This window comes from Microcaecilia unicolor, chromosome 11 (assembly GCF_901765095.1).
Source record: "Microcaecilia unicolor chromosome 11, aMicUni1.1, whole genome shotgun sequence".
In the NCBI taxonomy this organism is placed as follows: Eukaryota; Metazoa; Chordata; class Amphibia; order Gymnophiona; family Siphonopidae; genus Microcaecilia; species Microcaecilia unicolor.
The window spans coordinates 34,792,274-34,911,699 of NC_044041.1; the positions used below are offsets into that span (position 1 = coordinate 34,792,274).

The following is a 119,426-nucleotide window of genomic DNA, read 5'->3' on the forward strand; positions in this document are numbered from 1 at the left end:
TGAGCAAAATCCAAATAAATAAAAGAAAACTTGTTAGTCTCACTCACACACATAAGGATTGACTCAGGTTGCACATACTGCAGCAGGACATGTTTATACACTCCTAGCCTAACTGAGATAATATTTAACCATCTCTCTGACCTCATGTGCAACTTTCTTCAAATCAGTCACCTTACTTTTAAATTCTTCCTACTTTCTTACTGATCTATATGTTACAACTTTGCCTTACCCTTCACTACCAATCTATTACGTATTGTGTTGTCATTGCAAGTAGTATACCATGCCATATTTTGTATTGCTACTTGAATATTTTGACTGCTGTAATTGCCTATTGCTCATGTTTGATCTATTCTTATTGTACACTGCCTTGAGTGAATTCCTTCAAAAAGGCGGTAAATAAATCCTAATAAATAATGTACAGGAGGTGAGCCTTTTCCAAATGAAGGAATGAGAGGGTACAGGAAGAAGCTGGCTTAGGAGGAATCTAAGAAAATGCTATTTCACAGAAAGGATGGTGGCCGCGTGGAATGGCCTCCTGGTGGAGGTCGTGGCAATGAGGACCATGTGGGACAGGCATATGGGATCCCTTAGGCAGTGGTGTAGCCACAGGTGGGCCAGTGCCCACCCACTTAGGGCTCCGGCCCAGCGGTAGCTGGTGGGGATCCCAAGCTCCGCCAGCTGAAGACTTCCCCTGATAGTAATTAAAACGCTGCTCTCCACGATACTGGCACCTGTGCATGCTCAGTTTTCAGCGCATGCCTACTGCAGACTGCCAACGTGGAAAGAAACATTTTCCCACCAGCTCAGATATTTTTTTGGTGGGGGTTAGGAAAAACACTTGGTGCCCACCCATTTCTTGCCTATGCTCACCCAAAATCTGTTGTCTGGCTACGCCCCCGCTTAGGAAAAAGGAGGAGCTAGTGGTTACTGAGGAAGAGCAGACTGGATGGACCATTTAGGCCTTATCTGCCCTCCTGAGATTCTCTGTTTTTATATTTCTATGTTAGAATCAGGGCCTGGCCTTCCTCTTCCAAATTCCACCCCCTCTGACTTCCCCACAGACGCCCTAATCAGAACCTTCTTGCATTTTTCTCCATCCTGTTTGCACGTGAGGCTGTTAGCTCTGAAAGCTAGAACAATAAAATATAGAGCATCCCTTTGTTGTTTCGGTACATTCGCGTCAAGTAACTCAACTAATCACAACACGACCCCTATCTCTGTTACTAGAACACGAAAGGGTTCATCATAAAAGTCAAACGCAGCTGGGGAAGCGGAAAGAGAGGGATCCCAGCAGTCGAACTGCCTGGAATCAGGAAGCCTTAAAGTTTCAGCTTCCTCTGACTTTGGGGTGGGAGGGAGGCGGCTGTTGTTGCATTTTCCTGCTACAGCTGGGCTCCGATTCTTCCAGCTGTGCAGCGGACGGTGAGTACCGGAAATTCAGCTGCTGTAGATCTAGAGCAGAGACGGCGCAGCGAATGCGAATTGCACGCCAGGATTGGATTCGCATCAGCTCTTGCGCGAAAACTCTGGACGCTGGAGCCGCAAATTGAAGGCAGCGGTTCAATTATAGACGGACAAACCGAGATCGGAAAAAAAAATGTAAAGTATTGCTTAATGTGGGCCATCAGTTAAGAGCAGCTGGCTTAGAAATTAACCTGGGGAGCACAAGAATACTATTGAATAAGTCACTGTGTAAACAGGATGGGGGAGTTGTTAATCGCAAGAGAACACAGAACGTGGATGTCCCTCTCCAGAGGAGCAAAGCTGTTGCATTTTAAGAGGTTTTGATTGCTTTAGTGCGTCCGGGAGAGGTTGGGGCTTCCTTGGCAAGAGCTTCAAGTCTTAAACTATCTCACACAGGGTTTTTTTTAAAGAAAGGAAGAAGGAAACTCTATGATTGATCGTAAGTAGACGATGCTGTAATTTCCCACGATAGCAGAAAAGCAGTTTCTTAGTTATTTCAATGTTCGTTTTTTTAAACCAGATTTCGGGGGGTTGAAAAGAGATTAATATGTTCGTTTGATCTTTGGCATCTTTTTTTTTTAATACTGGGGAAGGGAATGAGGATTAGAATAAACTCTGGAACCCACCGTCCTAATGAGTATCTAAGGCTGAACGTTTTGCTGAAGGATTTGTAGCGTAATTGTGATCCTTCCTAGTCTCGGTGTCGAGTTGTAGCTGGTACCTATGACTTCCTTCCATTTGTCATGAAATCGGGTGTTAGCTTGATGACCTCAAGGAAATTCTACTTTTTGCAACTGGTTCATGATCCTCTTTACTTGCCTGGCAGAGAAGAAGATAGGAAAGGCCACTTGTGTGTGGATAATACGAATTTGAATTCAGATTGACCAGTGGAGCTGGGACAGACTATCAGTATCCCGCACCCCCCCCCCCCAAACATTTCCTTAAGCAGTATCCATGCATTAGTAACACTGGTAAATAAACTGAACAGTACAATAATTGGCAGGGTATAAGTAGGCCATAGTTTTCATTAACAATTTATGAAAATGTCACAGAATTCAAAACTGTTACACCCCAAGTTACTCACAAATATGGTTAACAAAAACAAAACAAGCACACACACACCCCTTGTCAGCTAAGTAGTCAGTCCATTCACTGCTCTATCGCTGACGATCTTCACTCCAGGTAGCCCGACCTTGGAGCTGGCATGGATCTCCATGCCCATTAACCATGTCTTGGACCCACCATGATAATCTTGATCCCTGCTTCAGATTATGGCTCATTCCCCACCGCCTTAACTTGGGTGTCCACCCACTAGGAAAACTACCTTAACCTCCCAACAGGAACTAAGCCTCGCTTAGACCCCACTGTAGGGTGGGAGGGTAAGCCACCTCTGAGGAGCAGTGAAAAGCCCTGATCCTCAATAGGGACTTGTCTTAAGTACATTTTGGGCAACCCACCTCTCTCGAACGTCCATCCAATGGGGGCCACAGGGGATCTAGCAGGAAGTGGTGCATAATTCAAAGAGGCCAATCCAATTGCCTGGACCAACACATCAGTCCGCCTCCTCCCCCCAAGACCCCTCACCATCTGGAAACTTGTCACCTCAGCCGGGATATTGCCTCCCAGGTAAGTGGCCCAACCCATGGTTAATGGTGCCCTTCGAGACCAGCTCTCTGGCTAGTCCCGTGGTTCCCAAACCTGGTCCTGGAGGCAACCCAGCCAGTCAGGTTTTTTTGGAACATTCAATATTCATGAGATATTTGCATGCACTGACTCCACTGCATGCAGATTTCTCTCATGAATATTCATTGTGGCTATCTCAAAAACCTGACTTGCTGGGACGCCTCCAGGATCAGGTTTGGAAACCACTGGGCTAGTCTAAAAAAAAAACTAGGGGAAGAATTCTAATCTAACACTTGCTTCCACTGACTGTTTAACATTTTACATCCAGACCTCACTATTTAAAAGAGAAACACGAGCTGGGGCACATCTTATTTTGAACAGCTGGTATAATGGCCTGAAAACATTGTATAAAGTACTGTTTCTCCAAATGTCCAATAACCTTCAATTGTTACGGTAACCATTGTACCAGCATTTTTTTAAATATAGCCAAAGCCGTTACTAAAATATATAGGCTGACGTGCTGCCATGTGGAAAGTCCCTTGTTTACTTCCTGGGTGAGCTGGGGATGTTGCAAAGCCAATGTTAACTGCCCCTAAGGGGAAGGGAGGCACCATCATTGCTTAAGGGTGATGCCTAGTGGCCAAAGTCAGGTTCCACACAGAGTCCTGGTGTCCTGCTTTAGAACCATTGCTTCAATGACCAGACAAGCTAGGTATGTTGCACGGACTCAGATCATTAACAGACAATAGGCTAGTCATTCCTTTGCCTACTAAGGCTCGATGGGAATCCACGTGTGCATCAGCGTTCTTCTTTCTGTCTCCTACTCTTTGGAACGGACTTCCAAAAGAGATTAGATTGGAGAAATCCTACACTCGTTTTCAAAAACTGCTGAAGACTTTTCTTTTTACCAATCACATCGAACAGAATCTATAAGAGTAGGGTAGGTTAAACTGTATTTAATTTGCATTTAATTTAGATAACTGTGTTTTATTAGTTATGTTCTTATTATTTTTTTGTTTGCTGTGCTTTCCTATTATTGACTGGAGTTTCTATTTGTTTGGTTATGAGATGTATTTTTTAATGTAAACCGTTCTGTTTTGTAATTGCAATAAGAAACGGTATATAAAAAGGAATACATGAAAGAGTCTGATACAAAACAGAGGAAAACTCCTTAGCTGCAAATGAAAGCTCATGACACCAGATCTAGACCCCCTGGTTCTGTCTTAACTAGACGGAAACTGCTAGGTCAAAAATCTGAACATAGGAAGGGGAATCTAGTGATACTACAGTTTATTTAGGAAAATCAATACAAGCAGGAATTGCTGTTTCACATCATTTCTAAATTTGCAGCCTGTTGTACTTGGGGGGGGGGGGGGGGGGTGAGGTGCAAATTTCAAAAGCCTTTACCTGGGCAGATAGAATATTTGAAAACTGCCTGCTTTCTGTGTGGTTACATGGACTTTCCATGTTCACTTATTGAGAATATGTCAGCTAACAAATGTTCAAAATCGCTCTTGTTTGTTTCAGTTGCTGGCCTCCAGGGCCAAGATGCACTAAAACAGTCGTTAATGCTCGTTGCTTACCGATTCCTTAGCGAATCGGTAAGCAACAGGAATGCATCAAGGAAAGGGAATGCAAATGAGCTGCTCGTTGTAGCTCACTTGCATTCTCTATTCCATCGCTAAACAGTCGGCCGGTCGAGCATGCGCAGAGCAGCCAAGCGTTATGCTGGCTGCTCTGCGCATGCCAAGGACGTCCTTTATGGATGTCCTTCACTATATATTTAAAAAAAGACGAGCTGTGCCTATGGATGTCCTTTATGGATGTCCTCCCCCCCCCCCCCCCCCCCGAGATCGCCGCCGCTCATTTCAATGCAGGGGGGAGTGGCGGCGACCTCGGGGAGGGGGCTGAGCTAAAGCGCTGTGAGAGACTTCCATAAAGGACGTCCCTGATGAGCACTTTTTCCCCCGATTTTTTTTTGTAACATTTACAGACGTTTTTCAATCCCGCACAGCCCCAATGACAGGTACAGACCTCTCGTTAGATTTTCCAGCATTAAGGCAATCGGAAAAGGTTAGTGCATCTCATTACAATAGGGTTTCTACACAATTTGCTCATTTTAATTCCGTTTTCGTTAGCTGCTACTGTTGTCGGAAAATGGCTCGGAGAAGTCTTCAGTGCATGCCAGGGTTTACTACTTGCTCGTTAATGGCTCGTTAAGTTTAGTGCATCTGGCCCCAAGTGCCTTGTATAAATGCACCATTTAGATCTAACATGTCAAATGTGTTGATGGGGACTTTAAAAAGCCTCAGATGTTGGAATATGGCGGATTTGTTAGTGACAGGTAGTAATAAATGAATCCATGTGGAACATGGTTCTCATTTGACTAAGCTATATCAGCTACCAATTGCGGCTAGGATTCAATTTAACATTTATTTTAACCCTTCCTATTTGAAGATGTAGTAAACTGGTATATTTAGTTGTTTATAATGATATGCTTGTCTCTGGCACTACATTTTAAGCCAACAGAAACTTTTGAAAGGAGGTGGCCACAAAATGTTTTCTATATAAGGTGCAATTATATGCTAAGGTGTTCTCAGCTGTTGCCCTGGAGCTTTGGAATAGGCTTCTGTTAGCTACTTTTAAGACCCAGCTTTTTATAGGTTTGGAATGCTCTTCATGATGTGGGTTGCTCCTCTCTCAGCTGTAGGATGGAGTATGGTTATTTATTGTTGGATGTATGTCTGGTCTTTCCGTGTTTTAAATTGTAATGAAAAGTCCCAGTGCACAGGACAGTCTTTAAAAGTCAAAAGAGCTAAGTTAAGCTTCCAAGAAAAGTGAGCACCAGCAGCAAACCTGTACGAATGAACACGTTTAACTGATTCATTGACACAGGCTACAGTTATTTGTATTGTTCTCTTTGCCAGGGATGTAAAATGGTCAATGTGTGATGTATGAGAGAAGAGAGAACCCTGGGGCTAATCATAATCTGATTTAGGATGACCAAATGGATAGATAAGGTTGTGGGGAAAAGCCAGAAGGATGCTCAGGTGCATTTGGAGCACCTGTGTGCAATTCTGGAGACCTCCCACCCCCTTCACAAAATATAAATCAGATGAAGCTGGTCCAGAAAAGAGCTCTAAAATAGTCAACGGTTTTTTGTCATAAAGCATATTACTACTACTACTATTTAGCATTTCTATAGCGCTACAAGGCATACGCAGCGCTGCACAAACATATGGGGACAGACTTTAGATCTAAACGTGGAAGTGAGGAAGGCATATGCATACACCAAAGGAATAGATTCATGGAAGTTAGCCTTTGTCGGTGGAAAGGAGGCTCCAGTATGAGGGAGTCCTAGGACAGTGTGATAGAATAGACTCGGGAGTAATCTAGGGAAATTTCTCTACAAAGTAGAAATGTTCCTGAGTCTCTGTAGCTCTGGGTGTGGTGTAGGACTTGTTTGGTTATAACTGGTATATGGTCTGTTGGTATTTGTTTACTCCTTGGTACAAATGGTCTGTTCCTCTTCTCTATTTTATTTGGCGTTCTTTTCCTACTATTTTCATTGTAAGCTACTATGGACTCTGCGCAGTAATAGCAGGTAATCAAGTATTTTAATAAACACCAGTCATCCAGCGGAGGTGGAAGAGACAACAGTACTTGAACTCAAGAAGGCGGATCTCCGTGAGGTACAAGAGATTGTAGAGACTAGACTGTTTGTTTTTTTGCATTTGTACCCCGCGCTTTCCCACTCATGGCAGGCTCAATGCGGCTTACATGGGGCAACGGAGGGTTAAGTGACTTGCCCAGAGTCACAAGGAGCTGCCTGTGCCTGAAGTGGGAATCAAACTCAGTTCCCCAGGACCAAAGTCCACCACCCTAACCACTAGGCCACTCCTCCACTGTTGCTACTATTTGAGATTCTACATGGATCACCAATGTGGCCGCGCAGGCTTCTGCTTCTGTGAGTCTGACGTCCTGCACGTATGTGCAGGACGTCAGACTCACAGAAACAGAAGCCTGCGCAGCCTTCTACATGGAGATGTTGCTAGTGGAATAGCAACATTCCATGTAGAATCTCCCAATAGTATCTATTTTATTTTTGTTACATTTGTACCCCACGCTTTCCCACTCATGGCAGGCTCAATGCAGCTTACATGGGGCAATGAAGGATTAAGTGACTTGTCCAGAGTCACAAGGAGCTGCCTGTGCCTGAAGTGGGAATCGAACTCAGTTCCTCAGGACCAAAGTCCACCACCCTAACCACTAGGCCACTTATCCAGCTATGTCTAGCTAACCTTCGTTAGCTAGACATACGTTTCAGCTATTTTGACTGACTTCTGTAGCATTACCAGATGTGTGTAGCACTGAACAGAGGCAGCCCCTGCACACTGGAGCGTAGAGCCTGGTTGAGACACAGACTTCAGGAAGTGTGTAACAGTAAGCCTGGTTAAAAAAAAACAGGGCTGTGATCCAGGAGAGCTTTGCTTTCAGGGTAAGATAAAGATTTCAGGATGTTTGCAACTAGAAAATCTCATGTCATGTGACTGACTGGAATGTTAGCAATTTTATTTCAAAAGAGAGGCTAATGTAGTTCTGATTTTAATCCCCCCCCCCCCCCACCCCCTACATGAACTATTGGAAGCAATCTTTAGCATAGCATGCTTATGTGAAAAATCCAATACGGATAAAGACAATATAAGAACATGAGAGTAGCCATACTGGGTCAGACCAATGGTCCATCTAGCCCAGTATCCTGCTTCCAACAGTGGCCAATCCAGGTCACAAGTACCTGGCAGAAACCCAGGGGGTCTTTTATTAAGATGCGCTCACGTTTTTAGCAAGTGCTAAATGTTAGAGACTCCCATAGGAATGCATTGCCATCTCTTACACTTAGCATGCGCCCAATTTTAATGTGCATTAAAAACGTGAGCACACCTTAGTAAAAGGGGGTCCCAATTAGTAGCAGCATTCCATGCTACCAATCCCTGAGCAAGCAGTGGCTTTCCCCCATGTCCATCTCAATAACAGATTATGGACTTTTCCTCCAGGAACTTGTCCAAACCTTTTCTTTTAAAACCCAAATATGCGAACCGCTGTTACACATCCTCCGTCAGTGAGTTCCAGAGCTTAACTATTCTTTGAATTGGAAAATATTTCCTCCTATTTCTTTTAAAAGTATCTCCATGTAATTTCATCGAGTGTCCCCTGGTCTTTGTATTTTTTTGAAAGAGTGAAAAATTGATTCACTTCTACCTGTTCTATTCCACTTAGGATTTTACAGATCTCAATCCTATCCCCCCTCAGCTGTCTCTTTTCCAAGCTGAAGAGCCCTAACCCCTTTAGCATTTCCTCATATGAGAGGTGTTTCATCCCCTTTGAATCTTTTCTAATTCCGCTATATCTTTTTTTGAAATTCGGCAACCAGAATTGAACACAGTACTCAAGATGAAGTCGCACCATGGAGCAATAGACGCATTATCATATTTTTGGTCTTATTTTGCATCCCTTTCCTCATAATTCCTAGCATCCTGTTTGATTTTTTGGCCACTGCCGCAGATTTCAGTGTATTGTCTACAGTGACACCTAGATCTTTTTCTTGAGTGCTGACCCCAAGGTGGGCTCTAGCATCAGGTAATTATGATTTGGATTATTCTTCCCAATGTGCATCACTTTGCATTTGTCCACATTAAATTTCATCTGCCATTTGGATGCCCAGTCTTCCAGTTTTCTAAGGTCTTCCTGCAATTTAAATCCGCATGTGTTTTGACAACTTTGAATAGTTTTGTGCCATCTACAAATTCATTTATAAATAAGTTGTACAGCAGTGGTCCCAGCACAGACCCCCATGCAGCACTCCACTATCCACGTTCTTCCATTGAGAGAAATGGCCATTTAACCCTACCCTTTGTTTTCTGTCCAATAACTAATTCCTAATCCACAGAAGGACATTGTCTTCTATCCCATGTCTTTTTAATTTTCTCAGGAGTCTCTCATGAGAAACTTTGTCAGAAGCTTTCTGAAAATCCCCATACTACATCGACCGGCTCACCTTTATCCATGTGTTTTATTTACGCCTTCATAGAAAAGAAGCAAATTGGGGAGGCAAGATATATGCACATATGTGCCATTTCCAAAAGAGGCTCATACTATGACACCCCCCCCCCCCCCCCCCGCCAGTAGCACACAAATGTATATACCTGCTCCAAAGAAGGTATAAAAGAACATGTGTATTCTAGAACATGCATGCATACATCAGAACGCCACATCAGCTTCAGCCAACCAAGACCCTTGGAAACATTGATGTACAGATTAGAAAAATTAGGTGCGATTTAATCTGTTTTACACATATACATCCCATGCAAATTTAAGAGAGCCCAATTCCGTGTGAGACATGTTTTATACCCGGAAAATGCTTGATAAAATCTCTTCCCCCTCCCCCCCTGCGGATTTCTTTTGGATGAACCCTATTCAGTAGGGTACAATCAAGATTGGCAGTGTGTCTCTTTATAAGCTAAAATGGTTGGCAAGCCTAAAAGCCTACTGCTTGGCTTTGTACATATTTTCTAATGCTTTTGCCACATTTTGAGGCTCATTTTCAAAGCACATAGACATACAAAGTACCATAGTAACCTTTGAAAATGGCACTTTTATGCTTTAAAGAAATTGATCTAACTTTGAGGTTAATGTTCTGGAACTGGCATTGATCACTATTCAGCTGTAAAAAACTGTTACCAGTAAAGAATATTCATACTTTGATTTCTCTTCCCACATATCACTTTGTTGATAATTACTAGAAGGAGGTTTTCCCTATTGAGCACTAATAAGATGTAAGTATTTATTAACAAGATCTACACAGTTGATCAAACAAATGCTGACTTACCTTCTGCTCTAGAACAGAATCTGTTAGAGAATTTGTGCTTAGCAGGGCCAGTCTTAGCAAGTGCGGGGCCCTGTGCAGACCAATTTGGTGGGGCCCCATCCTAGCCCGGCTCCACCCCATTAATAAGATTACTCCATTTTTAGAATATTTTTTTATTTATGACATTTCAAATAAAGACAAATGAAGCTAAACTTGTACAAAAAAACTGATTGAAATAATAAGTACAATGCTATCATGAAACCCCCCCTCCCCAGAAATTATTCAGTTCAAGTCCACTACAGTTAGTCATTCCAATTCTCATAACAAAGGAGAATAAAGGAAAAAATATTAAGAAAAGATCCAGTACTTTCAAATTCCCCTATTACAAGGGGTACAAGGGAATAGGACACAAAAGGGAAACAGTGGACATGGAGAGGAAAAGAGAGATGGGTGATACTGGACATAGAGGGATAGGGTAGGGAGAGATGCTGGAGGGAGGTGAAGAGGGGAGAGTCACTGGATGTGGAGAGTAGAAGGGAGATATCTGGGGAAGCAGTGGAGAAATTAAGTGACATTTTAGCGTCCAAATCTAGGCAATCTTTGTAGCATTGCCACTGTCTATCCAGTCTATCGAAGAAATGCAAAGTGATGCACTTAGGAAGTAGAAATCCACGGGAGACGTATGTGTTAGGGGGGGAGAGTCTGATAGGTACGGGCGGAGAGAGGGATCTTGGGGTGATAGTATCTGAGGATTTGAAGGCGACGAAACAGTGTGACAAGGCGGTGGCAGTAGCTAGAAGGTTGTTAGGCTGTATAAAGAGAGGTGTGACCAGCAGAAGAAAGGGGGTGTTGATGCCCCTGTATAAGTCGTTGGTGAGACCCCACCTGGAGTATTGTGTTCAGTTTTGGAGGCCGTATCTTGTTAAGGATGTAAAAAGAATTGAAGCGGTGCAAAGAAAAGCTACGAGAATGGTATGGGATTTGCGTTACAAGACGTATGAGGAGAGACTTGCTGAACTAAACATGTATACTCTGGAGGAAAGGAGAAACAGGGGTGATATGATACAGACGTTCAAATATTTGAAAGGTATTAATCCGCAAACAAATCTTTTCCGGAGATGGGAAGGTGGTAGAACGAGAGGACATGAAATGAGATTGAAGGGGGGCAGACTCAAGAAAATGTCAGGAAGTATTTTTTCACGGAGAGAGTAGTGGATGCTTGGAATGCCCTCCCGCGGGAGGTGGTGGAAATGAAAACGGCAACGGAATTCAAACATGCGTGGGATAAGCATAAAGGAATCCTGTGCAGAAGGAATGGATCCTCAGGAGCTTAGTCAAGATCGGGAGGCGGGGCTGGAGGTTGGGAGGCGGGGATAGTGCTGGGCAGACTTATACGGTCTGTGCCAGAGCCGGTGGTGGGAAGCGGGACTGGTGGTTGGGAGGCGGGGATAGTGCTGGACAGACTTGTACGGTCTGTGCCAGAGCCGGGGTTGGGAGGCAGGGCTGGGGAGGTGAGGATAGTGCTGGACAGACTTATACGGTCTGTGCCTGTGCCAGAGCCGGTGGTTGGGAGGCGGGGATAGTGCGGGCAGACTTATACGGTCTGTGCCCTGAAGAGCATAGGTACAAATCAAAGTAGGGTATACACAAAAAGCAGCAAATATGAGTTATCTTGTTGGGCAGACTGGATGGACCGTGCAGGTCTTTTTCTGCCGTCATCTACTATGTTACTATGTTTGGTAATCTGCCCTCAGACAGCACTGCAGCAATCACACTATCTGTATAGCTCTGCTGAAAATACACAGATAGGGGGCTTATACGTTTAGTATCAGCCACTAACCCCTGGTTTCTAAAACATTCACCCAAATTGGGACACAGATCGCAGTTCATGTGCAAACTAATTAATCAGCTATGATAATTGGCACTAATTGGGAATCGTGTGCAGATCTGCCTATGCACTCTTCTATCATGCACGCCTAAATTCTCACATGCAAGTCAAAGGGGGCATGGGTGGGTCAGCGGTGTTCCCAAAATGTAGACGCCGCGTAACCGAACACGGTCATTTATGTGCCCAACCGCCATTAGTTGCATGCCAGCATTTACAGCAGGCGAAGTCCCTCATGCCCAAAGTTGGATGTGGGAATCCATGGTAAGCGCTAAGTGACCTTTTATAGAATTGCCGCATAATGTAGATCCTGGCGGCACTTAACTTTGGCTGCCATTGACTGAATCTGGCCCTAAATGTGCATGGATATCGGACCTGTGATTTATAGCAGCTACCGTACGCTATGGGCATCACAGCCAAACACGTATTGCATTTTAGGGCAACAAAAATATGCAAACTATCCTGATTCTTAGCCAAAATAAATACAAATATATGAGTATCCATTTTAGTTATTAAAAGAACGAGAAAAAGAATTGACTAGTTTGCAGCCCTAGCACTAGAAGTGGTGGAGGTGGAGTGGAGGAGTGGTCTAGTGGTTAGGGTGGTGGACTTTGGTCCTGGGGAACTGAGGAGCTGAGTTCGATTCCCACTTCAGGCACTGGCAGCTCCTTGTGACTCTGGGCAAGTCACTTAACCCTCCATTGCCCCATGTAAGCCGCCTTGAGCCTGCCATGAGTGGGAAAGCACAGGGTACAAATGTAGCAAAAAAAAGAGTGAATTTCTGCTGATACCTTGGGAAATCTAGGAAATTCAATATTTTGCAATGTTCAGGAAACAATAGCCATATAAAACTTGATTTGGGAGGGAAATCTCTTTTCTAATAAAACACAGTGCACAGAAATCCCAAACCTGCAGATTTTCCTTTGCAAAGAATCCCAGCTAATTCAGAACAAGTATTTCCATTCCCAAAGGACAAGTTGTGTAAATAGCAGAAGTGAATCCGAAGGCTTCTGAGTTGTGCAGCCATGCTTTCAGTTCATTGGAGTTTTGGTAACTGGCTTTGTTGGCATTGCTGTGCGGGAATCATTAGTACCATTTGGTAAAAGAGAGGCCCTTAATTTGTCACCCAAGAGGGAGGAGGAGGTAGACTTTGGGCTGCTGATGAGAAACTGCCAGAGCTGCTGGTTTAAGGAAACAATACTGCCAGTGACCCTCCTGCTGATGAGACGAGTTCTGCTCGGGCTCAGCCACCGAGTGAGTGTATTAACTTTCAGCATTTTGTTTCTTGCATGTTTATTTGAGATGTAAGAAGAACTTAATGCCCATGTATCGTAAGGTTAGGTGATGGCAACGATGTTTTTTGTTTTAAATAAAAGATTTAGGTTTCAAAAGCTCAGGAATTAATGGGCTTGGAGGTAAGGTCTCTATAGCGACCTGCTTCTGTCAAGTATTTTGGAAAAAGAAATGTAGAAATGGGGTTAGGTTTCTTATTAAGATTCTTTAAAAAAAGATTTTAAAGGAGTTTTTAAGTGATATCTAATCGGAATGGCTTGGGAATTGCTGCTTTTCCAAACTGCAATAATTGATGCTGTTAAGAACCTTGGATTACGTAATTATTATTTTTTTTTAACATAGAGGTAAAGTTTGTGTGGCTTTTTTAGGGTGATTAACTTTCATTTTTATAAGTTTGGTATAAAATTCTATTTCTTTGAGATGTTTAAATTGGTTTAAGGAAACTTATAATAATCATAATATCCAGTTGGTTCCTGCCCTAGGAACACCTTGTGGCTACTGCTGGTACTGCAGCCTCTGACTTCTCAGACAAAACTGGGACCCGATGCACAAAGTTTACCATACTGGCAGCACTTGCTTTAGACTGGTTGTAGCCAATCTAAAGCAAACGTTATTTAGCATCTATTACACAAAGAGGTTCTGTGTCTCTTTTACCGTTCCACGTAGCAGCTACCGATAATCCTATGCAAATATATTAACAACAAGCGCATCAGTATTAAAATGAGCATTCCATGTGATGCACAGAAAAGAGCGCCTTCCTTTTAACGTGCTAGATTGTCCAGAAGGTCAGGAGCTGTTGAAGAGGAGCCACCCTCATCCATGCTGGCATCTCCGGGGCTGACCCCCTGTCTAGTTCCCTCCCCTCCTTCCAGCACTCTGCTGACCTTTATTTCTCCTGCCGCAGGCAGCTATGTGGGTCAGGGGCCAGAATGAACCCCGGAGACCTGCTAATTTAGTTCACCTATGGCTACCATATTTAACAGCGACCTTTGTGCATCGGCACCTGAGTATTCTTATATCTTGAACATTCATATGTCCATATTGAGTCACATTGAAGCTTTAAGCTGCAGTCTGTGTCGCCACAGTAACATATGATAAGAAGAGTGATGTCCAGGTGGGCCATGTCGCCATGTGAACTAGGGGTGGAACCAGTCAGCAAGAGGATACATCTGAGATGGAGGAGGAGCAAGAAAAGGGACTGCCAGGAAGTTGGTGGGATTACGAGGTGGAATCAGCTGCTAAGAGAAATGGGAAGTGGAGGAAGAGACAGAAAAGGGACTGCCAGGAAGTTGGTGGGATTATGAGGTGGAATCAGCTGCTAGGAGAAATGGGAAGTGGAGGAAGAGACAGAAAAGGCACTGCCAGGAAGTTGGTGGGAGTACGAGATGGAATCAGCTGGTAGGAGAAATAGGAAGTGCCTGATAGGAACAAGGAAGGTGATATTGACTCAGTGTATATATGTATAACATATGATATCTGTGGAAGAGGAGAAACTGGCACCAGATAAGAGACAGAATTGGGCAATGGCTATCATAAGCATTGTGCAATGGAGACGGGGTGCAAAAATCACTCCCCATACCTGCTGTGGCACAGTAGGCAGTGCAAGAGCTCTAGAGGGCATGTTGCTCAGAATACTTCTGGACTTGGGAACGCAATGGGGATACCTCCCTTCTCCTAGCCTCGATCCTTCCTCCCCTGAAGCTCATGGATATATATTTATTCTATCAGAGCATAATGTTAAATGGGTATTTGTCTTCTCTCCTTTATTAAGCACTGCCAGCGCTAGAACTCTGACCTTTGACCGTGATACATTTTACATTAGGAAGCGTTTGTTCCTCTGAACTTATAGAAACAGAGAATATAACAGTAGATAAAGACTATACGGTCTATCCAGTCTGCCCATCCATATCAACCCATCTCCCTTAGAGATGCTTTCTTAAATTCAGATACAGGCTGAGAGATCGTTCCATGTATCCACCACCCTTTCAGGAAAGATTCACTTTCTTAGAGTACTTCTGAGTCTATCCCTTTCCATCTTCATCCTATGTTCCCTCCTTCCAGAACTTTATTTCAGTTGAGAGGCCTGACTCCTGTGCATTTATGCCAACCCAGAGGTTTTAAATGTCTCTATCCTATCTCCCATTTTTATTTATCCACTTTGATCTCTGTAGTCTAGGATGTCCAAATATTATATGGTTATTGGCAAAGCGTTAGTGTCCGAGTGCCTAATGTTACCGTATCAGTCCAGATAACTGCTCCAATGTCTGTATGACCATGGTGATAGCTTATTGTTCTAGATCTGCTTCATACTAAAGTAGCAAGGTCCAGCTAAGACCTGAGCAGTCCATGATTCATGGGCTGCTCTAGCTGTTCCTATGTAAACTGCTTTCTGTTTGTATAAATAGAGGCATTTTGTGTTTACACATTCCACTCCACTCAGGATTTTATAGGCCTCCGTCATATCTCCCCTCAGCCATCTCTTCTACAATCTGAAGAGCCCGAATCTCTTTAGCTTTTCCTCATACTAGAGTCCTTCCATCCCCTTAATCATTTTGGCCACCCTTCTCTGTAACATTTACAGTTCCACTGTACCGTTTTTTTTTAGATATGGCAACCAGAATTGTACACAATATTCAAGATGAGGTCGCGGCATGGAGTGACAGAGGCAGTGGCGTAGCCAAGGGTAGGCCCGGGCTTTGGGCTCAGGCCCACCCAGTAGCAGCACACCTATGATGTGGCTGGCAGGGATCCCCAAACCCCACCATCCAAAAACTTCCAACAACTGTCCCTCCTGTATACCTTGTAAATAGCAGATCTTCACCTGCAGTGAGCAGCAACTGATGCATACCGTTTGCACCGGCTCCACAGCCTTCCCTCTGATGTATTTCCGCCTAGGCGGAAAAAGGAAGTTGCATCAGAGGGAAGGCAGTGGGGCCAACATGAGCAGTGTGTATTAGTTGCTGCTCACTGCTGGTGAAAATCTGCTATTTAAAAGGTATGCAGGGGAGGGGGGGGGGAGGTGTTTGAGAGACCATGGGGCTCATTTTCAAAGCACTTAGACTTACAAAGTTCCATAGGTTACTATTGAACTTTGTAAGTCTAAGTGCTTTGAAAATACGCCTCCATATGGCATGCAGGCGAGAGAGGGAGAGACCAAATCATTTGTGGGACAAGGCAGAGTTCTTCTGCCCACCCATCTTGGGCTCAGGCCCACCCAAAATTGGGTGTCTGGCTACGCCCCTGGACAGAGGGCATTATAAATTTATTTTCTGTTCCTTTCCTAATAATTCCTAACAGTGTGCACCATCTCCTGCTAACTTCTGTTCACCAGACAAGCTATTCTTACTTGTGCCTGTCTCTTCCATTGCCACCTGTATGCCTGGAACAGCCTTTCTGAACTGACGCCATTCAAATGCCACTTATCTGAGGCTGCTTTTCAATTGTTCTTATCTAGATTTAAGCTTTATTGAGGAGCTGTTTCTTATGTCTTGTAGTGATTGAAACACACACAAGCTAGTGATATCGGTCAATACCCACACCCACGTGGCCTCCAGCTCTGTTCATCTCATGAGAAATGCCTTGGTTATTCATGATTTGTATCTAGCTCAAATTATTTGGGAGCGTGAACATTACTTAAAAAAAAAAAAAAAAAAGCAAAACTCATTTATGTTAGAGTCTTGGGAAATGATATGGAAAAAAAGTTAAGTAAAATTCAAACTCTTTTTAGCTTACTGAATGCACATTAGAGAATGACATGGGGACAAAGTTTGTCTCTGTCCTCCTCTGCAGAAGCCTCGAACACTTATGATTTTATATTTAAATCTTTTTTTTATTAAAATATAAAAAGGAGCAATATGATGTGCAAGTGTTGTGTATAAATTACAAATAGAGAACAATAATAACCCTCCTTCCCACCACCACCCTCTACCCTTCCAACCCCAACAATAGGTGATTTCTACTACACCAAGGAATCCTAATTCACACTGTTAAAATGTCCAGGGGTATAAAATACAACTCGTTCTATATGCCCTAGAGGGAAAAAATATGCCCTATAAAGCACTGTTATGTTTTTTTAATCTGTGGATAAATAAGAAATCATCAACAATCTCAGGATTCAATCTAGCTCTCCTGTCTTCCACAGTCCTTTCTGGAATAGAAGTTGTCTCCTTAGAAGATGTGCTGGTAGCAGGATGTACAGGATCTCCTATGCATATTTTGCTAGTTGTGTCCAGTATGTTTGCTTGTTTTTCCAAAAAATCAAAATATCTTTGTAGGCATCACTTAAACATAAATAACAAGGCATCACTTAAACATAACAGTCCAGTTCATTAACAGGCTTCAAAGTAGAAAATGACACAGGGACAAAGTTTGTCCCCTGTCCCCGTCCCCGTGGGATCTGTCCCCGCCCCGTCCCCATGACCTCTGTCCCCGTCCCCACGGTTATTGCGGTTCACCGTCCCCATGTCATTCTCTAATGCACATCTCTGTCCCCCTCCCCAGATTAATCCCACAAACCTTTGTTCAAATTTTGGATTTTTTTTTACTAGAGACAATGTATGCACTTAATTTTACTACATTTGTTATTAATTCTAAGCAAAGCTAAGTAAAGGGCTGATGGAGAAAACTACTGCGACCTAACCGCAGGGTTACCACAGATTGCACATGTGCATAACTGGCCAAGCATGCAGAGAGGCGTTGAGCACGGGTGCCAGTTTGCTGAAAGCCATGGCTGCACGCTGTAATGAAATGAATAGTAATGAGGCCATTAAGTATTCTGTAGCATTGTACAGAAGAAAACGGTGGCTTTTGATGCACACATAACACAAGAACATTTTTCACCAGGTCTGGGGCAGTCTACAAGGGTTAAGTGGAGAGGATTTAATGCCAGTTGTCATCTTTTGCAACCAGAAAGTACTAGCAACTTTAAAGACTGATGGGAGGTACCAGAAGATGTGCCAGATGAGCTGACAAAAACAAAAGTGCCTTCACACACCTGTTCTGTGCAAAAATGTTATGTACAAGAAACTTTTACAAGGCTGATATTTATGCTCAGAAGAATAACCACCGCTGTGTGCTGCCATTTTTGTTTTTACGTGTGCACAGGAAGTCACGCTTGCCACAAAAACTCTGTGCACCTGTATCCAGCAGGCTTCTCCTAATTAGCCTGGAAGCTGGGCTGCCGAGAGACTGGGCCAGGCCTGGGACAAGGCCGCCCCACCCCCCCCTCCAGGTTGTCGCCGCATCCCCCCCTGAGGGGGGCCCGGTGCCACAGTCCCACCCGCCACCGGGCCGGGCCCCTTCCACCCAAACCCCCACCAGCAGAAGTGCTGTCTTCTGACTCCGGCGTGCGCGGCCCAAACAGACGCGCTCCTCTCAGCTAATCTTCGCTGTACTCTGCTGCAGGGCTTCTGTGTGTCTGACGTCCTGCACGTGCTGACGTCCTGCAGAGTACAGCGAAGATCAGCTGAGAGGAGCGCGTCTGTGTGGGCCATGCACGCCGGAGTCAGAAGACAGCACTTCTGCTGGCGGGAGTTCAGGTGGAAGGGGCCCGGTGGCGGGTGGGACTGCGGTGCCGGGCCCCCCCCCCCCCCTCGGCAGCCCTTCCTAGTTCTATGCGCATAAAATTTGGAGGCCATTTTCCTTTCTGCATGGTGTGGAACGAAGTTTGCAGTAGAAGCCATGAGATCAGCCATCTGCATATAGTTTTCTCAATGGAGAGGGGTAGTTAGTGGGGTCCCTCAGGGGTCTGTGCTGGGACCGCTGCTTTTTAATATATTTATAAATGACATAGAGATGGGAGTAGCTAGTGAGGTAATTAAATTCAAAGTTATTCAGGGTCGTCAAGTCGCAGGAGGAGTGTGAAAAATTACAGGAGGACCTCGCAAGACTAGGAGATTGGGCGTCCAAATGGCAGATGAAGTTCAATGTTGACAAGTGCAAAGTGATGCATGTGGGAAAGAGGAACCTGAATTTACAGCTATGTCATGCAGGGTTCCGCGTTAGGAGTTACAGACCTAGAAAGGGATCTGGGAGTCATCGTTGATAAGACGTTAAAAACATCTGCCCAGTGTGCTGCGGCGGCTAAGAAGGCACACACAATGTTGAGTATTATTAGGAAAGGGATGGAAAACAAACACGAGGATGTTATAATGCCGTTGTATTGTGTTCAGTTCTGGTCGCCGCACCTCAAAAAGGTTATAAAGGAATTGGAGAAGGTGCAGAGAAGGGCGGCAAAAATGGTAAGGTAGTAGTAAAAGGGATGGGAGGACTTCCCTATGAGGAAAGACTAAGACAGTTAGGGCTCTTCAGCTTGGAGAAGAGGCGGCTGAGGGGTGATATGATAGAAGTCTACAAGATAATGAGTGGAATGGAGCGGACAGACGTGAAGCGTTTGTTTACACTTTCTAACAATAATAGAACCAGGGGATATAAGATGAAGCTAGAATGTGGTAGATTTAAAACAAATAGGAGAAAGATTTTCTTTACTCAGCGCATAGTTAGACTCTGGAACTCGTTGCCGGAGAATGTAATGACAGCAGTTGGCCTTGCTGAGTTTAAAGGGGGTCTGGACAGATTCCTGAAGGAAAAGTCCATTGAACATTATTAATTTAAATGTTTGTTTTGTTTTTCGGTTTTTGCCAGGTTCTTGAGGCCTGGATTGGCCACTGTCGGAGACAGGATGCTGGGCTTGATGGACCCTTGGTCTTTTCCCAGTATGGCGGTGCTTATGTACTTATGTATGCTTTTCTGCATTAGCCTCTGAGTGATTTGTAATTTTAGCATAAAATGCTATGCCCTAACATAAATGCAGAGAACTACTGGGTGTGGAAAACTTCCTCCATCACAGCTACAGATGCAGGCTACCCAAAAAGGCTGCTTAGTGTAGAGGTGAGAGACAGGTTTTAGTAGTGTCTATCTGTGAAAACATTCCAGTTAAATTGTGAGCCAGGAATGTGATGTGGTTTTGTGGCAAGTGAGATGGGTATGAGAAGTGAAATGAAAGAGGAACCAAACCATGGTGTGTTTTATATGCAGCTGAAAAAAAAATTGCTCTCCAGTAAAGTGATCCAGGCACCCAGCAGAATGGAAAATGAATTATTTGTCAGCTGTGGTACCTTCTCTTGGATGAACTTTAAGAATTATCCATACAGATCCAGTTCAAGGGACTGGTGCACCCTCTCCCCCCCTGAAATTTGGTATCTCTCCCTCCCCCACCTGTGAATCGGTGTGTCCCCCCACCCCTACTAGACAAGGTGGGGTATGGGCTCAGGGCACTGATGATAAAGGGTTCCAAAATCAAAGTCTGGCATCTATCCCTCTAGGAGTTTGAAGGTAGACTGGACTGGGATTTTGGTGCCCTGAAGGAGTGCATCACCTGGTCCCAGTGGCGTACCAAGGGGGGGGGGGCGGTGGTGGCGGTCCGCCCCGAGTGCACGCCGCTGGGGGGTGCCGCAGCATGCGCCTGTTGGCTCCAAGTTCGCTAACTTCACTCGTTCGCTGCAGCTCCCTCTGCCTCGGAACAGGTTACTTCCTGTTCCGGGGCAGAGGGAGCTGCAGCGAACGAGCGAAGTTAGCGAACTCGGAGCTGACAGGCGTGCGCCACAGCACCCCCCCAGCGGCGTGCACCCGGGGGGGGGGTCATTTCACCGGGGGGGGGGAAGGTGTCATTTCGCAGGGAGGCGCGCTGCACTCGGGGGGGGGGGGGGGCACATCGGCTCTCGACAACTGCTCAATTTCACAGATACCCCAAATGGCCATGAGATAGAACTCCATGCCATCACGGAGGAGTAGCCTAGTGGTTACTGCAGTGGACTTTGATCCTGGGGAAACTGAGTTCAATTCCCACGGCAGCTCCTTGTGACTGTGAGCAAGTCACTTAACCCTCCATTGCCCCTGGTACAAAATAAGTACCTGAATATATGTAAACCGCTTTGAATGTAGTTGCAAAAACCTCAGAAAGGCGGTATATCAAGTCCCATTTCCCTTTCCCTATTTGAGTTTCTACATGGAATGTTGCTATTCAGGATGTCAGACTCACAGAAACAGAAGCCTGCGCGGCCGCGTTGCTGATCTGCAAGGGCAGGCTTCTACATGGCATGTTGCTAGTGGAGGAGTAGCCTAGTGGTAGTGCAGCGGACTTTGATCCTGGGGAACTGGGTTCGATTCCCACTGCAGCTCCTTGTGACTCTGGGCAAGTCACTTAACCCTCCATTGCCCCTGGTACAAAACAAGTACCTGAACATATGTAAACCGCTTTGAATGTAGTTGCAAAAACCTCAGAAAGGCGGTATATCAAGTCCCAGTCCCATTTCCCCAGTCCCATCATCATTCAACATGACTCCACAGAAGCTAATGAAAGACTATACCAGTGATGGGCAACCTTCTGAGCTTGGTGTGTCAAAATTCACCAAAAAACCAAGCATAACTCGGGTGGTGTGTCACTTCAAGAAAAATCGCTGCCCACCCGAGGTCGCCGGGCCCCCCTCCACCCGCTACCGGGCCCGGAACTAACCTTAAAGCCTCCTTTCATGTTGCAGCAGCAGGGCAGACCTCTCCTCCTTCCTTCTGTGCTCCGCCCTCGCGGACGTTACGTCAGGCGAGGTCAGGACACGGAAGGAAGGAGTGGCCTGCCCTGCTGCTGCTTGCTGCGACGTGAAAGGAGGCTTTAAGGTTAGTTTCCGGGAGCGAGGAGGGAGGGCGCACCACACTGCGGCGGCGCCGCGTGTCATCGAAAATGGCTACGCGTGTCATAGGTTCGCCATCAGGGGACTATACCAATATAACACATTTTAAACTCTTCCTCCCCCGAGTTGCCCAATAAGTTTGTAAATGTATTTTCATAGGAAGAAGCCTTATGAAAGAAAGTGACACACACTGTTTCTCTAGCAGAAATCTGCATTGCTATCATGAGTCTGCAAAAACAGCTCAAAAGTATCAGGAGCGATGTAGAAATTGAGCATTAAGCAACTGGTTACATTACGAAGACAAAGCATTCTTGTGCAAGGTACATATTTGCAAGTCAGAGCTGCCTTTAACTACGGATGTAAAGGAAGTCACTTTGAGAAGGCTTCAAGAGCGCCAACCAGTTGTTACCTACCAGGGGTGTCAAACATAAACAATCCTATGGTACATCAAATTAGTTATTAAATGGGATATGCTCCTGTGACGTTTTCCTCCTTTACTGGTGCCTTTTTTTTAAATTCATTTCTTTTCAGTCCTCCTCCTGTGGATTTCTAGCTCAGCTGGAACCAGTCTCATATAAGGATTATAATGCTTACCTGGAGTTTTCTTCTTTCTCTGCGTGTACCCGGTGCTCTGTGACAGTTGTCTAACTCAGAAAGGAGCCAGTTCTGTGACAGCCGTAAGCAGACAAGTGTGTTACTTCCATTTTTCTAGATTATATCCGATTGATTATGAGGGTAGTGGGCCGTGGTGACCTTTTTAGATGTGTTTTAAATTCTGAAATAAGTCTTCTATGGTCCGAAGCATTATACTAAATCACCAGTCCTGGTTTATGCAATATTATGACAGGTGTTCAGGATGCGGGTCCCTGTCCAACTGGATTTTAATTTCTTTTGGGCATGCTGAGCTGCTGCGATGGAAAACTGTTCTTTGTAGGAGTGATGTGTTCCTGATTTTTATACCAAGGGACTTTTGCTTGAAAATAATCACCCATAATGAGGCGAGTCATCTGTTGCCCTAAGTGTGCAGCTTATGGTAATCTGTTATCGTTGGCACACATGGGATACTGCCATACATTGTGGTAGCGCTGGTGTCACACTTTTGTGGGTACCAAGATGAGCAGATTGGAATCGGGAAGAGAACCACCTTGCTGATGGCACTTGAATTGACCAACAGAAGGGGCCATTGGTATCTTTTAAGCTGGCTTTTGACAGTGTGCACCAAAGAGATCTCTCTCTTATTATCAGTCTGGTTTTTATTTCCACTTACTCTCTCTCCCCCTCCCCCCAACTTCTCTTACCTCTCTTAAATCTGCTCATGCACAAAGTTTAGTCCTTTACTTCCCCATGCCAATACAGTGCCACAGCTGCAGCAGCACCTCAGTTTACTCCTCTTTAGAAACTTCTCCCCTTTCCTTAGCTGTTCCTTTCTTCTCCCTGGTCAAATTTAAAATAAATGTGGAAGGATGATGTGATGCTGTCTAAGCCACTGTGGGGAAAGGGAGGAAAGAATTGGTTCTTGTTTCTGCTACTGCTGCTAAGCTGCCTGCCCTTCCCCCGAGTTCCCAGTCATTCGTAGTTGGTGGCCGTTTGAAAAATGGTGCAAGCTGCCTGTGACGCATTTGCTGCTTAAAGCCCAAGACCAGGATAATCCAAAGAAGGGGGTGATCTGTATAGAAACATGATGGCAGATAAAGGCCATATGGCCCATCCAGTCTGCCCATCCTCTGTAACCCCTAAATCTTCCTTTTCCTAAGCGATGCCACGTGCTTATCCCATGCCTTTTTAAATTCTGAAACAGTCTGAAAAGATCATTTTATCTGGATCATTCTTGCATTTTGTCCAATACGGGTTACCACCAGCTGCCTCCTGGACCAATGTGGCTACCAGTATGCTCTTTCATAGAGAAAGCCAAATAGAATTTAAAAAAAGACAAGACTTTCAGAAAATTAGGCAAATAAGTACATAAGTAATGCCACACTGGGAAAAGACCAAGGGTCCATCGAGCCCAGCATCCTGTCCACGACAGCGGCCAATCCAGGCCAAGGGCACCTGGCAAGCTTCCCAAACGTACAAACATTCTATACATGTTATTCCTGGAATTGTGGATTTTTCCCAAGTCCATTTAGTAGTGGTTTATGGACTTGTCCTTTAGGAAACCGTCCAACCCCTTTTAAAAAAAAACTGTTTAGAAAAACAATAAGAAATTGAGGGTAAATGAAGCAGGGCTGTTTTATAATAGCAGCCACTGGCTCCTGCTGCAAAGCTGGATATTAAAATACAGGCAGATAAATCATAGCTTAACTTTCACCTTAGGCACAGTCCAAGCCAGAAGGGGCTGAAGGGTTCTTCCCTGCTACCTGTATTTATAGTATATAGTGAATGGTGGCATATAAAGATCAAAATGGCCCATCTAGTCTACCCAGTTGAGATTCATGCACTTGTGCATGACTTCCTGCATGCAGCCCTACCCAGTGTCTCCCTATATCTTTTACCTGACACTTCATCCCAAATCCTCCCCAGAAAACTCCCCATAGGCTTCGCTAATGGTCATTCTGACTTCTGCTAGCATAGGCCATTTAGTTCTTTCAGTCTTTAACTTTCTTCTAAACAATTTAAATTAACACCAGCAGTCACTTCCATGTTAAAATTCAGCCTTCTCTTACTTACTGAAGTTTTGCTTGTACCCATCCCTTGGCTTTTGTGGATGTCCGTTGTGCAGACTATCCCAGGGACTTCCAGGAAGCCCATACACAATGTGGATACTATTTTGAGGTTGAGAGATGTGGTAGCTAAGTCAGTCCACTTTTAAAGGTAATCAATATAAATAAAATAAAACATAGAAAAGAAAATAAGATGATACCTTTTTTACTGGACTATCTTAGTACATTTTTGATTATTTTTCGAAGGAATTCAAACATGCGTGGGATAAACATAAAGGAATCCTGTGCAGAAGGAAGGGATCCTCAGGAGCTTAGCCTAGAATGGGTGGCAGAGCTGGTGGTTGGGAGGCGGGACTAGTGCTGGGCAGACTTATACAGTCTGTGCTGGGGCTGGTGGTTGGGAGGTGGGACTAGTGCTGGGCAGACTTATACGGTCTGTGCCAGAGCTGGTGGTGGGAGGCGGGGTTGGTGGTTGGGAGGCGGGGATAGGGCTGGACAGACTTATATGGTCTGTGCCCTGAAGAGGACAGTACAAATAAAAAAAGTAGCACATATGAATTTATCTTCTTGGGCAGACTGGATGGACCTTGCAGGTCTTTTTCTGCCGTCATCTACTATGTTACTATGTAACCCTTCTTCATCAGATCCGAAATAAGCAAATGTTGATAAATAACAGTATATATAAGTGAAACATCAAAGCATTTCAGTGACAGTCTCACAGGATGAGGGTGGGGTAGGTTAGTTGAGGGGCAGAAAGCTTGGCTCTTCAACCAGGCCTTTAATGGAAGAAGTAGCTAACTTGTTAGTCTCACTCACACACACAAGGAGTGACTCGGGCTGCACATACTGCAGCGGGTCCTGTTTATCCACTCCTATCCTTGCTGAGATAATATTTAACCATCTCTCTGACCTCATGTGCAACTTTCTTCAAATCAGTCACCTTACTTTCTTACCCATCTATATGTTACAACTTTGCCTTACCCTTCACTACCAATTATAATGTTCTATTACATATTGTTGACATTGCAAATCATATACCATGCCATCAGGGCTGTGCCAACACGGTAAGCGCGGTAAGAGCCGCAGGGGGGCGCTGTGCCATCGAGTTGTATTTTTTTTAAAAAAAAACCTTACTCCTCCGCTCCATCCCCGATTTCCCCGGCGCTTTAAATTTACCTCGCTCCACCTCCGATGTCTGCACAGCGTAAGTGAAAGCGTTGCCTGTCTGACGTCTCTCCACCAGCCTTCCCTTCGCTCGTTCGTTCCCTCTATGTCCCGCCCTCAAGGAAATGACGTCAGATGAACGAGCGAAGGGAAGGCTGGTGGAGAGACGTCAGACAGGCAACGCTTTCACTTACGCTGTGCAGACATCGGAGGTGGAGCGAGGTAAATTTAAAGCGCCGGGGATTCATGGATGGAGTGGAGGAGGCTCAGGCTGAATGAGAAGTATGCTCAGAGCCGCCTCTGCAGGCCAAACCCAGCCATTTCCTCCATCGCGCCCCAGACGGCAGCTTGGGGAAGCAGCACTCTGCTCTTTGGCACCGCCCAGCTCTTCACGCACCTTGGAGCCAGGCAGGTCCGGGGGGGGGGGGGGGCGCGCGCCAACTGATAGTCTGCAGGGGGGTGCCAGAGACCCTAGGCACGGACCTGCATGCCATACTTTGTAGTGTTATTTGAATATTTTTACTGCTGTAATTGCCTATTGCTCATGTTTGATCTATTCTTACTGTACACTACCTTGAGTGAATTCCTTCAAAAAGGCAGTAAATAAATCCTAATAAATAAAAGCAGTAGAATTTTATGGTTTATAATGGGCTAGAAAACCTAGATCTTTAAGTCCTGTCTGGTGGGTGTCAAAATATTTAATCATTCTGACTTCAAAGGTCTTACGTTCCTGGATAGTATTCTCACCGTAAGATCATTGGTACAGTGTTCTGGTTTTGTAAAATTCTGCCCCAGGTTGTAACTGTCACTTTGTGAACTACTTCAGTCCCATCCTCCTAACACCAGGGATCTTCTTTCTTTTGAGTTCTGATACTCTTTGTCTTTGCCACTCCAATTCCAGGCCAGGTAATGATCCCTTCATGTGATAGCTAAAAAGAATCTTAACAGATGGGAGAATTTAGTACAGATGTGGTGGTGAAGGGTCTAGGGGAAAAAGGAAGGAGTGATGGAAATTATCATCATTTCACGTGATTGTAACCTGCGTTGAACATTTTTTGCTGAGGTGTGGCTATCCAGATGTAATATGCCAGACCAACCTCGTGCAAGATAATATAATTATCTTGTATTGTAGAAAGGTGTGATTTTTTTTTTTCTTCATGCAGCACGTAATTAAGCTGGTGGTAGAGGATGTAGTCAAGGTGACTAACATAATTGGGTTAAAAAAAAAAAGGAGCTGATGAGCTCCTGGAGGAAAATCCATTAAAAATGTATTAGCCAGGTAGACTTGGGAGAACTTTTTTGTCCCTGGAAATTAACTATGGGAAATAGATTTGCTGGGCTCGATGGGCCTTGGTCTGGCTCAGCATGGCTGATCCTATGCTCTTATGTAGTGAGGCAGTAACACCACTGAAACATGGAGGGGCATTTTCGAAAGAGACGTCCAAGTTATGATTTGGACATCCTTGCAAAAAGGCGAAATCCAGGGGCGGGGAAATCCATATTTTCGAAACAAGATGGACGTCCAAATCCTTAAATTTGGACGTCCCTAGGCATGGACATTTCTGACTTTCAGCGATTTTCAAAACCAAAGACGTCCATGTCAAAAATGTCCTAATGCAAGGCATTTGGTCGTGGGAGGAGCCAGCATTTGTAGTGCACTGGTCCCCCTGACATGCCAGGACACCAACCGGGCACCCTAGGGAGCACTGCAGTGGATTTCATAAAATGCTCCCAGGTACAAAGCTCCCTTACCTTGTGTGCTGAGCCCCCCAAAATCCCCCCAAAACCCACTACCCACAACTGTACACCACTACCATAACCCTTATGAGTGAAGGCGGGCACCTAGGTGTGGGTACAGTGGGTTTCTGGTGGGTTTTGCAGGGCCACTGTTTCCTCCACAAATGTAACAGGTAGGGGGGTATGGGCCTGGGTCCACCTGTCTGAAGTGCACTGCAGTACCCACTAAAACTGCTCCCAGGTCCTGCATGCACTGTCATGGACCTGAGTATGACATCTGAGGCTGGCACAACATATTTTTAAAGATGTTTTTTGAGGGTGGGGGGGGGGGGGTTAGTGACCACTGGGGGAGTAACAGGAGGTCATCCCCGATTCTATCTATTGGTCATCTGGTCATTTCGGGCACCTTTTTGTGCCTTAGTCGTAATGAAAACATCCAAGTGTTCATCAGGGACGTCCTTGTATTTTTTTGATTATGGGTCAAGGACGTCCAAGTGTTGGACACGCCCAAGTCCCACCTTTTGCTATGCCTCCGACACGCCCCCTTGAACTTTGTCCGTCCTTGCAACGGAGTGCAGTTGGAGATGTCCTAAATCGGGTTTCGATTATACAGAGTTGGACGTCCCTGGGAGAAGGACATCCATCTTCCGATTTATGTCGAAAGATGGATGTCCTTCTCTTTAAAAAATGAGCCCACTTCTGTCCCAGGCCCACAAGCTCATTTCACAGGGAAACTCCCTGTAGAGGCGGATAGGAGGAACATGGTTCTTTCCCTCTCCTAACATGTTCTTGCCAGTGGGGCGCAAGGGAAGTGACCGCTCCCCCAAACGTAGTTGCACCGGCGCCTATTTTTTGTCGTCATGTTGCATATAAAATGTGCGCCGGCGGAAGCCCTCTTTCGCTCCCCCCGCGCCATCAACCTGGCTCCACTTCTGGTTCTTGCCCCTTCATTTCATGAAGGTAAAAATTCACATGCTATCCTTTTACTCACAGAAGGGAGGGGACAAGTAATCTTCAACATTTTTTACACATGTAAACTTGTTTTACCCAGATCCAACTTTTGTTTATTGCTCCTTATGTACTTTACATTTGTATGTGCTTTGTAAACTTAGTATTTTTGCCAAGAAAGGTGTATCCTGCCAGTTTTTCTACACCCTGTAATAGAACTAGATGTTGAAAAATCAGGGAAAGGACTATGCCGACCATTGCTGGTTGGCCTGACATGCCCTCCATCACCACCACCACTTCTTAATAATAAATTTGTCTTTTATGTAATGTCCTGCCCACCACATCATAAATACATCAATGGAAAATGAATCTGAATGTAGAAAGTTATTTTAAATTGAATAGAAATTAATCATTATAGATGCAAGACCACCACCAGACCTTGTCTGGCACCTGCCACTTGTTGACTGCCTGTCCAAACCAGGATCCTGCAACTGATTAAAATCCCCCCCCCCCCCCTCACTCCCCACTATTGTAAAGTCAGCCCTTAACCTCAAAGCCTGTGTGGCAATGGCCTTGAAGAAATCAGGTGAATCCACATTTGGTGAATAAACATTCATCAATGCAACAGTAAACCCCTGAAACTTTCACAGCAAAGAGACCCATCAGCCCTCCCTATTGGATGCATGTGCTAGTACGTCATCCTGTAAACGCTTCCTCACCAGCACCCCATTGCGCTTATCAAGAACTGATGGAAATACAACTACTCCAAAATTAATATCCCCAAACCCTTTAGAGTCTTGGTAGGGACAGATGGGTCTCCTGCAGCTATGCAAGACCAGCATCCAAGTTGCTTCAGCAGATTATTCAGCCCCTTAAAATTAAAACTAATGTTGATCTCATCACATGGTTTCCAGTACCATCTCTATGCTGATGATACCCAGCTTTACCTCTCCACTCCCGACATCACAGTTGAAACCCAGGTTAAAGTTTCGGCCTGCCTTTCAGACATCGCTGCCTGGATGTCCAACCGGCATCTGAAACTGAACATGGCAAAGACTGAGCTCCTTGTCTTTCCACCCAAACCCTCTTCTCCTCTTCCCCCACTTTCTGTCTCTGTTGACAACGCCCTCATCCTCCCCGTCTCTTCAGCCCGCAATCTCGGAGTCATTTTTGACTCCTCCCTCTCCTTCTCTGCCCATATCCAGCAGACAGCTAAGACCTGTCGCTTCTTCCACTATAATATTAGCAAAATTCGCCCATTCCTCTCTGAACAGACCACCCGAACCCTCGTCCACTCGCTCGTTACCTCTCGTCTTGACTATTGCAACCTTCTCCTCGCTGGCCTCCCGCTTAGCCACCTATCCCCCTTCAATCTGTCCAAAATTCCGCCGCACGTCTTATCTACCGCGTGAACCGATACTCTCATATCACCCCTCTCCTCAAGTCGCTTCACTGGCTCCCGATCCGCTACCGTATACAGTTCAAACTTCTCCTATTGACCTTCAAGTGCACTCAATCTGCAGCCCCCCATTACCTCTCTACCCTCCTCTCCCCATATGTTCCCACCCGTAACCTCCGCTGTCAGGACAAATCACTCCTTTCTGTACCCTTCTCCACCACCACTAACTCCAGACTCCGCCCCTTCTGCCTCGCATCACCTTATGCCTGGAACAGACTTCCTGAGCCCATACGCCATGCGCCCTCCCTGCCCATTTTCAAGTCCTTACTCAAGGCCCATCTCTTCTCCCTTGCTTTTGGTGCCTAACCACCTTCCCATTCCTGATACCTACACTGACTACATAGTTTTTACCTTTAGATTGTAAGCTCTCTTGAGCAGGGACTGTCCTTCCCCATGTTTAAACTTGTACAGCACTGCGTAACCCTGGCAGCGCTATAGAAATGCTAAGTAGTAGTAGTAGTAGTAGTAAAACTAACCCACCGCATGCCACAAAGAAACCCTCAGGAAACACATACCATGCATACAATCAACCTCAATCTGGACTCCCAACCTATCAAGAACCCCAATAAACGTTATGCCCCCCCAAGCTAAACATCCTCCCCACTCTCCTCCCATCCAAGTGCAAACCAAGTTCATCCTACCGTGCACTAGGACAACCGACCCAAATGACCTCCCAAACGTGAAGCAGAAGATCCCATCCCCACATGTTCATCCCCCACCACCAGATATACCCATACAGCAGAATACACTGTACCCAGACTCAACCACCCACCTAAACCATGTATACAAAGATTCTAAACTGCCATGAATTCAAACTACCTAAGCCCCATCCATCAACACACAGAAACACTACACATTCAAGCATAAATACTCAAAATTACATAAAATAGTCACTGTGCCCCACAGGAGGCAACCACGGAGCCCAAGTAGTTGGTGGATGGACTTTTTCAGAAATGGTCCCTGCTGTATTTGACCTGGCGATTAAAATTGTGTTAGCGCTACTTTGAGAATGGTTCCTGTCCCATCTGTAGATGATTTTTTTTAAGGTCCTGAAGAGTAAATTTTTGCGATTTCTCTGGAGGGGTAAAACCACCAGAATTGACTTGCGGAAACTTAAGATGCTTCAGGATTATGGGGGTGTGAATTTTCCAGACTTCAAACTATCATTTTGCTATTACGTTGCTTCGGCGATGGTTTAGTTTGCACCAGGTGGTGATATGGAGGCGCCCCAGTGGTTATCGTTAGCGCAGGATATTGCTGCGCCATTCCCTTTGTGCAGTTTGTTTACGGTGCAGGTTCGCCAAGTTGTCCCTCAGGTGATGTAGTTTGTTGCGCAAGGATTGGAGTTGACTTGGCCTGTTGCAGAATTTGTTTCTCTGTGGGGAAATCCAGGGATAAAGATTCAGGGTAGGGTTGTTAGCTGGCCAGAGTGACAATCTAGGAGTGTGTGTGGTACACAGTGGCATAGCTACGTGGGGCCTGAGGGAGCCTGGGCCCCCATAGATTTCGTCCGGAACCCTTCCCCGCCACCTACCTTCGCTTTTGCTGGCGGGGGACCCCAATCCCCGCCAGCCGACATCCTCTTTGTCCTGCAGTCAGTGCAAAAAAATCTTTGTTCTGTTGCATGCTGACGTCCTGCACATTGTACGTTCTGTTCTCTGAGTCTGACGTCCTGCACGTACAACATGCAGGACGTCAGCATGCAACAGAACGAAGACTTTTTTGCACTGTCTGCAGGACGAAGAGGACGTCAGTTGGCGGGGATTGGGATCCCCCGCCAGCAAAAGCGAAGGTAGGTGGTGGGGGAGGGTTCGTGGCGGGAGGGGGGGTCGAGAGGGCGGGAGGTCGTGAAAGGTGGCGGCGAGTCGGCAATGGGGGGGTCGGCAATGGCGGGGGTTCAGCAGCGCCGGGGGGGGCTAAAATGTGCCCCCTCACCTCGGGCCCTAGACCCCCTTCCCACCAAAGTCTGGCTACGCCCCTGGTGGTACATTTGCTGTTTTGGGATGGGAGTTTTAGAACTTTTCAGGATTTGTGTTTAGAGTATCATTTGGAGTCAAGGCATTACTTTTAGTAGCTGCAGTTGAGGCACTGATTGAGGGGGTCTGGCTGTCTTGAATGGCTGCAGGTTGGGGATATTTTTTTGTTTGTCTTACTGGACAGTCTAAGAAGGCATCGGTAGTGTATCGTAAGGATAAATTTAAGGGTAGGAATGCATGTGCTACATTGGAAGGGGGTGTGGGAGCATGATTTGGAAGATAGTATTGAGGGGGAGGTTTGAAGAGTTTTTTGGGGGGTAGGGTTTGCAGGCCTACTTCTTCTGCATTGGTAACCCAATCTCTTTTCTACATGGCGCATAGGGCGCTGTGGACCCCTTACAAAATTTCTAGACTAACAGGCGATGGGGCTAGTTTGTGTTTGTTTTGTGGGTACCTTTTGCCATATGTTGTTCGAATGCAGTTATGTAAGGACCTTTTGGGATTTGGTTTGGAAAAGGATTCAGGAAGTTTTTGGCCTTTGGGCTGAACTTCTAAAATTTGTTAAAGTCAGCAGCCTTGTCTCACTTGCAGAGAGTGGCTGAGGATAGGTTGTGTTGATGCTCTTCTTGGCTTAGCCATGCAACACATTTTGTCTGAGTGGTAAAACGGTTCTGCTTTATCTCTGAATGCTTGGTGGTCTACAGTCTGTCTGGTGCACAAGTATGACGAGGTTGCTGCTGTTAAACGGCATTGTGTACCTAAGTTTCAGCAGGTATGGGCTCCGTTAGATGTTTTCTGTTCTTTGAATTCTGTATAATTTTTGTCGGGTGTGAGCTATCCAGCAAGTGAAGCTGTGCCTTGTGGGTTCTGTTTGATGGGGAGAGGGGGGTGTCATCTTTATAATCTGTGCTTTAAATTCAAGAAATAAACGTAAAAAAAGAAAGAAAATGAATATAATATAGTTCTGTCTTGTAACTTCCTAGGAGGAGAGGTTTAAAGATTGTTCCCATTTACTCAAGGTATGGGTTCCCCAAAGTTACATGGAGGTTGGGAAAGACTCCCAGTTTGTTCAGGCCAATCAGATTGCCTCATATCTTTTATGGTGAATATTAATGTATAGCTAGAACCTTCCAAAAGAAGAAAAGATAGGTTTAAATGTGCTTTTAACTGGATCTTGGTACAGCCAGTTAACAAACGAACATTTGTTTATTAAACAGCAAGCTATTTGCCCTTTGTATATAGATGTGAACATAGAGGTGGTGAGAAGACTGACCATAAATACTGTCTTGTTCATGTGATCTGAATTTTATATAGTTGTGGAAAAACTTAATCATTGATTACAGCACACAAAGTGAATGATAGCTGTTTGTTTATTCAATATAGTTTTATATCATATGTAGGTGTTCTATTTATAGCATCAATGGAAGCCTATTCAGATGGAGGCCTCTTGTAATGGTAAAAACAGATTTTAAGAATAAAGGTTAATTGACTTTCAGTATATCAAAAAAACGAGTTTTGGACTGAGCTGAGGCAGATTTTGGACATTGGTTGTGATATTGGTGAAGGCTGGCTGGATGCAAGGATGGATCACAAATTTTCCACAGGAATGAGAGCACATGAGAACATTCAAGCATGAAGTGTGGTGTGGAATTTGAATTATCTCCGTAGGTTTGTGGCCAAGTAAGAGCTAAAACACTCCAAGTTCCCCACTATTATTTTAGTGGCATCAGTGTGTTTAAATGCTTTAAAAGTCTCCTATGTGTCAGCACTCACCAATTTCAACCAACAATTTTGTGACACTCATTTTAACTTGATCTCATTTATTTGGATATGATACATAATATAATATCCTGAGACAAGCCCAGTGAACTGACACCTCAATGGTGCCTGCAGAAAGGTACACTAAAAAGAAATGAAGCTCTCCAGAAACAACAGAAGAAGTTGGCATTCAAAAGATTTGCCTGGCTGAAACCAACTTTTCCCCATATAAATCGTACTTGTCCAAAAGTTGTCCTGATTAGCCGCAAACTGAACGACACTCTTCGATAAGTGCCACAGAATATCTGCTCCACAGGTTATTAGCTATTAAAATCCAAATGGGGGGGGGGGAGGGGAAGAAATGCTTTTGACCTCTTCCTCACTTGTGGGTTACCACACCTCCAGGAAGAATTTTTAAAAAAATGTTAATATCAGGAATGAGGTTATGAGTTTGTTCTAAACTACTTGTTCTTAAATAACTTTTTGGTTCTACTGTAAAATGTGCAAATTTTTCAAAAGTTTGCTCTTGATAGAATTGGCTTCTTCCTGTGTAATTGTTGCATTGATGCCTAAATGACTGGTTACCGATGCAATGTGTCAGCAAACACAGGGTTGATGTGTGCTAAGCATGAATTTTATAATGGCGGTTGTGGGCATAACCGCTTATAGAATACTAGTGTAAGTTCGCATTTAAACACCTTACTTTAGAAGCAGGCTCAATGGCTTGCATAAATGCTTGCACGTAACTGTAAGATGCAGCTATTCTGCAACCCATGCATAACTACCTGACATGCCTATGCCTCTCTCTGGTCCATGGGCCCCCTTGAAGTTGTGCAGTCTGGAATTTGAGCATGCAACTCATAGAACAGTGACTCAGGGCAGTTACATGCATATAACTGCTACGTAAAGCCAATTATAGCCTATTCGTTAACACGAATTATCAGCTGATTAAATTATTATGTGTGCTACTATCCTTATTCTATAACTTGTATATACAAATTTGCATGCAACTTTCTAGCATTAACGGCTAGGGGTGCTGACCCATCTGGCTATAAGACCCCAGACTCAATTAAAAGTTTAAATAAGGGAAGCAAGTAAAGCACCTTAGATGCAAAAGCAGATCCAAAGTTTTGAATTTCAGCGGAAGTGAGGAAAGCACAAAACTATATATATATACATCACTTTGCACTTTGCTTTCTTCTCTCTTGTTTACTTATTTGTTTACATAATGTATTTGTATTGCGCTGGTCTGGCGATCGCCTTTCCAGTCTAATGTAAGCCACTTTGAGCCCGTATCCTGTGGGAAAAGGTGGGGTATAAATGCACTAAATAAATAAATATGTCAGAATTATACCAGGGGCAAGAAACCGATACACACTGGAATGCCAAGAGGTCTTAGAACAGGGCCTCTGAACTAAAATTTGCTTTCCAAGTGATTTCTGTTTATGCTGTATATTCTGAAATAATGTACAGGATGTTAAGGGTGTAATTACACTGTGCTTTGAAGCTTGTGTCTCCAAAGATGGCCAAGGATAGTCAATTACTTTGATGTGTGCCAGTATCAAACCTCCAATTTTCTGCTCTTACATGTCTCAGAACCCGAATTATAGCTACGTCATGCAAGGTTCCACATTAGGAGTTACGGACCAAAAAAGGGATCTGGGTGTCGTCGTCAATAATACACTGAAACCTTCTGCTCAGTGTGCTGCTGCGGCTCGGAAAGCGAATAGAATGTTGGGTATTATTAGGAAAGGTATGGAAAACAGGTGTGAGGATGTTATAATGCCGTTATATCGCTCCAAGGTGCGACCGCACCTTGAGTATTGTGTTCAATTCTGGTCGCCGCATCTCAAGAAAGATATAGTGGAATTGGAAAAGGTGCAGCGAAGGGCGACTAAAATGATAGCGGGGATGGGACGACTTTCCTATGAAGAAAGACTAAGGAGGCTAGGGCTTTTCAGCTTGGAGAAGAGACGGCTGAGGGGAGACATGATAGAGGTATATAAAATAATGAGTGGAGTGGAACAGGTGGATGTGAAGCATCTGTTCACGCTTTCCAAAAATACTAGGACTAGGGGGCATGTGATGAAACTACAGTGTAGTAAATTTAAAACAAATCGGAGATAAATTTTTCTTCACCCAACGCGTAATTAAACTCTGGAATTAGTTGCCGTAGAACGTGGTGAAGGCAGTTAGCTTGGCAGAGTTTACAAGGGGGTTAGACGGTTTCCTAAAGAACAAGTCCATAAACCACTACTAAATGGACTTGGGAAAAATCCACAGTTTCAGGAATAACATGTATAGAATGTTTGTACGTTTGGGAAGCTCACCAGGTGCCCTTGGCCTGGATTGGCCGCTGTTGTGGACAGGATGCTGGACTCGATGGACCCTTGGTCTTTTCCCAGTATGGCATTACTTATGTACTTACATAGATTTGCTGCTTGTTTCTATCTAATGGACCTGCAGTGATTCTGTAAGGTAAAATTATGTATCATACCTGATAATTTTCTTTCCATTAATCATAGCTGATCAATCCATAGACTGGTGGGTTGTGTCCATCTACCAGCAGGTGGAGATAGAGAGCAAACTTTTGCCTCCCTATATGTGGTCATAAGTACATAAGTACATAAGTAGTGCCATACTGGGAAAGACCAAAGGTCCATCTAGCCCAGCATCCTGTCACCGACAGTGGCCAATCCAGGTCAAGGGTACCTGGCACGCTCCCCAAACGTAAAAACATTCCAGACAAGTTATACCTAAAAATGCGGAATTTTTCCAAGTCCATTTAATAGCGGTCTATGGACTTGTCCTTTAGGAATCTATCTAACCCCTTTTTAAACTCCGTCAAGCTAACCGCCCGTACCACGTTCTCTGGCAACGAATTCCAGAGTCTAATTACTGTGCTGCCGGAAACTCCTCAGTATGTCGATATCAAAGCTCCATCCGCAGGACTCAGCACTTAGAGAATTACACCCACAAAGGGACACTCTGCCCAGCTCACCACCGCCGAAACGGGGGAGGGGAATTAACCCAGCTCATCCCCACACAAGTGGGGGAGGGGAATCCATCCAGCTCATCCCCGCGGAGCGGGGGAGGGACACCACCCCGCCGATGTGGGGGGATCTGGCTTATCCTGCAACCGCAACCGCGGGAGGAGCTGACTGACCCTAACACCGCCGAAGCGGGAGGGGTACAAAGCTGCCCTACAGCCGCACGAAGCGGGAGGGAGTGCCGGCAGAATTTAAAGTCTCAATCCAGCCCCGTAAAATGGAGGGGAGAGGAATGCAGCAGCTCACTGTAACACAAACTCGTCTCAACTCTTGAAGAATCCAATTGAAAAAACTTGAACACGAAGTCCTCCTGAAGTAACTGAAGACTAAACTTGAACCTGAAATGCAACCAGGATATAAACAGTACAGATATCTGGGAGGGGCTATGGATTGATCAGCTATGATTAATGGAAAGAAAATTATCAGGTATGATACATAATTTTACCTTCCATATCATCATGCTGATCAATCCATAGACTGGTGGGATGTACCGAAGCAGTACTCACCCAGGGCGGGACATTGAAATCCCTGACCTCAACACTGAAGCTCCAAACCGGGCCTCCGCCCATGCAGCCACAGTCAAGCGGTAATGCTTGGAGAATGTATGGGCCGATGCCCAAGTTGCCGCCTTGCATATCTCTTCCAAGGAGACGGACCCGGCCTCTGCCATCGAGGCCGCCTGAGCTCTAGTGGAGTGAGCCTTCAGCTGGATAGGCGGCACCTTCCCCGCGGCCACATAAGCCGCTGCAATGGCTTCCTTGACCCATCTTGCCACTGTAGGCTTAGCAGCCTGCAGACCCTTATGAGGACCTGCAAACAGGACAAACAGATGATCCGATTTCCGGAAATCATTGGTCACTTCCAAGTATCTGATGATGACTCGTCTCACATCCAGATATTTAAGAGCAGAGTATTCCTCTGGGTAGTCCTCCCTACGAAAGGAAGGGAGACAGAGCTGCTGATTCACATGGAAGCGAGAAACAATCTTGGGCAGGAAGGAAGGCACTGTGCGAATAGTCACTCCTGCCTCAGTGAACTGCAGAAAGGGCTCTCGACATGAGAGCGCCTGGAGCTCGGAAACTCTTCTGGCTGAAGTGATAGCCACCAAAAAGACTGCTTTCAACGTCAGGTCTTTTAGAGATGCCCTTGACAAGGGTTCAAAAGGCGGCTTCTGCAATGCTCTTAGCACCAGGTTGAGATTCCACGCAGGCACCACTGAGTGCAGTGGAGGGCGCAGGTGATTAACTCCCTTGAGAAAACGCACCACATCTGGCTGCGAAGCCAGGGAAGCACCCTTCAGGCGGCCCCTGAAGCAAGCCAGGGCCGCTACCTGGACTTTAAGGGAACTGAGCGACAGGCCTTTCTCCAGACCTTCTTGCAGGAATGCCAACACTGAAGAAATTGGAGCAGTGAATGGAGAAAATGAGCCTGCTTCACACCACGCTGCAAAGGTCCGCCAAACCCTGGCGTAAGCAGTAGAAGTAGAGCGCTTCCTCGCTCTCAGCATAGTGGCGATGACCTTGTCTGAGAAGCCCTTCTTCCTCAGACGCTGCCGCTCAATAGCCAGGCCGTAAGACCAAAGGGGGAGGGATCCTCCATCACCACGGGACCCTGATGCAACAGGCCCTGCTCCACTGGCAGCCGCAGAGGGTGGTCCACTGAGAGCCTGATCAAGTCCGCATACCAGGGACGTCTGGGCCAGTCTGGACCCACCAGGATTATCCGGCCCGGATGCTTTGCCACCCGGTCTAGCACCCTGCCCAACATGGGCCAGGGCGGGAACACATAGAGGAGCTCTTGTGTCGGCCACTGTTGGAGAAGAGCATCTACTCCCAGGGATCGAGGGTCCCGTCCTCTGCTGAAAAAGCGCGGCAATTGGCCGATGACGCCATCAGAACTAGGCTCGGCTGGCCCCAGCGCTTCGTGATGCCCAAGAACGCCTGAGCAGATAGCTGCCACTCTCCGGGCTCCAAGGTATGGCGACTGAGAAAGTCCGCCTTGACATTCATGACTCCGGCAATGTGGGCTGCTGACAGCTGTTCCAGGTTCGCTTCCGCCCACTGGCATAGATTCATGGCCTCCTTGGCTAGAGGGGCGCTCTTTGTACCTCCCTGGCGGTTGACATAGGCCACAGCCGTGGCATTGTCCGACAGGACCCGTACTGGCTTCAACGCCAGTACCGGGATGAACTCCAAAAGCGCCAACCGAATGGCTCTGAGTTCCAGGAGGTTGATAGACCACTTTGCCTCTGCAGGAGACCAGAGCCCCTGCGCTGTCCTTCCCAAGCAGTGGGCTCCCCAGCCCGACAAAGAGGCGTCCGTCGTGACGACAATCCACTCCGGGGTCACCAGAGGCATTCCTGCAGACAACTTGTCCGTCTGCGTCCACCAGCTCAGCGCCTTGCGCACTGCTGGGTCCAAGGGAAGGCGCACAGCATAATCCTCCGACATCGGAGTCCAGCGCTGCAGCAGAGAGTGTTGTAGTGGTCTCATATGAGCCCTGGCCCAGGGCACTACTTCCATCGTGGCCGTCATAGAGCCCAACAGCTGCACATAGTCCCAAGCCTGAAGAGGAGAGGAACTGGTCCACCTGAGCCTGAAGCTTGACAATCCGATTGTCTGGCAGGAACACTCTGCCCACTTGGGTGTCGAATCGAACTCCCAGATACTCCAGGGACTGAGTTGGGCGCAGCTGGCTTTTCTCCCAGTTGATGATCCACCCCAGGGAGCTCAAAAGAGCAACCACCCGGTTCACAGCTTTGCCGCACTCTGCATAAGAGGGGGCTCGGATCAACCAGTCGTCCAGATAAGGATGGACTTGACTCCTTCCTTCCTCAGGAAGGCCGCGATGACCACCATTACTTTGGAGAAGGTCCGCGGAGCAGTAGCCAACCCGAACGGGAGGGCTCTGAACTGGAAGTGTCGGCCCAGTACTGCAAAACGCAGAAAGCGTTGATGAGGAGGCCAGATGGGAATATGCAAGTACGCTTCCTTGATGTCCAAGGATGCCAGGAACTCTCCTGCCTTCACTGCCGCTATAACAGAGCGGAGGGTCTCCATGCGAAAGTGCCGAACTTTCAAGGCCCGATTGACCCCTTTGAGGTCGAGGATAGGCCGTACAGAACCTCCTTTCTTTGGTACCACAAAGTAAATGGAGTAACGTCCCTTGCCAAGCTGATTTTCTGGCACCGGAACGACCGCACCCAGGTGGATCAGATTGTTCAAGGTCTGCTGCACTGCCACAGCTTTGACCGGAGACTTGCAGGGAGAGAGTACAAACCCGTCTTTTAAGGGTCGGCAGAACTCTAGCTTGTAGCCGTCTCTGATGACTTCTAGCACCCAAGCGTCTGAAGTTACTCTGGTCCACTCGCCCAGAAACGAGGACAGGCGTCCTCCAATCTGCACTGGGCCATGGACCAAGACCCCGTCATTGGGTACGAGACCCTGGGGGAGGACCGGAGGGCGTACCTCCGGGACGGCGGTCTCTGCGAAAGGAATGCTGCTTGGGGGAGAAGTTCCTTTTGAAGGAAGAGGGGGCAGAGGAGCCCGACTTGCCCGGGCGGTACCGACAGGCCTCCTGAAACCGTCCTCTGGAGATACCTGGGCGAGCACTGGCCCGAGCCCTGACCTCTGGTAACCTCTTGCCCTTAGACGTGCCGAGATCGGTCACGATTTTGTCCAGCTCGACCCCAAAGAGCAGCTTGCCTTTAAAAGGCAACTTAGCCAGACGGGACTTAGAGGCGTGGTCCGCAGACCAATGTTTCAGCCAAAGCCAGCGCCGCGCAGAGACTGTCTGAGCCATGCCTTTAGCCGAGGCTCTCAAGACATCATACAGTAAGTCTGCCAAATAAGCCAAGCCCGATTCCAGGGCCGGCCAGTCAGCCCTCAAGGAAGGATCCGAGGGGGAAGCCCGCTGCACAATCGTCAGGCACGCCCTGGCCACGTAGGAGCCACAAACTGAGGCCTGCAAACTTAAGGCAGCCGCCTCGAAGGACGACCTTAAGGCCGCCTCCAATCTTCTGTCTTGGGCGTCCTTTAGGGCCGTGCCACCTTCCACCGGCAACGCCGTTTTCTTAGTCACCACAGTGATTAAAGAATCCACGGTAGGCCAAAGAAAGGCCTCACGTTCACCTTCAGGCAAAGGATAGAGGCGGGACATAGCCCTAGCCACTTTGAGGCTCGCTTCCGGGACATCCCATTGAGCTGAAATTAAGGTGTGCATGGCATCATGCACGTGGAAGGTTCTAGGCGGGCGCTTCGTCCCCAGCATAATGGCGGAGCCAACAGGGGCTGAGGGAGAGACGTCCTCCGGAGAGGAAATCTTTAAAATGCTCATGGCCTGCATTAACAGGTTGGGCAAATCCTCTGAGCGGAAGATCCGTGCTGCAGAGGGGTCATCCGCTCCATCCGAGCGGGAATCCGTCTCCTCCAAGGAATCCCCAAAGGACCGTTGGGAGAACTCAGATACGCTGCCCTCATCTACATCAGAGGAAACAGTGTCCTCTAAGGCCTGGGAATCCACCCGAGGGCGTTTACTTCCGGGGGCCTCAACCCCTTTATCGGATAAAGGAGAAGGGGCAGCGTTCTGCATAAGGAAGGCCTGATGCAGCAGCAAAATAAACTCGGGGGAGAAACCCCCCAGACTGTGCACTTCAGCAGTCTGGGCCACAGCCCCAGACGCACCCTCAACCGGCGCTCGCAAGAGCGGGGGAGAAACATGCTGCGCATCCAAGATGGCGTCCGGCGCGACACTCTGCGAAGGAGCCGCGCGGGAAGAACGGCGCTTAACTTTAGCCGCTTTTTTGCCATCGCCCAAATCAAGGGCGTCCATGGCATGAATGTCTCCCGGCTCAAGGGTGGCCCAAGAAGAAGCTCTCCGAGCAGAGTGGCCGGCCAAGATGGCGGAGGCGAGGAGCTGGGGATGGGCGTTTATGGCGGGAAAAACCGCTGCACCAGAGGAAGACCCGGGACACTGACCGGCCTCCGAACTGACACCCAACAAGGGCGAATCAGACTTTAATACCCCCGCATCCCCGGTAGTAGCGCACACGCGGTCCGGGGAGCGATTCTTCGTGCCCTCGCCCTCCGACGCCATAGGCCACGTGGAGATCAATCGGGGAACCCCTGCCCGCTATAAAAAAGGTAAAAATTACCTGCTTCACGCTCCGAGCTGTAACGACCTGGTGTCCCAGTGAGTAGCTGCAATAAACATTTAAATAAACGCCGAAATAAACGCCTTTAAGGACGTTCAAAATTTTTTTTTTTTTTTTTACGGAGCCAGCGGGAGGGGGGAGAAAAGGAGGGACCTGGCGCCACCAGGTTTGCACTTGCTCAAGAAGAGCCCTCAACCCCAGGCACTCAACAAAACCTAAAAATTAGGCTTGGAGGCCTAGCCAGAGCTGCTGCTGTGTGTGACCACCACCTGCTGAGATAGAGAACATACTGGGGAGTTTCCGGCAGCACATGACCACATATAGGGAGGCAAAAGTTTGCTCTCTATCTCCACCTGCTGGTAGATGGACACAACCCACCAGTCTATGGATTGATCAGCATGATGATATGGAAATAGAGATTTGCACTTTGTACAAAGGTCAGTGTTCAGACCTATTGACTCTTGAGAGATCTTGAACTTGGACTAGGTTTGTATCTTTGAATATCCCCCCCCCCATCTCTATTGAGGTAATTGTTTTGTTTCCCTCCCTTCCACTTTCTTTGCAGAAGACCTTGCTTTTGAAGACAAGTTGATTATGTCTAGAATCCTGAGGCACTTTACTATTGTGGGAGATGATCATCGTCCAGAATGGAAGAAGGAGGAGGATGAAGTTGTGATCCATCACCAGGAAAAAGAGCACAGAAAGCCTCCTGTACCTGTATCTCGCTCCTTTAGGGATGTGCTCAAATGGCTTTATAGCAGACACAGGTTCCAGGTACAGCAACCTGCTTCTCTTTACGTAGAAACACTATCACATATTTCGATACAAAATCTTAAATAGGTGGAGAGAGGGTTTTTGTTTGGGGGTTTTTTTCTCCTCTTCCACTAAGGACCAGAGATCAAAATTTAAAGGCAACCTGCCACAATCGGACCTAGACGTGACTTTTACAAATTTTCAGAATTAACCATTAACAGTAGAGATTTGCTCTCACTAATAAGTTGATCCATTGTCTTTATTTTTCCTGTTGGTAACAAGCACAACATAAATATAAAGTGGTGTAAAATAGTCCATAATCGGGAGGAAATCAAACAATATATATAAGAATGCTCCCAGAATAAAAGTTATCTTTTAGTGCTTTTATCAGTTTTTTTTATTTATAAGAGAAAAAAAATCACTAAAGAGGAAGATGTTATATATAATAAAATGTAACAAAATAAAAAATAAAATAAAATGTGCATAAAAGGAGGTTTTTTGGCCAATGATGATTGGAAGTGTTAGTGGTGACTGGATTTATGTATGAAAGCACTGAAGCACCACTGGTAATTTATGCAAACTTTTCCCTCCATTTTTCATGTTTGTAACACATAGTGTTCATCTACCCCACAATATTTGTTGATAGGAAATGCTTTTCTTATGAGGTTGTGGAGTGTATGAGTTTGCAGTATTACATACAGAGGTGTATTTTCAAAGCAGACTTACAAAGTTACATAGAGGGGCATTTTCGAAAGAAACGTCTAAGTCAGAATTTGGACATTTTACAAAGACGTCAAAATTCCGAAGCGGGGAGAAGGGCATTTTTTTAAAAAGATGGATGACCATCTTTTGTGTTTGAAAATACCATGGATGTCCTTGGATTTGGACGTTTTGCAATTTGGACGTCTTTGATTTTCAGCCATTTTCGAAAACAAAAATATCCAAGTCAAAATCCAAGCCTTTTGGACATGGGAGGAGCCAGCATTTTTAGTAGACTGGTCCTCCTGACATCCCAGGACAGCAATCGGGCCCCCTGGGGAGCATTGCAGTGGACTTCATAAAATGCTCCCAGGTACACAGCTCCCTTACCTTGTGTGTTGAGCCCCCCCCCCCCCCCAAAAAAAAAACCCCACTACCATAACCCTTACGGGTGAAGGGGGCACCTATATGTGGATACAGTGGGTTTTGGAGGGCTCACTGTTTCCTCCACAAGTGTAACAGGTAGTGGGGGTATGGGCCTGGGTCCACCTGTCTGAAGTGCACTGCACCTACTACTAAACTACTCCAGGGACCTGCATAGAGGGTGGCAAGTAATGTTCTTCACCACGATTTTTGGGGTTGGGAGGAGGGTTAGTGACCACTGGGGGAGTAAGGGGAGGTCATCCCTGATTCCCTTCAGTGGTCATCTGGGCACCTTTTTGTGCCTTATTCGTAATAAAAACAGGTCCAGCTGAAAATCTCGAAGTTTTAGTCCTAGATGTCTTTGCTTTGTTTCATTATGGCTCAAAGATGTCGAAGTCTTAGGAACGCCCAAGTCCCGCATTGAACAAGCCCCTGATACGCCCCCTTGGGATTTGGACGTCCTGACAGACTTCCAAGAAGATGTCAAAAAACGGGTTTCGACTATACCGATTTGGACGTTTCTGTGAGATGGATGTCCAAATGCCGATTTATGTCACTTTTTGGACGTCCATCTCTTTCAAAAATGAGCCTGATAGTAACCTCTAGAACTTTATAAGTAAGTACTTTGAAAATGAGCCCCATAGTCTGCCCCTCTCTGGCTTGAGGTGGTAGTGTGCCTTAAGCATGGGATCTGCAGATCTATGCAGGTTAATGCTTTATCTTTCAGACTTTTGTTGCTTTTTTTAAGTATGTACCAGATACAGATGGGGAAGGCAGGGCATCACGAAGTTGGAACATTTGTTACAAGTAAATGGAGAAATGTTGCCCTATGAGGCCATACAAGGTAAGATAGGGTCTGACTGGGGAAATAGGTTTGCCTATATACAGATTAAACACTATCTGAAGACGTTGAATCAGGCCGCCTTGGGCAGTCGGCTGGGGGAAAGGCTCCGGGGCTTTTTTAGTGAATTGGTGACGAAGAGATATTCGGTCTCTGAGTTATATGGGGCCCTGGCTCGTAGCATGCCTATGAGAAGTTATGAGGGAATTAAACAGAAATGGGAACTACTACTACTACTACTTAACATTTCTAAAGCGCTACTAGGGTTATGCAGCGCTGTACAATTTAACATAAAAGGACAGGCCCTGCTCAAAGAGCTTACAATCTAAAGGACAAGTGAGTAGACAATACGATAGGGGCAGTCAAATTGGGGCAGTCCGGATATCCTGAAGGTAAGAGTTAGGTGCCGAAGGCAGCATTGAAGAGGTGGGCTTTAAGCAGGGACTTGAAGATGGACAGGGAGGGGGCAAGACTTAGGATTCTCACTAGCGTCTTGGGATGTGGCAGTAACTTTGAAGGGGATTCGACAGTTAGTCACAGATGAAAGATTGCGAGAATGTGGTTATAGAGTGATTTTATGGGGATACATGTCCAAGGCACAGCTGGCTCACCTGTTGGGACCAGAGAGCTCTAACTGTTCTAAATGTGGAGGGGGTCCCGGCTCATTCTGTCATGCAATGTGGCAGTGTCCGAAGATATGCGCATTCTGGCAGCGGGTACGTGGATTTCTGATTCGGACGGGGAATAAAATTCTAGGAACAGAAAGGCAAACCTTTGCCCCTCTACATGCGCATGCAGCTCTCTTCTGTAGGAAGCTGAGTTTGGTTGCTCGTAAGTGTATTCTGCAATATTGGACCTCCTCGGAGGCACCTGCCTATTGGCATTGGCGAAACCAGGTACACCTTTTGGCTTCATGGGAAGCCCGGGACTCAAAACGGTCAGCTAAACGTAAAAAGCTATTTCTCCAGGTTTGGGCCCCATATTTACAACTGCTGAGCCCCAGGGGACGTAGTTGCATCTCAACACTGGTTAACCGGGAGGGCTTGGCTGAAGGCCTGGGAGAGGGGTATAATCCGGTCCTGCTTGTTATAGGGGGGGAGGGTAAGGGAGGGGGGAGATGGAGGGATGGGAAGGAAATGAGAGGGAGGGGGTAGGGGGCTTGATTGCAAGATTAAAGACTAAAGACCAATGGCTATATGGTTAAAGCACTGAATTATGCTGTTTACTATACAAAATTGCCTTGTTGTGCTGTTTGAGATGAAGTATTGTCAATAAAACTATTTGAAATATAAGTATGTACCAGATAATACTGTATAGTTTGATCAGTTTTACTGCACTGCAAATATAGGAAACCTTTACAAACACTATTTTTTTTTTCTTACAGATTGCGATTGTATGTCTAGTTGTCATTGATGCGCTTTTTGTGCTTTGTGAGATCCTATTAGATTTGGAAATCATAAAACCAGATACGCATCATATAGCACCTCAGGTAAATTAAAATAATGTGGTAAGTACAGCATTTGAATTGGGATACAGGGCCTAGCTCTTGACCTGACAAGGGACATTCTGAACCTGTGGGAGTGTCTGATGAGAAGTTAGATCACCTAGAGACAGTAACATCCTCTCCAAAACTAGATATATGAGACAAAGAGAGAGAACTGAGATAAAGTGCCACGTTGGCCTCTGCTTTTATTTTTGAAAGATTTAGAAACATTTCATTGACCTGTAGCCTATAACAAGGACATACAGATGCAGAGTACTTCCTTCCTGGCTCTCTAAGGGCTGTAGCTGAATGTCACTATTACAAAGATTGACAGATGGTGAAGAGAGTTTGTTGGGTTTTTTTTTTACATAACCTTTTGTGATATTGTGGCTGATTTTTTTTTTTTGCTTGTGAGCAAGGCCAGATCCTTCAAATACTTGTTTATTAAATCTCTTTCAGGCCTTTTTACTAAAGCTTAGTAGGAGTATATTTTATATCCATGGACTACTTAGCATTTAGCACACACTAAGCTTTTGTAAAAGTACATGTGTGTATATATCTCTACAAAACTTATACAACCTTATTTTCTATTTAACTTTTGTTACTCTATTTATTCCACTGCTGCTTACACCCTATGCTATGAAGATGTTTTAATGTGTATTGTGCCAACATTGTTAGCAGCACACATTATGGCAAAGTATTACTACTCTCTGAAATATTTTTTACTGCTGTAACTGCTTCTTGCCTATGTCTGGATTATGCTGGCTGGACACCACCTTGGGAGAATTTCTTCAAAAAGGCAGTAAATAAATCCTAATAAATTATATATCAATAAGACAATTTGTCAAAAACTGCACCTTGCATAAAACTTTATTTTTGAGAGTGAAATTTATAATAATGGTTTCTTGATTAAACATCCAGCATGTTCATACCTTCCCTAATTCATGCCCAATGAATCAATGATAATTAATGAGTTTAAAAATGTTATTTTGTGCTAGAGACCCATGCCAGAAGCCATAGCATGTGCAGAAAGCAGAGATTTGCATTGAATGAAAAATTAGGACAACTTCTACCAGCCCGGTTTATAAAAGACTAGTAAAACAGGCCCGTTCTTACACAACTGAAACGGGCGCTAGCAAGGTTTTCGAGAGAGAATGTATGAGATTGACTGTGTGTGTGAGAGAGTGAATGTGCGAGTGTGTGTGACAGAGAGAGAGAGTGAGATTGCTGGGTGCCAGTGTATCCCCCCCTCCAGCCACCCAGCGATTCTCCTCTCCCCTGCTTCCCCTCTAGCCACCCAGCGATTGTACTTTTTCCCTTGCCACCCACTGATGCTCTTCAATCCCCCCCCTCCAGCCACCCACCGCGTCTGCTCTGTCCCCTACTCCCCCTCCAGCCACCCAGCATTTTCCCTTGCCCCCCCCAGCCACCCAGCGAATCTCCTCTCCCCTGCCCCACCTCCAGCCACCCAGCAATTCTCCTGTCTCCCCTGCTCCTTCTCCAGCCAGCGATTGTCCTATCTCCCCTGCCCCCCTCCAGCCACCCAGCGATTCTCCTATGTCCCCTGCCACCCTCCAGGCACCCAGCGATTGTGCTCTCTCCCCTGCCCCCCCCCCTCCAGCCACCCAGCGATTCTCCTTCCCGTTACAGCACCAACCGCCCAAATCTCTGCCCCTCCGCCAACCACCCAACCTCTGCTGCCGTGCACAGCTCAGCATGCATGCCCCCTGAACGGTAGAGCCAATCGCCACCGTGCGCCTGCCCTCCCACCTGTGGTTGGTCCTGGAAGTACGCTGACATCACTTCAGGAGATGGGATACAGCTTTAGAGAGAGCACGAATGCTTCAAGGCTTCACTTTCTCAGCTTCAGAACGTTGGAGGTGTGTTTTATTATATAGGATTGTTTTCAGCATCTCTAGTTCAGTCAGTTTACAGAAGTCACCACATCTACCTGGATAACACTATTTAAGAAATGTGTAGCTTAGTGGCCAGCGTGATGCATGTTATACAGAAAATTCATACATGAAAGTGGCCTCCCATTTTTTTTTCTTATGCAGTCTTGGAGCTGGAACCACCTGTCCTGCTCTTTAAACTCCTCTTCCTAGGCTGAAAGGAGGTGCCCAATTCTCTTAGCAGATAGGTAGGTCACAGGATGTTTTTCTGTGGCTGGTGTGGAAGCTGGAGGGGGAGATGCACTGGAAACCTATGTATGAAGCTTTAATTTCTGCTTTGCTGATGTCACCCTTTTGTAGGGAAAAGGTGTGGGGGGGAGGGGAGTCATTTGAGCATCCATGGGGATAGTAGGAAAGGCAACAAGAAGGGCTGAGCAAGTATGAAAAAATGACTAAAAATCAGAATAAAATAGCAGTTTTCAGTGGACCCTGGAAGGTCACACACTGAATCTGATAGAACTGAGCTTTGAACTTCAGCTTTGGAATGACTCTCATATTTCACGCTCTAATCACTACACTACCGCACATCTTTTTAACGAAGGAGGCTAACTTTCAAAGGATCAGAAGATTCACAGAATAGTAACAGGAATGAATGTATTCAAACAGTAATTTGCATACTTGTGTCTTTGAACTATTTACTAGACATGATCAGATTGAAATCTTGGGCATTAAACCTATTAAGGCCCTTTTCTTTATAATTTCAGGTCTTCCGCTATTTCATTTTTGCTTTTTTTTTTCTGCTTTTCCCTCTAGGTATTTCACTACCTCAGTCTTTCCGTTTTAACATTTTTTGTAGTGGAAATCTTTGGAAAACTTTATGCTTATCGTCTGGAATTCTTTCATCACAAGTTTGAAATTTTGGATGCTGTTGTTGTGCTGATCTCGTTCATTATTGACATCATCTACATTGCCCAGGAAAATCTATTTCAGGCAGTGGGATTATTAATTCTTCTCAGGCTCTGGAGAGTTGCTAGAATTATAAATGGTAAAGGTTTCAGCTCAGCATTTATTGCAGTAGCGAGTTGTTTTAGAACAAGCTTTTAATATAGAACTGTGAGCACATTTTTCTGTTGTGTAAGAATGCAAATTTTGCAGTTATCTAATTAGTGGATGACGCATCACTTGCCATCAACAATACTACTACCGTTTTGGTGCTGGATTTTAGGATTATTTGTTGTTTGTATTGATGAATACCCTGCATTTTCTAATACCTTATGATGATTTTGGATAAACATTTTTTAAATATTGTACCAGAGCAAATGTGGAACCTGCCATTAAAAGTGTGCCTTCTGTTGAGCTAGTAGCTCACTGGCACTGCCATGTGAAAAGTCCCCAGGTGGGGTTTGCTAAGGGGGTACTGTGCACTGCCCCCTGGAGGTAGGAGAGTACACAAGGAGAGGGAGAGTTATGGTAATTGTTCAAAGATAACATCTACCCCCCCGGATTCTATATATGGTGCTCAGATTTGGGAGGCCTAACATTTTGCACATGATCCCAAGATATATACACAATGTAACTGGCTAAATAATGAGCCATTACTGAGTAATAATTGGCCACTGCCAATTATTGGTGTTAATTGGTACCAATTATGATTTTGCACATGCATCTAGCAATGCACTATACTAACACACACAGTGCCCAAATCCCATCACACACAACTCAAAAGGAGATGTGACCATGAGAGGGGCATTCCAAAAGGTTGCACGAGTTGTCATAGAATACTGATGTGTGCCCTTTATAGAATCACACATTGTGCCAATCTTCTCCAGTGTTCATTTCAGAGCCCCATTTATATTTTCTGGGCCTGTGTAGCCAGACTCAGAGCCCATGCTTTCTAAGGTCTGGATAGTCTTGCTGCTTGGCCCCAAGATGAGATTAGGTCTGTTGAGTGTGGGAGGGGTGCAGAATATATACAAAACTGTGGAAAAAGCCATTCTGTGTAGCTGTCCAAGGTGGCTCATACTGCCAGATTTCCTAGCTCTGGCTCTGACAGTCTCAAAAGTTGAAGAGGAAACTTTGGTGTCCAAACCCCCCCCCCCCCCCACACACACACAAAACAAAACACTATGCTTTCTACTCCTGACCACAAGGCACTTCTACACCGATATCTAGATCTTTCATAATGTGACTTGAGTTACTACTACTACTATTTATCATTTCTATAGCGCTACAAGGTATATGCAGCGCTGTACACCATACACAAAAAGACAGTCCCTGCTCAAAGAGCTTACAATCTAGATAAGACAGGTAAACAGACAGAACGATTAAGGGAATAAATAGGTGAGGATAAAGGACAGGGCAAGTGCTGGGTTTTCCTCAACAGATTACGACCACGATCTGTTACGTTATTTTGCTCCCTGTACTTTTTATAGAAGCACTCCACTATGTTAGGGAAATGTCAAAAGATCACCAACCAACTGTATGTACTACAAGTGTTACAGCGAATCCAAAACTTCAAGGCAATGCTAAACTAAAAGTTTTTTTGTCTATTATGATAAATGATGAGGTGGGGAAATAGTTATACAATAAATAAATCTATTGTATAACTAACATGAAGAGATGATATAGGTTATACTACTGCATATCTTTCCATTGTGTCATATTTATTACTCTGCATCAACAGAGCTTTTTATTCAGGTTCTTATCCACTACAAAACAATTTTACATAATCCAATTAAGATTAACAGAGAGAAGGCATATCATTGCTGAAGGAAGCTGGACTAGTGGCACAAGCCCAGAAATGTAATTTGAAATGAAGATGAAGCTGTTTTTGAATTAGGACTTTTTGTAATCTGAAAACTTGATTTTTCTTTAAACAGGAATAATTGTATCCATAAAAACAACTGCTGAAGAAAAGATAACTAAGCTGAGAGCAGCCAATCACGCCCTGTCTGAAACAGTTGAGCAACTTCAACAGCAGTGCAAACAGAAGGTATTCCTGCAGTTTTCTGCACTCAAAGCAGTCTTCCATATTGGTTTTGGCTACTAGGGGGCAAATGTTTTGAGGGGCAGAGAAAAAAACTGATATCAATAGAAAAAGAAACCATTTTAGTGCTACCAAAAAAAAGGGCGGGGGGTTAGCTCTGTAACAACTGCTGCCCCCTACCATTCAGAAGACCTGACTTCAGTTCCCAGACCTGCTTCATTGGGTGGATCAATCTGATATTCCTAGCCTCAGGAATTGCTCAGTAGTGACACCCATTGGTTGGACTTGAGATCTTTCTTTGCCAGCTGCAGCCACTGGCTGGCTGGAGTTGAAAGGGAGACCTGCCTTTTTTTTTGTTGTTGTTACTACCTACACAAACATGGGGTAGAAGTGTCTTAGTCAACCACTGCATGAGAACAATCGTCATGCCTGGGTGCCTTTGCACCTGCTGTGATCGGGTGGTGTTTTGAATGAGTGCTGCCATGCATGGCTGATGGGGTGATTTTTGATACATCTAAATTTATTAATATAAGTGGGAGGGAGTTGGTGAACATGATCAGAACCCTCTGCAATTTACTAAGATAGCCCTGCACCTAGTTCATTTACAAGATTAAATCAGAAAAGGTCTACATCATTAAACCAAAGTAGTATCCATATAAAGAATCAGATGAAGGACTGTGTCCATCTAGCCCCACAATTCTTCTCAGCCACATCCAGCCTTCTGTCCTCCCATCTCTAGCAGTGTCCTACACCACCACGAGCGGCATTGTTTTCCCTTTTCTTGGTTGCTTTTGATGGTGGTAGAGTAAAACATTCTAAAATGTTTAAATATAGTCCTTAGTTTGAGATGGTTACAGGTGCATGCTCAGTCAGGTGTTTGAAAGCAGAAGTGTGACTGTATCCCAGGAAAGGGACATTGGGGGATGGACCACACATTCCAATAGGGATCAGGAGACAGTTGTCAAAGCCACTTGACATGGATGAAGAGTTTTACCTACATGCAGCAGTTATATAAAAATGCCTTTTTTGCTGCCTTATGAGAAGGCAGTTCCAGACTTTCACCCCCCCCCCCCCCCCCCAAGACAGCGTAAGTGCATTGTGTATCCCCTGTAGCAGCATATCCATCTGCCCTTCCTTCCTGGGTCTGGCTATATTGCCTTTGGCTCACTAAGCCTCCACTAGTGCTGACGGACTCAAAATATTGGTTCATGGGCCTTGCTTAGGGTAAAGCTTACTTCCTTTGTCAATGAAAACATAATTTGCCCAAATTCAAGACTGAGAAAATGTTCTGTTGTAACTAATCTACTGACTCCCGTTTTTACATTTTAAACAGGAAGATGAGATTGATAGACTTCAGAAACTGTTACAGCAACATCAAGTCTTTCCAGCACGTTAAACTAAGTACCCCAGCTCATCTGTTGAGAAACTGCAAGTGGGAATATCAACTTAAATTCCACTGCTCCTTCCACCATCTTTGTATACATAGCTGTAGCCTTTCAATATAGTTCATGTGTTTTTATATATTGATTTGAATAATCAATTGCCTGCACAAACACCAAAATTCTGGTAGGATTGTTTTCAGATGGTTATTTGAAAAAGTTATTTGATAGCTAAACCTTTGTCTTAGGTTCTGGATATTATTTATTGGATGCTGTTGGGGGGGGGGGGGGGTTGAAGACTAGTGAAGTGGTTAATATGGACTGTAGGGAGAGATCAAATAAACAGGGAACACACAAAATAATTGTTAAGTAAATGTGGTGTCACAAATTTCAGCCTCAAATAATCAGAATTCTAAACTGTTGGCTTAGCCCATAAATAGGGTGGGGTTTCCAAAAACAAATAAAGAACAAAAACTACATTGAAAAAAAGAATTCAAGAGATTATATCTTCATAGAGAAAAAAAAGCCCAGTATGGTAAAAAGAATTGGAAAACTGGAGAGTGTGGCAATAGTAGATAAGCTATGAAATGTACTTTTCCATTCAAGTAACATAGTAAGTGATGGTAGCTAAAGAGTTGACCGGTCAGTCTTTATAGCAGGAAGTGCACCTCTTCATATCTATAACTATAAGAAGATGACTTAGCTTATTTACCATTGCCAATCTCTCTGATTTTTCAACTTTTGAATGAGTTAACTCCAGCTTTAAATAGGGCATAATTGTGGAGACCATATACTAAATTACACAGGACAGTTATGCATATGGTTTTGAGAATACAGGTGGTACCCACATGCGATGGAGGGGGGGGGGGGGGGGGAGAGGGGTGTCCCTGCTGGGCTTTTTTTTTTCTCTATCAATATATAATCTTTTGAATTATTTTTCACATGCGTGTTGACTCTTAGGGCCTAGTATCAAGGTGTACTAGCTGTTCCCATGTGGAAATGCCAACAGAGTCCATTCATAGTGAATGAACTTTGTCAGCATTACCGTACCAGGAAGCACTAGTGCCACTTGATAAAAGAGGGCCTTAGTCTGGGGTTGGTTTATTAAAAAAAAAAAATGGGGGAAAAACCAAAAGCCTATGATTGATTTTCCCTTGACAAGTTGAAGCTTTTGCATAAAAAAAGTTTGAGAATTCTGAAGATTTTTGGCTACTTCTTTCCCCCGTTTTCTTGGTTGAATTGTGACATGTTGAGCAACAGAATTGAACAGCACTTTTTCAAAACTGATTCAGTTTGAGCTCTGCAATTAATTTTGTTCATCAAGGCAGGATTAATTTACTGTAGCTTGTTCTTCTGTCTAAACTCACTGAGTTTTGGCACTGGAATAAGCTACAGTAAATGAATCCTTACTTAAAATTAATTGCAGAGCTCAAAACTAACAAAAACAAAATTGGACTGAGTGAGTGTCAATTATCTTTGTCAGTCTATACTGGAGCGAGAGAAGACATTTTTGTTTAGAAGGGGAAATGGTTAGAGGGCAGTTTGAGGAGCTAGTAACCCACACTGGCACCCCCTCCTAATTCATACACATGAGCACAATCCTCCTCCTCCTAATGCTACATTTAAGAGAGCATTTTAACATTTCCATGGCCCAGGCTATTGTCTAAATCCTAATCCAATGGTGGGAGTAATGTCTGTCTTACCTCAATTCAGTATCACATTTTTAAATAACATTTCATAGAGGCATAAGTTGAACGAGCAGTTCCCAAACCTGGCCTAGGGGAACACCAGGCAGTTAATCAGGTTTTCAAGATTGGCACACACCTCCTCTCTTCATGCACATCTCTCTCATCAATATTTGTTTTGTGGATATCCTGAAAACCTAACCTGCCTGGGGATTTCCCCCAGCACAGGTTTAGCAACCACTGTGGTAAAACTGTCTAAAACATAATTCGCTAAACTACAAGTAAACTGCTTTTAAAACCTTTATTACCAGATAGCCATAATTATAAAGTCTGTTGTATTCATTTCAGCATTAAGAACTGTACTAAAATATGTATATACTTCTTCCAGATGATTAAATTTTTAGTTGTGTATGTTCATGTTATTTGCTAGTGATGCAGTAGAATAACATTAGCCTCTGTAGTGATATGAGACAAGATAAGATGCCAACAGTCTGGCTTTGGTTCATGTTTTTCAGTAGCAGCAGCCTAAAAGCCACTTGCATTCAGGTAGAATAGGTATTCTCCTGTCCCCAAAAGGTTTACTGTCTAAGGGGGGGGTCTTTTACTAAAGCTTAGCTCGAGTTATCTGTAGCAGGGCCCATAGGAATAAAATGGGCCCTGCTGCAGATAACTCAAGCTAAGCTTTAATAAAAGACCCCCTAAGTTTTGTAGCTGAGGCAATAAAGGATGAAAGATTTAAGCAACCTGCTGCTCTAACCACTAAGCAATCACCTCTGCACCTTGAGTAAGGGTATACAGGTTTAGGTTAAGACTGGATTCCCAATTTATTTTCTGTCTAGAATTTGTGCTAGTTCCTTTAACTGCTAAGAAGGAAAGAGCCCTGTTCACATCCATATATTACAGTGTATTAGCATAGCACTAGTAGGTGTACGGAGGGCTTTTAGTCTAAGACGACAAAGATCCTCTCCTCAACCAGGTATTTAAGAATGAGATTGAACCTGACACCAGGAGAAAGGAAACATTTATTATCAATTTAACTTGTATCCCTTTAAAATCATGGCCTATTTGAAACACAATTAGCAAACAGAAAAAGGGGTTGGTAGGAAGAGAGAATAGAGCTAAATAACCCCTTGATGGACTATTGCATTGTTCTTCCTAAATAAAATAAAATGGCAGCAGCTGTTTTGAGTCACTGCCTTCTCTGAAACCAAACATAAGCATTAAAATAAGTGTCAGGTTCAAGCAAATCTACTTTACTGGTACAGTTGACCTTTGGGAGAAATAAAGGGTCTTATATTTAGTTCATGTCTTTTTCAGTCATAGCTCAAGGCAATTTACATTCAGGTACAAAAGGGTTAAGTGACTTGCTCAAAATCACAGAGAGCAGCAGTGGGATTTGAACCTGGCTTTTCTAGTTGGCAGCCCTGCTGCTGTAATGCTTAATCTACTCCTCCACTCCAGAGGTAGAGTATTGGGATCCTGCCCTGAACCATATTACCTCTATAGCACAAAACCTAGTAAAGGTTAAGTTGCTTGGTCAGTTCAGTCCCTCGCCCCTCAAGGCTTCATAAGCCCAGTCATGCAGTCATTGCCTGGAACCATCATTTAAAAAGAACCAGCTGTAAGTTTCAAATTTGCTACTACTGCAGATGCAGTAATTTCCGAACACTTGTTTTGAAGCCACATGAAATGTACAGCTACAGCTGCTGCTTGGGAAATAATTGCCATTTCTCTGGTTAGTAGGTGGGGACCGAATTTAAAAATAGTGTCCTTTGACTGTAGATTTGAATTTTTTCCCCTTGTATATAACATTTAATTTAAAAAACATTAAGATGCCTAAAGTTTAATTGTTTCTTCGCAAAGGGTGGCTATGTACCATTAATCTTGTTTTATTTTCATATTCACTATAATAAAATACCAAGGCTTTACTTTCATATTCACTATAATAAAATACCAAGGCCAAATAAGTTATTTGCATGTGGCTGAGTTACAACGAAAGAGAAACTGATCACAGAGCAGCAACACCAGCTGCTCATAAATCAGTACAGTAAATCATTTACAATCATGAAACATTCAAAATCCAAATATTTACAACATTAAGCAAGAACAGGACATATCTAGCAAGTCATCATGATTTGGTTTTAAACAAAAGGATAAAAAAAATCAAAGGGAAGCTTGGCATTAATGGTTGGTTGAGCTTTGTAACCTGGCTGGGCAGGTGCAGAGGCATCAGTAAAAGTAACAGAGCTTAGGACCTGGACAGTCTGTGCCGTTCCAGCCTGTGAGGGGGAAACAACACACATAATGCTGAGCATCCATCCTACCCATCACCAAACTAACAGTAGCTGAATCTGATTCAGTGCAGACAAACACCCACCACTTTGTCATTGTTGCCCCAGTCCAGAACTCTTAAAATAGCAAAATTCTCTTTTAATCTAAACCGTTCAAGCTTCCCCCCCCCCCCCCCCCGAGTCTCATATTGAAAAACGAAAACCACAACTAGTGATGTACATTCAGCTGAAACATTTCCCATACTGTTTTTAACAAACAGAAAAAAAATTATTTTGCCCCTGTATTATCAATCGGGTACACCATTGCTGACATTACCACCACACTTTAAAAAAACAAAATACAACCCCAAATAATTTTTTTAAAAGCCTGTAAACAAAATGAGTTTTAGCTTCCACATCCCCAACTACAACCTAAATTCACAGAACTGGGTCAGCCTACTGCAATAGATAAAGCCTTTCACTAACTGCACCTTGCTCTAGCATTACTACACGTCCACGGAGCTTGGTCTAAGCCTGCTGCACAGACAAAACAGATAGGGGGTTTCAGGAAACACAGCATGATAAACATGACTACAATCAACAAGACTATCAGGAAGAGCCAGGTTTTCAGATTGCAAAAAGGTAGGGTTTTAGGGAGGACTTAAATATAGCTAGAGGAGGCATGATGAAGCTACACATGGACTGAAATGGTTTGAAATCAGTATTCCACTTTATTCAGAAAAAAAAAGAGAGCTGATTTACTGTACGAGTTTAAGTGATGCAGTTGCCATGTTAGCCCACTAGAAGATATGGCCAACAAAATTTGTAGGTGGTAGTTCAATAAAGGAACATCTCTGACCAGCTTTCAACAGCTACTAGCCTTTGAGCCCGTAAAAACGGGCTATTATAGGAAGGGGGGTTGAAAGGCCCGCCGCTATTTAAACAGCGGAGGGTCCGGGAACGCAGCACTGAGCTCTGCTGAGCTGCCGACGTCGGCCTTCCTTCTTCTTCTCTGTCTGTCCCGCCCTCGTGTGACGTAACGTCGTCGAGGGCGGGACCGAGGCAGAGAAGAAAAAGGAAGGGCGATGTCGGCAGCTCAGCAGAGCTCAGTGCTGCGTTCCCGGACCCTCGCTGTTTCAATAGTGGAGTGAGGGCCCGACCGGGTAGAAGGTGGGTGGTGGCGGTGACTCGGGTGGGGGGAGCGTTAGACTGCGGTGTCCCTCCCTCAGAAATGTGCAGTACAGACCCTCTCTGTTCCACCCCCCCCCCCCCGTCATCACGTATTGACGCGGGGGCGGGGCAGAGGTCTCTACTGCGCATTTGCGAGTGAGTACGACGCTCGCCTTTTATATATATTGATACTTCCTTCATCAGGCCAGTGCAACATGTGCTGGTTAATGCAAAGGAAGAGGCTGTACCTGGTGAACACTCCTGCTCACTAAGATAAGTGAAGACGATATGGAAGTTGAAAATCTTCCTGTAACCGACTTCACAGTTATGCAAAAATGCAGACTACTACTCTCTTTGGGTGAGAAGAGTGCTTATGAGCCTCAGGGAGCAGCCTATGCCTAAACACCTATGATAAGAACATGATCCTGCTCACCACAACAAACATCAGCCAAGGTCTGAAATTCTCATGCCATGAATTTATACCTACAACTGTTTTAGAGCTACAAATAAGAACACAATTTGCATTCAATGTTCCAATCTGAAGAAGGGAAGCTACTTACTTGTAACGATTTATAAGTTAGTTGGGCTGTGACATTTATGATCTTAGCTTGAGGGTTTACCAGAGATCCATACTTAATCCATTTCACGTCTATATCCAGAGACAAAGGAATCTGGCAAGCATCCTTAAACAAACAACCATAAGACATAGAAATTTAAACTGATATAGAGGTGAATCCTAACTCACCATTAAAACGAATAAATACATACAAGCATTTAGTAGAATGGTAGGTTTCTGAGCAGTCAGACTTCCTAGAAACCTTGTTCAACTGCTTTTCTCACAGAAACTGTATAAAAAACAGGATAGGTTATGGCAATGATTTATATTTTCTTGTGCCTGGATCAGATGTTTGCAGCCTCTGGGATTGGGGAGGAGTCCTCATACTGCAATGGTGACAGCTTGTGGTCAGACTTCAAGCTCACAGTTGTATGGTCCTCCTTCCCCTCCTAACACACACAAAGGGCTTGTTCTGCAATGACTGAAGTAAAATGGAAGAGGGATCTATAACAGGGGAAAACATTTCTAGGACATTGTACATGGAACCTGGTCCTAAATCAGCGGGTCCTTTACTAAAGATTAGCGCATGTTATCTGCCACAAGACACATTTTATTCCTGTGGGCCCTGTTACAGATAATATGAGCTAATTATTAGTAAAAGACCCTCTCTAAGCTGGAAAAGGTGTAAGGAAATTGCCAGATCAAAAGCAATTATCTACAATAATAATGTGTTGCTGTTACCTTTCCTGTGGTGTTCAAAAAAGTAATGGGTACCCAATCTAACACATTCCGAGTCTGTGAATTTCCAAATGATGCTACATATTCTGGAAAATTTTGTCCCATCAGCACGTTCTTAATTGCTTCAGCTATTACTAAACAAGTTGAATCTGGAGAATACCTGTAAGAAAAACAGTAAAACAACTACTAAAAAAGCTCTGGATTGCGTGTTTTTAAATCCCATCAATTAAAAGTTCTTGGAGAAGTCTTCAGAGTGAAGATTGTACAAACAGGGAACGGGGCTCATTCCTGACTCTTAACTGAACCAAAATTGAACAGCAACAGAGACATGGCATGCTGAGGACTCAATTTTCAAATCTGTGTGTTAACTTTATTGTTACAGCTGTTCTTGGAGAGGGGGGAGGAATCAGACTAGACAGATGACGTTATGCAAGAACCTGAGTTTTATTCTTTGCAAGCCATATCAATATTTGCAATCCTTCTGCTGTAAAATCACTTTTCTCTTAAATAATGAAGTCTACTTTGATATAAGATAGCATTTCCCACTTCTTCAGCTGCTGTGTTCCACAAGAATTGGAATTGCTGTAGATCTAGTACTGTAGTTAATCGTCATTGCTCATCTCCTTCAGCCAAAGACAGGTAGAGTGCAATGATGGAGCACTTTCCCTTCACTTTCTTCCCAAAGAGGTCTAACTTTCGGTTCAGCAATACAGCTTGCGTGTGGCAACTGTTGGATTGATGGCACTTGCACAAACGTTTATGATTCATGCCCTAGGGACTTGTTAGCATCCCAACTACAACTCTTTTCTTAAAGTGCACAAGATAAGAAAGAAATGTCAAAGCCATGAAGGTGGGGAAACTGGCTATTTGAAAACTGCCAAATACAGCTAAAAGCATACATACTGTTCCACGTGATAAAAGGTATTCCTAGGAGTATATTCTGGGTAGGGTTGCAAAACTGCACATGTAGCTTGTACATACTCTTTACTAAAATCTAGCCACTTAAGAGGCAGGTAAAGGTTCCCATGGCAAGTTCGAAAGGAAAAGCATCCACACACTGTTTGAAACTTGGTACACAATTTTTACCACAGACTATCTACAGACTTTGTCCTAAAAGAGATAAATGCATAGACTTCACCGTAAGAACAGTATGGCAAGAACTGGAGGGAGAGAAAGTATTCCACCTACAGAACAGATACAAATAAGAAGAGGCATTTGAAAAAAGTACAATATCAAGATATTCACTTGGTATAAAGCCAGCCCTTACCGTATCTTACAGCCAGACACTGTGTTGTAACCAAAAATCACGGGTGTCCTGTTTCCTTCTATTGCCAAACAGTCCTGGTTGGAATAGCTCTTCAGGACAGTAAACTGCCCATATCTGTTAGTACTCTGAGTAATACCAGATGTGCAGATTGAGTTAAGGAAAGCAGTATGACAAAAGGTAAAAGTTCATTTCTAAACCCATAACCTCTGTTTAGCCATTGTGCAATGGGTTAGGCTTAAAGGCAGAAATTGGATAGTACCACATGGTTTTAGTTAACTGAATAATCTTGTATATTTAAAGCACTTAGACTTGCAAAGTTCCATGGGATTGGCAGTATAGAATGTTGCTACTATTTAGGTTTCTGCCAGGTACTTGTGACCTGAATTGGCTGGCCACTGTCGGAAATAGGACACTGGGCTAGATGGACCATTGGTCTGACCCAGTATGTCTATTCTTATGTTCTTAATTGCTTTAAAAATGAGCCCCATAGTAATCTAAGTAACTTTCTATGTGCTTTGAAAATGAGCCTCTTAGGATTACCAAATGTGCTTCATATTTTGTAAAGGACATATATCTAAATACAGATATAACTTGAAAACACTAGAGCAGGGGCTTACTATCTGTGCTTTATACTGCAATACAGGAGATCAGAGTTTGATTACTAAGTCTGCTTTCAGATGTTCAGATGAGTTGGGGAAGATGCAGAGGCCATGGACTCCAGGGGATTAGAAGTCTCAGCCATTGCTTAATGACGGCAACTAATGGCAGACTTGGAATGTGCATCTCAGTCTTCCATGAGAGTCCCAGCCTGTTGCTTCAAACACCTGCCTAATAGCAGTAAGAATGGGGGAAACCCTTAGCTGCTGATGAAGGCTCAAGGTACCACTGCCCAGTGGAGGAGTGGCCTAGTGGTTAGGGTGGTGGACTTTGGTCCTGGGGAACTGAGGAACTGAGTTCGATTCCCACTTCAGGCACAGGCAGCTCCTTGTGACTCTGGGCAAGTCACTTAACCCTCCATTGCCCCATGTAAGCCGCATTGAGCCTGCCACGAGTGGGAAAGTGCGGGGTACAAATGTAACAAAAAAAAATGTCAGTTACAAATGACTCAGAAGAACAAATAAAGAGGCAGAGAACTAAAACAGCAGGGAACCTTTACAAAAAGCTAATGGTAATACTAAAGACACTATATTATTTCCTAGTTTCTTGTTCTCAAGCTAAATATACTAGCTATTTACACAGGATTACCATTATCCAATTTGAAGAAACTACAGACGTTGCAGAATATGGCTATTAATTTTTTTTTGAGGGGGGGGGGCGACGACTCGTAATTATGATCACATCACCTCATTATTTCTCCACTACCCTTGGTTGCCAGTTAAATAAAAAAATCTATTATAAATTATTAGTGTTAGCTCATAGAGCCTATTATGCTTGAATCCCAGGGTACCTGGCTACATTAGCAGTACCCTATATTTGGCTTTGTGAAACTTGAGATGAATGGATTCACACTGCATGAAAATTCCACCGGTGGCTATGGCCCGTAATGCTACTACTAGGGACAGGGCTTTATTTTGGTTGTTCCACTTCATATTAGGAGAGGCCTCTTTTGAAGTGATTTAGTTACTGAAAACATTTTCTTTTTTGCAAGCTTTTGGATTAGCCGTTCTATGAATGGGAGCCACACACTAAATTTGGACTCTGTAATTGGGCATCCAAATGGCAGATGAAATTTAGTGGGTCTTTCACTAAGGTGCACTAGCATTTTTTGCTCATGCTAAAAATCAGCTAGTGCTAAACCTTTAACGCCAGCTGATTTTTAGCACAAACTAAAAATGCTAGCACACCTTAGTAAAAGATCCCCTTAATGTGGACAAATACAAAGTGATGCACATTGGGAAGAACACTCCAAATCATAGTTACCTGATGCTAGGGTCTACCTTGGGGGTCAGCACCCAAGAAAACGATCTAGGTGTTAATATGCTGAAATCTTCTGCCCAGTGTGTGGTGCCAGCCAAAAATGCAAACAGTATGCTAGGAATTATTAGGAAAGGGGTGGTAAATAAGACTGAGAATACTACAATGCTTCTATATCACTCCATGGTGCAACCTCACCTACAGTATTGTGATATAGCGGAATTAGAAAGTTCAAAGAGTGAACAAAATGATAAAGGGGATGAAACTCCTCTCATATGAGGAAAGGCTAAAGAGGTTAGGGCTCTTCAGCTTGGAAAAGAAACAGCTGAGGGGTGATTTGATTGAGGTCTACAAAATCATTAGTGGTGTAGAACGAGTAGAAGTGAATCGGTTTTTTACTCTTTCAAAGGTACAAAGACTAGGGAACACTCAATGAAGTTACATGGAAATACTTTTAAAACAAATATGAGGAAATATTTTTTCACTCAACAAATAGTTAGGCTCTGGAACTCTTTGCTGGAAGATGTAGTAATAGCAATTAGTGCATTTACGTTTAAAAAAAAGGTTCGGACAATTCCTGCAGGAAAAGTCCATAGTCCTATTGAGACAGACAATGGAGAAGCCACTGCTTGCCCTGGGATTGGTAGCATGGAATGGTGCGATTTTAGGTTTCTGCCAGATACTTGTGACCTGGATTGGCCACTGTTGGAAACAGGAAACTGGGCTAGATGGACCACATACTGACACAGTATGGCTGTTAGACTGTGAGACCACTAGGGACAGAGAAAGTATCTGCATATGTGTACAGCGCTGTGTATATCTAGTTGTACTGTAGAAATAAGTAGCTCTAGTAATAGTAGATAATGAGATTATTTATACGTATGGTGGTGTGGGGGGAAGAAAGGGAAATAGGGGGTAGTGAGGTCTCCATGTTTTGTGTGGTCAGATGTATCCTAGCTAAAGGATGGAGTTCTTTTCTACATAATACTTTTTTATTGGGAACCTCTTTGATCTTTTTGTATTTAGCGGTATATCAAATTTTTAAAAACCATAAACCTAGACACAGACACTTTTCCCACAAATATCTAAATACCTATAATAATGTGTGTAACTGCACGCACGCACACTATATATATATATATATATATATATATATATATATATATATATAATTTTTATTTTTTTTTACTTAGCATAAGCAACCCTTTCTCCATTAATCAGAGAATGCCAACGGGTGCTTCCTAGAAGGAAGGCTAAGGCTAGACACACATTTGGAGGCTGACCCATCTGAAAGCAAGTGCATGGGAGAGACCAGAATGTATAGTTACCCTCCTTCCAGCACAGAGTCCTCTTTTCTAATTTAGGAGATGAAATATTAAAGAGCTGAATCACTAAGCATTTCTTCTGCTCTGTGCCTGTGAAATCAAAGCTTAGGGAATCAAATGGTATAATACAGATTATTTTTACTAACCTATTTTATAATGCTAATATTGACACCAATATATTTAATAACCATCTAAAGAGAATAAGAAAGGGTTTGGTTAGAAAACCCAGCACTTTCATAATTTCTTTAATTGATTTGAAACTTTATAAAAAGGTTATTCAGAATTTCATTCTGATATTGCTCAGTATTTCCCAGCTTTTGTGATCAATAACAATATAGTCTGTAATAATAACTTTAAAAGCCACTATAATCAATTACATAAAATGTGGCAGAAAACAGATGCACCACATTTCTCTCAGAAGTTCTAGGAACCTCTCCATTGACTACAAGTATAGAAAATAAATACACATTATAAACTGAAAAATGCTGAGCAGGTACCATCAAATGTTTGAAGCTGCTGGTTAATGAACATGGAGATCAGTCATGCGTTAATGAAGCCACATATGAGCTATTCTAATCATGAGGAGGATATGCAAATGGATGAAATCCAGCCACAAGAGGGAGCCCAACCACATAACCGGGATTTCCACTTACAGGGACTGGAGTTCTATTTTGCTATTATTAAAAAATAAAAGGCACATATTACAAACACAATTACAACATTTTAATTGAATGATATGAAGGGATTAGTAGGTTCAAATTTTACTCATAGTGATGGAAGTTGGTAATTCAGCAAAAACACATACATTTGGAAAAAGTCATAAAATGAAGTTACTACTGAAAAAGGCATTACCGTATTTTTCGGACTATAAGACGCACCGGACCATAAGACGCACCTAGGTTTTAGAGGAGGGAAAGAGGAAAAAAAAATTTTTCCTCTTTCCCTCCTCTAAAACCTAGGTGCTCCGGTGCGTCTTGTCCGGGTTTTGGACCTCCGTCCCGTACTTACAGGATTCCGTGTTCCCTGGTGGTCTAGTGACGTCGGGGCAGGAAAGAGCCCCCTCTTTCCTGCCCATCGCGCTGCTCTCCGTGCTTCTCAATGCTTTCCGACGGTCTCGGCGAGATTCAAAATGGCCGCCGAGAATCTCGGCGGCCATTTTGAATATCCCCGAGACCGTCGGAAAGCATTGAGAAGCACGGAGAGCAGCGCGATGGGCAGGAAAGAGGGGGCTCTTTCCTGCCCCGACGTCACTAGACCACCAGGGAACACGGAATCCTGTAAATACGGAACGGAGGTAAAAAAAAACCGCTACCTTCGGACTATAAGACGCACCCCCCATTTTCCTCCCAAATTTTGGGGGAAAAAAGTGCGTCTTATAGTCCGAAAAATACGGTAGTTAAATTCAAATAACATGAAGCAATACAAAGTCGCTTATGTTCTGAAAAGTGCCTGAACTTTCCAAAACTGTTTCTTTTTTTTTTTTTTTTAATAATGGTTCCATGGTTTCCCCTTTCTCTTCCAGTTCAATCAGAACCAGTGCTGGATCATTGTTTCCCTTATTTTAATAGGCCCAATTCTCATTGTTCCTAGTCTGGTCATGAGGATGTGAGCCATGTGCCAGGCTCCTTCCAGGAAACTGTAACATGGACTCAATCCACCAACTATTACCCTTCCCAGCATCTACTGCCCAGCTGACTTCAAAGCTATATTATTTTCAGTACTAGTAAAAAAGGCCCGTTTCGTTATGAAATGAAATGGGCGCTAGCAAGGCAATCCCCCACCCTCCCTTGCTGTCTCGCTCTGCCCCCTCTGAGTTCCAGACCCCCCTCCCTCCCTCCCTCCCAGTTCAAGGCCAGCCTGCCTCCCTCCCTCTCTCCCAGTTCAAGGCCTCCCAGCACAGGTATGCGACGGCGGCGGGGGAGTGTTTTCGTCTGGAAGGGGGGGGGGGTCGAGGGGGTCACGGCAGGGGGGTCCAGAGATCCGTAACGCGGAGGGGGGTGTTGAAATCGGAGGGAGGGCGGAGTCTGGAACTCGGTGGGAGGGGTGTGAGGGGCACACGTCATGATGGTGCCTAGCAGACCACAGGAGCAACGGTCCCAGGCAGGACAGAACGTTGGAGGTGAGAATTATATATATAGATATCTCTTGCAGGACTGCAAAACATTGCAAGACAGAGGGACAAATCATGATTAAGTGTTTGCTTTCCCTCAGTGACTTATTCAGCTTGTCATATTGCCCATGGCACAGTAATATCTTCATACGTTACCTGAGTGAAACGGATTTGGAATTTTTGCTGTATTGGAATCGTGGTTCTAGTGATTGTTCCAAGGATGAAAGAAACAGAAGCATTTATTATTTCTCCTGCATCCGAGTACAGAATGAGGTAGCTCACCTGAAAGAAAATTTTTGCCTTATATATTTATCATTTACCTTTTTCTTTTTTTAAATGCTCTTAATCCAGACACAGACAGTATATGATTTGCAAGCAAATATACTTCCAATATCTATGGCTTGGTTTGCATCTTGCATGACAGGCTCTAGAAAGAAGGTGGTACAACTAAAGATGTTATTGAAAAGGAAAAGTGATTTGGCAAAGATCAGAGTCCATGCAGAGAAAGGACTAGACAAAATGAAGAAACCCAGACAACAGTTCTATGTCTGTCTGCCATCATGTGTCTTCCCCCGCTAGCAATGGATCCAATTCACTACCAACAAATCTTATCATATTCTTCCCATTCCTCAAGAGTGATCTTTCAACCCCCCCCCCCCCCCCAATATCCCTTGTATAACCCATTTATAAAGCAAAACATGCTGAAGTCTCTGGTGCAGTATATACGCAACACAGATAACACAACTGCTCCAGCCTTATAAAACCAAGGTAACAAATGATGAACAAGTTCTTCAAACAGGGGACGGACTCAAAAATGGGAGCAATTGTCTAAACTGCCTACATCCCTTTTGAAAACTAGTGCATTAAACCTGAAGATAAAATAGGAATATGCTTTCCCTTTGAAACTGCGTCGGGGAAAATTATCTGTACACACCCCCTCCCCCAAAGAAAAACACACGTAAATCATAGGATACCAAATAAAAGTAAAGACATTTTGAAAATACTGAACTATATGCTTTGCTGCCTCCCTCAATCTAACCCTGTTTTCACTCAAACTGCTAATTTAGCCAGGGTAAGTAACTTTTCAAAACTACCTTGAGGTCTGGGAAAACAATTTCTCTTAGAAGCTATACACAATAAATCCATATCTTAACTTTTGGCTTCAAATAAGTAAGAAACAAGACATGCAGAGTAGCCCAGTGGTTAAAGTCAGGGTTCACATCCCACTGATGCTCCTTGTGGCCTTGGACAAGTTACATAACCCTCCTCCACTGCCTCAGATATGTCCTATTTTAAGCTCCTTGAGAATAGAGCAATACATACTTTTAAATATAACTCACCTTGAGCTACCACTGAAAAAGATGCGAGCTAAATATTTTAAAAAGTAGAAGAGATATTATTCTGAAGTCTGAAAAGTCGCCCAGTATATCTAGTTACTAGAGGTAAAATGTGAACATACTTTACAATGTAGCAAGTTATTATTACAGAGTTACACACATGAGGACATGAGAACTAAAGAAAAACCTCAGGATTATTGTTAACACTAATGCAGGATGTTGGCTTGACTAACAACGAACAAGCAAGCCACAAAACTAAAAATGCATCCACCTACCCCAAGAACAACATTCCTGCACACTTGAGAAGTGTTTGGAATCCCATTACTGCTGTTAAGATCAAGTATTCCATTTAGATTCTGGACAGTGATATTAATCTACAAGAGAACCAAAAGGGTATTTTTAGCATCTTTTAGCTCTGCATAAATCGGATGATGAACTTTTCATGAAGACCCAAATTTTTTTCATCATGTACAGACTACTTGATCCACTACAGAGAAGTTAGTTCAAAGTGCAGCGCTGTGCCTTTCCATAAGCTGGTTGGGTAAAAAGGTATTGGTTCTCTGCTGCTTTGTCGCTAGGTGGACCTTACCGTGCTTGGATAGATCTTTCTAGTCTGTCCGTAAAAGGCAATATTTTTCACATCATTAGCCCATGTTCTCACTCTTTCTTAGGAAACTACAGATTCTTTTACTGGTTGAAGGCTGAACTCTTACATCCAATGGTTCTCAATGTGTTCTTCAAGACCCTTCTCTATTGCCTCAGGTACATAATGGAAATTGTGAGCCCTCTAGAGACGGGACAAGACCCACTGTACACCTGGATGTGACTCACCTTAAGCTACTACTGAAAAAAAGGTGTAAGCTGAATCCAAAATCCCCTCCCTTCCCTTCCTGTTTTTCAGGATACTCACAATTAATGTTCATGAGCCACTCTGCATACATTTGGTCCAACTACCACATTTTAACCACTCAGAAACTATATGTGGTGAGGGTTTTGAGGACCACCATTTTTGCTACAGCAGAGATAACCATCATCGCCACTTTTTTTTTTTTCATCTTTGCCTGACCAGTCCTAATGAACAAAAAAATCCCAATCTCTGGTCTCTTGTGAAAAAGCAGCATAGCACAGCCAGGAACCAGCCCTTACAAAGGTTTTCACATGGTATCTGTACACTTAATTTAAACAGTGCCATACAAGCTGGGATATCATAGCTAGAGCTCTTTGGCATAAGATAAATGGAAAAATTTCAACATTGGTATAATGTAAAATTAAACATTCTAGCACATGTTTGGCCTTCTAGTGCATCGTTAATAAAAGATATACATAATGCAAAAGAAAAAACAATTTTCCAATGGAAAGGCAGTTTCTAAAACAAGGGACTCAAAAGAAATAGACTCAGGACTAACACTAGGAAATAGTTGACCACACAATGCATGAACAACTTCTCTGTGAAGGTGGTGGAGTAAATAATATTAACAGAATTAAACAAAACAAATACAGAAGGACCTTAATTACAATGACAGACAAACTGAAAATTGAACCAGGTAAACAAGGTCCATGGAACCCAGCATCATATCCCCAGGCTAGGTCATAAGTACACAGCAGATCCGAAAAAGTAGTCCCATTTCAGGTAGTTAATTTCAACATATAAGTGATGACTTTCCCAAGTCTACATTGCTAAGTATTCATGAACTTTTCTTCCAGAAACTTGTCCAAATTTCTTCCCCCCCCCCCCCCCCCATGAGTCTATGGTATTGCAAAAGGCAGAAAATTGGGCAGACTAAATAGGCCTTTTGGTGCTTATCCACCATGATACGCTACAGGGTCCACAAGATGATGCCATGAAACAGTAGAGGATGACAAAGCAACTTCCAAACCAGGAAGAGATGGTGAAAAATCCTTATCTGAAGCACCAGGGTCAGTCACGCTATATAATCTGGGGGTATCTGGCCTAGTTATTTTCATAGTCAATTTTGCTAACCTGGTTCTGTATCAAAGGTTTGTGAAGAGGCCAACATTACAAAAAAAAAGTACTTACCATATTATTTGAATTAGGTACCTAGGAAAAAATGGTTTCACAAAATTAAAGGTTTGTTTTCAAGAATGTGTGTTTCAAAGAACAAAATACACTAAACTTCTATTACCTGAACTCTGTATATCTCAATTTGGAATGCTGCTTGTCAGATCATCCCTTTCACCTAAACTAGGTCAGTTCAGTATTTGTTTTAGATTTACTTATACTTATATTTTACATATACTTACTAACTTACGTTCACTTCTTTCACATGTCACACCACCGAAAGTCTGTTGAGGGTGGCAGTGTTACTACTTACTACCAGAGAATTTTTTTTAAGCAACAGAAACCAGCAATGAGTTCCTCTCACATGGTCTCTATCAATATTATAAATATAAATAAAGTTGGGTATTTTGTGTTGGTCTAATCAAGAGCTTATGCAAATACCACACTGATACACGTAAAGCATGAACACTGTACGAATAGTTAAGCGAGCCCAGGAAAGGAGCAAGGAATACATCAAATGAAAACTATCAGTAGTACTGGTGTATTATTTACATTTTCTTCTGGCACATGCTACCAGTAATGCTAGCAAGAGAACAGCAAACTTGCTGTGAACGATTATAGAAACATGTCTCCAGCCTCTCAATATCTGAACCAGAAAATGACCATCAAACGTTATTTCACTGCTTGTTATACCTAACTAGGAAAAAATGCCCGTTTCTGAGCGGAATGAAACGGGCGCTAGCAAGGGGCCCCCTCCCTCCGTCCCTCGAAGCTACTTGCCTTCTTCGCTGTGGGCCGTTTCGGCCCTCGAGTGTCAATAGCTCCGCCCTCGATGTCATGACGTTTTGACGCGAGGGCGGTGCAGACACTCCAGGGCACACCGGATATCTCGGGCGCCTCAACTTCCGTGGAGGCTTCAGAACGTTGGGGTTGCCTTTTATATATATAGATATTAGGAAGGTTTTTCTTTATGCATGTTTGAATCTATTGTAGTTCTCCTGGATGTGATTTTCTTAACAAACTGCAAAATGCTGAAGAAGCAAAACAGCTAAGAACGAAAGAAACCTTTCTAGATGGTCTTTGAATACTTACTTGTACAATAGGTTCACTGGCATAGAATGTCGTACTAAGAGCTGGAATGTTGCAGTTTTCCACATTTATGCTTCTACTGCATGTCACATCCTGATTTACCAAAAAGCCTAGAAATCACAATAGGCATAAATGACTAAGACAATGAAGAATAGGGAAACTGAACACACAGAATTAATGAACCCAAAATCAGCTTCAACAGAAGAAAGCCTACTCAATGTTACAACTAAGACATCGCTCATGCTACAAAGGGCCTGCTTACCAAGTAAAAGCTTGGCATCTGCTGAAACAAAAGAGGATTCAAGAAGCGGGTTTCATTGTTTTGTTTTTTTCAAAGAAGGAAGGGCAAGAAAAGCATTCAAAATTCCCTACCTGCAGGATTATTATCTGTACATTGAGAGGACACAAGTGGGACAGGAAATCTCAGAAATGAGTCTTTTGTCTGAATAGGTGCACCGTACTGCCAAAAAAAGAATAATGACAGAGTCAGACAGGAAATCTTTCACTGTGAGCTTTTTTTCACAGAAATCAACATTAAATAAGAATAGTATTATTTCTTGATATAACAGAAAGAGGATCGAGCTGGAAATAAAAAGAACGGAGGAACTAGTGAGCCCACCAAATAAATGTGACGTACAGCAGCAGTCTATTTTTCACCTCATATCTAGCAGGGTTACTTGCTCCAGCTGAAGCATCAGGCGCTGTGCTGAAGGAATTACCACTGAATTCTTTCACCAGACCATCAAAATTACTCTCTGTTGGTATCACTGGAGAAATAAAGGACAATCCGGGTCTGTCTGTAAAAGGTTGAAAAATCATTTTGATTAAATCAGCCTCTTTAAACTTTAGAAATATAAATTTGCCATATTCCTCACTACAATGTCATGCTTGTTGGTTTTAATTTTTTCACAGAAAGCATAGCAGATGCTGGAGTACTCTCTAGCAGGAACAAAGAGTAACAAAAATGCTAACAGAATTCTAAATTCATGGGACAAACACAGAGAATTCCTAGTGGCAAGAGGATAGTATAATTCACTTACACTGCTATCACTGTTGTACCTGTGTGCATTAACTGCAGTATTTTATATTGTTTCAGATAAATAGATTTGTTTTGTGGACCCAAATACGGCCAGCATCAGACCCGGGTCACATGACCAGTAAACATCAGAAGAAAGCAGCAATAAATGATTACTTAATCCATGCTAATAGCGGTGCTCGCGCTCTAGGTGGGTGTGCACTGAAGGCGCGTGCATAAGAAGCGGGATGTGCTCCTTAGGAGAGCTCCTTGGGGCAAGCAAAATCTGGGGAACCCTCATAGCTCTCAGTAGATCCATCATTCCTTTCTTTTACTTTCGAATTCTGATGATTTTGGTATCTTTTTTTACTATATTTTCATGACTCTCATGCTGCCAGACAGACAGCATACTCTAGTGTTCTATGGGCACCGCCCATTTTCACATTCACCATCACATTCTTTTCTGCATTCTATTACTCGTCCCAATCTATTACACTACTCGCCAGTTTCTTCTCAAACCTTCCTTGTAAGAGCTTTCCAGGGGGGACTATTGAACTGTTGCTCTCTCTGTACAAAGAAGTCCCCACTAATCTTGGAGATAATAATCCATCATCAGCTGGATCTGCCTTGCTTGGTGGAGACTTGGCTCCTCCCCAGAGAAGAATATCATTTGAGTCAGTGTTTTCCACTTTCCTGTCTAGCAGTATCTTCAGCTAGACAATCTAGACAAGGGGGAGGGTTAGCTTTGATCTATTCCAATTCATTACATGTTAAGGAATTGATTCCTACTGACCTCCCCTATCCGGAAATTCTCTTAGCAGAGATTTCAGGCAGCCCTATTTATCATGTGTTTCTGTTCTATTGTTCTCCCTCTCTCGAAGCCAAGCCATAGCAAATGCAAAGATATACAAACCTTTTCATCATGGATGACTAACATCCCTGTAGATATTTATACTCACCACCTCTGAGTGCTTTTTTTAAATGACCATGATTTATCTCAATACGTTAATATCCCCGCCCATTCGGCAGGGCGTACGCTTCACCTATTAATATCTAATGCTTCCATATTGTCAACCTGCAGCAATCTTTGTCCGTGGCCCCTTTTGTGGTTTGACTACTACCTTATTCTTTTCTCACTATCCGTGTTGCCTCTACCTGATCAGCCCATCTTCCTCTGGGAGATGGGTTAGGAAGTTTAGACTCAAAATTAAGTTTCTCTTCACAAATTTCTTCAGTACAAGTCTGGATTCTATGCCATCCACACAATTAGATCAGTTCAAGTTTTTTTTAGATTTCAACTTATTACATGTTTTGTATCACACATTTATTGGATCACAGCTTGATTACTGTAATGTTATCTATCCAGGCATTCTTAATTCAGGACTAAAAAGACTTCATATCCTACAAAACACTGCAGCATGTGTACTATGTCATGCTAGAAAATGTGATTATATAACCCCCCTTCTTCAAAAGATTGCACTGGCTCCCAGTAAAGCACAGGAGTCAATTCAAAATACTCATGCTGGAATTTAAGACACTCCAAACTGGACTACCCAACTATCTCTCAAAGTTGACAATCCCTTATACCCCTGTTCATCTCCTGTGCTCTATTAATGACCACAGACTTGTTCTACCCAGTCCATCTCAGGCCTACTGGGAGTCAACAAGAAAAAGTGCCTTTTATTTCATGGCTCCATTCCTTTGAAACAATTTGCTCTTTGCAATCTGTGCTGAAACATCTTTTAAAAAATTTAAAACTAGTCTCAAAACCCATTTCTGAATGGAAGCTTTTAATGATTGATGTCAAATTTTTCTGGATAAAAGTGAAATGCTGCTGTTTACTGCCAAGACATTTGAATGTTTCTTGTTATGAATGGTTTGCTTTCCTATGGATTTCATTAGATTCTTTTTCTGAGATTTGTTTTTATTGTATATCACTTTGAACTACTTTGTAAAAAAAGGCAATTCGACAAATCTGAATAAGCCATAAACCATAAGCACTGGGGTAAACCTGCAGAGAAAGAAGTTATAACAGCGTATGGCTAAAAGATAGCTGGGGTAAACTATATGGAGGGACTTCAAACAGCTTTGGGAGGCCACATGTTCTAGATAACAGCTTTACTGATTTTGGTAATAAGATATGGAAAGGAGCCCAGGTGTTTGATTTAGCGTTGGTCTTATAAGAATCACAAAGGAAGACGGCAAGACCTGAAATGACTAACAGTGTGGGGTATGCTTGATGCTTGCATGGATGGTAGTGGTATGAAAAGGGTTGAAAAGTTCAGGGAGAACACAGTGGGAGTGGGAAGCTGGTGTAGAGTCAAATATGGGAATTTGTATTTTCATCTACCCAAAGTGGAACTGGGCAGGCTGGATGGACTAATTCAATCTTTTCCTGTCCTCATTTATTCTGTTGCCATGCAAGTGTTTAAACAGAAAAGAAACAAACATTCATTTTCAATATTGTGCTAAACTTTGGGGAAAAAAATAAACCTAGTTACTATTAATTGTTTGCTGAAAAGCAAAATATCAGGATACCAAATAATCATGTGTTTGCTGCCCGCTTCTCTTGTTTAAGTAACTTGGATATGAAGAAGTGTTGCAGTAGGCACCCTTTTTCCTTTACAGTGTAATATTTGTTTTTCAGAGCACAGATAAAAAAAAATATCGCCATCACCATGTTTCAAACAAACAAGAAAACAAAGACAGGATCAATACTGTTATCACACAGTACAAGCCTGAGGCTGGGTCTGCCTACATGGACTGAGCTCTTAAAGTGATAAACAAAGGTAAAAGCACATGGTTGCTATTATAAACCTTTTAGACTTTTATCCCTGCACTTCTGTTCAAAGAAATCCCCTGGCATATACAGTAAATATGTTTCCTGTGGATATTCACTTATATTTTAAGACCCGTTGCTACTAGTGGAAATATGAAACATTTCTTGGCTGTTATGTTTTTTAGTGTTCAATACTTAGCATCATGTTAAAAAAATGAGCTGAAAACGTAGTTACAACATATTCCAATATTCTATAGAAAGTTGTCTCATATATCACAAAATTACAGAATCATATTATAGATACATTGCTGACTTAACTAATGCAAACATAAGAACAAATGATTTAACTAGATTTAAGTTTTTTAATTTTCTACAACAGTGCACCAAAGGGCTGAAAACTCCTGGGGGGCCAGGTGTCCAATTGAAGAGACATCTGTGGGACTCAGGCTGGAAACAGGTGAGGAAATTGTGGAGACTGCAGCAGTGATGCCAGAGAGAGGAAGTCATAAGGCCTAGCAGTCATTGAGACTGCCACTGATGGACTCCGATACAACGCTATGCTGTGTAAGAAGTATAACTTTCTCCTCGCTGAAATAGAGGGCCCTGAGTCTGAAGCTGTCACATGACTTGTCAGCAGAATGGAGCTTGTTCCAGCTGCCTTCTTTAATTTCCTTAGCTAATGTTTATGCAACAATGAATAAAACCTATTGTGGGTTAGATCCTATTCCATCTTCATGGATAAAGTGTACAAACGTGTTCTCCTCCCTTTCTTATTAGCAATGCTAAATCAAAGTTTAACTGGGCAGAATTCCAGAAGGGTGGAAACAGGCAATAGTTAAGCCAACCTTTAAAAAAAAAAAAAAATCCTTCCCTAGATCCTACACTGGCTAGTAATTATAGGCCCATCTCAAATCTTTGCTTTGCTTCTACATTATTGGAGAAAATAGTCTTGAAACAATTATTTAGAAACAATTAATATATTACATGCTACAGACAATCTGGGTACTGGACAGGACACAGTACAGAGACGATTTTGACAGTCTGCTTGAATGAAATGGATAGTGCTCATTTAGTATTGGCTGTATCGCTAGATCTAGCATTGGCTTTCGATTTGGATGATCATTCCTTATTGTTAAATATACAGCCCATTGGTATTCAAAATACAGTGCTAGTCTGGTTCCAACCTTTTTCTTAGTAATAGGGTCAACCATGTCTAAAACTACTGTTCTTAATTGTGGAGTGCCCCCCCCCCCATATTATTTAACATCGTTTTAAGTCCCCTGGCCTCTATAATTCAAGGTGCTGGAATTAGTACATGTTTGAAAGGTATTAATCCGCAAACGAACCTTTTCCAGAGATACGAAGGCGGTAGAACGAGAGGACATGAAATGAGATTGAAGGGGGGCAGACTCAAGAAAAATGTCAGGAAGTATTTCTTCACTGAGAGAGTGGTGGATGCTTGGAATGCCCTCCCCCGGGAGGTGGTGGAGATGAAAACGGTAACGGAATTCAAACATGCGTGGGATAAACATAAAGGAATCCTGTTCAGAAGGAATGGATCCTCAGGAGCTTAACCGAGATTGGATAGCAGAACTGGTAGTGGGACGCGGGGCTGGAGGTTGGGAGGCAGGGATAGTGCTGGGCAGACTTATACGGTCTGTGCCAGAGCCGGTGGTTGGGAGGCAGGGTTGGTGGTTGGGAGGCGGGGATAGTGCTGGGCAGACTTATACGGTCTGTGCCCTGAAGAGCACAGGTACAAATCAAAGTAGGGTATACACAAAAAGTAGCACAGGTGAGTTGTCTTGTTGGGCAGACTGGATGGACATGGTCTTTTTTTCTGCCGTCATCTACTATGTTACTATGTATATTTGCTGATGACTTTCTACCTTTGGTTACGATCTCTGCTTCATTTCTGACTCCTTTAAACCTCAAATCGATTCTGTCCTTCATTCTGAGTTCTTTGCACTTCACTGTATTCACTCCCTCCATCCTTATTTGGATTCCCCCCCTTACCTGCACCCTTCTCATATCTGTCATTATCTCACATTTAGACTACTGTAACTCTCTTTATGCTGGTTTGCCCCTATACTCCATCAAGTGTCTTCAGCTTTTCCAATCAACTGCAGTCAAACTTCTCCACTTTTCTCACTGCTTTGATCATGTCACTCCACTCCTTCACTCTGAACAATGGCTGCCTGTTTCTATGTTTATCAAGTTTAAAATTTTCTGTCTTATTTATAAATTTATTACATTTGTACCCCGCGCTTTCCCACACACAGCAGGTTCAATGCGGCTTACACAGTAAATAGAATAACAAAGTAAAGGAGAATATTACAAATTGTAATAAACATAGTAATAGTAAGGTTTTTAAGAATATGTGAATCACATCTCTGTCTGCTCCTGCATATCTCACTTGGCTCTACTCCCTTATGACTCTGCACACTCTCTTCATTCCTCCATTGCGAACCAGTTAGCAGTGCCCGCTCGCTGCTTTATGCCTAACAATTTCTCAGGAATCTTCCTTTAGCTTCCTAGGCCGCACTCTTTGGAATGCCTTCCCATCTTATCTTCACATGGAACCCTCTTATACAAAATTTAAATCACTGCTCAAAACCCATTTATTTTCTGAGACCTTTGAATAACCCGCATTCTGTTGTCTCCTCCCCCAGATTGCATTTTAGCACTGTACACTGTGCAGTAGCCAAGCCAGACCTCACACAGTATATCAAGTCTCTGGAATAAATAAATAAATAAATTTGTCCCCCTTAATGCATGGAGAAATTTCACACTGGCTGCAGGAACAACCTTTGGTTCTAAATATATCTAAGACCACAACTTGCTAGATTGCCAGTAGATCAGATTGGCCTAACGTGATTCCGGTGCTATTTGGGGGCACTTTTAGATATTTAGGAGTTACATTAGATTATGTTTGAATTTCACATAGCACATCCCTGAGGTGATTAAAAAAGGATTTTTTTTCCCTTACAAAAGATACATACGGTCATTAAAATATCTTGCAGATAAGGCGTTGCACTCTTTAATTCATACTTTGTCGTCTCCAGACTTGATTATAGGAATGTGATACATGCTGGATCTAATAGTAGTTTGAAATGTTTATAGACATTATAAAACACTGCTAGTGGACTACTAGGGAATGCAAGCCATAGGGACAAGATTACTCTTGTATTTATATGCTTTCATTGGTTGTTTGTGAAATAAATAATCCATTTTAAAGTACTTATCCTTGCACAAAAAGGGAAAGGGACTTGATATACCACTTTTCTGTGGTTACAATCAAAGCAGTTTACATATTATACCTGAGGCAATGGAGGGTTAAGTGACTTGCCCAGAGTCACAAGGAGCTACAGCAGGAATCAAACCTAGTTCCCCAGGATCAAAGTCCACTGCACTAACTACTAGGCTACTCCTCCCACATAAGGTCTATTATAATCATATCCCAAGTTATTTGGCCTCTTTAACCTCTCCATATGTACCTAATAGATAAGATCAGTTTCAGCATGTAGTATGGTGATACCCATGGAGCACTAGAAGGATGGAGTATCAATGCGGGAATCTAGGTGGTTTTTTTGTGTTTGTTTGTTTTTGGCTATCATCTTCCTTGTGGAATGCTCCTCCTGTTCAGATTTGGACTGAAGTCCATCTGAAGATATTCAAGATTTTACTGAAAACACACTTTTTTAGGCTAGTTTATGGTTCACAGTTCCAGAAGGAATAGTTATTCTACTTATAAAGCTGTTTTATTTATTATTTTATGATATAATTGTTCTGGGAGAATGTGGCAGATACTTTTCTATCAGTTTTTGGAGTTCCTTTCCCATTTTATTATTTTATATTTTAATCTGTAAACGACTGAGATCTGTATTGCCTATGTGGCAGGGGCATAGCCAGACCTCGTGGTGGGAGGAGGCCAGAGCCCAAAGTAGGGGGCACATTTTGGTCTGCCGCCCTGCCGCTCCCCACCCACTGCTGCCACAAATACCTTGGCTGGTGGGGGTCCCTAAACCCCGACCACTGAAGCCTTTATTCAGCGCCAGGTTCTGGCGCCGCCACATTGTCTGCCCTGCTCCCTCTTCCCCTCACATCCTGCATGCTCCTTTTACTGAAATTGAGCAGCAAGACCAGGGGCGCAGAGGAAATTTGGAGGGGCCTAGGCCCCCATGGCCACATGTAGCTACGCCACGGCATGTGGTATATCATGCTTTAATAAACATAATCGCAGTGGGTAGCAACTGGTAGGGCCAGAGAAAGGAAGTTGTGGGAGGCTAAGGGGAGAGTCCCAGGGGATTGTCACCAGAGGAAACCTATTGCTGGGCTGTGGAGAATAAAAGTGCCTGGAGGGAAAGGAGTATACCTGCTAAGCAAGGAAGAAACTGAAAGGATGGAGGAGGGTACCTGAAGGAGAAGAAAAAGAAGAGCAAAAATAGTAAACATAGAGAGGTAAAAATAAACAAAATATTGACTAAAACAGTCAAAAAGGACAGAAAGTTGTTAGACCAGTCTGTAGATTAAGTTCCTAAGAATCCTCCAAGACTTCTGGTTATGGCAACTTTTTAACCTGTAAATATAGTTTTGATACAGATGGAACAGCCGCCTCAGGAATTTTTAGAACCTTCACCACATTCTTCCTAAACATTTCTTTTGCTGATATATTTTTTACTTTAGGAAAATTAATGAAGTGAAGATTTCTTCTTTTGGAAATATTCTGCAGAGTTTCTATCTTATCATGAAGTTGTGAAGAAACAGTGTGTTTTAAGCCTGTAAAATGTATTGCATATTTTCCTGCATTGATTATGTTCTGAAGTGTATTTCTGCTATTTGGCCAGCAGGTGTGTTTCTTTGCTGTAAAGCTGTTACAGAGAACTGCACTGCAAGTTGCTGAATCCCATTTTAAAAGAATAACGTTGCTTACGAGCCACCTCACAAGCAGCATTATTCCCGCGGCCCAATGCTCCCTGGTCGGCAGACTAGGGTTCCCCCCTCATGGCACCAGACCCCCCACATAGACACAGGCCAACAGGGGCTACCTTTGAATGCAATGGTGGTCCAGGGGTGGTCTTTGGGCAGGAACAAAGCCCAATCATTCTTCAGGAAAGTGGCACAACTACTGATCGGTGTCATGCTTTCTCATAAGGAAACAAGACCTCTAGTGGACATCGTGCAAGATGACCGCTAAGGATGTCATTTTCCTGAAGACGCTAGACTAGGCAGGAACAACTGGGTCTCAACCCCTGCCTGAAGACTATCCCTGGACCACCAATGCATTCAAAATGTAGCCCATGTTGGGGATGGGGAACCCTGTTCTGCCGGCCCAGGAGCATCAGACCGGGGCTTTGCAGCCTAGTGCTCCTGGGCTGCGAAATAACCCTGGTTATGTTATCATAATTTTAGGTCCCTAGTACAACTTGCAGTGTACCACTGCAAGTTGCAGTTAGCATTTGCATGTTTTGCATCTCATTACTGTGTAACCCACAGTTACTTAAATATCATCACAGTATTTTTAATCAAGCAGTGATAGGGCCTTTAAGTTGCATGAAGGGGCAAATAATGCAACTTACATCCCTAAAACTTGCTTGATAACTACCCCCCTCAGTGGTTTCAATGGGGGAGGTAGATAATTATGTCACTGAAGTCTACAGAGGCATATGTCACTGGCTATGAGGCTGCCGCCACGGCACAGTGAAAGACACAAACTCTTAATCGACAATTGTTTTCTGTTGTGCTAATTGACAGCATACCATACTTACAGTTGATAGAATAGATGCAGAAAATATTTGGATTCACTTGGTTAACTAAGCTGAACACGCGCCGAGGTGGAACTGCAGTAGTATTCAGTGAATATATAGCTACTTCCTGGCTACAGAGTTCACTGGCACCTCTGCAAAAAAAAAAAAAAAAAAGTTCTGAGAAGTTGAACAGGAAGGGCTTAAAAAGGGAGAGAATATATTCACGAGTTCCAATGACACTGGAGTATTTTGATTAATTTCACTGCAGTGTTTGTATCCATATTTTAATATTCCTTACAGCTCAGTGCCACTTCTTCTGCTTTATTTTGACACATTTTTTGATGTATAAATGATAAAGACCTAGATATATAAGGCCAGGTATATGAAACACTGCATTGCACTTTTACAATGAATATCCATATTCATAACATGGAAACAGCAAGCACACTCAGATTCTTCTGCATTTTCCTTAAGCTGATCAATTCCACAAACATCTACAAATTGGGAACATATAAAATAAAATGTCTTTCTGTGTTCATATTAGGTATCTTTATGCCAATTTGTATATTTAAAACAAGAATAAAGATAGGCACCACAATTATGTCAATACCATAATATACTGACCATTCATTTGTTGTTACAAGAAACTGCTGTTCTAAATTTAAAGCTGGGCATGGGAGAGCTGTTAGTGCTGCTGTATTAGGGGTCATATATGGTTCAGTCTGGCAAGGTTAAAGCAAAATAAAATAAATCATCATTACTTCTGTGCTGACTTTGAAGCTGAAGTAGTTTTGATGTCACCATGGCAGGATGGAAGTGCATGTTGCATGCTAGAGTCATGTCAATTTACGGTAATCTTACAAGAGAATTATGCAAACCAATCAAATTAGCAATTATAATTTTTTTTGTTACATTTGTACCCCGCGCTTTCCCACTCATGGCAGGCTCAATGCGGCTTACATGGGGCAATGGAGGGTTAAGTGACTTGCCCAGAGTCACAAGGAGCTGCCTGTGCCTGAAGTGGGAATCGAACTCAGTTCCTCAGTTCCCCAGGACCAAAGTCCACCACCCTAACCACCACTCCTCCACTGTTGCTACTATGTGGCCGCGCAGGCTTCTGCTTCTGTGAGTCTGACGTCCTGCACGTCAGACTCACAGAAACAGAAGCCTGCGCAGCCTTCTACATGGAATGTTGCTAGTGGAATAGCAACATTCCATGTAGAATCTCCAATAGTGGCAACATTCCATGTAGAATCTCCAATAGTAGCAACATTCCATGTAGAATCTCCAATAGTATCTATTTTATTTTTGTTACATTTGTACCCCGCGCTTTCCCACTCATGGCAGGCTCAATGCGGCTTACATGGGGCAATCCCACAATAGCCCCAGAGGAGTTCACTGCTGTTTACAAGCAAGAGGCTAGGCATACCTAAGAAAAATACATTATCGAAAAGGAGTAGATGTCAATTATCCAATTACAATCCGTAAAACAAAAACACTAGCCCATAACAAGCAAATTTGCTAAATAGATAGGTTTTTAATATTTTTTCTAACATGATTGTGGTTCAGTTCAGATCAGATAATCATCGGTAGCGAATTGCACCAAAAAGTAGCTTGAAACTGAAAACATGTTGCAAATACTCTTTTGTATTTAACCTGCTTGGAATGAGGGTAGTGTAATATCATAAATTCTTGCTGGAATCTCAGAATTTCTAGTTGGTAGATCAATAAGAAACAATCTGGGGCTAGTCTTAATGCAATTAAATGAACCAGTGAGCAAACTTTGAAAATAACACGCGCTCTCACTGGCAGCCAATGAAGTTTCAGGAACAATGGTGTTACCCTTTCAAACTTGGGAAGATTTATAAATCAAACGTTCAGCTGTACATTTTGCAATGTTCGCAGTTTTTTTGAGAATGAAGTTATTGACTCCAACAAACTGAATTATAATAATCCAGGTGAGCAAGCAGTGTGGATTATACTATCAGACTAAAAGGGTGTCAGTCTAAATTCACTCTAGTTCTCCTAAATTTCCACAATAATTGGAAATCTTTAGTTGAAACTGCAGACATCTGCAGTTCTAATGTTAGGTACCTGTCCAAAATTACTGCTAGTATTTTAAACTGAGATTCCACATTAAAAGTAATTCCCTTTACATTCATGCTCTAGCATGTGATTTTCCTACACAGGCTACCCAAAATCAGAAATTTTGTCTTATCAGCATTTAATTTTAGTTTAAAATCTCTGGCCCATTGTTCCAACAGATCTAATCAAGCACCATATCTGTATAAATTTCTTGTACATTGTCATGAAAAGGAATAAAAATAGTAAATTGTCAGCATAAACTAAAATTTCGAAGGCCCTTGAGAGTATAGGTGAAATAGGCGATCTTTGAGGAACCCACAATCGGGGACCCAAGGTTCTGACATCCCGTGCATTTTAACCTAGCAAGAGTGATGTTTCAGGAAGCCCTCAAACCATTTGAGGACAATTCCTCCTAATCCAATTAAAGCTAATAAATCCAGTAGTAAGGTCTACCAGATCAATACACAGGACATGTCGAATTACATTACGAGTACTCGTCTCCCTATGCTAATCTCTTTCCTAATGGACAATATATCATGATCTTCCAAGTAATTTACTAATTGTTCTGCCACAATTCCTTCGATTGTTTTAGTTAGTTGAGGAATAGAGACTATTGGGCAATAATGACTTATATCATCCCATGTCAACTGTTCGTGCCTTTGGAATACAACTGAATTAAATGAGCATAAGTGGAGTGGCGGAGTAGCCTAATGGTTAGTGCAGCGGACCTTGATCCCAGCATCCTGGGCTCGATTCCCACTGCAGCTAACCCTCCACTGCCAAAAAAAAAAAAAAATGATTGTGAGCCCTCTAGGGACAGAGGTTTATGACAATGTGGCTTATAATTGGATTGTAAGCCACATCGAACCTGTTTGGGATAATACAGGATACAAATGTCATAATAATAAAAGGACTGTATTTCTTCTGCCAACATATACAATAAAAAAAATCACACCTTCCAGATAATAGCCAGCATGTATCAGACCCCATCCTATTTTGGGAAACAGCAAAGGCTGTTTTGAGAGGGGAAACAATAGCCTATGCGGGTGCTAAAAGGAAAAAAAAATTAGCCAAGGATTTGTATTTGGAGCATCAGGTGGATCACTGTAAGGAGGAGTGGATTTTGCATCCTTCTTCGTTGACTAGAGAAAATTTACAAACCACCCTTAATGTCCATGTTCATGAGGAGGTGGTTACGTCCAGGCTGTATTATAAGCACAAGCTTTACCGATATGGGAACCATACTGGGAAGCTCTTAGCTCATTTAGTCCACCCTTGGGAGGGCCCGCGATTTTGTTAGGGTATTAGTCATAAAGGTAATATTGTTTCAAATATGGGACACTTGATAAAGTTGTTTTCTCAGTATTTTGCCCAATTTTATCAGAAGACCTTCATGGCTATTGAGGAGGTTCAGTTGTACGTGACCTCCTTGGTTTTGCCCAGAGCTAGCTCTCAGGGTGCTGAGCTTTTGAATGCACCAATCTCAGCTTGGGAAATTCTTTGTGCCATTATGCAGGCCCTGGTCCCGATGGGCTGAGTGCTGAATTTTATAAGCTTTTACAGTACCATATTTCTCCTCCTTCGGCGGCTTATTTCAGAAGGGTTTGTGAAATAGCTGCCTTTCCAGCTCATGTGAATCGTTCAATAATAGTGGTCTGGTCTAAGTCTGGTCATGACCTCACTTTGTTGGGCTCAAATAGACCCATCTCACTACTTAATGTTGAAGTGAAACTGATGGCCAAGATCCTGGCTACTTCAGTTGGTAGCTCTGCTTCCAGATCTTATTCATCAGAATCCGGTGGGCTTTGTGCAATTCCAATAAGCAGTCTAGAATGTCTGTAAGGTTATGGCAGCCTTGGGTCATTGTATCACTAGGAATACCCCTATGCTCTTAGTCTGGATGCCCAAAAGGCTTTTGATTGTGGGATTATCTGTTTTCTTTATTGGATAAATATGGTTTTGGGGGAATCTTCTTGGATATGATGAAGAACCTATATACCAATCCTCTGTTGGCGGTGTTGATCAATGGTGAGCACTCTGAGTACTTTTCTTTGGTGAGGGACACCCGTCAGGGGTGCCCTTTGTCACTGTTATTTGTTCTTGCTTTTGAGCCCCTTTTTATAGCACTGCAGGCAGATCCTATGGTAAGTGGCCTTACTATTATTGGGAAGTGATGAAATGGTATGGCTTTTGCTGATATGCTGTCTGTCCTCACTCATCCGCAATGATCTTTGTCTCAACTTCTGCGTTTGGTGCATTCCCACAGCACAGTCTCTTGTTTGTCACTTAACCTTGCTAAGTCTGAGGCTATGCCTGTGTGTGTATGTGTGTGTGGGGGGGGGGGGGGGGGGACCGGGGACCAATACACTGACTGGGGGATGATTTTCCATTGCAGAAGATGTATCATAAATTGAAATATTTGGAGGTTTATTTAACTAGGAAAGTAACAGATGCCTACTGGGCAAATTATACTGTCTTGCTTCAAACATCTTTAAATATTTTTGCTCTGTGGACTTTTTTTTTTACCAATATCCCTTATTCAGCGTATAGCCTTATATAAGATTGTGTTATTTCCAGACAGTTGTATGGGAAGAGTGAAAATGAGTGGGTGGAGGGGACGGGCTGAAGCTTTATGGAGAAAGACATTACTTGGAGAAGACCATGGGGGGGGGGGGAGAGAGAGAGAGTTTTGAGTTCATCTCTGTGTTGCAGCTGATGCTTGATGGAAGGAGTTGGAAAGGGATGGATGCCAAATGTTCAGGAGAGAGGCAACTTAGTAGATGCAAAGGGAGTAATCAGGCTTCTTCAGTGAATTTTACAAGGTATCAACTAACTTACAATATTACTTGGTCAAGAAAATTCCTTAGTTTTCCTGATTTACTAAGCTTAATTCCCATAGGATTTGGATTTCGCTCATTCCTTTCTCAAACGTTCAAGGTGAGCTACATTCAGGTACAATAGGTATTTCCTCTTTTCCCAGATGGTTTACAATCTAAGGGGTCCTTTTACAAAGCTACAGTAGAAAGTGGTCTTAACACACCCTTTCATGAGTCTTTCCTGCACACCAAGGTCATTTCTACCGCAGCCAGAAAATGGCCAATTTTCCATTTTCCGAATTAATCCAAGAGGAGAAAGGATATGACTAAATTTGAAGAGGCTATAAGATAAGTGTGACTTCATTTGCATTTATTTTTAGAACAAATTAAGTTCCCTTGGTAGCACTCTCTGTATATTATGGACTATTGCATAGTGAACTATGAGTGGCTTAAGTATTTAAAAAGTGGAGTTTTTGTGCCTGTTAAGTGCTTTTTTTCTCCACTTACAAGTATTGTAAGGTAGCCAATGATTATTTATACTGTAGCCCTTCGGTAGGAACTAGTGTTCCGTGTTAGGGTGTTCAGCACCTAGGCTACTTGTTTGAATTAAACTTTCAGGACACTGTGGTATACTGCAAGTTTGAATTGAAGACAACATTGCTAATGTTGCCATTAGCACATGGCCATTAACAAAAAATAGCATTTTGTAGGCGGTGAGGGATCACGCACTAATCCTGCACTAATCAATTACTTTGTGGCAATATCAACTAATTAGCACAAAAATGGCCACTCTCCACCCCACCCCCCCAAAAAACATGCCCTCTCAGTCAAAAATCTAGATTTTTTTTTAACACGCACACATTTGAAACTTACTGTAGGATGCCTCAGCGTGCTCTGCAGTAAGCCCTTTTAAGTTGCAGTAAGCACACATTAGTGTTTACTGCAGCTTAGTGAAAAAGACCCCCAAGTTTGTACCTTAGGCAATGGACGGCTAAGTGACTTGCCCAAAATCACAAAGAATGGTAGTGGAATATGAACCTGGCTTCCCATGGGAGAAAGAGTCTAATTCAGTAACACACTCTCACTCTGCATCTCTTCAGTAATAATACATTAGTAATAATGGTTTTTCCTTCAATAAAGAAATAAAGAGTTTATTCAAGTAGAAAAATCCCCTTGGTTTCCATCAGCGGAAAGCCCAAGTTCCTATGAGTCAGATTTATTTTCTTAACATCAGAGTTTAGACGAGTTTTGTGCAGTGGCGGAGAGATGATTTTACTATAGTCTGACATCTTATTAAGTATACTATCAGATTTTGGATTTAGTGGCTTGGTGTTTAAGTGGTTAGAGTCATTTTTTAAGAATAGGCATTATTTAATTTTGAATGATGGCCGATATTCTTCAATTTGGGATCCTCTTATGGAGTTCCTCAAGGTTCTTCCATTTCCCCATTACTGTATAACTTGTATATAAGCTCCATTGGTCAAATTTCTCTATACCCAGGTGAGCTCATGTTGTCATATGCAGATGATATTTTCTGATTCCTATCATTCATGGTATAGCTTCCTTATTTTCTCATATCAACAACTCTTTACAATGGATTTAATATTGGTCTACTAAGGTTAAACTTAAATACTGATAAGATTAAATTTTTATGTTTTTCCTATGAATTCATACAACTATATAGTCCCCTTCAGAAAATCACGACTTTATTATAGCTTCTAATATGAGATTGCATACATCAAGCTTTTATCCAGCTTAAAGTAAAAATGGAAAACGTGGAGGAAAAAGCCTCAAAAGGAAGCTCCTAATTGATGTGGCAATAAGCCTTATATATCAAGGAGCATACAATCTCATCATAGGCAAAAAAAACCTCCTTCTGCCATTAATTATTCATTTTAACTCAATTTTTATTGGTATATAGCTTCTAATAGCTAAACTTATCAATGTACCACGGTCAATGAGCAACGAGTACAGATAAGTTTAGCTACTAAAAGCTATATTTATTAGGATTTATTTACCGCCTTTTTGAAGGATTTCACTCAAGGCGGTGTACAGTAAGAATAGCTCAAACATGAGCAATAGACAATTAGAGCAGTAAAAATATTCAAAAACAATAGAAAGTATGGCACAGTATACTATTTACAATGTCAACACAATACATAATAGAACATAACAGGTGACAGCGAAGGGTAAAGCAAAGATGTAACATATAGAAGGGTAAGAAAGCAGGAAGAGTTATACCAATAAAAATTGAAAATTGAGTTAAAATGAATAATTAATGGCGGAAGGAGGTTTTTTGCCTATGATGAGATTGTATGCTCCTCGATATATAAGGCTTACTGCCACATCAAGTAGAAGCTTCCTTTTTGAGGTTTTTTCCTCCACGTTTTCCATTTTTACTTTAAGCTGGATAAAAGCTTGATGTATGCTGTTTCATATTAGAAGCTATAATAAAGTCGTGATTTTCTCAAGGGGACTATATAGTTGTATATTACAAAAAGTATCCTCTCTAGCTCATATTATACGTGATAGAGGTTTCTATGAATTCAGCCATGATTCCACAGGTGAATTGGGGAGATGATGGGTCTTATTTTAAAGTAGAAACAACCTCCAGTTTTGGGAGTGATTCTGGACTCCTCATTGAACACAGAATCACAGATTAATAGTTTAATCAGAAAAGTATATTTCAAGTTGAAGCAGCTACGTTTGTTGAGATCCTACTTTTTACCTGATCATTTTAGGATTATTGTGCAAATGACAATTCTATCATTATGGGAATGCTCTCTATTTGGGTCTGTCTTCTAAGCAATTCTCAAGAATTCAGGTGATTCAAAATTCAGCTGCACAGCTGAGATTTCAGAAATCTCATTGGTAGGCTCAGGTTGCATGGTACTTGCCCTGAAGATGGCTCCCAGCTGGTGAACCTATTAAAGTCTAGGACTACTTCCAGGAGTTGCAATTATTTGTTGTTAGCTCTTCTTTTTTTTATTTTTATTTGTAGAAGTCTTTATTGAACATTGTTAATGCTGAACATAACGTACTCAACACTGCCTCAGTACAAAATGGAACAAGTACACATAACATAGTGCCAAATACATAACAGAGAATGCACAAGATTTTCAATGCCTATTCAAATACAGGATATACTTCAAAATTTTCAATTTTATTTTTGAGAAAGCTCTTCCTTCTTTTAAGGGTATACAGTTTAAATGGGGTTTTTTTTCTAAATCTTTCTTTTCTGCTGCAGTTCAGTACTGGAATAAACTTCCTTTTGAGCTTTGCTCATTAAATTACTTTTTATTCTGTAAAGCTCTGAAAACTTATTTGTTCACTAGGTCCTGGGGGTTATAGTATTGTGTATTAAGTTTGAACTTGTTTTAATTTGTAATTCCATTTGTCTCTTACTTTCTAAGTAATTGTAAGTCGCCTTGAATCTTACTTAAGAGAGTTGGTGAGTAATAAATCTCTATTAGCATAACAAGGGCCCTGTTTACTAAGCAGCACTAAGGGCATGTTAGCATTTATAGTACATGCTAATGATTAGAACACGCTAAATGCTAAGTCACCCATATGAACATATGGGCAACTCTAGCATTTAGCACACGCTAAAAACGCTAGCGCGGCTTAGTAAACAGGGCTCCAAGTTTAGACAATCATTCCGGAAAATGGTGCGATCGATGATACTATCACAATTAGACTATTGTAATGCAGCATACAAAGGGTGCAAAGTGAACACACTAAAATCATTGCAAACCATCCAAAACACGGCATCAAGACTAATATTCAAGAAGTTGAAATATGAAAGAGCTACTCCACTGCTTGAAATTCTATACTGGCTGCCAGTCAAGGCAAGACTACTCTTCAAACCTGGCATCCTCATTTTGAAGATACTATTTGGAATGTCTCCTGAATATATGCTAGATCTAATTGAACTATCCTCAAGAAATTCAAGCCCAGAAACCAGAGGTTACCTACTTCTTCACCTACCCAACTGCAGAAACACAACTTACAAAACCATCTACATGGCTGGATTTAGTTATTATCTGGGTTCCAAATGGTGGAACTCAATACCCAAGACCACAAGAAGCATTATTATCTTCAGTTCAGAAAAGAACCGAAAACCTACCTTTTCAAAAAATTCTACAGCTAACTACATAAAGCTGTCGAAGTTCCACTCCTACTTTCTAACTGTAAAACATTATTGTAATTTCACCTAAATGTAAATTGTAAGCCATTTTGAACCAAAACTTGTTTTTGGATAATAGTAGGATACAAGAATGCATAAATAAATAAATCCTTGCTAAATCAGGCTGTATATGTATTTATCAAAAACATTTTACCTTACAAGAGGAACTGAGCAGGTAGAGAAAACACTGAAGTCTTCAGCACTGCAGTCAGGATCACAGCAACAATTTACATCACACTGTGCCACCAATAAATTGCACACGCATAGCTTCGCAACTTGGAGGGAAAAATGAAATATGAAAATTAGAGAGCTGCAAGAAGCAGACAGTTTCTCTCAAGAAATTGCACTATAAAGTCATTTTCTATAGGTTACCTAGTTAGGATGTAGAAATGAGGGTCAAACAGAAAAATAAAGATACTTTATTATTTAACTAGCTCAATACATTTTTTGATTAGAACAAAATGAGCAAGATGAAGCAAAAGATGGCATTACATGACTATATAAGTGACTAGAGATTACTTAACTTTATCCTAGTTAGGACTGGGATGTATCTGATGATACTCTGTGAAAATTAGATTGTGCATTGTTACATGGTAAGTATCAATCCAAGGAGAAAAGAACCAGTCTACTCCCACAAACAATTTGACGACAACACAAAGGCTCTGGTTTACATCCTGGTTCGTTCTCCTGTGGTCATTCTCACCCTTGTGTTGTCATTGTTTCTAATAAAAACATTTTTTAAAATGCATTGAGGAATTAATTGTTGCTCACTTCTTAAAGTTTAACTCTTTCATGTTATCAATCTTACCCCGCTGTTTCATATGTTCTTGCCTCCAAAGCTTCCCCCCTCCCCAACAATAATTTTTTTGTTCCTTTCTAGAAGTACCAAGAAATTAAGCCATTGGGCAAAAAGATGTGCTATTTCAAAAATGTGCAAGTAAAGTAACTTACTGGCTTTCTGCATTTTTTGCCCCAAACTTAAACTGTGTTCTATATCTCTACTCTGGTGGTATATCATAATTAAAAGTAAAATAATAGACAAACATGAAGAACACACAAAAAAGAGAAGAAAACCAAACATTGAAATAGCTACAAATATAGACCATACTCGTAAAAATCTGAGCTTCTAGAATTAATAAGGCACACATTCCACCATATATGTTTAAAAAAAAAAAAAGCTGTGCCACTCAGGGCCACTCTCCCACCAAATGGGATGCAAGAACAACTGCTATACTAAGTCAGACCAAAGGTCCATCTAGCCCAATATCCTGTTTATAACAGTGGCCAATGCAGGTCACAAGTACAAGGCAGAATCCCATAAAGTAGCAAGAATGCATGCTACTGACCCCAGGGATATGCAGTGGTTTTCCTCAGGTCTACCTTAATAATGGTTTATAGACTTCACGGCCAGGAACTTGTCCAAACCTTAACAAAGCTACATTATTTAATAACTCCTCTTGTGGACAAGTTCCAGAGCTCAATGATACATTGAGTGAAAAAAAAAAACTAATTTTCCTATTTGTTTCAAATATATTACTATGTAACTACATGGAGTGTCCCCTAGTCTACTTACTCTTTCAAACAGTACACAAACGAATATCTCCCCTCAGCCTTCTCTTCTCCAAGCTGAAGAGCCCTATCCTCTTTAGTCTTTCCTCATATGAGGATCGCTCCATACCCTTAATCATTTTGGTTACCCTTCTCTTGTCCTTTCTAACTCCATTATATCATTTTTGAGATGCAGTGACCATAGATGCACACAATAGTTAAGGAGTGGTCCCACATGGAGTGATACAGAGGCATTATGATATTCTTTGTTTTATTCTCTAACATTGTTTGCTTTTTTGACTGCTGCCATACACCAAACAAAAGATCTAGAATCTTCTTCTTGGGTATTGACTTCTAATGTGGAACCCAATAGACAATTCATGGGCGGACTCATTTTAGAAAGACTGTACAAGTCAAAATTGAGACAGTTGAAAATTGTGTCATGGAATGTTTCATGGATAACATCCCCAATCAAGAGGAAAAAAATATTTTGTTACATAAAGCAGACATAGCTTGCCTGTAAGAAACAACACTTACTGATCTTGAGCACTTGAAATTGCAGCAAGGATGAGTGGGGGAGGTGTATTTTTCATCTTCTGTCTGCAAAAAAGCTGGAGTGGCAATATTGATCCAACAATATCTGCCCTGTGCAGTGAAGCTGGTATATAAGGATATTAAGGGGAGGCATATTTTGTTACATGTTCATTATGGTAGGACAGCCTTCCACTTGTTAGTGGTACATGCTCTGAATGAGTATGACCACGGATATTTTGCAGAGTTGGCTAAGCTTGGGGCCCACGATCTGTCCACACCTGTGATTGTAGCAGGAGATCTTAATCGCACTTTGGATTATAGGTTGGAGAGATCCATGGCAGACCAGCAACTGCAGAACAGAGCAAAGCCTGGGGAATTCCTCATTTGTGTGCCACACTGGAGCTGGTAAACCCCTGGTGGTTGCTGTACCCAGCTGAGAGGAACTACTCACATTTTCTAGAGTGCATCGGTCGCGTATTGACTATATATGGTTGTCCCGGTCTCTGTTCCCATGGGTACAGGGGGCAGATATCGGGCTGATGGAGATGTCTGATCACTCTGTTTGGCTGGTGCTTGATTGGTAGTGGTCCCTCTCTGGCGGGCTGGAGATTTACTACTACTACTTATCATTTCTATAGCGCTACTAGACGTACGCAGCGCTGTACACTTGAACATGAAGAGACAGTCCCTGCTCAACAGAGCTTACAATCTAATTAGGACAAACAGGACAAAAGAGATAAGGGAATATTAAAGTGAGAATGATAAAATAAGGGTTCTGAACAAGTGAACAAGAGTTAAGAGTTAAAAGCAGCATCAAAAAGGTCAGCTTTTAGCTTAGATTTGAAGACGGCCAGAGATGGAGCTTGACGTACCGGCTCAGGAAGTCTATTCCAGGAATAAGGTGCAGCAAGATAAAAGGAACGGAGTCTGGAGTTAGCAGTGGAGGAGAAGGGTGCAGATAAGAGAGATTTACCCAGTGAACAGAGTTCCCGGGGAGGAATGTAGGGAGAGATGAGAGTGGAGAGGTACTGAGGAGCTGCAGAGTGAATGCACTTATAGGTCAATAAGAGTTTGAACTGTATGCGGAAATGGATAGGAAGCCAGTGAAGTGACTTGAGGAGAGGGCTAATATGAACATAACGACACTGGCAGAATATTAGTCGTGCAGCAGAATTTTGAACAGATTGAAGAGGAGAGAGATGGCTAAGTGGGAGACCTGTGAGAAGCAAGTTGCAATAGTCTAAGCGAGAGGTGATAAGAGTGTGGATGAGTGTTCTGGTAGTGTGCTCAGAAAGGAAAGGGTGAATTTTGCTGATATTATAGAGAAAGAAACGACAGGTTTTAGCAGTCTGTTGAATATGTGCAGAGAAGGAGAGGGAGGAGTCGAAGATGACCCCAAGGTTACGAGCTGATGAGACAGGAAGGATGGGAGTGTTATCCACAGAAATAGAGAATGGGGGAGGAGAAGAGGTTGGTTTAGGGGGAAAGATAAGAAGCTCAGTCTATTTGCGGGATGATAAAGAATTTCAATCACATTTGTCCCAGAAATGGCAGGATTTTCTCCTCTATAATAGACAGCATCAGGACGACCCTCCCTTGTTTTGGGAAACTGCTAAAGTGGTTCTAAGTGGTGACATCATTGCCTACATTGCCACTCAAAAATGGCATTTGGCCCAGGGTATTATTCATCTAGAGAGAAAGCTGGCTGTACTGACGAGAGCAAATATACGCCATCCTTCCGGACAGTCAGAAGAACTTATGCTAGACACACAATCAGTGCTTAATGCGTTTATTCATGAACGACAATGCAAGATGCTTTTTTACCGCAAATATCATCGTTTCGGGAATCATCCAAGTAGCCTGCTGGCGCAGGTGACTAAACAGTGTCATGGCTCACGATGTGTTACTAGTTTACACACAGTCAACAGCTATGTCCTCTCGCACCTATTGGAGATATCGAATCAATTTTATGACTATTATTGTGCATTTTATAAGGCACCCACGGAGCAGGTTGGTCCCTCAATTGGGGATTCTTTAGAGGATTCGGGAATGCCTTCCTTATAGAGATAAGGACAAAGCTCGTTTGATGGCACCATTAAGAGCCAAAGAAATTCAGCTGGGTATTAAGCAACTTTGTTCTCATACGGCTCCAGGACGAGACAGTTTTCACCAGAATTTTATGCTATCACCTTCATTAGTTGGCCCTTTGCATGCTTATTATGAGACTTGAATTGAGCGTGGATCCTTTTCTTAGTGTGCTAATGATGCTCTTATATCTCTTATGCCTAAGCCCGACAAACCTGTGTAATACATGGGATTGAAGGTCAGCTGGGGATGGAATGAGTGGAATGTTTTGGCTGTAATTATGTGTTGATATTCTCTATTATGGGAAACAGGCTAGTTGTTTAAGGGATGCCAGCACGTATAGGAAAGGCACCTTCAACCTGTGCAGGTCTGGGAGAGTTATTCTCTGTTATGGGAAACAGGCTGGTTGTTTAAGGGATGCCAGCACCTCTGGGAAAGGCACCTTCAGCTTGTGCAGGTCTGGGAAAGGCACCTCTGTTTCACACTATAAAAGAGGCGAGAGCACCGGACTTGCTTTAGAAGCTTGCCTGAACGTAAGGGACGCCTGGTTCAGTAATGTCCCTGCAATCTCTGAGGAAGAGCTAGTGCTTCCCTGGTGGTCTTCCCAGATGCTGACTGAATTGCAGGTGCTGTAAGTATCTTGGTGTATGTGTTCACATATGTATCACCAATAAAAACGATATACCGCATATTGTGTCTGGTGGTTTTTGTGTTGTCATAAGCACAGCACCCCCTAGTGTTACAATTTGGCGTAGTCAGCAGGATATCGCATTGTTGTTACGGTGATTACATTTGTGAATATATACTTGTTTTATTGTTTTGTGAATATGTTGAAGAAAGGGAAGAAGAGCAAATCTCATCAGGAGGCTGTGCAGGCACAGCTTCCGCAGCTGTTTGCAATTCCTGGATGGGATAAATACCCATATCAGGCATTGGCAACAGAATGGGCGACAGATACGGGGTTGAGTGAGAATTGGGAGGTATGTTTAGGAGAGGGAATGTGTGAGGATGTGTTGAAATGTTTACAAAATGCCCCTGTGGTTAAAGGGAAAGAGTTAAGAACGGTGGGTCGGAGAGGGTGGATTTTGTTGTCGGCATATCGCCTGATGCACCAGCAGAATCTGTTATTACAACAGAAGCTGTTGGAATCACAGGCTGAGATTCTGACATTGAAAGCGACTGGTAATGTCACAGTGTCAGGGCAAATTGATGATGGATAAGTGTACGGGGTACCAGCAAATTGCTGAGCGGGCGGCGGTGCGAGTAGCGCAGTATAAGTATCGGAAAGGAGAGGGCGTGTGAGTAAGGTAAAGGTTGCAAAGGTGATGGCTACTGCCACACAGAATCCTAACGGATGGGATCCTGAGACGTGGGATGGGGATATCTGGTCTTCCACACCCGAGAGTGAGTCAGGGGGTGAGGAAAGTGCTGCTCTGGAAATGAAGCCGATAATTCGGCGACGAGCACAGTTGGGTGGGGCAGCACCAGTGCGCATGGATTTAGCAGAAGACTATACGCAACAAGAAATTCTCAATATCATGCAGCAATTCCAGCAGCGTCCAAATGAATCCCTTATTGCTTGGTGTGTAAAGCTGCATGATACTGGGGCAATGGGGATACGGATGGACAATGAGGACTGTTTGAAATTTATACCTTTATCTCGAGATGCTATAATTCAAAGTGCATTTCGGGAACATAGTTTAGCAATGCCTGATGGGAATGGGTCAGAGGCTACTACTCTGATTGAGTTAGTGGGAACAGGGTGTCGTACAAAGTACCCTTTAGAATCAGATTGGCCTGGGGATGACAAGTCTTGGTATACTTTGAAAGATTGTATCCAGCGATTAAAGGAAGAGGCAATGAAAGTGTGTATTGTCACAGGACAGATGGATACACTTACAAGTGCCTATGTCAGCGGCAATTAGAAACAAAGTAATTAAAGGGTCTCCTCCAATGTATAAACAAGTTATTTTGACTCTGTTGATGAATGAAACAGATAACCCGTTGGAGGGCATTATGGATAAAATCGAGCAATTAGGAGATTTGGGGGATTGGAGTCTGAAGCTGACAGATAGGAAAAATAATGAGGGGCAGAGAATTGGGGAAGGGCCGAAGGGGCAAGGTTCAGAGGTAGAGCGAGTATCTCGTAAGGATATGTTTGCCGCTCTACTACAAGCGGGGGTGGCTCGGGAGAAAATAGATGGAATTCCCACTGGAGAGTTATGGCAGCAATATAAAAATTAGGATTGGATAGAGAGGGATGAAACCGGTTCGGAAAACCCGGACAGTGGGAAAAGAAAAACTTCTTCAGCCCCACCTGTGGAGGGTCCGGACTATTCAGATTGTATCATGAGGTCCGTACTCTCCTGCAGAGAATGACACTTCCATCTACTACTACTCTGCCCCATCTAAAGCAGAAACCAATCCGTTTAGAGAGGATTGACTAGTACGGGGATGCAATGTAAAATTGATCCGCATCCCTATATTGATGTTGTAATACAATGGAGTCCGGGAAATTTCAACAAGTACGAGCTTTGATAGATACCGGAGCAGAAGCAACAATTATAGCTGGTAACCCTTCTAAGTTTAAAGGACCAAAGTGTAATATTGTAGGACTAGGGGGGAAGAGTATTCCTGCAGTGGAAACACCAATTGGCTATGCAAATTGGGGATTTACAGCTCCAAAAGTATGCTGTAATGATTACGCCAGTGCCAGAATATATAATTGGTATGGATATTCTGAGAGGTTTAAAACTTACTATTGAAGGGGGAAGTTGGCAATTTGGAACGTCTCCTGCAGTTCCCCGGCGTTTGAAGTATATTTCCACTTATAATATTCACGCAGTATTAGTGGGAAAAATTGTTGATGAGCCTCTCACCATACCAGCCGCCACTCAATTGGTTGCACAAAAGCAATATCGGATTCCTGGTGGTATTGCAGAAATTACGCGAACAATACAGGAATTACAAGAGGTGGGGGTTATTGTCCCAGTTACTACCAAATGGAATAATCCAGTATGGCCAGTGAAGAAATCTGATGGATCCTGGCGGATGACAGTAGATTACCGTCAATTGAATAAGGTTACACCCCCGTTGCATGCTGCAGTCCCCGACATTGTGACTTTAATTGAGAACATACAAATAGAAAAGGAAAATGGTATGCAGTGATAGATTTAGCAAATGCCTTCTTACAATAGCCTTAAAGAGGAATTTTGGGAGGCAATTTGCATTTACGTGGCAGGGAAGGCAGTACACTTTTACACGGTTGCCACAGGAATGGTTGAACAACCTGGTTACCTACATGGAAACAGAATGATTGGTATATTCATACTAAACTGGTTGGGATCACAGTTTATGGCAAGAAATTATGGAATTTTTGCAATCTACTTCTGCCTATGTCTATCATGTTGATGCACATGTTTCCCCTATAACCTCTGATCATATTTTTAATCAACAGCACATTCCTTAGCTACTATTCACACGAATGTCATCACTGAAACAGATGATTCTACTATTCAGCGAGGTGAAGAAGAGACCGGTATTGCAAGCTGGGCACATCAAAAATGTGGACATCTCAGAGAGCAAGCCACCTATCACTGGGCGCGGGCAGCGTGGGTTAGCACTGTCTATTTCTACCATAAAAATGTTATTGCTCACTGTCCTGTTTGTCAACATTTGACTAACGCCCTATACCACACCCAGTCAAAGTACACTTGCTCGAGGTAAGTTACCTGGCCAAATTTGGCAACTAGATTATATTGGCCCTTTACCAATTTCGCAGGGATGCCAATATGTCTTTGTTGCCGTGGATACTTATTCCAGATTTTTGCTAGGACCACCCTTGTCATAGAGCTACAGCTCAGCAGACTATTGTTCTTTTGGAATCCATATGTAGACATTATGGCGTTCCATGCAAATTCAAAGTGATAATGGCTCTCATTCAAAAATCATCCTGTTTACTGCCTTTTGCGCCCAATTGAACATTGAATGGGTTTTCCATATTCCCTATTATCCACAAGCTGCTGGTCTTGTGGAACGTATGAACGGTCTGTTGAAAACACAGATCCGGAAATTAACTCCTATTCACACTCTTGCGCAATGGCGGAAATATTTGTACCACAGCTACTATCCTCAATATCGTCCAATAGGGGAGAGTGAAACACCATTGATGCGTATGTTGACTCCCCATCTCAAGTCTTGCCATACACATGTCACCCCTGGGAGTTAAGCTCTACATCCGAAAGCTGTTATAACCGCTCCGTCATACGATTGACGCTGCTGGTTTTGATCTTGTAGCCCTCTTTGACACTCTTTGTGGCATCCCGAGTGGTGACAAAATTTCCAGCCGGTTGGCTTTATCTCTCCCAGCTGGCCATTATGCTCAGATTGTGGCCCGTTCCAGTTGGGCTCTTCGTGGCTTACTTCCTGTGGGAGGTGTCATTGACAGAGATATCAGGGGAGGTCCTAGTCCTTCTGATGAATCACACTGAGGAGGATGTAATGGTGCAGGCTAGGGATAGGATAGCACAATTGTTGATAATTCCTGTCAATTCCTCCTCTTTTACTCAAATTTCTGATTTGTGGGAGTCACTGAGCGAGGTACACAGGGGTTTGGGTCTACTGGGAGTGGTGTGGGTGGTCGGGTATGGCATCAGGACCCTGCACACCCAGGTCCTCCTCAACCTGCTGAAATTATAGCCCGAGGGGAGGACAATACTGTTACAGTAGTTCAGCCAGGACAACAGAGTTGGACGAATGTTCCTGCTGATCATTGTTATTTAAGGGAATAGGATTTATATGTGTTTCTCCATTTCTTTTTGTTTCAGGGCATACTGTTTCTCTGTTTGGGTTGGGAACTTGATGCCCGTACTCCTGGCGAGCGAGTGCTGGGAGTGACCTCGCGTGTCCACTATTGGTGGAGCAACAAAAATAACTCGACCTTACAGCAAGATAATTATACATGTCATACTGCATGTCCGGTATTGAACGTAACTGCTTCCCAAGCTGTGTTTCATAAAACTGAACAGCGCTTTGTAGTTGTTTCATCCAGTTTTGTGAATGTGACTATCCATAATGCTACGTCCTGGGTTATGTGCATCCAGCCTATGGGATTCCGGGACCAGATATGGAGACTATGGAATCGGACACGCAAAATGCAGTTCCTCCAAACTTGTAACAGCTCTATAGTAAATATTACTTTGAATCGAACTGCTGAATGGATTTTCACTAATGCTACACCAATTGCAAACTGTTTTACACCCTGGATGGACTTCTTGCAGGTGTTGCTTGCTGTTAGTAATATGACTAATCCTGCTCCACTGCCACGCATTCCCAACTACATGCAAAAACATGTCTATGCAGTATAGAAAGACAGTATTAACTTATAATGTTACATTTCCACACTTGCCTCGCTGTACTAGGGTACGGCGAGCATGGTATACTATTTTGGGGGGGTGCGGGAACTGGACTGGGAATTCTGAATACTGTAGACACAGATACTCTGTTTAGTAAACTACACTATCTAGGTAAGGACTTGCATACTGAACTGAATATTTTAGCCAATTGGTTACCTGCCATTCCAGGAATAGGACAATTAATGGTGCCTGCGATAGCAGACATTAATAATTTATTAGCCCAAACTTTTAAGTTTGAAAATTATACTGACACTACTTTGACAAAAGCATTGAATTATACTTGGTGTTCATTACAGACGTTGTACGCTTTGCATCAGCGGGACAGAGTCCAGATGGCTCTACAATTGGGGATGCATACCCAGTTGCAGACCCTTTTCGCTGGATATATTCCGGTTGAGTGGTTGATCCCACATTCAGAGAGTACAGTCTGTACTGATCGATTCTGTACAGGGGTTTTATCTTCATAAAAGATTTTCCATACTCATATAGTATGTAAGTATTATATATCTCCAATATTAGTGAATGTTTCTGGTATCGTAACCTTTTGGGCCCCACATATGAGTGGGGAGTATATAACTGTATATAATGAGACATATAAATTGGATATGTGTAATGAGCAGGGAAATCGCATGATTTGTCCTTTCCAGCCACCACAATTTGAACCTTGCTTATCCCCACGTTTTGGGGAATGCACATTTACTGTTTTCCCTGCCAACTATGAGTTCTTTGTAGAAATTAGTCCGTGGACATTATGTATTTCCACTGCTAATTTCACAACTTTGTCAAATAATACCTTCCTGACCGATCTGTCAGGAGTCAGTTCCTGTTTTACTAGCATATCAGTATTTTGGTGGAAAGGACAAAAGTATGTATTATATCCGGATTTATTTAATTCTGCTTTCATACAGTACAATTATACCTTCTTTACGGAGCCAATTTTAGCTGTAAATTATAGTAAGTTGACCCACATGTTGCATATATCCTCTCTTATTAATGAGTATATTCAAGGTGTGAATCACACCTTAAGAGTCATGCAAGTAGATGCTCAATTTGACAATCACACTGTTCGTATAGTGGCAGAAAATATTCGAAGTAAATTACATCATAATTGGTGGGATCCATTATTGGGACATTCTCCTAGTGCAGATGCTTTCCTAAAATGGATCACTCATCCTTTACTTGTAGTACTATTAGTTAGCATCCTGCTAGTGATTTGGAATTGTATTTTGACTTGTAAAATTTGGAAACGACCTACGGTGGTCCATAATACTATGTATACTTCTGTCTCCTCATAAGCAGAGAATATCAAGGGGTGGAATGTAATACATGGGATTGAAGGTCAGCTGGGGATGGAATGAGTGGAATGTTTTGGCTGTAATTATGTGTTGATATTCTCTGTTATGGGAAACAGGCTAGTTGTTTAAGGGATGCCAGCACGTATAGAAAAGGCACCTTCAACCTGTGCAGGTCTGGGAGAGTTATTCTCTGTTATGGGAAACAGGCTGGTTGTTTAAGGGATGCCAGCACCTCTGGGAAAGGCACCTTCAGCTTGTGCAGGTCTGGGAAAGGCACCTCTGTTTCACACTATAAAAGAGGCGAGAGCACCGGACTTGCTTTAGAAGCTTGCCTGAACGTAAGGGTCGCCTGGTTCAGTGATGTCCCTGCAATCTCTGAGGAAGAGCTAGTGCTTCCCTGGTGGTCTTCCCAGATGCTGACTGAATTGCAGGTGCTGTAAGTATCTTGGTGTATGTGTTCACATATGTATCACCAATAAAAGCGATATACCGCATATTGTGTCTGGTGGTTTTTGTGTCATAAGCACAGCGCCCCCTAGTGTTACAACCTGGTATGCACTGTGCTTCTTACAGACCAATATCACTATTGAATGTGAAAATTAAGCTGTTGGCCCACATTCTAGCTACCAGGCTGGTGCTGCTGTCATTAATAGCAGATCATCAGGTCAGATATATACCGGATAGACACTCAGTGGTAAATGTCCGTAAGATATTGCTGGCTATGTCGAGGGCGCAGTTAGAAGGTGAGCCTGGTAAATTGGTAGGACTTGACACTGAAAAGGTTTTCGATCAAGTAAATTGGTCATACTGATTTCATACCTTGCGTTATGTAGGTGTTGCTGGTTGGATTCTTCAAGTTATTTCCACATTATACTCGGGACTACAGGCTCAGGTTTTGGTAAATGGCGTTCACACAGAGTCCTTTGATATTGAACAGGGCACACATCAAGGCTGTCCATTCTCACCCTTGTTGTTTCTCTTTACTTGGAGCCTCTTCTGCACATGATACCATTAGATCCAGATATTAGAGGCCTTCGTTTGGGCCTGACCTCTTTAAAGGTTCTCGCATATGCAGATGATTTGCTTGTCACTCTCTCTCATCCCCAGGACTCTGTCTTGGCTCTTGGCTACCGTGGATAAGTTCCGTTATTTTTCAGGACTATCTCTCAATTATCAGAAATCTTTGGTTCTCCCTTTACAGGCTAATGCCTCATGAGATTGGGTGGGAGATTTTCCGTTAACATGGGCTTACGCATTCCTTATGACCTTAGCTTTATTCTCTGAATGGCTCTATGTTATTCAAATGCTCCCCTTTCACCTGCGCTATCATCATACTAAGCTTCTATTGCGGGCTTTGAGTAAATTTTTATGGCAAGGTAAATGAGCACATCTGCCGTTATCGGGCCTGATGTTACCAAAAAGTAAAGGAGGGCTTGGCCTACTGAATCTTAAATTATTTTATCTGGCCAGTGGGATGTGGCATACGTCAGATTGGGTTTGCAGGACCTCTCATTTTTCAGTAACTGTCCACTTTGTAGCCCTTTACCTTTACATGAAAAAGATTGGAGACCACTAACAAACTGTTATGTTGTAGAACAGCAACATAAACGCATATATGTCAGCACACACACACATTTATCTTAGCCAGTTTAGAAATATAAATGTGTATTTTTATGATGCTTTCACAGAGATTGGTATCCCTTGCCAGCTTGTCTTTATGTTTCAACATTTTTATTGACAAACCAATACAGAAATAAAGCTTTCACAAATGAATCTACAAAAGCAATTGTCATCTGCGTTCATTATCATAGTCTAACATTGTTTTCTTTTCACCCCCTCCCCTTTCCAGTGATATCATCCGATGGTTTGACCCTTCACCCCCCTTCCTCTTCCCCTCCCTCCCATATCCCCCTCCGGACTTGTGTTCTGATAGCCCAGGGAGATCTCTCCCCCCTCCCCACCCCCCTGCTGTCTGTTAACTACAAAATTTATGTATGTTCAGGGCTGTCCTTAGCCTTTAATCTAGGGTGTTGCATTATGCCAATTGAGAAGTAAGCTACGTCCTCTAGGGCTTAACGCCTCCAAATAAGGGTCCCATATCTGCTTGAAATGCACATATCTCTTCGGGGAGCCCCTTGCCTCCCGTGCCTCCAATGTTGCTAATAGGTGTACCTGATTTCTCCAGTGCCAGTAAGCCGGCGGCTCCGGAACCGTCCAATACTGCAGAACAGTCTTCCGAGCCACCAGGCTCAGCTTACAGCATAAAGTGCGTGCCCCTGCTGCCAGTTTGTCTTTTTTGGGGGGGGAACATTAACCACTGGGGGATTAAGGAGGCAACCTCCCCTAACACATCCAGTGGAGTACTGTTCAATCAAAGCAGTCTGCCAAAACACGCTTGGTAGCAGGTGTAAATCCCAACACTGACATCCATTCCCCTTCTGAAATGGGGAATAAACATCATCTCCTAGGCATGCTTGATTTTCACTCAAAACACGCCCAGATCACACCCCCTTGCCATTTTCACGCACTTGGGTTCTGAGGTCAGGGCCGCCAAGATACTAGGCCGGGCCCGAGGTGAGGCAAGGCTGCCCCGCCTGCCGCTGCCACCCCCCGTCGCAGCAGTACCTGGTCTCACCAGCCTGCCTCCACAGCTCCGGGCCCCCTGCATTCAAAGCGGCAGTCGCAGATCGCCTATCTTCTGGCTTTCCCTCCATGTGCCCCACCTCGTCTGATGTAACTTCCGATTTCCGCGAGGACGCGACAAAGGGAGGGAAGGCCCGAAGGGAGGCAATCTGCAACTGCCACTTCGAATGCAGGGGGCCCAGAGCCGAGGAGGCAGGCAGGTGAGACCGGGAACTGCAGCACCGGCGGTCTGACCCCGGCACCGGGCCCCCCTTGGAGGCCCGGGCCTGGGGAATTTTGTCCCCCCCCCCCCCCCCCCCCCTCTCGGCAGCCCTGTCTGACGTGCATATACCGATTTTGTAAAATGGAACATTAGATGTTTATGCAAGATAAATGTTTAAGTACTATTTACGCACATCACAAACATGAATAGGCCTTCCAAAATGACTTCCTTAGTCTCAGTGCTATGGACTCCGAGTGCCCCCTGTACTTATTAACAAGCCAATGGTCCAACTGATTCTTCTCACAGGCTTTCTGCTTCTAATGTGCATGAAAAAGAGATTTTATTATGAGCTTTTGCCTCTACAGCAAGCTTCTTTTGAAATTCTCTTTTAGCTTTCCTTATCAACGCTTTGCCAGAGGGCAGGATCCAACTGGATTACTGACAGATTACTGACCAAGCTCCGCCTCCACGCTCTTCTGTTTTCACTGCTGCTGCTTCTCTCATCTTGTAGGAAATCCCCACACTGATGTATTCTGTCATTTTCTGCTGGGTCCTGCCCCCACAAGAAGAAAACAGTGCATCACAGGGGACAGGACCTGGCAGGGAAGGACTGACCACATCAGCACTGGGGCTCCCTGCAAAACCAAAAAAAAAGGCAGCAGTAGTCAAAGAAGAAGACTTGGATTTTAAATCAGTCCTTAAAAGGATCCGTTAAAATCTGTGAAATCTGTGTTTTAACAATCAGATTTCAATTATTATTTAGTACCGGATCTGTCTTTTACCTTGTTCCAAGCACGTTTTATTTATTATTTACTAATTACTACATAGTAGATGACGGCAGAGAAAGACCTGCATGGTCCATCCAGTCTGCCCAACAAGATAAACTCATATGTGCTACTTTATGTGTATACCTGACCTTGATTTGCATTTGCCATTTTCAGGGCACAGACAATAGAAGTCTGCCCAGTACAAGCCCCACCTCCCACCACCGGCTCTGCCACCCAATCTCCGCTAAGCTTCTCAGGATCCATTCCTTCTGCACAGGATTCCTTTATGTTTATCCCACGCATGCTTGAATTCTGTTACCGTTTTCATCTCCACCACCTTCGGCGGAAGGGCATTCCAAGTATCCACCACTCTCTCCATGAAAAAATACTTCCTGACATTTTTCTTGAGTCTGCCCCCCTTCAATCTCATTTCATGTCCTCTAGTTCTACCGCCTTCCCATCTACGGAAAAGGTTCGTTTGAGAATTATAAATATTTGAACGCCTGTATCAGATCACTCCTGTTTCTCCTTTCCTCCAGGTCATGTTCAATAGCAAAAGCGAAACAACAGATTGCCTATGTTTGGTCCATCTATAAAAAGGCAAAAGCTGTTCCAGTTGGATAGGCAGTGCCTTAAAAGGTGGAGGAGAAAAGCTTTATTTTTACTTGACAGCTTTTTAGTTTATTTGAAAACTTCCCATACGTAGATATAAATAACATAAAAATTATCACTAAAACAGCTTAACAAATTATTGTAGCTGGTAGAAACAGCAGTTAAAAACTCTGTAGTTTGCGCTCATTTTTCTCATGTTCAGGTCATACGTCTTGTAACGCAAATCCCATACCATTTTTGTAGCTTCTCTTTAGTTTTATTGTATCTTTCTGTGAGAAAAGGGTAAAACAAATCTCAAGAAGAAACTCCTTGCCATAGGCCGTAGAAGTTACTTGAAAGTAACAGTTTATACTGCTTGACAAAAGACAGCTACACAATTACAAACGAGTTACTTTTCAGAAGCAGCAGCAGCAGACTATGAACATCTGAAGCGGCTGGAGGAGGAGTTGGCCGGGGCCAAGGGGGTCATTAAACACCTCCTTGGCCAGGGCCTGGCTCGCTATCGGCGACGGTTACTCACCGTCGGTGACCGGTGAGGGCAACGTTGCCGCCCTGGACGAGACGCCGGGAGTCTGGCCGCGGCGGCCACCTCCGCTCGTAGAAGAAACGGTAGACGGAGCCACCGGGGGTGTCACATTACTTCCTTCCACTAACGCGTGGTGCGAGGACCCCGCCTGCGGAGTAAAAGGGCCTACTGCTAAGAGCCAAACCAGGGAAAGCATCCCCTGGTAGAAAACACCAGGCCGCACAGCGGCCATCGGTTGGGCCACATGCAGTAACCTGGGCAACCGCTACCCGACGCGCAGTCATAAGAAAGGCATGGTGGGAAGAAACTAGCTAGGGCCGCCAAGGAAGTTAAATTGACAACGTAAGGCATGACGTCAAAATGCTGAAGCCAATTAGGTTGGTATCCCTTTCCTTCTCAGCCTAGCCCTCATCCCGGTTCACTCAAAACAAAGCAAGGAAACCCAAAGGTAAATCCTAAAGGTGGTTGAACAATTAGGTTTCCGACTTTACTTGTTTTTGACTGCTTTGGGTCCTACTGATCTGTACATCTGCTGTCTAGAACTTTGGAAGAAGGAAATGAGGAAATAAAAATTACGGATGTACTCTGCATAAGTTGTTGTTTACTTTTGCAATGTCTGTATGGATGCCTGTTCTAGTGTGTGCATGTGATAGCCATAAGTATAGACAGTTATTCAAATGTTATGATTTCTGAACATGCAGCAGCATTAAAGGACAGACGTTTAAATGCCAATCTCAACTTTATTAAATGTTTCAGACATATTCATTTACTTATCCGACATTGCTGCCTGGATGTCCAACCGCCACCTGAAACTGAACATGGCCAAGACAGAGCTTATTGTCTTTCCACCCAAACCCACTTGATTGTCTGCACATTTTGTCCATTAGATTGTAAGCTCCTTTGAGCAGGGACTGTCCTTCTTTGTTAAACTGTACAGCGCTGCGTAACCCTAGTAGTGCTTTAGAAATGTTAAGTAGTAGTAGTACTTGCTCCCATGATATAACTGAATTCTATTATTCTGTCTCACTATATTTTCAAATGTAAGCCACATTGAATCCAAGTTTGCTTGAGATAATGTGGGATATAAATATTTTTTTTAATCCTTTATCCTCCACCAGTGAAGACTAACTCAAAACAACCTGTTTCTTAGCTAGGTTCTAGTATTACCATATTGAAAATGCAACCATACCATGCCTCTGTGGTTATGTTCCACTAATAAGTTAAATGAAAAACTGGCTTTCTTTAAAGGATTATATAACCTTTGAATGCACGACTAGGAACAAAAACATATACTTATTTATTCAATACCAAAATTCCTCATGTACAGCCACAAAACAGCCTTTTAAGGTGGATAGTGTTCACAATTAACTCCTTTTATTATCGACCAGATAGAAGAGATACGAATTTTCAGTTTTGGCACAGTATAACTCATCACAAGAACAAAATATAAGAAAATCAATGGACTGCATTACAGGCTTATAGCCCATTTAATTAATTTTAAACAAAATAGATCTAAATGAAATAAAATAGTTATTTTATTTTGACTCTTAAAACCACTTGTCCCATAAACATGCTCAAAACAGAAGAATCCATTTGTGTATCTAAAATGTAAACTTCTACAAAACAGATTAAGTGAATATATGATTCCATGTGCCCCAAGGAAAGGAGAGTTTAATTTTACTTCCATTTAATTTCAATATATTCCATCTTTATAACAGCAGTATTCCCAAGACAAATTACAACTGTTAAGATGAACCCCTCAGGAAACAGGATATCCTCACTGAAATGTGGCCATCTGTATTGTATAAAACAGTATAGAAAAAATGAGTGCAAACTATAGCGTTTTTAACTGCTGTTTCTACCAGCTACAATTATTTTTTAAGCTGTTTTAGTGATAATTTTTATTTTATTATATTTATATCTACATATGGGAAGTTTTCAAATAAATTAAAAAGCTGACAATAAGTAAAAATAAAGCTTTTCTCCTCCACCTTTTAAGGCACTGCCTATCCAACTGGAACAGATTTTGCCTTTTTATAGATGGACCACACATAGGTAGTCTGTTGTTTCTCTTTTACTATTGTTTTCAGTAGCGTTTGCTATTGTTTTGGGTGAGTACAAATGATGACAATCTCCTCCTACTGCCAGCAAGCTCCACCTACTGGCTTCAGCCCATATAATGGGCTAGATAGGCTCATACTGTCTCCTGTTCTCAATCTAACCTCCTTGGAGGCAGAATGTACAGATGCCGAGTCACGTGTTTCTCCTTAGATAACCTTCACTGAAGTCATGCGGATGTCATACAGCCAGCCCAGGGGTATCGGACGCAGACAAATGTTAATCCATGCACATTCCCCCATCTCCAGCCAGCATCTTCCCTTCATTCTCTCTCCTCCTCCCCACCATGTGGCCAGCATCTGTACTTCCCCTCTCAATCCCTTCCCCCAACCTCACAAGGCCTGCATCTTCACTTCCATTCTCTATCCCCCAATATTTCAGCATCTTCCCTTACCCTCTCTACCCTCCCCCCAGGTGGCTAGCATCTCCCCTTAGAATCTCTACCCCCTAAATGGCCAGCATGCCCCCTTCCCTCTCTACCCCTTTCCCAAGGTGGCCAGCATCTCCTCTTTCCCTCTTTACCCCCACCCTACGTGGCCAACATCTTTCCTTCCCTTCAACCCTCCTCCCCAGTTGGCTAGTATCTTATCTCCCCTACCACCATAGGAACCAGCTCTGTGGGTGCCTGCGCACCCCGATATTGAATAAACTCCTTGATTGTGTCCAGGGAGACATAATTTCCATGGGGTTTAGTACCCTCAATAATTAAAAAAAAGTTGGCCCTTTTGCCTACCGCCATACCGCATTAGTATCTCCCCCCCCCCCTTTCAGGGCCTACAGCTGCCAGTGGTGTAGCCATGGGTAGGTAGGGCCCACCCAATTTGGGCTCAGGCCTACCCAAAATTTAATCTCCCTTAGTGTGGCTGGCGGGGATCCGTAAGCCCCGCCAGCCAAAGACCTGCTCCCTGCCAAACAAGCTTCTTGGGTGACTGCCAGCACTGTACCTAAGCCACTGCTGCCAGCCACAGCCCCCCCCCCCCCCCCCCCCCCCACTGTATGCTCAGTTTTCATGCATGCACAAAACTGAGCATATGAAGAGGCCAGCAGACAGCTGCAGCAGCTTAGGGACAGAGTTGACAGCCGTCCAAGAAGCTAATTTGGTGGGGAGCAGGTTTTCAGCTGGCAGGGCTTGGGGATCCTCAGCAGCACAGGTAGTTCATTTACTTTGGGGAAGGTGGAAATTAGTTTTGGGGGGGCACAGTCATGACATTTTTGGTACACCCACTTTGATATTGGCCCACCCTAAATTGGCTGTCTGGCTATTTTACTGCTGCTACCACCCCCACCTCCTTATCTGCTGGTCCCACACTTAACGGAGAATGAGCATTGCACAGGTCCTGTACGTACAGGCCTGAGCTGCTGTATCCCCCCCCCCCCACCCCCACCCCCAACCACTACCACACATACAAACACACAGAAAACTTTCTGTTGGTATAGGTTTTGGGGAATAGTACCACAAAGCTAGTCAAAGCATAAAAGACTGCTTGAAACAATGCATTTTCAGACCATTCTTGAATTAGTTAACAACAGATTGCACATTATAACTTCCATCAAAGGTATCTATTGCAAGTCTTAATTTTAAGCAGCTAAAGCTTCTATGTGTTAAAACAGACTTCCTAAAATAGTAAAATGAATGCAGGTTACGTTTCTGGACACTCAGTACATCTTCAGATAAATAAGGAATTACATTTTCATATTGTCTTGTAGTGAAATAATTCACTATAATTGTAACATCTTTAAATTCAGTAGGTGGCAGAGCAGACTTTTTCACACTGTGTATACCTGGGACTTGCCTTATTATTGTCCTCTCTATACACTGAAATGTTTTTGTATTATTACTATTTCATATTTTCTCTTTAATATCAATCATTGTATATGTTACTTTGACAACACAAGTACAATTGTCATGCCAATACAGTTATCTGAATCTGATTACCTTTCCTTTTCTTCTTTTACTATCCCACTTTCCTATCCACAATTATAATTCCTTTCATTTTCTCTCACTTTTGATTTTAATGTATTGTAAACCACCCAGATGGTATGTCCCAAGGCAGTATATCAAGCATACAATAAACTTGAAACTTGATTAAAAATAGTGACACTCAATCACTTTAGTAGTGAAATGGATCACAGGGCCACACTCAAATGTTAACATCATTTATTCTTAACTTTTCAATATTAGTTGTATCAGTTTAATAATATGTTACAAATTCTGTGGTTTATAAATGTTAAACAGAGGGCTTAAAATAACCATATATGTAAAGTTCCCATCTGCCTTTATTTTCTAAAAGGAGGCCAATAGCCTTGGTTTACACCACTGCATGCTCGGACTTGAGGTTCTATTTTTCTTAAATACATCAATAGATAGATCAGGACTATACTTCCATGCATGCAGTGGGGTAGAGAAAAAAGCAGATCGGTGATAGGTCTATAATTTGTAGTTACAGTACAGTTTTAATGCTGTATTATAATATGTTTTGTCGTGGTTGTTTTCATATTTATCATTGCTTTTATTATTTACATTAAGTTGGTTTTGTTTATTGATTTTTTATGTCAGTTTTTAATTATTTCACTATTTGTACAGAATTCATTGTTTTTTTTAAATATAATTTAATTTTTTGCAGCCCTTTTGGGCGAAACACAGCCAGTGTCGGGCGATATAAGGAGATTGCTATTGCACGAATAAAAGTCCATATACCTATCACCAATCTGCTTTTTTCTTTTCTATCTTGGAGTTTGTGGATCGATTGCCTTCCTGTTTGCAGTGGGGCAGAACTAGGGTCGGATCAAACTGTCCTAAAACTATGCGGCCAGTATGCACTATTTTGAGAAAAAAAGTACATAAGTAATGCCACACTGGGAAAAGACCAAGGGTCCATCGAGCCCAGCATCCTGTCCATGACAGCGGCCAATCCAGGCCAAGGGCACCTGGCGAGCTTCCCAAACGTACAAACATTATATACATGTTATTCCTGGAATTGTGGATTTTTCCCAAGTCCATTTAGTAGCGGTTTATGGACTTGTTCTTTAGGAAACCGTCTAACCCCTTTTTAAACTCTGCTAAGCTAACCGCCTTCACCACGTTCTCCGGCAACGAATTCCAGAGTTTAATTATGCGTTGGCTGAAAAAAAATTTTCTCCGATTTGTTTTAAATTTATTACATTGTAGTTTCATCGCATGCCCCTAGTCCTAGTATTTTTGGGAAGCGTGAACAGACGCTTCACATCCACCTGTTCCACTCCACTCATTATTTTATACTAGCCGTTAAGCCCATAACAACGGGCTAGTTTTTTGTTTTCCTATGGCCTCCTCCCCCCACCCCATCCACCAACCCTGCTCTCTCCCCTGCCCTCCCCCCAGCGTCTGTTTCCCTCAGTTCCGCCCCCTCCTTCCCTCCCTGCTCCCTCCTCCTCCGATTTCCACGCCCATGTCCAAGCCCTCCTCCCCATTGGGCTGTACTGCTGGTGGAGGCGGGGCTTGGACTTCTATACTCTCAGCTTTCCGATTCTACTGCGCATTTGCAGGTGAGTCGGTCACTTGCTGTTTATATGTTTGATACTTCTATCATGTCTCCCCTCAGCCGTCTCTTCTCCAAGCTGAAAAGCCCTAGCCTCCTTAGTCTTTTTTCATAGGGAAGTCGTCCCATCCCCGCTATCATTTTAGTCGCCCTTCGCTGCACCTTTTCTAATTCTACTATATCTTTCTTGAGATGCGGCGACCAGAATTGAACACAATACTCAAGGTGCGGTCGCACCATGGAGCGATACAACAGCATTATAACATCCTCACACCTGTTTTCCACACCTTTATCTAATAATACCCAACATTCTATTTGCTTTCCTAGCCGCAGCAGCACACTGAGCAGAAGGTTTCAGTGTATTATCGACGACGATGACGACACCCAGATCCCTTTCTTGGTCCGTAACTCCTAACGTGGAACCTTGCATGACGTAGCTATAATTCGGGTTCTTTTTTCCCACATGCATCACCTTGCACTTGCTCACAATAAACGTCATCTGCCATTTAGCCGCCCAGTCTCCCAGTCTCGTAAGGTCCTTCTGTAATTCTTCACAATCCTGTCGTGAGTTAATGACTTTGAATAACTTTGTGTCATCAGCAAATTTAATTACCTCGCTAGTTACTCCCATCTCTAAATCATTTATAAATATATGAAAAAGCAGCGGTCCTAGCACAGACCCCTGAGGAACCCCACTAACTACTCTTCTCCATTGTGAATACTGCCCATTTAACCCCACTCTCTTGTTTCCTATCCTTCAACCAGTTTTTAATCCACAATAGGACATTTCCTCCTATCCCATGACCCTCCAATTTCCTCTGTAGCCTTTCATGAGGTACTTTGTCAAACGCCTTTTGAAAATCCAGATACATTATATCAACCGGCTCCCCTTTGTCCACATATTTGTTTACTCCTTCAAAGAATTGAAGTAAATTGGTCAGGCAAGATTTCCCCACACAAAAGCCGTGCTGACTTGGAGGCAGATGCAGCAACCAAACGTAAAAAAATCTAAATCGTTAAAGTCCCTAACGATTTTAAAATAACGAAAAATGCACCAAAAAAAAAGTCACACATGCTGAGATCGGTATTGAAACGTACAATGTATCAAAGAATCACAATATACATCGTTAATCGGCCCCCAAATCATGCGCAGAGCAGCCAAGCGTTATGTTAGCTGCTCTGCGCATGCCACAAACAGTCAAAACACAGTCAAATCACAAGCACATGGCTCCCAAATCAAAACAAAAATAAAAAAAAAGGGTCGGGAGGGGGCAAGGGCGCTCATCAGGAGCGTCCTGTACGGACGGCCTTGCCCCCCCCCCCCCCGCTGCTCCCCACTTTCCGCCGCTCCCCCCACCCGAAAAAAGCAAAATTCAAGCAGCCCTGCTCCCCACTTTCCGCCGCTCCCCCACCCCGAAAAAGCAAAATTCGAGCAGCCCTGCCCCCCTCCCTTCCTCACTACTCTCTCACCTCAGTTCCGCCTCCCGACATCCTCCGTCCTGTGCCCCGCCCCCTTTTGGGGTCGTCGCCGCCATTCCCCTCCTCCATCGGGCCCCCCTCCCTCTTACCGGGCCCGTGCAGCGCCTCTCTCCTCTGTCCGAAGGCGCTGCACGGGCAAGAAGAAGCCTGATGCCTGCCTTCGCCCAGCTTCGATGGCGCGTCTTTCTCCTGCTGGGCCCGCCCCTGTCTGACGTCGGTAACCTACGTTGGTTACTGACGTCAGACAGGGGCGGGCCAGCAGGAGAAAGACGCGCCATCGAAGCTGGGCGAAGGCAGGCATCAGGCTTTCTTCTTGCCCGTGCAGCGCCTTCGGACAGAGGAGAGAGGCGCTGCACGGGCCCGGTAAGAGGGAGGGGGGCCCGATGGAGGAGGGGAATGGCGGCGATGACCCCAAAAGGGGGCGGGGCACAGGACGGAGGATGTCGGGAGGCGGAGCTGAGGTGAGAGTAGTGAGGAAGGGAGGGGGGCAGGGGCTGCTCGAATTTTGCTTTTTCGGGGTGGGGGGAGCGGCGGAAAGTGGGGAGCAGCGGGGGGGGGGCAAGGCCGTCCGTACAGGACGCTCCTGATGAGCGCCCTTGCCCCCTCCCAATCCTTTTTTTATTTTTATTTATTTATGTTTTTCTGACGTCCTTTGGACCAATCACAGCGCTTTTAGCTCTGCTAATGCGCTGGGATTGGCTCAAAGTTTGTTTATTTTTTCTCTTAATGATTTTTCCTGGCACAGAGCTGTCCTAACGAGTGGTCCAGACCTCTCGTTAGTTTTCCTGCCTTTTTCCTGCGTAAAGGCAATCGGAAAAGGTTAGTGCATGTCGTTTCAATGGGGTTTTCACACTAATTGCTCATCTCCATGTCGTTTTCGTTAGCTGCTGGCTTCCTCGGTAAAAGCCCTTTGATGCATGCAACGGATCAAATTTTCCTCGTTGGAGAGTCATTAAAGGCTCATTTAGCTTTAGTGCATCTGCCTCTTGGTCTCAGTAATCCATGTCCTTGGATGTGCTCTGTAATTTTGTTTTTGATAATAGCCTCTACCATTTTCTCAACTCTTTTATAGATAGACTAAGGCCCAGGGAGTTTTCCCAGTTCTGTTCTGTGAGAATATCTCTCATGGATATTCATTGTGGATATCCTGAAAACCTGACTGGCTGGGTTGCCTCCAGAACCACGTTTGCGAATCACTGGCATACAGGGCCGTGCCAACACGGTAAGTGGGGTACGCACCGCAGGGGGACGCCTGCCTTCAAGAGCACCGCTGCGGTGCTGCCCTGCCATACCACTGCTCCGCCTCCCACCTACCTTTAAAAAACATTTTGTGACGCCAAGTTGCAGGCAACGCCTCGCGTCTGTCCGGCTGCTTGTAAAACAAGCATGGGCATAGACTGGGGGGGCGAGAGGGGGCATTGCCCCCCCAAATGACTTATCTTCTTACCGGAAGTCGCAGCGGCGGGGCGCCGGTAGTAAAAGCACCAAACAGGCAGCTCGACTCCGTCCTTCGCTTCCCTGCCCTCTCTGTGTCCCACCTTCCTCTGATGTCATTTCCTTTTGGGCGGGTGGAACGCTGAGAGGGTAGGGAAGTGAAGGACAGAGTCGAGCTGCCTGTTTGGTGCTTTTACTACCGCTAGTTCACCGCTCCTCTTCGGTACGTGGAAGTGAGCCAGCCAGTCCACTGTAAGGAAGCCATTGGTAAGTGAAATCTGAATCTCTGTTTTTTTCCACTCCCCCGCACAGCCATCGCCGTTCACTCAAAACACAGCAAGCAAACACCTGTGTGAGCTGCTGCGGCCTGCATCCACGTTGTCGTTCTTTATTGTTGGTCCATCTTTAGTCTCGAACGAACACTGTTTTTGTTGGGATTACATTGGTTGCCGGTTGAAGATTTTGTGCCTGGCTTTTAAAATTGTATACGGTGATTGTCTTCTTTTTCTTTCTAATCGCATAAAAAATCATCCTTGTCTGACTTCCACTCGAAAAACCCACTTAAATAAGCTTGACTTGCCTTCAGTTTTCTAAGATTGCTTTCCTCTGCTAAACAACTTTTATTGTACAATTCCATCTGTGTGGAAGACTTTGATGCCATCTATTAGATGTGAGCCGAATTATGCTAGAAGTAGAAAAAAGTTGAAGGCCTAGCTATTTGATAAATACCTAGGATAGGTCAAGGTGTGGCTTGGCTCTAGCTTAATTCTTCTTGTATTGTAATCTTTCTTTTTGTATTTTAATCTTTGGATTGTAATGTTTGGATTGTAATTCTCAATCTTTTATGAACTAATCTTGAACTCCTGGTACAGACAGTATATAAATGCCCTGTTGTTGTTGTTGTTGTTGTTGTTGTTGTTGTTGTTGTCGTTGTCATTGTCATCTTTACGGGCCAACTTGGTGGTTAAAAACTAGCACACCCTGTGGCATGAAGCCACAATGTGTGACCAAAAGGGCATGGTCTAAGAGGCACATCAGGCATTGTATGCAGAGTCTGGCATCTTGGGGGTTGTTTAATTTGTGTCTAAATAGAAAGTTTATTATTATTCTATAGTGGATTAGGGTGTATCTGTATTTGTGAAAAAGACATGGCTTTCAGTTGACTGTGCAGGATCAACGATCTGTATTATTCCGTCTGGTTTCGTTTTACAATAGGTTAATTGATGTTCTAGTACTCACTGTAGTGTTTAAGATGCTTTCCTTTTCTTGTGTGACTCATACAAATTACTGCTTATGGTATGGTAGAATTGCTCTATAGGTCCTGAGTGTTTTGTATTCTCGGCATGCCTAGTATTAGATTTTGGAGGGGGGTGTTAAAAAACCTGCACATGGATGGAGAAAATAGGCAGAAGCTGGATCCACTGGACAGTCAAGTCTGCAGAGGACCCAGCTTTTACTTACGGATGTAAGGCAAGAAATGAAGAAGAAAGGAGGAAAGTAAAGAAATAAATGGAAAGGAAGACCTGGAAATGTAGTTAAGAGGACAGATAGCAGCAGAATCAGGTACTGGGTCAGCATGATCAGAAAAACAAAGTCACCAGACAACAAAGGTAGACAAAATAATTGTATTTTCATTATAGTGTTTGGAATATGTCCACTTTGATAATCAGGTGCTCAATGTTAAAAGTTTATATTTATTTATTTACTTATTTATGGTATTTTATGACGGGTGGGGGGCGCCAACTGATAGTTTGCAGGGGGGCACCAGAGACCCTAGGCATGGCCCTGCTGGCATAGTCCATACTACTGACCCTATAGTACACAAAACTATCAAAAATAAAAGTTGCAAGAATAACTCAAAACATATAGTGAATCAAAATACAAGCACTTACACTTTTTGTTTTGCAAAAATAAAGCAGGAAAAAGACCTCATACAACTGTGGCAAACAACAACATGAAAACGGACCGCTGAATCAGCGGCTTCACTTGCGCACAGTTCAAAAACTAATCATGGGTCAAAAAACCTCCACTGCAAAAATAAACAAAACTTCAACACATTAGTGCCATACAATTACAGTCCTCGTGAGTGCTATTACTTTTTTTTGATGGTGCTGTGTCTGCATACTCAGTTGCTCAGTGTTAGCAGGATAACAAAAAGCAGTACAGTCTTGACAGACCCGTTTCACACCTCTGGAGACCTCATTCTGCTTTAATTCTGGAATAACTGGAAGGAAGTGCTCTGTTGGACCTGGTCAGCGGGGAATTTCAAGATAAGTGTTTACCTTGCTTTATATGTTTGGTGCCTCCCTTAAGATTGGCGTTTTGCCTATGTATACGCAGTCAGACTGTTTCAAACATTTATGAATACTGAGACTCATCACTGGTTTGAATTGAATATCACATTATTAAAGGGAAGATTTTTAATATAAATAAAAAATAATTATTTTCTGAAGATTTGACATAAGAGACTGCAAAAGACAGATTAACTTTGGACTTTACCACTCCTTTTGAGGGGATATTATGATGTATAGAGCTTTCATGTATAGCCGTGAAATAAATGGCTTTGTTCATTGAAAGCCAATCTGCTGCGGGTGCAGCCTATACTGAATTCCCCTCTTTCACTATTAAAATAAGTTAATTTTGTAGAATGTAAAGTCTCATTTGTTTTTTTCAGGGATTGTTTCTTTGAGTGTGGGATTTATTGTATACCTCTCCCTTAAAGGTTTTTTTCTTGAATTGCATTAGTATGGTCAAAGCATTAAAAGTTGCTCATCAAGACCACGTTTTCTCTAGTTATGGGCATATGTGAACCAGGTTGATGGAATTGCAGGCATAAAGCAGTAGAGAAACAAAAAGGAACCTCTCGTAGAAGGTGTCCAAAAAAGTCTTTATTGCAACAATCTTCAGAAACAATAAAAGAGACCTCCTTTAGGGCCCCGTTTACTAAGCTGCTCTAGAGGCGCGTTAGTGCTTTTAGCACATGCTGTGTAGGCGCCCACAATATTCCTATGGGCGCCTACACAGTGCACACTAATTTTGTGCGTGCGCTAAAAACAGTAGCGCACCTTAGTAAACAGGGCCCCTAGATTGCTGTAATGGGTCTCCTTCATTGTTTCTGAAGATTGTTGTAATAAAGACTTTTTTGTTCACCATGTGCGAGAGGTTCTTTTTTGTTTCTCTACTGTTTTATGCCTGGTGTTTTTCTTCAGTAGATTTCTTTCCTTCTGTTTGTGACTGATGGAATTGCAGTCCATATTCCTTGCCTAGAGGATACCAGCAGTGGCTCAGCAGGAAGGGAAGTGTTAATGTCCCTCTGTACAAGACATCAGATGAGGCCACACTTGGAGTATTGTGTTCAGTTTTGGAGGCCATGTCTCGGTAAGGACATAAAAATTCTTGAAGTGGTTTAGAGGAAGGTGACAAAAATGGAATGGGGTTTGCACAAAAGCATGAGAAGAGATTTGAAGACCTTAATGTGTATACTCTAGAGCAGGGTTTTATTTATTGCATTTGTATCCCACGTTTTCCCACCTATTTGCAGACTCAATGTGGCTTACAATAATTACATCATGGCAGGCGCCATTCAAGAGTAGATAAACAATTGGTTACATACAAAAACAAGTGTAACATAATGGATATGATCAATTAAAAAAAATCAGAAAACAGTCAGATTATCAAGTAAGTAGTGATGCATTGGAATTCCTATTGTTAATTGTTATGGTAAGTCTTTAGTGATTTTCGAAAGTTGGTTAGATCATGAATAGTTTTCAGATCAAGTGGTAATGCATTCCACAGCTGCGTGCCAATGTAGGAAAAGCAGGGCGCATGTACTAGTTTGTATTTTAGACCTTTACAGCTAGGGAAATGAAGACCCAGGAATGTGTGTGCTAATCTTTTAGCATTCCTGGGTGGCAAGATACCCACAATGAATATGCATGAGATTGATTTGAGCAGAATGAAAGTAGTACATGCAAATCTATCTCAGCCATATTCATTGTGGGTATCCTGAAAATCTGACTGGCTGGGTGTGTCCCAAGGATCGGGTTGAGAATTCCTGGAGGAGTAGCCTAGTTGTTAGTGCAGTGAACTTTGATCCTGGGGAACTGGGTCCTTGTGACTCTGAGCAAATCACTTAACCCTCCACTGCCCCAGGTACAAATACTATGTAACCACTTTGAATGTAGTTGCAAAAACCACAGAGAGGCAATATATCAAGTCCCATTCCCTTCCCTAGAGCAGAGGAGGGATAAGAGAGATATGATGCAGATGTTTAAATACTTGAAAAGTATTAATAGCAAACACATCTTTTCCACAGATGGGGAAGTGTTAGAACTAGAGGACATTAAATGAGGTTGCAGGGCGGTAGGTAGACTTAGGAGTAACATTAGGTATTTCACAGAGAGGGTTGTGGATGCCTGAAATACCTTCTCAGAGAAGGTGGTGAGACAAAAACAGTGAAGGAATTAAAAAACATGTAGGATAGTCTCAATGGATCCTTAAATAGAAAGAGGATAGTAATATAGTAGATGACGGCAGAAAAAGACCTGCACGGTCCATCCAGTCTGCCCAACAAGATAACTCATATTTGCTGCTTTTTGTGTATACCCTACTTTGATTTGTACCTGTGCTCTTCAGGGCACAGACCGTATAAGTCTGCCCAGCACTATCCCCGCCTCCCAACCACCAGCTCCACCTCCCAACCACCGGCTCTGGCACAGGCACAGACCGTATAAGTCTGCCCAGCACTATCCCCGCCTCCCAACCACCAGTCCCGCTTCCCACCACCGGCTCTGGCACAGACCGTACAAGTCTGCCCAGCACTATCCCCGCCTCCCCACCACCAGCCCTGCCTCCCAACCACCGGCTCTGGCACAGACCGTACAAGTCTGCCCAGCACTATCCCCGCCTCCCAACCACCAGTCCCGCTTCCCACCACCGGCTCTGGCACAGACCGTATAAGTCTGCCCAGCACTATCCTCACCTCCCAACCACCAGTCCTGCCTCCCAACCACCGGCTCTGGCACAGACCGTACAAGTCTGCCCAGCACTATCCCCGCCTCCCAACCACCAGTCCCGCTTCCCACCACCGGCTCTGGCACAGACCGTATAAGTCTGCCCAGCACTATCCTCACCTCCCAACCACCAGTCCTGCCTCCCAACCACCGGCTCTGGCACAGACCGTACAAGTTTGCCCAGCACTATCCCCGCCTCCCAACCACCAGCCCCTCCTCCCAACCACCGGCTCTGGCACAGACCGTATAAGTCTGCCCAGCACTATCCTCACCTCCCAACCACCAGCCCTGCCTCCCAACCACTGGCTCTGGCACAAACCGTACAAGTCTGTCCAGCACTATCCCTGCCTCCCAACCACCAGTCCCGCTTCCCACCACCGGCAAAACAAAACTTAAGACATCATAGCTGTTGATGGCCAGGAGTGGTGGTGCTCTGATTGCAATTCCAGTAGATGGGAAGTGAGGCCAGTGCTGAGCAGATTTCTATGGTCTGTGCCTGAACATGGCAAATACAGATCAAGATCAAAGTATATGGTATTGTATATTTATTTATTTATGTTATTTATTTGTTACATTTGTATCCCACCTTTCCCCACTTATTAGTAGACTCAAAGTGGCTTACATAGTTCCTGAGAGGTGGTTACAGACTCCGGTGTGAACAAATACAGTAAAGAAGTATCAGTAAATAGGTTGGGATGATACAGACAAAATGTTAGGATGTGATCAAGCGTCGAGGTTGAAAACTTTTTGCAATATTTCATTATTCAGTATTTATGTCAGATACTGTGGGGTATGCCTTCTTGAACAGGTGAGTTTTTTTAGATTTTTTTTGGAATTCTAGATGATTATTCGTAGATTTCAGGCGTTTTGGTAGAGAATTCCAGAGCTGTGTGCATACGTATGAGAAACTTGTATATCACATTCATATGACATGCTATGTGTACAGGTGCTGCATATATGAATGGGGGAGGGGAAAATATTTTAAGGATGAATTAGAGAATAAAATGTAATTAGCAATATTGTTGGAATAGTACTCAGGGGGTGGAAACAGATCGCGGGCGAGACAGTCTCATTTACGTCCATATCTTGCGACTGACAGCGCCCTCCCTACACGGAAGCTCCAGAGGGCCCTGTCCTACCAGGCAGTCTTTCAGTCGAGAGTTTCGTACTAGCAAATATTGCATTGTGTCCCCTAATCACGTTGGACGGTCTGAGAACGGCTGTGCTGCACAACTACAGAGTTATCCATGGATGAGCATGAGTCTCTCCTACCTCCGGAGGTGCGGGACTTCCACTACTCGATCAGCTGCTCGTCGTCGTTGGAGATGCCTGATAGAGCCTCTTCCTGCCAAATATGATGCTTCTTCTCGGCTCTGCTGTCCTGTTTGCCTGTCTCCAAGATTCCCAGTGAGTCAAGACCTGATTCTGAACTTGTAACTTTTACTCTTCCTTTTCCTTCCTTCCTCCTCCTTCTCTTCCTATTCTCTCCCATGCCTGCCTATTTATTTCTTTTAAGATTGTATTTTTATTCCCTTCCTTCCTCCCTTTTTCCGTTCCATCCCTCTCACTTTCCATTGTAATTATTTTATGTTTAAATCATTTTTATTGACATTGAATGAAAACGTTACATTTAGTGTTTATAAAGAAGACATTATTCAATATCAGAACATTGAACTTTCAACTTTATCCCCTTGATCTCTAACCCTCCCCTCCCCCCTCTATCGGCAGGCTACACCGCAGAGCCAACACCTTATACATCCTATACCATGTGAGCTTATGCAATATTTTGCTCATCTTACTATTATATGGAGAAGCCTTGTTCCTGATTGCTCTCTCTAGTTTATGTTTTCTCTGCGGGAGTCTACAATCCTGTTCCCCACCCCCACCCCTTATGGCCTTGCTTCCTGGGCACAGTCGCTTTATTTTATTTATATCCAATTCAGCACTCTTTTGTCCATT

The 119,426-nt window shown here is 43.3% G+C and overlaps 2 protein-coding genes across 9 annotated transcripts; one reads left to right on the forward strand and one right to left on the reverse strand.

The window, feature by feature from the left end:
• The first annotated feature begins 1,119 nt into the window (after nt 1–1,119).
• On the forward strand, nt 1,120–52,631 carry HVCN1 (hydrogen voltage gated channel 1). 7 transcript variants are annotated; one of them, XM_030220073.1, is made up of 6 exons: nt 1,120–1,422; nt 42,284–42,492; nt 45,819–45,923; nt 48,623–48,854; nt 50,689–50,801; nt 52,129–52,631. In XM_030220073.1, the coding sequence occupies exons 2-6, from the start codon at nt 42,313–42,315 to the stop codon at nt 52,189–52,191; spliced, it is 693 nt and encodes a 230-aa protein (XP_030075933.1). In that variant the 5' UTR covers nt 1,120–1,422; nt 42,284–42,312; the 3' UTR covers nt 52,192–52,631. The 7 variants fall into 7 exon arrangements, with proteins under 7 accessions (XP_030075933.1, XP_030075934.1, XP_030075940.1 ...); XM_030220074.1 differs by lacking the exon at nt 1,120–1,422 and adding an exon at nt 1,433–1,599; XM_030220080.1 differs by lacking the exon at nt 1,120–1,422 and adding an exon at nt 1,433–1,584.
• Nucleotides 52,632–53,045: 414 nt separating this feature from the next.
• TCTN1 (tectonic family member 1) lies at nt 53,046–104,230 on the reverse strand. Of its 2 annotated transcripts, XM_030220071.1 has the most exons (14): nt 103,901–104,229; nt 88,435–88,555; nt 79,215–79,345; nt 70,313–70,452; nt 70,028–70,115; nt 69,659–69,765; nt 68,585–68,605; nt 66,822–66,920; nt 65,366–65,491; nt 63,691–63,773; nt 59,861–60,001; nt 58,597–58,753; nt 57,860–57,982; nt 53,046–56,138 (listed from the first exon to the last, which is right to left on the reverse strand). In XM_030220071.1, exons 1-14 carry the CDS (start codon nt 104,136–104,138, stop codon nt 56,001–56,003), a joined length of 1,713 nt encoding a protein of 570 aa, XP_030075931.1. In that variant the 5' UTR covers nt 104,139–104,229; the 3' UTR covers nt 53,046–56,000. The 2 variants fall into 2 exon arrangements, with proteins under 2 accessions (XP_030075931.1, XP_030075932.1); XM_030220072.1 differs by lacking the exon at nt 65,366–65,491 and having other exon boundaries at nt 103,901–104,230.
• Nucleotides 104,231–119,426: the final 15,196 nt, after the last annotated feature.

Coding starts and splice junctions, on each gene's coding strand:
- TCTN1 (XM_030220071.1), bottom strand. CDS start 104,138: ATGGCCGCTGTGCGGCCTGGTGTTTTCTACCAGGGGATGCTTTCCCTG. Junction 68,606..69,658: donor CCAGTGAACCTATTGTACAA/GTAAGTATTCAA, acceptor ATTTTTTCCTAG/GTACCTAATTCAAATAATAT. Junction 66,921..68,584: donor TACCTAATTCAAATAATATG/GTAAGTACTTTT, acceptor GTTCTCTTGTAG/ATTAATATCACTGTCCAGAA.
- HVCN1 (XM_030220073.1), top strand. CDS start 42,313: ATGTCTAGAATCCTGAGGCACTTTACTATTGTGGGAGATGATCATCGT. Junction 45,924..48,622: donor CGCATCATATAGCACCTCAG/GTAAATTAAAAT, acceptor TTTTCCCTCTAG/GTATTTCACTACCTCAGTCT. Junction 48,855..50,688: donor AGTTGCTAGAATTATAAATG/GTAAAGGTTTCA, acceptor TTCTTTAAACAG/GAATAATTGTATCCATAAAA.